General features: G+C 39.2%; 9 protein-coding genes across 21 annotated transcripts in view; 3 read left to right on the top strand and 6 right to left on the bottom strand.

Annotated features, from left to right (window-relative positions):
* The window catches only part of LOC121526326 (coiled-coil domain-containing protein 9B), a 23,669-nt gene extending 829 nt beyond the window's left edge, over positions 1-22,840 (bottom strand). The window contains exons 1-14 of one of the 8 annotated variants that reach the window (XM_041812866.1): positions 22,611-22,840; positions 18,295-18,402; positions 18,037-18,141; positions 17,730-17,885; positions 15,710-15,868; positions 13,577-13,639; positions 9,231-9,409; positions 5,697-5,746; positions 5,542-5,577; positions 5,224-5,320; positions 3,062-3,095; positions 2,377-2,968; positions 1,554-1,636; positions 1-1,158 (exon numbers count right to left, since the gene is read on the bottom strand). The exon at positions 1-1,158 is cut by the window's left edge and continues 829 nt beyond it. In XM_041812866.1, the coding sequence (XP_041668800.1) occupies positions 1,132-1,158; positions 1,554-1,636; positions 2,377-2,968; positions 3,062-3,095; positions 5,224-5,320; positions 5,542-5,577; positions 5,697-5,746; positions 9,231-9,409; positions 13,577-13,639; positions 15,710-15,868; positions 17,730-17,885; positions 18,037-18,141; positions 18,295-18,402; positions 22,611-22,622 (1,701 nt within the window). In that variant the 5' untranslated portion in view covers positions 22,623-22,840 and the 3' untranslated portion in view covers positions 1-1,131. Of the gene's footprint in view, positions 1,159-1,360; positions 1,637-2,376; positions 2,969-3,061; positions 3,096-5,223; positions 5,321-5,526; positions 5,578-5,696; positions 5,747-9,230; positions 9,410-13,576; positions 13,640-15,709; positions 15,869-17,729; positions 17,889-18,036; positions 18,142-18,294; positions 18,403-22,024; positions 22,518-22,610 lie in introns of those variants that run through there. The other 7 variants (XM_041812864.1, XM_041812863.1, XM_041812862.1 and 4 more) reach the window with 7 other exon arrangements.
* Positions 22,841-31,546: 8,706 nt separating this feature from the next.
* On the top strand, positions 31,547-36,879 carry LOC121526514 (protein Ycf2-like). Of its 2 annotated transcripts, XM_041813166.1 has the most exons (16): positions 31,547-31,584; positions 31,664-31,704; positions 33,346-33,377; positions 33,896-33,962; positions 34,623-34,633; positions 34,723-34,788; positions 34,874-34,894; positions 34,975-35,044; positions 35,299-35,309; positions 35,399-35,464; positions 35,548-35,568; positions 35,649-35,718; positions 35,973-35,983; positions 36,073-36,141; positions 36,225-36,245; positions 36,340-36,879. In XM_041813166.1, the coding sequence occupies exons 3-16, from the start codon at positions 33,373-33,375 to the stop codon at positions 36,524-36,526; spliced, it is 696 nt and encodes a 231-aa protein (XP_041669100.1). In that variant the 5' UTR covers positions 31,547-31,584; positions 31,664-31,704; positions 33,346-33,372; the 3' UTR covers positions 36,527-36,879. The 2 variants fall into 2 exon arrangements, with proteins under 2 accessions (XP_041669100.1, XP_041669099.1); XM_041813165.1 differs by lacking the exons at positions 31,547-31,584; positions 31,664-31,704; positions 33,346-33,377 and having other exon boundaries at positions 33,811-33,962.
* A 145-nt stretch (positions 36,880-37,024) lies between these two features.
* mthfd1b (methylenetetrahydrofolate dehydrogenase (NADP+ dependent) 1b) lies at positions 37,025-54,838 on the bottom strand. Its single transcript, XM_041813164.1, has 28 exons — positions 54,702-54,838; positions 51,570-51,654; positions 51,333-51,392; positions 51,191-51,244; positions 50,840-50,976; positions 50,656-50,756; positions 50,408-50,544; positions 49,618-49,729; positions 49,389-49,516; positions 48,357-48,454; positions 48,076-48,249; positions 47,318-47,454; positions 47,163-47,209; positions 46,969-47,076; positions 46,805-46,879; positions 46,624-46,726; positions 46,401-46,477; positions 45,085-45,225; positions 44,923-44,991; positions 44,635-44,746; positions 44,318-44,457; positions 44,090-44,131; positions 43,824-43,924; positions 43,508-43,685; positions 40,570-40,677; positions 40,269-40,421; positions 39,343-39,454; positions 37,025-37,602 (listed from the first exon to the last, which is right to left on the bottom strand). Exons 1-27 carry the CDS (start codon positions 54,737-54,739, stop codon positions 39,365-39,367), a joined length of 2,805 nt encoding a protein of 934 aa, XP_041669098.1. The 5' UTR covers positions 54,740-54,838; the 3' UTR covers positions 37,025-37,602; positions 39,343-39,364.
* A 314-nt stretch (positions 54,839-55,152) lies between these two features.
* c18h14orf28 (chromosome 18 C14orf28 homolog) lies at positions 55,153-59,733 on the top strand. Its single transcript, XM_041813537.1, has 5 exons — positions 55,153-55,400; positions 55,679-56,203; positions 56,791-56,880; positions 56,965-57,099; positions 58,618-59,733. Exons 1-5 carry the CDS (start codon positions 55,315-55,317, stop codon positions 58,799-58,801), a joined length of 1,020 nt encoding a protein of 339 aa, XP_041669471.1. The 5' UTR covers positions 55,153-55,314; the 3' UTR covers positions 58,802-59,733.
* Positions 59,734-61,142: 1,409 nt separating this feature from the next.
* On the bottom strand, positions 61,143-71,291 carry LOC121526599 (kelch-like protein 28). Its single transcript, XM_041813242.1, has 6 exons — positions 71,164-71,291; positions 70,054-70,314; positions 69,332-69,969; positions 68,812-69,255; positions 63,906-64,114; positions 61,143-63,809 (listed from the first exon to the last, which is right to left on the bottom strand). Exons 2-6 carry the CDS (start codon positions 70,312-70,314, stop codon positions 63,646-63,648), a joined length of 1,716 nt encoding a protein of 571 aa, XP_041669176.1. The 5' UTR covers positions 71,164-71,291; the 3' UTR covers positions 61,143-63,645.
* Positions 71,292-73,622: 2,331 nt separating this feature from the next.
* On the top strand, positions 73,623-94,054 carry LOC121525970 (TOG array regulator of axonemal microtubules protein 1). Of its 2 annotated transcripts, none has more exons than XM_041812211.1 (23): positions 73,623-73,823; positions 74,391-75,568; positions 77,285-77,351; positions 79,368-79,493; positions 79,672-79,935; positions 80,032-80,300; positions 80,471-80,700; positions 80,900-81,000; positions 81,079-81,243; positions 82,048-82,113; positions 82,345-82,484; positions 82,574-82,745; positions 86,531-86,767; positions 87,151-87,274; positions 87,534-87,639; positions 88,962-89,197; positions 89,337-89,495; positions 91,598-91,724; positions 91,803-91,912; positions 92,024-92,207; positions 92,322-92,541; positions 92,633-92,719; positions 92,825-94,054. In XM_041812211.1, exons 2-23 carry the CDS (start codon positions 74,537-74,539, stop codon positions 93,076-93,078), a joined length of 4,476 nt encoding a protein of 1,491 aa, XP_041668145.1. In that variant the 5' UTR covers positions 73,623-73,823; positions 74,391-74,536; the 3' UTR covers positions 93,079-94,054. The 2 variants fall into 2 exon arrangements, with proteins under 2 accessions (XP_041668145.1, XP_041668146.1); XM_041812212.1 differs by having other exon boundaries at positions 82,577-82,745.
* A 136-nt stretch (positions 94,055-94,190) lies between these two features.
* Positions 94,191-104,870, bottom strand: ccdc28b (coiled-coil domain containing 28B). Of its 2 annotated transcripts, none has more exons than XM_041812214.1 (6): positions 104,663-104,870; positions 103,176-103,481; positions 100,698-100,867; positions 100,299-100,453; positions 96,796-96,818; positions 94,191-96,666 (listed from the first exon to the last, which is right to left on the bottom strand). In XM_041812214.1, exons 2-6 carry the CDS (start codon positions 103,409-103,411, stop codon positions 96,612-96,614), a joined length of 639 nt encoding a protein of 212 aa, XP_041668148.1. In that variant the 5' UTR covers positions 103,412-103,481; positions 104,663-104,870; the 3' UTR covers positions 94,191-96,611. The 2 variants fall into 2 exon arrangements, with proteins under 2 accessions (XP_041668148.1, XP_041668147.1); XM_041812213.1 differs by having other exon boundaries at positions 103,176-103,605.
* Positions 104,871-108,986: 4,116 nt separating this feature from the next.
* On the bottom strand, positions 108,987-114,685 carry tmem39b (transmembrane protein 39B). Its single transcript, XM_041812084.1, has 9 exons — positions 114,517-114,685; positions 112,557-112,753; positions 112,225-112,444; positions 111,943-112,026; positions 111,683-111,837; positions 109,938-110,271; positions 109,655-109,842; positions 109,448-109,568; positions 108,987-109,357 (listed from the first exon to the last, which is right to left on the bottom strand). The coding sequence occupies exons 2-9, from the start codon at positions 112,685-112,687 to the stop codon at positions 109,124-109,126; spliced, it is 1,467 nt and encodes a 488-aa protein (XP_041668018.1). The 5' UTR covers positions 112,688-112,753; positions 114,517-114,685; the 3' UTR covers positions 108,987-109,123.
* A 1,980-nt stretch (positions 114,686-116,665) lies between these two features.
* Positions 116,666-121,657, bottom strand: khdrbs1a (KH domain containing, RNA binding, signal transduction associated 1a). Of its 3 annotated transcripts, none has more exons than XR_005993302.1 (11): positions 121,312-121,657; positions 120,690-120,817; positions 120,292-120,408; positions 120,053-120,199; positions 119,810-119,934; positions 119,423-119,690; positions 119,244-119,320; positions 119,090-119,151; positions 118,822-118,998; positions 117,002-117,063; positions 116,666-116,835 (listed from the first exon to the last, which is right to left on the bottom strand). XR_005993302.1 is itself a non-coding variant. In XM_041812822.1 (9 exons), the coding sequence occupies exons 1-9, from the start codon at positions 121,475-121,477 to the stop codon at positions 118,889-118,891; spliced, it is 1,200 nt and encodes a 399-aa protein (XP_041668756.1). In that variant the 5' UTR covers positions 121,478-121,657; the 3' UTR covers positions 117,774-118,888. The 3 variants fall into 3 exon arrangements, 1 of the variants encoding a protein (XP_041668756.1); XR_005993301.1 differs by having other exon boundaries at positions 116,666-116,919; XM_041812822.1 differs by lacking the exons at positions 116,666-116,835; positions 117,002-117,063 and having other exon boundaries at positions 117,774-118,998.
* Between the last annotated feature and the right edge of the window lie 239 nt (positions 121,658-121,896).

A 121,896-nucleotide genomic window follows, 5' to 3' on the forward strand; every position in this document is an offset into this window, starting at 1 on the left:
CCAAATGTAAAGGCAAATAAATAAAAAACAACACTGATGCTGCACCGTAGTACAGTGCGTTTAACACTACAGTATGTTATGATAGAAATCAGGACATAAACATCTTCAGTATTTAAAGTATGAAAGGCACAAAAACTGGCTAAATTCTAGGTGATGCTTTCAAAATATTAGTTTTTTTTCATTATAAAAGATAGTGTTTAACAAAAAAGGGACTTGGAGTTGATTCCTAGTGATTTGATTGTGGACTTAAGTCTGGCCCTTACTGACATGGATGTTTTATTTTCAACACGCCATGTATTTCAGTCCCACAGGGCCAAAAACCTCAACAGAGGGTTAATGATCTGAGACCTATAACACTTGCTGCTCACAAACAGCATGAACAACAGCTGAGAAAAAAAGGATTTAGTTTAGATGTTTTTGCAAACTTTGATTTTTTTGTTGTCTCTTGAGTGTTCTTAAATTTTCTCATATACAAAACAGAATAATACTTTGAAAACTTAAATGCCCTCTGAATCAGGCAACAATACAAAAAGTCTCAAAGTGCAAAATAATCATGTTGAGTTTTGATTTTTCAAAGGCCATTTAATAGCTGGAAGCAGTTCATGAATAAGAGTCCATGGAGCAATACAAGCTCTACTAAAGGTCTGTTATTAACTTGTCATCACGTAATACAGACTTCATTTCATATCGAAAATACTTCTAAGGCAAATCAGCAACTCAACAATTTGACTGTGGCTGAAGTTTATTTTTAATGGCTACTGAAGTGTAACTAATACCTCCTCATATGTACCTTAAGATGTCCATACAAATGTAAACATTCAAAGATATTGCACTCAATTAGCATTCTACCCTTCTAAAACATGTCACTTCGACTGCAGGCACCTCATACTTTTATTTTCATAAAGTGCTAGAAAGTCAATGTTAGCAAAAACAAAATGTTTGTCATTCCAAAGTCAAATGTCAAGGTTTTTGAAAACTTCCACATGTAGGACAGCAAAAACTAAACCATGGTTTTAAGTGTAAGCCATAAATAGGATTTCTCCGTCGCTATTTGAAGCATCAGAACTTAAAGAGGCAAGGCTCTGTGTTGCTGTGATTTGGTTTCAGTATTTACATCCTGGAAAATGCCAATCAAACAATCTTCCCATGTTCTCTTGCCTGCAAAAACACAGAGAAAGACAGACAAGAGTATTAGTAACAACTGATTCTTTCTCCATAATCCACAGAGTCATTTAATGCATCTCCGGCAGAGCTTCTCTTCTCTACATGAATGATTTAAGCAGGCAGTTACATTTATTATCATACTGCTTCAGCAGTGGATGAGATGAAAATGCATTCTCTCATGAGACTATTTCTCCTGCTCTCCAACAGGACGCAGAGGAGGTGAATACACTTGGAGCTAAATTGAATATTACACAGCTGAAGAGCAGATATACTGCATGTCTTCTCTCCCTCTTCATCCATTTAACTCATCATCCATTTGCACTTTCCTCTGCCAGTCCATTTGCACATCTATTGATTCTCTCATCCCTCTTTCCATCTCTCACACTGACCTTGTCGCTGCTGGTGGAGTGTGTTGGGTGCGTTTCTCCTGACTCCAGGCTCAGGACAGACAGACCAGAGTCTATAAGTTCTTCTTTGAAAGAGAAATACATTGGTTAATTTAGGGGGGTTTCACATTGGGGACCCAATCCCAGATTTGAGTGCACCAGAAGTTGATCAGTGTGAACACAAGCATACTTACAGCGGTTTTACATTAGGCATAGGCATGATTGCTCGCTCTCCCCTCTATCTGCCTACTTTAGCGTTAATAACATCATTATCTCTGGCATGCTTGCATATGTACACTCCAATGTAGTAGGTGGCAGTAAGCATGTAGTTGGTTAGCAAATCCGCCAAGAGAAAGAAAGAAGTAACCATGGTATATGTTCTGCTCTGATAGAGCAGTCTATCCTGCTCCTATGGATGTCTTGATATAATTTGAGACGCCAACAACAACGCTCTTTGTATTTCTATATCTATAATGGGCTCAGACAATGAAACTGGCCTGTGCTGTCACATAAGATAGCTTTTGAAGGAAACATTTAAAAGTTTAAAATTGCCTTTACACCTCTGCTTGCTGTACTTGAGCACGTTTGTGTTCACATCTCCGGTAAACCATGCTCAAGTAAACATGAATTTTGCCCAAGTCAGCCTCTTAAAGCAGACTCTAGCACACTGTAAAAGTCTGGCATGCCTGTGTTCAAGCTGATTAAATGAACTGGATACTGGGGTCATGTGTTATCAGATCCAGGAAGGCCCATAATGCAAAATCATGCTGAAAAATCCAGCTGTCCAGTCTGAAAAGCAATCAAAGTCATTTAATTTATTGTTTACCTGTGTTTGAGTTGCTGATGTTGGACTTGGTGAGCTCTACGGGCTGTGCACAGCTCTCCTGTAAAGAGGCACAGGCTTTTTCAGGGGAGGGGGAACTCGGGGCTGTGGGGAGAGTGGTGTCTTTTTTTGTACATTCACTTTCAGGAGCCTTCTGCTGGGGAACGGGAGATTGACCACCTTCCTGATGCTGGGGACTAGAATCATCCTGCTTGGCACTTTCAAGAGGTTGCTGGGGTCCCTGTACTTTAGGTTTTTGTTTTTTAGGCGAGGACGCTTTCAAAGAGCTCAGACCTCTTGGTTCTGAGCCAACAGAGTCCTGTGAGCCTGAGGTTTGCCTCGTATGAGCCCCCTGGATGAGCTCCTCTGAGAAGCGTACTTTCTTCTCCGATCCCCGAGGGGATGAAGCCTCTGCCTTCCCTTGAGTGGGGGTATCCTCTCTTAGTATTGCAGCAAAGATTTCCTCAGATTTATTCATTGAATCCGGGCTCGGGGACAGCTTTATTTTTGACTCCTGGTCCTTTTGATCCTCTATATCAGCATCTGTGAGGGCGTCGAGTTCCTCAAGGAATTCCTCTAATGTTGTGTCAGGAGTCTGGTCGATAAGATAAGAAAAAAAAAATCAGGTGGTTTTGTTCTTTTAGTACAATTTATATACTGATATTCCCACACAAGTAAGATATCTCACCTGTGGGTTTTCTCCTTCTTCATTTGCCTGCCATCTGAAAATTAAACTTTAACATTTAATTCATTTTCTTGTGTCCATAACAGTTAACAGCATGGTATGGTAAACAACTGTATGAGTTTTTTAGTGAATCACCCTCTTGTAGAGATTGTCAGTGCTGATTTCTTAGTTCCATAAATGCTACAGTACAGTAAATATTAAGTTTGTAGCCTGTTTGCTTCATGAAAATAGGAGACTGGAGGAGACAGCTAGCAAGACTTTTATGAGGTGAAGGGGTGTGAATGGGTAATTGTGACCTGTGGTGAAATAGTGCTTGGAGTAAGCAGATGACTATAAATCATTACACAAACCCAAGTCACCATTTTACCATTTACCATCCAGGTGCAACTTCAAGTGTTTTGCAACCATTGTTAAGATCCAGATGTATTGTTTTCCTTAGTTAATATAACAACAGTGCCTATATAAAGTATTCACCCCCTTGGATGTTTGACCATTTTTTTAATTTTATAAATCAATAGTGGTCAATAGAATTTGGCTTTTTTGATTAAAAAGGCACAAAAAATGTTCAACGTCAGCTAAAACAGATTTCTACAAAGTAATATTTTGCCAGATTCATTTTACCCGCTACCTTTACAAGCCTTTCAGGGCGGACTACCAAGAGGAATCCCCACAGCATGATGCTGCCACCACTGTTGCTATACAGTGGGGATGGTGTGTTTCAGGGATGTGCAGTGTTTGGTGTCGACCAAACATAGCGTCTTGTCTGATGGTCAAAAGGCACCATTTTGGTCTCACCAGCTCAAAGAACTTTCTTTCACTTGACCACTGAGTCTCCCACATGCCTTTTAGCAGACTCTAGTCTTGATTTAATCTGAGTTTTCTTCAACAGTGGCTTTCTCTTTGCCACTCTCCCATAAAGCTTTGACTGGTGAAAACCCAGGCAACAGTTGTTGTCTACAGAGTATCTCCCATCTCAGCTGCTGAAGCTTGTAACTCCTTCAGAGTAGTCATAGGTGTCTAGGTGCCCCTTCTGACTAGACTCCTTCTTCCATGGTCACTCAGTTTGTGAGGACGGCCTGATCTAGGCAGATTCACACGTGGCATATTCCTTCCATGTCTTGATGATGGATGACTGAACTCTTGGTGATGTTCAGTGCCTTGAAAAATGTTTTGTATCCATCCCCTGACTTATACTTTTCAATAAACTTTTCACTTAGTTGCTTGGGGTGTTCTTTTGTCTTCATAGTGTAATGGTAGCCAGGAATCCCGATTTACCAGTGACTGGACCTTCAAGACATCAGTGTCTTTGTACTACAATAACTTGGGACATATTCACTGCAACCCCATGTCACTAATTGTGAGGCTACTAGCACCAATTGGCTGGACCTTTGTTGAATTAGGTCAGTCAGTTTAAAGGGGGTGGAATATTTATGCAATCTTTCAATTATATCGACAAGACTGATATATAAAATCACTAAAAGAGTTAAACACCCAAGGAGTGAATACTTTCTATAGGCAGTATATGCTAGGCTAAGCTTAACAGATACTACTTTTAGCATTCCAGTTACCCTAAAGATGTGAATAGGCATGTAGATGTGAAGAGAAGGAAATATGAGGTAGAAAGCAGCAGGTAGCTAAGCTCTTGTTAGCTTAACGTCAGTGTAGTGGTCTATGGACAAACACACACAGAGTTTGTCAGGCCACACCTGGCTGCCATGTCCTTACTATCCCCCATTTTCACCCACCAGAGACTCACACAGATAAAAGATTATCTGGCACGTACAATTTTCACGCTGGAAGGCTATAATCCTGCACTTCCAGGTCGTTGACCTTGTGGTTTCTAGTTTTATGAGCACTGATGCTTATGTAACAACACACCCTGGAAGCTTCCAAACTACACAGCACAGTGGTTTGTTTCAAATAGAGTGAAAGCTGGGAGACAATAATGAATGTTGTGAGACCTGAAAGAGGCCTTCTGGGGAAGTGAGTCAGCTGCCACAACTTTAGCATGAAGTCTTATGATATCAAGGATAATTTCTATATTAACGCATTGCTGCAAAATCCATGCTTTTGCACTCCATCAGTATATTTTATGGTAAAACTTCAGAGATGTTCAGACAGTTGAATCTAATGTGTCATAAAGCTGCTGCAACCCTGTCACTCACCTCCTGGCTCTCCCAGTCAGACGATCTATGCCTTTTGCTTTACTGCTCATCACTGGCACGTTTTTTGCTGCCTTGTCTTTGCCCCTCTTATCATGACCTGAAACAAAAACGTTACTGACATTTCAAGCTATATTTTTAAGATCTGAATTACCATAAAACTTTAAATTTTACTAAAAACTAAACCTCACAATACTATTTCACCTTTACATTAGAATATAACATGGATTCACAATGGTGTTTTTTTTTTTTTTTTCGTTTTTTTGTACACTATAGGATGGTGTATCATATTAATGAATATGAAACCTCTTGAATCAGCACCTGTCCTTGATTGTCCCCTTCTTGTGTTACGTCCACCTGGAACAGTGAGACACATTAAGATGTTAAGGAAAAATATGACCAAGACAAAAGCACCTAGTTTCATGCTCAGTTTGGTGTTCATACTTTTTGTTTTGATATTTGAAAGCATATCTCACCTCTGTTTGAAGGCCCCCAGTCTCTGTCAGGGAGGATTTTGCCTGAAAACCTAAAAGCAGAGGTTCATTTTAGACGGTAAAGACTTTTATCTTAGATGGCATAATAACTGCTCTCCACCCACATCAACAGTAAAACATTCTTAGGGGCTTCTTCATGTCTCATTTTTCACTTTTTTCCTCAGATGGTATATTAGCCACTCTCCACCCACATCAACAGGCTCTTCTGACATCCAAGTATCTCCTTTGTACATCAAAAAATGGGGCTAAACTTTGAGATTCTACAGAATCAGGGAGAGCTTTCCCCCGTGACTCACATCCGTGTATTTTACAGCCAGAGACACAATCTAAATTGTTGAATCAAAAACACATTTCCTCTTCTATTCTTACTCCAGGGCCTTGTTTAAGCCTCACCAAATAAGGAAAGGAATTCCATCTCTTATCCCACGTTAAAAATAACCGCTCCTCCTTTGTCTCTTTACATTTTGATGCGTCCTAAAACAGCACAATAATTTACTCTGCAGCTCTGTCTCTCTTTGTGCTACAGGCTGCTTTGTTAGAAATCTACCAAACACTTTAAATAAAGAGCTGTATGTTTTTCTGCAATAGGTTTAGGATGCTATTGGTTTTGTTCCTTTCAGTAGCCATCCCTTCAAACAAAAAAGCCTGGGTCCAAATTGATGAGTAACAGGCTGAGACTCTATTTTTGGTACAAGATACCACTCATGTCTTTTCCTTTTAATCCATGGATCCAAGAATGTACTACATTCTAAGAATTCATATACCAATGGTGCCTCATTTAGAGGCACCATTGGTATATGAAATCACATTAAATTATGAATAAAAATGTGCTTTACATTTTTACCATAATCCTCATTAAAGAAGATGTAAAAAAAAAAGAACAAGGACACACAGATGAAGTCGTAGTTGCAAAGAAATTCAAACTGTTGGTACAGTTATACAATTGCCTTCGAAGTATTTATATCACAATTCAATCAAGTAAGTTTAGCAGCATCCTGTGACTTTTTTTAGTCTTGTGATCATGTGGTCCTGATACCTTATCGAATGGATTTTTCCATTAAATAATCCCACAAGACAGAAACAGGCTGTTCTTCAAGGTCATAATGTTTCTTATCTTCTGGAGCACCAAAGATGAATAAAGCTTGTAACTAATTTAAAAGAACGCTCCAGGAGAAGAAGTGCAAAGGTGATTCAAATAATTGTTAGCTAGGCGGGTGGGTTGCTAATGAGCACGGTGACTTTACAAAATGTCTACAGAATATCTTTTTTTTCAAATGCACAACACTAATGGCTCTACTCACTTTTGAAATATTAGTACTGACTTTCTTGAGGTTAGCCTTGGAGCATTAATCAGCCAGCACAGCTCTATTCATCTCCTCAACCTCAAAAGTTGAATACTTCTAAATGTAATCAATCTGTGGCGAAAAATCTTGATGTTAACTTTTTGAAAAAGGTTTTGGGCAGCAGTGTAAATTTTGTACACTACAAAATGACTAAAAATAACTGTTTTTCCACAAGAAGAATGGGACTGCAACGAGCTTAAAATAGATCTTTGATAATAAGAACTCAGATAAAAAGTAAGTTTCATTTTTTAAGGAGGCTGAATGAGACTAAACTGGTACTTCTGGGCTGTCAGACATTCAAAATCCACAATACTTCTCTACTGTATAATCTGTCAAAACACAAGCAGAGATGAGGTGAGAGAGCAAGAGGAGCATGTGTCAGAGAGCACAAGCTGTTAGGAAGGTGAATCTCTAAGTTTTCTGTGTATACCAGAGTTGGAATTGCATCGAATCACACCAAAACTTGACACCTTGTTGAAAAAACTCAGCTCTGGCTGCTGCTGGTAGTTGTAAACATACCCAAATTTTATATCAAATCCAGTTAGTTAAAAGTATGGATTCAATGTTGATAAAACTTATTTAGAGATCTAAAGGAGGAGACATGTTACATCATGATGCACTTAGTGTCAGCTCAATAAAATGACTATTAGACAAAGGTATATGGAGCTCACTAGTTGTAGAAATTTTGTCTTACTAGTAGAGGTTTGTGGCGGACCAGTTGACAACTAGACCTCAACAGTAGAGCAAAACTGCCAACTAGCATTCGACTACATGTAACTAGTACTAATAGTAGACTTTAAAAAAATGTACGAGTGAAGATTCAGCGCCTTACTAGTAGTACAAGTAGTGTGTAATTATCTACTAGTAGGCAATTTTGCTTTTTTAGTAAGGTCTAGCTATTGACTAGTGCACCAGAAACCTTACTAGTATGACAAGTTCTGCCCACATCTGTTGATTAATTCTTGTTTTGAATTGAGCACTCTGCAAATCATCCCAGAATCCTTTGTGAGTAGCTTGCAGCACAAAACAGGAAGGAAGGAAGGAAACTTTTAACACCTTTTCATCCATGAAACAAAAACAGTGGCGTACTGTTTAGTACACAATGGGCCTATAAATTTGACCCCTTGGATGGGGGATACTGCCTAGAAGCATCCCCACAGCACGGTGCTGCCATCACCGTGATTCACAGAGAGGATAGTGTGTTTGAAGTGTAGTGTTTGGTGTTTGCCATACAACTTAAAATGAGTTTTCTCTTTGCCAGTCTCCCATGACACTTTGACTGGTGAAGAACCCAGGCAACAGTTGTTGTATGCAGTCTCTCCCTCTCAGCTGCTGAAGCTTGTAACTCCTTCAGAGTAGTCATAGGTGTCTTGGTGGCCTCTCTCAATAGTCTCTATCTTGCACGGTCACTCACTTTGTGAGGACAGCCTTCAACAGGGAAGGGCAGGAATGTTCAGTGCCTTGGATTTTATGTCCATCTCCTGACTTTTAAATAATCTTTTCTGAGTTGCTTGGAGTGTTCTTTTGTCTTCACGGTGTAATGGTAGCCAGGAATACTGATTAACCACTGATGGGACCTTTCACACACAGGTGGTTTTATATTTCAATCACTTGAGACACAATCACTGCAGGTAGAATATACACACAAGTAGAATATTTGTCATATGCCAAACTTCTGAAATAACACAACCTAAGGGGACGGATGACTTTCTACTCATACTCCTCAGGTTCTAACGTGGAGAAGAGTGTGCTTATGAAGCTAGTGGAGTAGATTTAACATTTTTAGTCTGCATCAGTGACTTCCAATAAAAAATTTAAATCTGGTGGTTTAATCTCTTTAATGCTTTTATTCTTTGAGTGTTTTATAGAAGGAGCATTTTTATTATGATTTAATTTGTTTTATTTCTTTGACTGTCCTTTTCTTTTCGTTTCTATTCTTCCACTTGCCTTAACTTTTACTGAGTTTATTTTTGCTTTAGTTTGGCCTTAGAATGTGGATATCTTTCTTTAATTTCCCTCTGTTTAAAATGTGACTGCTTTGCCATCTGCTGGCTTGGTTTTAAATGTTCTATATATACACCAGTAGATAAAGTTATCATTTTAATTAGAACACAGTGTGAAAATCATGAGCTGAAGAAAAGCCTAGGGAGGGCTGAGTGCTCAGAAGTCTTACATGTTCTCAGTTTTGTCCATGTCCCACGCCCGTCTCCACTGGCCTTTGGCATTTTTGTGGCGCGCCACTCTCTCCCTGTCAATCTGCTCGCGCTCTTTCTTCCATCGCAGATACTCCTCCTGTTCCTCTTTCGATGTGGGGATGTTAAGATCAGTGCAGGCCTGCATGCCCTCAGGATCCTCAAAAAACATAAAGAAGGTCAGTGTAATTTATTGCATAATAATAAGAGGTGTTCTCAGAGTGGATTTATATCTTGGCTGTGTCCACAGCTAATGAAGCTCTGGCATTGAAACATGACTAATTTAGCAAGCAGCACCACTTGGTGTCACATTGGCATCCACCTGAGGCAGCAATATAAGCACTAATCAGAGTAAAAGCCTCATATTAACAAGACCCACCTCTTATCTCTGAAAAGACACAGGGTTCAAAAAGGAGGGAACAAACAAGGATAGGATTATTTTTGGAAATGACAGTGATTTCCTCTGTGTGAATACAAAGATGTCCTTTGGGTTATGATTCATTCCAGCCAGTTCCTTTTATTTTACAACAGATATGGCTGAAAACCAGACAACATGATCAAATTCTTTGACATGATGTTCCAGGAAATCATCAGTTTTTTTCTACAGGAGGAGGAAAATGAAACAGTGCTCAACAGAAATAAAACTTTGAGAAATTTCTGATTAAAAGAGAAAGTGTTTGCTTTGTGTATTATGTCATATTAAAAGAAAACGGCACTATTGTGAAACTATGGTGTGAGATGTTTTCCCCTCAGGCGTGGACCAATCACAGCCAAGTAAACATGTTGCCTTCATGTTGTCCTCATCCCTCTGTTTTCTATCTCCATTACCCTCCCTCCCCTCTGCCCCTCTGGAGGATACATGGGGCTTGGGGGACAGATCCTCCACATGTTTCAACAGGCCTTGTGCTGCTGCCACCAAAGCCAATCTGCTAATTAGCACTTTCAATTTTTCACCTCTATAAGGCCTCACAGGGAGGCTGTCAGGCTTTAAGGTAGGTGAGGTAGACACGACATATAAAGACAAGCATGAGGAGTATTTAAAATACCTGTTACAACATCAGCCAGACCACCGAGGGGGTGGAGGTGTACATATAGCCTACCATGGCACCACTATTAACAACATAATTGGAGGAAAACCATAGACTGTAGAAAGAATTGGACAAAGCCTGTGAGACAACAGGCAGACTCAAACAGCTTTTGAAGCCAATTACGTGGCGGGATCCATATTGAAAAAGTCTCAACCGAACTTTGGATTAACCTAACAGCAGACAAGAACCCGCCCACTGAGCTCAACTTCCTGTCAGCTCAGCTAGCACTAAAGCTGGCCTTCTGGAGGTAGCATCTGCCTGTCAAGCTGTCTGTCCATCAAATTAGACATGCCTATCTGTGCACAGTGAGGTTTTTCCTAAATATAATATAACAATTGTGGTTAAAAAAAAAAATCACCCCTCGTACAGTGAGAGGACTTGGAAACATTAACCCTATTAATAAGACACGTTTCAGTTTTTGAACCAGGCTGTAAACCAGTTTATTTCTTGTGTAAAAAACTGCTTTTTAACATGTGTGGTGTACGGGACTTCCGGTGTTCCTGCAGCCAGCCTCAAGTGGACACTCGCCATATTGCAATTTTTTGCACTTCCGCATTGGCTTCATTTTTCAGGACCAGAGGTTGCCACTTGAGGAAGACGCAGGTCCATCAATCAGTATCTCATGTCTACAGGTACTTCACTGACTCTATTCTCAGTTTTAACACGTCAGTTTGCTTTGTAAGTAACACAATCGTAAACCCCGCATTGATCAGTGAAATCACTGGACAACCCCACTTGTATTATGTTTACTATTGCTTTTATGTCTGTCTAGATTTATTGTGTGTTTGCAATGCTGCTTTTATACAAAGTTCCTAACACATGTCCTTGAACTGAATTAAACAATACATTAATTTTGCAGTGAAGAATTACAACAAAATGTATTGCTATTTATTTTAAACAGCACTCCCCATAGGAGAAATAATCACTGTTTTATCTAATACGTTAAGTATTTTAGGATTTGTTCACCACCTAACCTTTTCAAGCCAACTGTATTATATTTGATACACAATTTTCTGAGACTTCTATCTAATCAACATGATAAATAACTTCTTTTTAAACCTTTTGTGCACAATCAGATAAATGATACCCTTCTGTGGGTATCAGCTACCAAAATGTATCAAATGTGATGAAAAAAAAAAAAATGAAATTTTATGGCAATTTTTTCTTATTTTGGATTTGGGGAGAACATCTCAGTTCTAAAAAATGAGAATTTTCTGGCTACAATTTGAGGTATCAGGCTTTAAAGGGCTAAAATAGATTTTATTCAAGCAACATAAGACTGCCATACAAACAGACTCTCAAGCTAAACTTAGATTTAAATCTTTAAACTAAAGATCATTTTGAATGTTGTACCTTTAGTGAAAATAAGTGTTGGCCACTGTTCTGTTAAGGATATGATGCAACTTGCACAAAAAGTAATGCAGTCCCTCTGAAGCTAAAAGATTCAGTTAAAGAAACCGTATGTACAAACAACAACAACAACAACTTATGACCAAAGTACCAAGTGCTGGGTTATTTACAAAGAGCTAAGCGAAAAATCCCAGAAGTAGAGCAGGAGAGTGCGAGCCATCTGTAGTTGGGAGACTCATTCTACCACTGGAGACAGCAGTGGGGAATAGTCTAGCTAAGTGCATAGTGTTCTGTAAAGAGCTGGGTCTTTAGCTTTCTCTTGAAAGTAGAGGGGGACTCTGCGAATCAAATGGAGTTGGGTAATTCATTCCACCATTTAGGGACAACAGAAGAGAAGAGTCGGGCTACTGACTTAGGAGCCTGATGTGCTGGAAGTACCAGGCGCCTTTAGCTGGCTGAGCGTGGTAGGCGAGAAGGAATGTAGACCTGGATGAGGAACTCCAGGTAAGCAGGAGCAGTTTTGGTTACTGCTTTGTAAGCAATGATTAGAGTTTTGAATTTAATGTGAGCTGCAGGTGGAAGCCAGTGTAGAGAGATGAAAAGAGGAGTCACATGCTCCCTTGGGTTGGTTGAAGACCAGACGTGCTGCTGCGTTCTGGATCATCTGCAGAGGTTTAACTGTGCATGCAGGCAGGCTTGCCAGTAATGAGTTGCAGTAGTCAATGCGTGATATTACAAAAGCCTGTACCAGGAGCTGTGTTGCATGCTCTGTCAGGTAGGGTCTGATCATCTTGATGTTATAGAGGGCAAATCGGCAATGTATGTAACATTGAATCATTAGAATTTCACTTCCTGGGCTATGACACAATTTTGGTGTGTCTGGTCAAGCAGTGAGAAAAAGATCATCCCTATCTAGTCAATCAAAAAAGAAAAAAAGAAAAAGGAATCTGCGCTTGCTACCATCTAAAATAAATCTAAAATAACAATAGGAGGGCACAGAAATAATGATTTTTTCTCCAACTATCTCAAATTAATTAATTATCTTCCTTTCAATCCCTGCTAATGCAAAAGATCTTTAACCTCTGCTAAACAGTGATTAAAGATACCTTCAATCACAATCTAGCAGGCTGACAGTGATTATTTTAACAAACTCTTATTCTGTATCCCTGATATTACCGTAATCATTTTTACCATTATAAATCAATACTTGGCAACCACGTCTCTAGACTAGAACAACAATGATGATGCTCTTTTTGTGGACTGCTAAATTGCTTCCCCTCATCCTCCAAAGTTTCACTGGTTTGGGCCTGGAGTTCCAAAAGCTTAACAGAAGATTTGTTAAGCAAAAAAGCTAACAAAGCCGAGAGACGTGTCTTCGCCCATTACACAACACCTCATAAAAACTAACTCAGTATGGTGTTTCCTTTAGCAACATCTCTGTCAAGCAGCAGAGCGTCTCGGCACAGAGAGGTATGAACAGCATCATTTGTCATGTGGCGTATTTGTTGGGCCTTTGAAGTCTGTCCCCTCCCCGCCTCTCCTGTTAGTCTGTTTAGCACACGCTTGATCTGTGCGACAGCTTTGAGCGACTCCAGCAACGTTTACACGTGAGTCGGCGAGAGGCAGATGGGGACAAGCACGAGAATAGGTGGGAGAGTGCGTGCCTGTGTGTTTGTGATGATTTGCATTTCTGTGTGCCAAGGCAGTCATATGGAAACCTAATTATCACATTTGTTCCTAGTAGTGACTCACATAGTAGTGAATGACACGAGGTGGAGGTACAATCATTTGGCTAATGAGATTTCTCAGATCATGAATCTGGTAACAATTCACATGTTCATGTGTTTGTGTGTTTATGTAGGTGTGAGTCCGCCTGCGCACTCTGTTACCTGGCATTGCTCTGAAAGCATATGATGCTCCTCAGTGTGCTTCTGCCCCTGTTTAACATCATCCTGTCAGAGAGGAAAGAACATTATGAGAAAAACAACAATAAGGGTGACACAGCAACTTGTTGTGAGCCAATTAACAAGGTTGTAAAGATTCCCATAACTATTGCCATAAACATTAAAGGCAAATCACACAAGAGTGCACTCATCTGCTGGGATTCAGAGGCCAATACTGCCCCCTAGTGGATAAATGTTGCAGCAGTTAATATGGCACCTGTAGTTTCTGTTTTATTCTGCAATGAGGTCATCAAAATATTGAGTGCTAACCACAGGTTGAACTTGGGTTGGAAATCAAGCAATTAAAAAAAGAAAAAAGTGTGAATTTTAGTGGTAGTGATATCTGAGATCAGAGATTGGTTCACTGAACACAGAGGTTGAGCTGTGATGCCATCAACACTTGAGAGAACAGCCAAGGGGGAAAACAAAAATGATCACACCTACAGCCAAGATACATGCTCGTGTATACGCACTCCTACCCACGCACAAACGCCGTCTGGCTCATCAGAGCGCACAAAAGACCCCTGACTACCTCATTCTTTTTCTTCTTCCTCCTCTCACACCTTCCTACTCTCCCTCTCTGACCCTTTCCTGGCACCTTGCCAAGCCGTCACTTTGGCAGCATAATGAGCCTTTTCAGTGCGAGAAGGCAGTCGAATGTTAATTAGATCAAATCAGCCCCTTTTCAGCATGGTGGGAATGAGGAAACAATCGTGTCGGAGGAGGGTAGACCACTTAAGGTTTCAGAGAGGGGGAAACGCAGGTGATGGGCTGCCAGGAGTATTTGCCCCCTCATTTTTGTCCTTTCTTTTTTTCCTTTCCTTTCTCCTATCTCTCCCTCTTTCATATGACAGGGATGGTTTCGTCATAGGGTTACAATGTTCCTGGGATGCTGTCAAATAACCACACCCCTGTTGCGGATTCATTATTTATTTCCACACCCAAATAATTTCAAAAGCTGTGCAAAAAAAGAAAGAACATGGCAGCATGCTATTCATCGTGAATCGTCTTCATGGAAATACTTTTCTAATACTTGCCAGATATATCCATGACATTCCCTCTCTCCCATAAACCGCATCAAGTGACACTGGTTATGTAAACAGCGACCACGTGGAAAAAGCAGGTCTCCAGGATTCACAGATGACTGGTGCACCGGAGCATTGGCTTCTGCTCAAGTGCTGATTCAGTCCGCATGGTAAATAAAGGAGGTTCAAACCAAGCAAGACAGAAATAAAGGCAAAAGAACATCGAGTTCAGCCCATAGATTTAGTGCACATTAACTCAGACAGGCCAGAGAGGAGCCCTCAGTGCATCAGCCTATAAGAGGCAGGAGTATATATACACATGTAGACAAAGGCCCTCTTGGTTTTGTGTGTATAGATCCCTCCTTCAATCAGCTTGTCTGTGTTTACAGTGGTGAGGATCAGCTGTCTGTGAATCAGCTCATTAGCTGGGCAGCTCATTTCTGTCTGAGTGCATGGATGAATAGTGTGTGTGCATGTTTGACTGAGGCACAGCAGCTGTTTCAGAGTTTCTGCATACCCAGGGGGGGCTGAGGTCAGTGGTAGTGTGGCATTTCACAGCAAGGCCAGGGGCACTGCATGTGCATATGTGTCTCTGCCTATCTGCATTAAACACGGGATCTGAGCCCTACAGTATACAGTTTACAACAGGGACATTTGTGTGTAGAGCATTGAAAGCATTTAGCTATCTTTATGGTGCTAGATGTGAGTTTGTTCCACACACCTATGGTTATCAATAATAAAACACAGAGCATTTTTTTAAAAAGAAATCAAAATAAATACTTTCCGATATTCTTGTTCAGTAAAAATTTGGTTCTCCAGGGCATCTACTAAACTGAGCCCCCTCCTTAAATCTCACACTAGTCAGTCACAGCTCCAGTCCACCTCCTGTCCCAAACCATTGTCCTTCATCACTGGATGGGCGTGGCCAGCCAACATGTCTGACATCTATGTAAAACACGTCGGGGCTGCAGCACCACAGAGTGAACAAAGAGGGGTGTGAGAGCAGAGGCAGACTGGAGGGTGCACGCTGATGTGTGTGATCATTGATTCAGACCTGTGCTGCTGCTGCTGCTGCGTCTCTCTTGGTCGTGTGAGGTTGCTGCTTCCCCCTCCCTGCTGATTCCACATGCCTCGCCTGTCCGTCATCTGGGGGGCTCTTGACGTCCGCAGGGCCTGGCCTCTTCTCTGGTCTCTCGCTCACCACCCTCTTACCCTGGAGAGACAGACACTCAAATTACCCTAACATGACTGTAGCGATGTGCGAGTCCTTATCATGTCTAACTTCTACATAATTTGTACAAATCAAAACAGTAGCTCCTGAAACATGATGACCCCAAGAAGGAATATATAATCAGAGCATGCAGAGAGCTTGTTTTCACCTTTCATTTACATCATCTTTCTCTATCTATAGTCAATCAAGATAATTATTTGGGTTAAAAAGCTAGTGTAAACCATCACTTTTTATCCCCATTGTGAACAATGTCAGATGTTTATCAGCTCTGTCAGATGATGTTTTTGTTCATTTTACAAAAAAAATGTGTCCAGCTGATCTATATGCAATAACTAATTTCATTTAAAAAAGAGTTAAACATGGTTAATATTAAAGATAAAGCTAGAAAAATCATGAAATTCTTGATTGAGATACTTAAAATGAGAGAAAAAAAAGAAAAATAAGTAAAAAATAATGCATTTTTTTATTGAAATAATTACTGAATACCAGTGTTAGCCAACTGAACAGTTGATTTAAAATAATAAAGATTTAACACATTTTAGTGTGTCTGACAAAGTTGAAAAAAATAAGGTTTGTATGGCAAAAATGTCCCATTTCAGGAAAAAAAAAGGTTGAATGTTCCTTCTTCAGAGCTGCTATTTGAGACTTTAACCTACAATAATCTCCACTTCAAATTACTTTAGTAACACAAAGCTAGAAAGTCAAGTATGGGACATGTTGTGTTCCCTTTTCTCAAGAATCAGTGAAATGTATCTTGCATGCTCTCTCTTGCACACATCTGATGGAAATATACAGATAAAAAAATAAAGTTTGGGAATTTACTTTGACATTTAAAGCCTACTGTTTAAGTGTGGAAAAAAATGATTGTTGTGACTTGCAATGAATCATTCCTGAGGTCAAAAAGTCCCTTTTCTAAGTTTTTCTAGGGTAATTATTTTTTTTCGAGTAAGACTCATAAGAGCCACATGTGGCTCAAGAGCCACACATTTAGTATCACTGCTCTAGCGCTACAAAAAAGGGCCAAAAATTGCTGTTCCTAAAAAGGCCACTGGGGCATTTCTCTAGAAGCGAAACAACACATAAACACCCCCAGATTACAATACCCCACTGTACGGGAAAAATAAATGTGTTTATTCTTTTGTACAAAAGAAGTTTTGGTCCCTATAGTGTACTACTACTTATGTGAAAACTGTATAGGGGTTAAAGTACAAGTCACTAACACCTTTACATTCTATTAATGTTTAGTGTTTATGGTTGAGGGTGTGACCAACAGAAAGGTGCTATTAGCCACCTGGTAGGAATTAGCGCAGCTAGTTCGAGTCACTGAGCGTAATTTTTTGTCCAAACAGACATTTTTAGTCATGAAAAAAACAATCAAAAGAGATATAACGGTAAAAATGCTGAATTAAAGGCTTCAAAACAGTCATCTACCAACTAATGAGTAATCCCACTGTGAATACATCCACTTCTGTCATACAATTTAAAGCTAATGCTTTGACTCAGAGGATTTAGTGATAGGTGAGGTTGGCAAGTTTTGATGATTCTGGAAACTACACTATGACAAAATGCTGTAGATTTATTTTAAATGTTGTGGTATAGAATAAAACCTATAATCATAAAATACCAAGTAAACTCTCTAGAATAGTCAAGTAAAAAAAATACAAAGAGGCAGATGTACAGCTTATACAATATCTAATCAGTCAATCATCATACAATCATTATGCTAAATGCTATGGTTGTCTATGCAAGTCATGATAATTCATCTCCACCTACAATCTATTGGTTGAGCACTTGTATTTTAGCTTTTTACTCTGAATGAAAATCAGCACTGCAGTACTTTTACCTTTTTCCCAGCCATGGTGACCATTAGCTGCTTCCTGTGGCCTCGGCCAGCACCCTGCTGTGGAGCCTCTCCCCCCCTGTCAGGCCCGGCCTCCTGTGGTTCTTTTCCAGCTGGTGAACCTCCGCTGAATGGTTTTGTCACCACCACACGATTATCCTGCTAAAGAAAGACAGGAGCGTGTTATAAAATATTCATATAGTTTATAGCATCCTTCCTCAAATATGTGACTTAAACTGTCAGATACAGTGGCAGTGCTGTGAGGAATAGGTTAGTCTTGTATTATTTCAGCTCATACTTGAAAACTCACAGAGGTGGACTTGCTGATTGTGATAGTGAGATCATCTGCTTTGCCTTTTCTGCTCTGCAGGGCCATTCCTTCCTCTTCTGCCCTTTTCTTGTCCTCCTCCACCTCCTACATGAAACTCAATGAAAACAGTCAACTAATCAGGGAGTCTGAGAGAGCTGCAGACTTTTGCAGAAGAAAAACACCTTTTAATGACCAGCATTTGCACTTAAAACATTTGACTCTGCAAGAACGTTTCCACCTGCAAGCACTTGTCCTTACCTTGTACCTTTTCATAAGTGCTTCATTTTTCCTGCGGAGAGCCTCAATTTTCTTGTCCAGCTCCAGGTCCCGTTCATGATCCCTCTTGGGCATCATGTCACTTGGGTTCTGTGAAAAGGCACATCACAAAATTGGTGAATGACTGCACTGGGAAAAGTAAATTTTTCGTCCTACTCTGAGGGAGAAAAAGCTTTTTTGTTTAATAAAATAAGCCATGGCCCTCAAATAAGATGTAAGAAGAGTAATTTTATCCAAAGACCATTTGTTTTTCAGCTGAAAATCTATGTTAAAGGGCATTTAGAAGGTCTCAACATTTTAAGACAAAGTCTTAGCGACAGCCCTTTAGTCCACTGGTTGAAACCGGCTACTGCATGAATTTTTCTATTGGCTGATCTGGTGGCAGGCAACACATGTGAGTCAACACGTGTCAAAGTTGTCTCTTGGTTGGTTATGACATTGTAGCTACTAATCAAATCCACAAAAGCAGCACTGTATGATATTTTTTGCTGATGGGGACAGTACAAAGAAGTGGGTGCATTTCACCCCTCCCAGCCCTGTCCATGATGATCCACCTCAGCCAAAACCACTTAGAAAATTATCTGATGAAAATAATGGTAGAAATATGATCAACTACTGTATGCAAGTTTTCTGTACTCGATACATTTAAATTAGCCAGGAAATCATTTCAATGTATGTTCTTAAAGCATTGACAGAGAAAAATGCCCTAGTGTATCCCCATACACTCCATATCCTACAATAATACACAACCCTAACACGCCCACCACAGATGGAGCATTCATTACACAGCTCAGTTACACAGGGAGAATGCATATGCAGAGCATCCTAAACATCCCAATGCGGTAAGCACAGCGTGCTTCTGTACCAAGAATCACCGTGAGCTCTCATGAAACAGCGGCGAGGTGTGTGCTAACACTGCCTTTCAAGAAAATCTCTCTTTGAGTAGTTGTACCAACTGCAAACATTTGCAAGAGAGCTGCTGTGTTGAAAAATGTCAAAAGATATTCAAAATTAGGATGAAATTTCAGAATCATAATGGGATGGCATTACTCCAGCAGGGATCTCATTTCCTTTAGCCTGCAGTAACTTAATGTTCTGTATCAAATCTGGTCTGTGTAGTCTTTTTTTGGTGTTAGTGTGTGTGTGCCTGTGTGAGTGTTGGGGAGGACTGGTTATGTTACCTTGCTGTAGAAGAAAAAAATGGTCTTGAGAATGAGAAATTTCTAAGCTGTATCAGACTTGGTTTTGTTCGCCACATGCTAAAAATTTAATAAAGATTGATTCACATCTCATCAGTAAATATCAAGTTAGCTAATTAGTACTTTTCAAAGCCTTGATTACAATGCACTCTCCATTAATCTATTTATCTGTGATATTGAAAGGTAACAGTTGTTTTTTTTAAACTACAGATCTTCAGTCATATTAAGGGGAAGCTTCTGGTGTTATCAAGTGAAACCAACAAGGAAGTTCAAAAACTGCAGCTCCCTGAATCTCCACTTGAGGATGACTGTATGCTCTGAAGTCCATTCACATCTATTGAATAATGCATAAATGATTTTACAGCCTGGTTAAAAACAGTTTTGGTCTGAATAGTTTATTTTTTATCAGCACACAGTATAAAAGGGTGGAGGGAGTCATAACTCATCTGTTTTGAATCTATGAAGGTTACAAGATATCCATAATGGGACTAAGGATGTTCCTAGGCCAGTAGCACACCAAGGACCAAGCCAAAATTTCAAGGCAAACCATGTCCATATCCATATAAAATAACCTCTTGAAAACATGCAACAGTAACCTAAGTTATTGTATAGTAGCAGAAATAATGCATGGTTATTATGGCACACTGAGACTTGCCTTAAGGCACACACCTGTGGGAGCCAAGATGAATTGATTCATATACATCTAAGAAAATAAATAAGCATAGGTTGTGTTTTGTCAGGTACTTAGTTCCTCTATTTTTGTGGATGTGTAATGGAACAGTTGTTTCTATTGTTTGATTTTTACAGGTTTTGTGTCTGAGTTTACAAATCTGCTCTCATAACAACCCAGGTAAGCTTAAAAGCTGCAAGTAGATCGATTTTGCTTTGTGACAGATGTCTCCCTTGTTTTCAGTCATTACATTAGCCAAAGCAAGCATCTGCTGGCAAGGCCGGCCATAAGGGGGGGATAAAGGGGAGAGCTTTCTGGAGCTTTCTCGAGGTCAGCAAAATCAGTGTCCATTGTAACATTAAACTGTGATACCATATGTTTAACCTGATAGCCACTCGTATCAAAGCAACATAAACATTTTTATTGAAATGTCCTGTAGTCTAAAGCCATCTTAAAAATGTCACCCCCTTTTCTTTAAACTAAAGTGGAATGGGTTGAAAATGGCAAAAAAGGCTGGAAAAGTGGGTGAAATGGAGTTTTAAAAGTAGCAGAAATAGGTTCAAAGTGGCAACAATGGGTAAAAAAAAAACAGACAGCGGAAATGCTAAAAAGGGGTAAAAGTGGCAGAAATTGGCAGAATAAACGTGATGTAAAGGGGTTAAAAAACGTGGCAAAAATAGGTAAATATGTATAGAAAACTGATGAAATATAGCAAATAGAAGTGGCAAAACTGGTTAAAATGGGTTAAAAACTGGCACAAATAATCAATGTCAAATTCAGAACCCAATAATAGCATGACATACTTCTCAGCTCCCAAATGAAGTAACCTTTAACCAGGACCCATGCTGGCATCAATGCTACTGACCCAATGATCAATACATCACACCTGGGGGAGGGCCCATTCTCTGGTTGTCAGGGGCCCAGCCAAGTCTGTGGGCAGGCCGGTCTGCTGGCTGTAGAATCGCATCTTACTAACATATAAATAAAAGTAGTATCCTACTTCTCTCTAAACTTGGCAAGACAGCTTATAAGACTATCTGATGCGATATTAACAGGAAAAATCTTTTCTGCTCACAAGCAAACTGCGCATTGCTCGCTGTTTGTAGTTCACGCTTGAAGATGTCAACAAAATCTAAGTTTTGAAAGGGGAAATGGTGGATTTATAATATTTCTGAGCTTGCAACAGAGGAATGCATTTCTCTTTGTGTCTTTCATTCGGTGGCTGTCAGATAACACTCAATGAAGCCAAAAAATGTTAAATAAGGTGCTCTTATTTCAGTCAGCTTCCTCAGTTTGAATCGACATGGACATCATCTGTTGTTATTCACAGCTGAGGAGACGTGACATCAACACCATCAAATAGAGAAGTTGTCAGCGCTGCTTGTTGAAGCTGTGAAATTAAAGATTTAATTTGAAGCATCACATTCGCCACACTCTGAATTATTTGGAGGGGTCAAACCATCTTGACAGATGCATGGACATGTGAGTCAGTCATCCTCTACTGTTTCCCCAGTGACAACATGAGAGTCAAGGCAGTTTTATGTGATAAAACCAGAACAGAAAGATGACTCACAGCCAGCGGGTACACAAGACCATTGCATTGAGACTGAAAGGAATTCTTTCGAGCTATTTTCCATTGCTGCTGCTGCTGTTATGCCTGCAAAGATTAGCTCCAACAGTAATATTGTGAGAGTTCAACAGCCGTACTTGAATGTTTTCTTAAAAAAGATTGATATTTTCTGAAATGGAAGGTGCAAGCAAAGGCTTTTGGTTGAGTAAAACCTACAGGCAGTTGTGTCAAACATGCAAAGACAGAGCAAGCACGAGAAAAGTTGAGACTCACTCTGAGAGAGCACAGAGCGCAGCAGGCTGGAGAGCGGCTACCTCGCAGCTTCTAGTTGTCAGGGTATCCAAACACAACAGACCATGAGGACATACCACCAAGAATAGGCGCAAAGGAAAGACACGCTGCCGACTCCGAATCTCAGCGAAACCAATGACAGAAACAGAGGTGAACCCTCGTCTCTGCTAACCAAAGTGGGGGACGGTTTTCCTTTGGGTTTAGCCAGCTAGGTCTGTTATTGTGCGGCAGAAAACCCCAGAAAGACGTTGTGGGGCTGCCAGCCATGCCCGGACAGGCAGGCGGGCAGGCGGGCAGGCAAAGTGGAGGAGAGGAGGGGGCCCTGCTCAAAGAGCTGCCAAGGCTTCCTCTCTACCCAGCGTTCCTGCCACCTACAGCAGTACCAAACAGAGGAGGGAGAGGGCCAGAGACACAACATAAATGCTGCATGTAGCCACAGCTAAATCTGCGACAGAGCAGGAGAGGAAGGGGGGGAACCAAACAACAGAGAGAGAGAGAGAGAGCTGGAGAGTGTGGGATGAGAAGAGAGACACAGAGAGAGGAAGGAAGGAGGGAGGAAGGCACTCACGGGTCTCTCCATGTCAGCGGTGGGAGCTGGGCTGGGTCCAGGCGTGAGGCAGCCGAGGAGGCAGAGAGGGCTGCCTGGAGTCGCCGATCATGCCTCGATTACAATGAGCCAAGTTGGGCAGGCAGCCAAGACGTCTAACAAATGCACAGAGCTCCCCTGTTAACGGATTTCACAGCACCCATCCGCTCGTCCTCTCCCTCTCTCTCCCTCTCTCTCTCGCTCTCTCTCTCTCCAACCCTCCCACCCTCCTGAACATATGCTCTCTCTCACTCCCTCTCGCCCTTTTTAAAGCACTTGCTCTTTCCCCTCCTCACTTATCCTCAGCTCAAAACATGCTAGTTAAAGGCAGATACCCTACCCACAAACACTCGAAGACAAATGTAAAGAAAATTACAACTATGGGCTGCATGAAACTATAAGAGAGGGAAAAGTTCTTCGACTGTTTTTATTCGTCACATGTCGGCCAAAGCAAATTTATTCTAGAAGTCAACCTGTTTCCTTTATCCTATTATAATGCAGAAGAAACTACGTAATATCATTTTTATAACATCTACTCTATGTATCTTCTTTATTGACTTAAAGGTATATAAATGGTGTCTGTATTCATTTTCTTCTCGTGCAATTTTCTTTTCTTTAACGTAAAGACATAGAAACTCTCAGTTTTCAGGATATAAACTAAGTTTTTAAGCCATTACGATTGTGGTTGAAGCCAGAAAAACTGATAAACGTGGCAGCATATAAATCCAGACATTATAAATGAGATGCGTGTGTTGTTTGTTCTCACTGTGGTCTCCACAGCTGCCTCTCCTACAAGCTGCACCCTACATGTTTAGAGTACTAAACACTAGAGGGGGTTTTGGGGGGTTGCCTCCTAAATTTCCCACAATTCTTCATGCATGGCATGCTGCCTTTACTATAGCCAAGTCTGAGAGCTAATGACATGCAACAAACAGGCAGCCTAGCAGACAAATGCCACAGACGTCTAAAGGAGAGCAGAAGAGGTGAAGTCAGTCATCTGAGACTCGGAGTCAGTGCTCTGCAATTTCCCGAGCATTATGGGAACAATCGCATCTTTGAGAGCAACCAGTCCGAGCTACATTTGCCGCCACCTAACTCTACATAGTTTACATTCTACATGGATCAATCCTGAAAAGGAGAAAAGCTCTTTACTAAATCTTTCAGCCTACAAGAAGCCATTTGAGTTATTGATGAATTTATGTAAGAAAGTACTTGAAAAAGTGTTTGATGTTATGTGGGCCCCTAAACATGTTAATACCATAAACCGTTGTACTAACTGGTGAAATAAGCAGCTGAGTTTTAACCTTGTGATAAGGTGTATGAGCTGCACTTGAACCTGACAGTGTTAATAAGTATGAGCCTATTATCAGGGCAATGTCAAGTGTTTGGATGTTGAAAATTTCATTATTATAATAAAAATCTTAAAAAAAAAAAAAAAGGCTACAGCAGTTTCAGACTGTTTAAAGCCCCTGTAAAGTTACAAAGAAAGCTGTGTTTTAGGTTTGTTGTGTGACAGGCTAATGTGTTTTGAACCACCTGGCCAAATTTCAGTTATGAAAAACATCTAGAAGATTATAAAATTAAGCTTGATAATCATGAAAAATGTGGCAGTAAGATCTGCTCTGGGGTGGCATGGGCATGTCTGTTGAAAGAGCTGAAGCCACCTCACTCAAGAGAAATGGATAAGAGCAGTGCAACGTCACTTCCTGCTTTCCCAATACTACTGTGCCCCATGTGGGTGAAAACAAGCCCTTAGATTGAATGGCAGCAGATAGAAAATAGCAGTAACAACACTATTAAAAGCTTGTTGTGTTTTGTGCCTCAAACAATTAAAAAAGCCACAGTTGAAGGCATGTTTTGTTATTCTCAAATGATGAAAGAGTGCTGAAGAAGACTTCTGTGGCCTTTGGCTGAGGAGTAAAGTGGGCAAACGTTGGACCGGTGTTGTGCTCTTGATGACTTTAAGCTACGTGACAGCTGGAGCTGTAGTCCGCCTGCCTGATAACAGCTTTTTCACACATTCACTAACTTGTTTACCACGTTTAAGTGTTTAGATCTAACAAAGTATGTGATGTCAGTTTATGACATCTCCAGTCACAAGATGGGATGGTTGTCTAGTTTGATGGAGAGAGTCTGAACAGACACTGATATACAGCTGTAATTTCATTTTATCATTTTATTTCATGTTGTTACGTTATATGTACTTTTTCATCAATGTCCTACATTATATGTTTATCTCACTGGCAATTGCATTTTGGCTCTCTATAAACTTTAACTCTACAATTTTCTTATTTAACGTTTAGGCAACAGAAGTTGAGGATTACATTTGCTGTTTCCTTGTTTCTCTACATTATGATACTTTAATGACCCGTAGGCCACCGTAGCTAATCGATTAGGGTCATTATACTCACAAAGAACTAAAACATAGCATGTAACTGGCTGTTAACTTTCAATGAAGGCAGTGCCATCAGCTAACAACAGACTGTACTGAGAAAAACTGCTCTGTGATTTTAGATCACTGTAGCATTAGGAGGGTGGGGTAATTCCCCATCAAGACTGGTGATGTCATGGGCTCATACATTTATACAAATTAAAACAAGCCAAGAAAGAGGGGAACAACTTTGTAACGGTCTAAATCAAAAATAAAGTCACACATTGATCTCAGTGTTTCCACGTGTTTACAGCAACATTATTCCAACACATCTAGTGTGTTAAGACACAAAGTTTGGGTTTCACATTACAGTGACTTTAAAGAGACTGAATGAGGCACAGTGGTGATGCTTTGAGCTAATCCATAGCTAGCATGCCCTCAAACTCTCAGTGCAAAGAAAAGCTCTGACTTAAGCAGCATTGTGACTCTTCATTAGTCAGTTTGACCCATAATGAGCCTACAGTTAACCTCAAAGCACTATGCTAAACACTATTTTAGCTTTCACAAAAGCTTTAACTATGTTCATATACTATTTACTTTTTCTACTATTTACTTAGTTACCTTATTTATGTAATTTTTATACAATAAATGTGAATTTTGTCTTCACACGACGAAAAAGCACAAGCTAGTGGTGCTAGCTAAGATGTTTTAATTATAAAGGTAAAAAAATGGGAACCGTTGGGCTATTTTTCTGACTTGATTTTTGAAATATAGACTGTTTTTAATATTAAATACTTCTCATTTTGTTTGTTTGTTTGTTTTTTGTTTTTTTTGGTTTAGTAAGTTTACTTTTCAACATTTAATAGATTTGGTTTGAAATAAACACCTCGCATGCCGATTACAAAATGCCCATTGATAATTAATCGTTAAGGGTTTATGACGTCAAAACGTATATAACTGAAAATTTGATATCAGTGCCCGGAATATGACAAAATAAATGCTCGTCTAAAGTGAATATATATTTTCCTCGAAGATGAATGCAAAGAAAATCCGTACTAACCTCCATGTTTTAAGCTGGACCATCCTTTATTAAGCTAGCTGCAGAAACATATTACAAAATTCACATCACGGCCACAAGATGGAGACAAATTATTTTTTTTAAGAGGAGCCTCCGACACGAAGAAGAATGAAATAAAAAGGCTACACTACTCTTTCTACAGTCTATGGGCTACACTGATGCTTTCTGAAATAACATGAACCCACTGGGTTTGACAAAGCCATCGGTGCTTCAAATATGTCAACGTAATAATTTACTTGCTTGCTTTAAAAGAGTTTTTCAGCAGCTGCAGCAATTTTCAGAAACTAAATGAGTTATATTTACAGTATTGACAGCAAAATGTCATTTTGATGACATTTTTGTTAAACCTAATTTTGTGTGATATAGCCTACACTATTTCAACGTCCCATTAAATTATCTGACGTTAAAGACAAAAAACAAATTACAAATAAAACAGAGATTATACTAATCTAGATTTAATAATCTTCTTCCTGCTCCCATGCACATTTTACACATCAGATCACACTTACCCTTTTGCATCACATAAGGGTGAAGGCTGCTAGTGTCTATCAGTATTAGCCAATCCCATTCATTCACATGTTGCAGCCTGATGCTACAGTTGTTTAAACTCATTTTTATTGTCATTAATCTACATTCTGAAGCCCATCAGTGAAAACTGAATTTTAGACATTTTTGACTAATTTATGAAAAAAATGAAAACTTAAATATTCGGACCCTTTGCAAAAACACTTGAAATTTAGCTCAGGTTCATCCCATTTCTCTGGGTAGTTGCTGAGATGTTTCTACACCTTGATTGGAGACTACCTGTGTTAAATTAAATTGATCAGATATGAGTTCAAAAGGCACTCACTTCTCTTTGAGCCTCATGGCTGACAATGCATATCAGAGCAAAAACCAAGCCATGTGATCAACCAGGACCCATTCAAGAGCTGGCCACACAAAGCAATAAGGGGAGAAGGGCCTTAGTAAGAGAGGTGACCAAGAACCTAATGGTCACTGACTGAGCTCCAGAGATCCTGTGTGGAGATGGGACAAAGTTCCAGGAGGACAAACATCACTGCAGACCTGCACCGATCTGGGCTTTATGGCAGAGTCAGGAAGCCTCTCTTCAGTGTAAAACACATGAAAGTCCACTTTAATTAGCAAAAATCTCCACATGAAAGACGTGTTCTTGCATACAAGTAGGCCCTAATGTGAAAATTAAATGGGATGTTTCTTTGCATGACATGCACATGTCTAGTCATTTTGAGCTTTGTTATTGTACCTCTAAAACCCCTTAAGATCTTCAAGTTTTGAAAGAGAGAGGAGAGAGAATAATTTGGGTGTCTCTGGTCTTGATACATCATTTGTCACACACCTGTTTGGTTCCTGGATCACCTCAGGTCATGCTTCAGAAAAGGTTTTGAAAAGAAAAAAACCCCAGTAAAGGTGTGTCCTTGGTATTCTATTTATTTTGAGCATTCAGGCATACAAGCATTCAAAACAATGTCATGTGTCTGGGTATAGGCAGAGTATGCCAGGGGATGGAAAACAACAATAATTCATTTTCACACAGCACCATAATGAACAGAGGCACAGTGTTGAGCTTTGATACTTTTACTCAAGTTATCCCTCCAACACTGAAAGTGTTCTTAATTCATTCTGTATATTCTCCACTGCATTTAGAGCAACACAAAGCTAATTATCCTACCAAGAAAAGACCAAGACTGTTGGGGGTCAAGACCAAGACAAGCCGAGACCGAGACAAGAGCAAGACCATAAAAATCAATTAAAAAAAAAAAAAAATGACAAGGTTAAACAGTTAAAGAGCATTCTCTCTTTAATTTAGTTTTCTTTTTAATAAATTTGACAGATAAAAACAAGATGTCTGCAACTCCTTCAAAGCACAACATGGAAAAATCTTAAATCTTAACAAACTTGTTCACCTAAATTTTTGTTAAAAAAAAATCCTTGTATGTATTTTAAAGCCACTGACAATTCCAAAATTATTTTAAATATCTGAAAATGAGATGTTTATCTAGATTTGTCAGATGGATGAAGCCTAACGTCCAGAGGTATTTCTGACTAGAAATGAGATGGATTGATGTCTGAGTTTTTGCAGGTGTAGCTATTTGTTGTTTTAACAAGTGCTGCTCCTTATTATCATTTTAATGAAGTCAAAGAATAGCAGATCACAGCTGGTCTTGAATGGTCTTGATGGAAAATTCCAAGTCCAGCCAGTCTGAGAATGAGACAAGACCAAGGAAAAATGCTCTTGAGTCCGGGACAAGATCAAGACATTCAAAATGTGGTCTTGAGACAAGTCTCAAGACCAAGACCATCCTCGAGTACTACAACACTAATTAGTAGTTTCTTTAGAACAAGATTTTGCTTGTTAAACATGTTCAGACACATCAAATTTGCCTCTGACTGGTTCCAGTGAAAGAATTTTCAATTATAGTGGGAAATTTTCCAACACATGCAGCAGTAAAACTGGTTATAGGGAGAAGGCAAACATAATAAGACAACTTCATCGCGGTAAAACTGCATCTGATTTCTTTCTAAGACTAAAAAAGGTCCTAACAATGGACTTTAAGAAACTAAAGCACTAATGTGATCTTTAATGCCCAAATAAAAGTGGCTTTGTGAAGATGTGAACATGTCGCACATTCACAATGAACAATCATATAAAAAGCACATAATCAAGAAATCATTCAGTCGATATAAAATGTGATCTAGTTAAACACAGTTCAGACAAAGTGCTTGAAAAAGGTACCAAAGCAAAACAGAAGTCAACTCAGGACACTGTGGCTAAATATGCACTGTTTTCATTCAACACTTAAAAATAATTGTCTTACATGAAGGACATGTTGATCCTGAAGAAAACAAAAGCTGTTGCAGTGTCATCATAGCCACCCTGTAGTTACACCCCTGCTCTTAACAGTCAATGAATGTCGCTCATTCAAAGCATTGACGTTGAGTGCCAGTCATTCAGGAGGAAATCACTGTCATTCACTCCCTGAGCACACCCAAATCAGTCCTGCTGCTAATGGCAAACCATTTTATTTTATATGAATTTGTATCAATAATGCTTTTTATGTCACAGGCACCCTGTAAATAAAACATCAGACACATGTCTGAATTCTGCAGCAGTGATGTGGTTGGTGTTCTTGGCTTTCATGCTTTTTAAGAGCCTTTCTTTTTTAGTGAAGACAAGTTTTCTACATTAACTAAACTCAGTGCAACACATACTAGATGGTTTATAGAATGGGATATTTTAATAGGCCTATTAATGCTTTGGGTCATGGTCTTGCTTGAAAATAAATCTTCTACCAAGCCATGGTTCTCTTGCACATTGAATAAAATTGTCGTCCAGAGTTTTCCTTTATTTTGCTGTATTCATTTAACCCTCTACCTTTACAAACCATCCAGTGCTGTCTGCCAAGCAGCATCCCAAGCGCATGATGCTGCCATCACTGTGCCTTTCCCAAGCCGCAGTTCTCTTGCAGGCTGAGAAAGATTTTCCTCCACGATTTTCCAATATTTTGCCACATTAATTCTACCTTCTGCTGTGAAGCTTCCCTGCAACATGATGATGCTGCCACCACCAAGCTTCACAGAGAGAATGGTGTGTTTGCGGTCATGTACAGTGTTCAGCATCTTGTGTTATGGCCAAAAACCCCCACCATTTTGGTCTCACCAGCCAAAGAACTTCTATCCACTTGACCATGGACTCTCCCAATAAGCCTTTTGGTGAACTCTAGTTGAGACTAAATATGGGTTTTCTTCAGTAGTGTCTTTCTCTTTGACCCTCTCCCATAAAGCTTTGACTGGTGAAGAACCAGGGCAACAGTTGTTGTATGCAAAGTCTCTCCCATCTCAGCAGGTGAAGCTTGTGGGGTTGGGGTTGAGGTCAGAGCTCCATGTGGACCACTCAACTTACCAGACTCATCAAAAATGTCTTTAGATTTTTTGCTTTGTGCACTGGGGCACAGACTGTCATGTTGGAATAGAAAATGGCCTTCCCCAAAATGTTGCCACAAATTTGGAAGCATAGCTTTGTCCAAAATTTCTTGGTATGCTGAATTACTAAGATTGGCCTTTGCTGGAGATAAGAGGCCTAGCAGAAACCCATACCATTGTCTCTTCACCACCACACTTCACAGTTGGCACAGTGCAGTCAGGCAGGTAACATTCTCAAGGCATTTGCCTAACCCAGACTCACCTATCTGACTGCAAAACAGAGAGGCGTGATTCGTTACTCTACAGAACATGTTTTAACTGCTCCACAGTCCAGTGTTGGTGTGCTTTACACCACTCCATCTGATGCTTGGCATTGAACTTGGTGATGTGAGGCTGCTCGGCCATGGAAACTATTTCATTACGCTACAGCTGCACATTTTTTGTGCTTCCATTTATTCCAGTGGAAGCACAGAAGTGCTCTGTGACTTCGTAGCTGAGTTGCTGTTGTTCCAAAATGCTTCCACTTTCTAATGATATCACTTACAGTTACCTGTGCAATGTCCAGCAGGAATTAGATTTCCCAAACAGTCTCATTGCAAAGGTGGCATCAATCCCATTACCACTCTTGAAGTAACTGAGCTCTTCAGAACTACCCACTTTATATCACAAATGTTTGCAGATGGAGACTGCATGGCTAGGGGCTTTATTTTACACACCTGTGGCAACAGGTCTGACTGAAACACCTGAATTCAATAATTAGGTGTGGCCAAATACTTTTGTCCATATCGTGTACTTCAGGTGGAAGCATTCTCAGATCTTCACAGATCTGGTCAACCTTCCTTACACACTAGTTACCCAGTTTGTAAGAATGCTAGAAGTGATTACAACATAACTAAGGACAAAGTTGTTCTGATATAGACCTCAGCTTCCAAAGGCACTCTGGATTATCAGACAAGTGATCAAAGTCCATGTGAGTCCAGCTTGTGTAAAGATACAGGATAAGATCTACACTAGACCTGTACCCATCAACACTCGACAAGGGTTACTTTAAAGATATTGACTCTTGTCATTTCCAACCCTACTAAAAAGAGAAGATAAGAGATAGACCTTCATTTACCTAGAATGAAGTTCTTCTGTCAGGTTGCTCAAACCTTGTGACACAGTTACAAATAAGTATGCCATTATTGACAGGTGTAGCGACAGTTCAGACCTCGACCCAGGCTCTGCAAGCTCCAGGTAGTGAGCACACTGACAATACATGATCCAAAAAGGATAACTCTCCAGCACCAGGGCAAAACAAGGCAGATGCCTTTTTTGTTGACAGTCAGTGAAGGCTCATTCATTCCATGTTTTAAGGTGAAGCTGTCAATCACATTTTAAAGAGCAATCAAACATTTCAAGGACACACCCAGATCTTTCCTGTCCTGCAACTATCAAACCGTCACATCTTTGAAACATGAAGCCTGGGTGTATCAAAAACACATCCATGTTCTCCATAACAATCGAAACCTATAAAAACAGCCTAAACGTACATCAGACTCACATCTGGTTGGTTTCTGCAGCAGGTACGTGCTTGATATTCTCAGCTTTACTGCTGAAAATGTAATGATTCAACTTTCTAAGACTCTTTGTTCCCATTTTTAGTGAGGAAAGAAATTTCTGCACATCTTAACAAGGCAAAATGAGTAAGTCTATCTTTTTTTAAGTCTTATTACAGCAACAGTGTTCACTGTGCTTTATTCCATATTATGACACGTGCTGCTTCTTTTTCTCTGTCTCAGTTTTACAGTCTTTTTGGACTTAACATTTTTTAAGGACAGAAAAGAGCTGTTATTTGTTTTGTAGGTGGGTTAAATGCCAATATTCCTCATACAAGAATAAACCAATGGATCTGAACTGGTGGGTCAGGACCCAGAGTGGGTCACAGAACTGCTTTTAGGGGGTTGTAAAAAAAAAAAAGCCTATGATATGCTGAAGCCTTAAGTGGACATCTGTCTATTTTAAAGGATTTTACTCAATTTTCCTGTAAACTTTAATTCTTCTTGACATCCAGACTTATCTATCTTATCTCAGGTAAAAAAGTGTTGTCCCATGATAAGGTGTGTCTAATAACTAAGATGGACATGTTAGTACAGGAAATAAATCAAAATAATAATAATGATGATTGTTCCATAAGGTCCAAACTGCAACATTTTTCAAAAACAAATCTGATGTTCAAATTAGGATCAACTGAAAACAACGGACGCTTCTGCTCTAAGTGTATTGAGATCAATGATGAATGTAGAAATCTGTACCAAACCTCTATTTCTTGTTTTGGGTTATTTATAGTAATAATAATATTAATAATTATTTTTAAAAAGTGAATAAAATTATTAATAAATAATAAGTTACAGGGGCACCACCAAAAAGGAGATAAAATCAGTCTCAGAACTCAGATTTGAATAATAATATCATTATTATTAGGAAATATGTTTAAAAAATAGATGACGTGAGACGACAGTAGCAAAGCAAACAAGCTTCCTGGTGGCGTTTAGGAATCTGCAAATTTAGTACGAAACCAAGGCACAGAAACCGAATGGCCACACATCCATTCTGACAGCAGTCACTAATGTTTGTAGGTGAAGGCATGGCACTGGATAAATGTAGGCACTGCAAAGCAAATCAAAAACACATGAGCAGAAACAACAAGACAACAAATGCAGCTTTCAACAAATGCACATAAAATGCCTCCAACAGCTGAATCAAAGCCTCTTACTTGTGATCACAGTGATTTGTGTCTGATGTCCATCAGATTCAGAAGTAATCCTGGGTCATTTCATTAATGTTCCTTCCATGGTTCCAGCAAGTTTAAAGTCTTGTGGCGTAAGGGTCAGCTTCAGGATAACAGCAGGGCTTGTATCGTCCTTTTGAGGTGGGAGAAGGGTTGTGTCCTTCTTTGGATGCCGGTGAGCTTTCTGTAGCACCCCTGTCCAGATGGCAAGAAACTACTGCACTCGATTAGTCGATTGCTGAAACTTAAGCTAGACTGGAAGCTCAAGGGACGCAGTGGAAGTCCACTGGTCTGCTGCTGGAAAGTGCAGGCAATGGTATGACCTTTGGGGGAGCACACTGGCTTTCATTACCTGTGGCACCCCTGTAGTCTCCTCAGGTCTCCTATCAGAGAGGAGAGTGGTGTGCTATAAAGCATACTGGCTGCCTCATTCTTTGTTTGAAATTTCTCTCCAGAAGTACGACAGCTCAGGCTTCTGCAATGTTTGCTAGGCCGGAGTTTGGCTGATTCCCAACAAAACTGTTAATTTGCACTTTTTCTTGTCTTGCAATCACAGACTTCTTTCAGGGGGAAGGCAAGCCAGATGAAGTAAGAACTTCGTCTACTGGTTTATTAAACTATGTTTATTAAACTGTTTCTGGATTTCTGTAGCAGTTACGTTAACCCCTTAACGCCTGTTGTCGCATATTTGATACATACTTTTATGATACCTCTATCTAATCAATATGCTCAATAAATTACTCAAAAAAACTTCTGGATACAATCTAATAAATGATAAAAATGCCCTCAAGTGGATTATCAGTTACCAAAAACACCTAATGAATAAAATGAGATACTAAAAATATATTTGTTAAATGTTATGGAAATTTGGATTTTTTAAAATTTCAGTAGAAATTTAAAAGAACATTTCAGTTCCAAAAAATTTGAATTTTCTGGCTATTATTTGTGTTTTCAGGCTTTAGGGGGTTAATTTTCTTTTTTTTAACAGGAGGGGGGAAGTTGTAAAGGGGTAGGAGTTTGATTTTAATTTCCATCCATGAATGCAGCTTTAAGCTTTCTGTCTCTCAGAAAACACGCCAACCATGATTCATGTTGTCGTTCTATAGGAGTGGTGGAAGAGAAAACCAAAGGAGGAATGTGGAAAAGACGAAAAGGATCAGAGAGAAAAAGACGGTAATCATGAAGGCTAAGGTCATGATTAATGAATGAGGAATCCTCAATAGGACTGCTCAAAAAATCGAATAGATTAAAAGTACAAAAAAAGGGGTGGAATTTTGTTCGTTTTCCGTCATGTGCAGCGCAGAAACAAGAGACATGGTTGATTTTAGCAGGCACGCCTTTATTACAAAGTGGGTATGGATGCAGTGTGTAATTGTTCTTTTGCTCTGATGCTGTTATGTGACAGAAAGTTTTGACTTCCTCTTCTCACCTTCAGGTTTACACATCAATGGATGCTTTTAAAGTAAAATATACTTGGGTAAAATTTTAAAACAGTTTGAAAGAGCATAAATAAGTGACTGAACTACCCTTGGTGGTCATATTTGGTTTTACAGTGTATGAACAGATTAAGTCAGAGAAATAAAAGCAATTCAAGTCTGAGAAATACAATAAATAACATGTAAATCAGCCTTTTCATCATTATTCATTTCCTTCACTACAATAAAAATAGAGAGAGCACAAAAATAAACCACTTAATACGAGCAGTTCGGTGGGGATATTCTTTTGTTATCCTTCATTAACAAACATAGATTTTGAAGATGCAGCTCTGTAAAAGGACGCTTTGGAGTTGAATTGTGACTATTAATATGAACTTTTTCTGTCTTTCCATTACAGGCTGTGGAGGGGTGAGTGTTATTTTAAGTTTTTGCTATATTGTACATGACACACTAAATGAAGCCATATTAACCTATAAAGTGGTTTTCTGTTATTAAAGGGTGGAAGAAGAGGCTCAGGGGGAAGAGATGACACTGGCTCCGAAACAGAAACTGAGTCTGACGGAGTAGGTTTACTCCTAGCTGATTAGAGTGTCTTTCAAAATCACTGCCCATGCAGCACTTTTATTTATTTTTTAATCTATTTTACAGGAGGGAGGAAGGCGTAGGACGGTAAGAGTTTGAATTAAGAAATTCTGTATATGAAGTGGTGTGCTTAAATATTTTTTTAATAATTTGCCATGTTTTTTCAGGGGAGGAGACGTAGGAGACGAAGAGGGTCAAAAGAAAGAGGATGTGGGAAAAGAGATGAAGATTGGAGAGGTAAACATGCCACTGAATTACCAAATGATACTGACCATGATTGGTTTATAAAATCAACAAAAGGGTAAAATATCAAAGGGGAGTATAGGCAGTGTAACTGGTTGCAAGAATATTTAAGATTAGTCATGTTACATGGGTTATATTTGTATTTATCATTTGAATGATCAGTTTCCTTGTTCGATTGTGTAGTGATGATCATGATAACCAGAGCATTTTCAACTGTTCTGATGATCTCATTTCTTGTTTTATCATAGGCTGTGAAGGGGTGAGTGTTACTTTAAGTTTTTGCTATATTATACGTGACACACTAAATGAAGCCATATTAACCCATAAAGTGGTTTTCTCTTATTAAAGGGCGGAAGAAGAGGCTCAGGGGGAAGAGATGACACTGGCTCCGAAACAGAAACTGAGTCTGATGGAGTAAGTTCACTCCTAGCTGATTAGAGTGTCTTTCAAAATCAGTGCCCATGCAGCACTTTCATTTTCTAAAATCTATTTTACAGGAGGGAGGAAGGCGTAGGACGGTAAGAGTTTGAATTAGGAAATTCTGTATATGAAGGTGGTGTGCTTCAAACATTTTTTAATAATTTGCCATGTTTTTCAGGGGAGGAGACGTAGGAGACGAAGAGGGTCAAAAGAAAGAGGATGTGGGAAAAGAGATGAAGATCGAAGAGGTAAACACGCCATTAAATTACCAAATGATATTAACCATGATTGGTTTATAAAATCAACAAAAGGGTAAAATATCAAAGGGGAGTATAGGCAGTGTAACTGGTTGAAAGAATATTTAAGATTAGTCATGTTATATGGGTTATATTTGTATTTATCATTTGAATGATCAGTTTCCGCGTTTGATTGTGTTGTGATGATTGTGATAACCAGGGCATTTTTAACTGTTCTGATGATCTCATTTCTTGTTTTATCACAGGCTGTGGAGGGGTGAGTGTTATTTTCAGTTTTTGCTGTATCATACATGACATACTAAATGAAGCCATATTAACCCATAAAGCGGTTTTCTCTTATTAAAGGGCGGAAGAAGAGGCTCAGGGGGAAGAGATGACACTGGCTCCTCTGAATCAGAAACTGAGTCTGATGGAGTAAGTTCACTTCTAGCTGATTAGAGTGCCTTTTAAAATCACTGTCCATTGAGCACTTTAATTTCTTAAAATTTCTTTTACAGGAGGGAGGAAGGCGTAAGACGGTGAGTGCTTCTCATCCTGTTTGAATTATGATTCTACATTTTAAAGCTCTGAAGGTTTCTAAATGTAAGTCATTCTTTGTGTGGCTGTTTACAGGGGAGAAGACGCAAGAAATGTGGAAAAAAATGGGGAAGAGGCGGACCCCATGGTGGACCCCGTGGTGGGGGGTATGGTGGTCCTGGTGGGCGTGGTTGTGATAGATAAATATATGATGAGAAAATCCTTACATCACAATCACGATAGCATGATGATGAATAAATCAAAATCTAATAAACTCATCTAAGGAAAAAGGCAAGACTGGTTTATTGTTGCTTCAGCTGAAGGCTCCAAATCAACACATGTGGTGATATAAGCATGTGGTTTGGGTGTTATGGGCACATCATGTAGCAAATACTTTGACCAACCTCTGAATGTAGTGAAAAAATTAAATTGTTGAAACAAAACAGGGTAAAAGCTGGAATAAAAGTCTGCAATACGAAGCAATTATGAAAGTATTTATTTTAATTACATTGCTCTCTTTAATAGATGATTAAGCCCTTTATCACTTGATTTCATCTAAGGTGCATTCAGAAAGTAAACAGACTTTTAGACACTTTTTTGCAAATTTATCTAAAAGAAAAAAAGTCACATTAACGAAAGTATCCAGACCTTTTACTCAGTACTTAATTGAAGCACCTGAACTATGGATTATGACTAAAATTACACTCAGCAAACAAAAACAATGAAGACAAATATATTCTAATGGTCTGATGTGATAGTAAACAAGAGAAAAAGTCTGGTGTGTTTCTTTCCTTGTAGAACATTTTATTTTATCTTTTCTGACACAAATTGTTGAAACCATTGATTTACAGCATTGAGACAGTTCATTTTCACAGCAGTGGTTACTCTGCCATTGTTAGGCAGCATTAATAATTTGCTTGGACACAGGACAGTCATAGTCTTGCATTACTTACAAATAAAGTCTTATAAAAACACCATCTAAAGTGTAAGTCATTCTGTGCAGTTTCAGTAGATTAATACAGACAGTGGCCCTTGGTGTAGTGCACAAATAGAAATGGAAAGTTAACACAAGATTTCAGATGACTGGGTGTTTTGGATAACAAGCATTGTTTGGCTAGGATGTGAAAATATACGTCGATAGGACCCACTGACAAAGACTCTTGTTCAGACTGAGGGGGCTCAATTTTTCAGTGATTTTTTCCGTTTATGTATTTTCATTTCAGGAACAATATGGGCAAACTAAGATTGAAAAGTACAAACAGAACCAGCAGATGAGCTCAAAAAACTTCCAGTTATCACACCATGATGTTTTGTTATGGATCAGATGGGGGTGCCAGGGTGGGGCAGGGGCAGGGGCATCTAAACAGGGGGAAAAACAAAGAACAAAAATGACTGAAATACCAGTTTAATTGAAATGAATCTATTATAGATACATTTAGTACCCTTGCGCCTTGTTTACCACCTTGAAGAAATTCTAATTTAAAACAGGCTAAGCCATGCTAAGCTAACATTAGAGTTGGTCAGTTCTCTGCTCCTTCTTTTTTATCAAACATGTTTTAAATATTAATTTTTGGCCATTTCCTTATTTGTAACCATATTTTTTGTTGTAAAGGGCATGAATTAACTTGAACTGGTTTCAAAGTTTAGCTTTAATCCAAATTTAACTAAATGATACCTAAATAATTATTGCATATTTTATTATTTTTAAGAAGTAATGCCATGTTACTGTAGTGACAGCACTGTTATCTAGAAAAATAACCGTATAAAATATATATTTTTTGTTAACCATTTTTCAAAAGGTATTTTTGAAAAAATTTAATAGGAAAATTTGCAAAAATCGTGACAGCATCATTCCCATGACATAAAATTTTGAGGTTCACATGCAGGAAACCTGCCTCATAGTACAAAGTGCCTGATAAAGGGGTATTTAATATACATGTAGCTTAAGATTATCTGAATATATCTTTGTGTTTTATGGCATAATGGCTAAATATTGCTACTTTTGCAAGATTAAACCAATTTTAAGCGTTAGAATGGCGCATATACAACTTCTTCAAGTACCTACACAAGGCTGTGCCACAAAATAAATACTAAATAATCCATCAAATGCCCCAAATGTATTTTTCATCTGCAGTAACCATGGCTGAGGAAAAATAAAATGGCAAATTACCCAACAAGTATCTCCTGAATGAAATCCCTCAGAGTTGTCCCCTTCTATCGCATTTAGTAATCTTTCTGCTCTTCTTGGTACATAAATATTCCCTGGAAAATTGTCCCATACAAATAAAAATCAATGTACACTCATTTGTAGCACATGCAGTAAACATTTAAACTCATGTTTACTAATAAATTTTTGTTTTCTTTCCAAATCTGGCCAAGCCATTTTTCTTATTTTTACACAGAAAAAAATCCCAATGCCCTCATACGAGTACTTGCTGTTTATCTAAATGTACAAGTTTCAATTATAATATTTGAAGAGTTTTTGCACCTTTAAGAGTTTTGTATCGAGAGTGGCTGTAGAGCATTTTGGTAAGAATGGCGGCCATCTTGAATGGACACTGATAATTGCTTTCGTGACCTAACCATGGCAAACAAAGTGTCCATGAATGAGGCCTACAGGTCTTAATTTAGCAAAATTAATGAGTAATGATGAAGGGAACCTAAAATGTAATTTCCTAAGATGAGGATGCTGGGAAGTATGAGGTTAAAGTTAAGCGAGTACCGATAGTGCATCTATGTGTGACTGGATTTAGCTGTTGTTAGCTGATGGCACTGCCTTCATTGAAAGTTAACACCCAACTACAAGCTGTGTATTTGCTCATTGTGAGGTAAATTTCCTAAATGTTTCAGCCATGATGACCTAAAAGTCATTAGCTCTTTCTTTAGCCCAAAGAAAATAAGTGTTGCGACTAAAAGTTAAGTACTTTTTATTGAATAAAACTGGATTGAAATGTCTTTTTAGCTTTTTATTGATCATTTTTAGACTAAAACTATAAAGAATGAGATAACTTAAACGTGACTAAAGAACATTTTAATTTAAAGACTTAAACTAAATTTAAAATAGCTGCCCTGAGACATACTGGTATTGACCTTCTTTACCTTCATGCTGCAGAGCTTTGCTTTAGAAGAGCCCGTTGACCTGCTCAGTCTCAGGGTCCAAGTCAATATCATAGAAACAAGGCCTGGTGGGCAGACCAGGGATTGTTGGCATCTAGGAGGAACAAAAAGAAATCATTTAACACTGATAATAACTTTGTATGAAAAGTTCATTTAATCACTCATTTTGCATACATTCAGGGCAAAATGTGAACCCTTTTCTAGTCAAGGATGCCTTATGGCAAAAAATATCTAAGTCAAAACAACAAGTGTTGATGTAAACAGCATCAGTTTTTAATCAGGAATATCATGCTGAAAGTTTTCTGTGATCATGATAATTATTTTTCAGTTAAAATAACTTATATTGTCAGTACACAGTCTGTAAAGAAATTTGATTTATAGATCTATCGCTGCTGTCCCAGGTTGAACCTTTGAGCATTCAGACACTCCCTTTGCAAATCAGCCTTGAGGCGGTGCAGAAAGCACTAGCAGGCGAGTACAACTCAAGGTGCTTTAATTTATTAATCAATTCATTTGTTGGTTTATTTGAAAAGGAAGAAACAAGTTAATGATGTTAATATAAAACCACACATAAACCTGCAGAGTTAGCAGCTACGCTACATTACACCTCTAGTCCATCGGATGTGGCTGGCTTTCACAGAAGTGTTTTTATAACGCAGCTCAAACTGTGTTGTGTCCTCTGTGTTTTATTTAGATGAGAAGATGAAGATACTTGATTACAGAAACATAAGATGTTCTGTGTTTTTTCAACAGGATATGCAACTTCATATGATGGACAGATGTATGTAGAAAATCCAGTGGGGAACATTGTGAAGCAGTTTATGTTGTGTTTATGCCAAGCAGTGGAGACATATGAACGTACTGTTGAAAGAAAAGGTAAGGTCAGGCCAACATGAATGGAAACATACCGTTCCAACCAGGGGGAACAGAAAGCCTGCACCGACGCTGGCTCGGATATCTCTTATTGGCAGGATGAACCCTTTGGGTACGCCCTTCTTGTCAGCCTCATGAGAGAGTGACAGGTGAGTCTTGGCCATGCACATTGGCAGATTGCCGAAACCCTGAGGGAAGACGAGAGGAGGCAGAAAATGTGACTGTGTTTAATAAAGGCCTATTCAAGCTTTCTAATTTAAAATAAGCTGAATGATGCTGACAAGTCTAGCAACACGGACAAAAGCTATAAAACAATGGACTTGGAGAGACGCTGACCTGTTTGGTGTAGAGCTCCACCTTGTGTTGAGCCTCTGGGAGAAGCTCGATGTCGTCCGCTCCGTAGATCTTCTGGGCGATTATTCGGATCTTATCAGTGATAGGGAGCTAAAGACGAGGTAAATTGTTATTTTAAGTGAATTTTGTTTTGTTTTGTTTCCCTTCACAGACAAACAAATCCAATATATAAACCCCAATTCCAAAAAAGCTGGGACACTGTGTAATGTGAATTAAAATAAAATACAGGGATTTGCAAGTCCCTTTCAACCTTTATTCAACTGAATACCGCACAAAGTTGTGGAGAGCACTGATGTCTGCTGTGATCTCGAGTCCACATTTAAAGTTGTTTTTGAAAATAAAAGCTGCTGGGTCCTTCAGGCTTTAAAGGAAGAGGACCAACCAGACTGCTATCAAAGCAAAGTTCAAAAGCCAGCATCTTCGACAGGTATCATAACCTGAGGTTTACATCCAGGTTTTGGAACAACATATGTTTCTATCCAGACAAAGTCTCTTCCAGGGACGCCCATGCTTATTTCAGCCAAGCAATACCGAGCCACATTCTGCATTAGTTACAACAGCATGGCTTCACAGTAAAAAAGATGGATACTAGATTGGTCTACATGGAATCCAGGCCCGTCTTCATTGAAAATGTATGGCGCGTTATGAAGTGCAAAATACATCAAGAACAACCTGTTCTGTCATAATAATAAATTCACTTATAAAGCAAGTTCAAAACAGAAGTTTACAAAGTGCTTTAACAGACATAACAAATGGCATGAACTCAGGGATTACTAAGATGAACATTTAAAATGAAGCAAGCAGAGAAGGTCTTGAAAATTGAACAACAGGTTGAAATAAAATGAAGCACAAAAGTCTACAAAAACTAACATAATTCAAAAGAATTAAAATGACACAAACAATCTTGAAAGGTAAATATAAATAGTTAATGACTGAAATATCTAAAAATAGACCATATGATTAATATGATAATGAGAAAAAAAACGGACACACAGAAAAGATGACCACAGACATAGATATCAAACAAAGATTCGAGGATTAAAAACAGACAAAAAGAGAAAGAACAAGTAAGTACAAGCAGCAGAATAGATAAAAGATAATTAAAATGAAAAAATAATTAAATGAGACATCACATCACAAGCAAGTCTGTAAAACTGAGTTTTAAGGAGTGATTTAAAAGATGATACTGAGGCCTTGTTTGCACAAAAACGTTCTGCTTCGTTTTCCGTTTTCATTTTTAAATAGTTCCACATTTAGACGGCAATGTTTCGAAAACAATCTCTGCCTACACAAGAACACAGGAAACACAAAAACGCTGTAGTAAAGTGATTTACTGCACAGTACATCTGTCTTTACAAGGACAGTACTGCACATTCACTGTTTGTCCTGTTTTTGATAACGTCTAACATTTTTGTCACACTGGATGCACGAGAGTAATTCATCACTAAATCCTCATCTGCATCACCATCGTAGCACGGCAGCGAAATTTCACGGCACATATAAACACAAAAATGCTTTGCTAGACCAGTCTTGTTATAACGAAGTTATCTGCTAAGACGGTTTGATTTTCCACTGACAAATTTTTCTCCTACAGCTTTCAATTTCTTGTGGATTTTCTCAGAAAGTGAAGCGCTTCCTGTTAAAAGCACAGCAGGAAAAGGATAGGCTTTTCAGAACGATCATCATTTCTAAGAAACAGCTATATTTGAAAAAAAAGGGGATAGACATATCAGTCTGAAAAGGCTCCAGCTGTGCACATGTGCAGGAAGCGCTGCGTTTTATGAGAAAATCCATGAGAAATTAAAGGGTGTTGGAGCTGAATTTGTGTGTGGAAAATCAATCATTCTCAGCAGATACCTACATTATAACAAAGCTTTTTTTGTGTTTATGACATTTCTCTGCTGCACTACGATGATGATGACGGTGATTAACATGATGATCGCTAAAACAGGTAGATGTAACCATTTCCAATATTAATAGTATGACTTTATCTAATGAAACTGGCATTGATAGCCCTCCAAATGAGAATAATGTTTCCCCTTTTCTAAATCCAGCAGTCTGTGACTTGACAAGCTGAATCACAGGTAACTACTAGACTGCTCAGGTCGTGCTGCCATGGCTCAGTTCAGAGTGCTGCTACACTTACACTGGACAACCCACTGCAGCTGCAGTGCACAGGTGCATTTTCAGAAACTGACGTTTTCCCTGTTTACAAGAAGACAGAGACAGGGCGTTTTGAAAACATTTCACTCTGGAGCCAGTTTCCAGTCACCCAAATGCCATTCTTATGTAAACGGACAGCCAAAACACTACCAAAATTTTGAGTTTTCACCTGAAAACGTTGTCATGTAACAGGCCCAGGTCTGCAAGCCTTTTCTCCTTGGGCAGGTCGTTCCAAAACCAAGGGGCCCTGACAGCAAACACCCAATCTCCTTCAGTTTTTAGTCTCGACTTTGGAATGACCAGGAAAGCCCTGACCAAGGATCTAAGGTCTTCTAAAAGTGACAGGGAGCCAGCAGAGGGAAGGGAGGATAGGAGTGATGTGTTGTTGATTAACTTAAGATATACATGAACCAAGAAGGGGAAAGAATCCCACTTTCAATACTTCAAAAATTAGTGTCAGTCCCCAGACGCTCACAGAGAATTTGTTCGAAGAAAAGGGGATACAATACAGTGGTAAACATACTCTTGTCCCAGCTTTTGGACATATGACACACATCATATTCGAAAGTGTCTATATTCTCAAAAAGAAGGGTTCATCAGTTTGAACATTAAAATATACTGATTGTACATAGGTTAAAGAGGATTTGCAAATCACATTAATCTGTTTTATTTCCCAACTTGTTTGCAATTAGGGTTTGCACATGTTTATAACAGTGTGTTTGGTTAACAACCTTAACCAAAACATTTTGACCCTTACCTCCAATTCATACAGGAACTTGAAGCTGCTTGGAGCCTCGGAGGCCCTCTGCACCGCCTCACCGAGGGCCACAGCACCAGCTCCGCCCTCAGCCCAGTGGGAGCAGCGCACAGCATCGAAGGCCCCAGCAGCTTTAGCCATGCTGCAGACCAAGTCCAGCTCAGCCTCAGTGTCCGTCCTGCAGGGTGGAGAGAAAACAAAAGAAATGAGAGAAAGACAGACACAGAGACTACAATGGAGGATATCAGGAGTTTAGGTTGAGCAGAACATCTGAAGTTAAAGTTGGTGAACGATTCAAATTTCAGAATTGTCTTACTTAAAACCATTGACAGCCACCACCACTGGGACGCCAAAGTGCTGTGCATTCTCTATCTGCTTCCTCATGTTGCTGCAACCCTTCTCCAGCAGCTCCAGGTTCTACACACAGGTCATCATATGAAGCAGAGGAGGCAGCAGCTATTGTCATTTAACATATATGTTCCATGTAGATATGAGAATTTAAACCACTAAATACAAATGTTGGTCATCACCCTTATCTACAGAACACCATGTTTTAGACTAAAGGCCATTGTAATGCAATACCTCTTCAATGTACTCCTTGGGCAATGGCATCCCAGCAGTGACCTGAACAAGAAAAAGTTCAACACTTCAGTGTGGTTTTATAATTCTAATCATTTGCGATAGGAACAATTTGAATTTCTAATGTTTACAGACCATAAAGAAGGAAACTGAATATTGTATAAACTACTGGATTAAAGTAAAAAGAGTCAGTGCTTTAAAGTAAAAACGCTGGATCTCATGAAGACTCACTGTTGGTCCTCCTCCGTGCATCTTCAGAGCTCTGACGGTGGCCACTAGTACCACCACGTGGGGTCTCAAGCCGGAGTAGCGACATTTGATGTTAAAGAACTTCTCCATACCGATATCAGCACCAAAGCCAGCTTCAGTCACTGTGTGGGTCATTTGATAGGGGTTTTAAAATAAAGAAAATGTTACTTAAAACTCTAGTAGTGTGGAATATTGGGTAACACCTCATCAGTTACATCACCACTTTTACTTCCAACACAGCTGACCATCAACTGTGACACTGAGAACCAGATCAGGCTTTCAATTCAATCTGCACTCACCTACAAAGCCGTCAGGTCCCACCAGCTTCAGAGCTATTTTGTCGGCCAGGATGGAGGAGTTACCGTGGGCGATGTTGGCAAATGGACCAGCATGGACAAACACAGGGGTCCCCTGAGGATAAACACAACTTACATGTGACAACAAACTGCAAATGATTCACCAAAAAATACATTTAAACGAATCCAACATCATCTGCCAAACGATAAACTTGCAAAGCTTAAGTGACTTTGCTTATTTAGTTTTTTTTTTTCAGTGCATCTTTGCATGTTAGCTTGTGTTTCCCTCACCTCCAAGGTCTGCATCAGGTTTGGCTTGATGGCATCTTTCATGAGCACAGCAAGAGCTCCACTCACACCCTTTAGAGAAATACATCATCAAACATTAAAAGAGCGAGTGTTCACAAAATACGCTTACTGATGACTTTATGAAAGAGACTGCAAACCACTAACCAGGTCCTCAGTGGTGATTGGCTCACCACTGCGACTAGTGGCCACCACCATCTTGGCTAGGCGCCGTCGCATGTCGTCTAAGCTGCTAGTGAGAGCGAGTACTGCCATGATTTCACTGGCCACTGTGATGTCAAACTGGGCCTGAAGGGCAAAAAAAGGGAATACATTACCCTCTGGCATCAGAGGCAACACAGCAGAGGGGTCAACCAGTACACATGCAGCAAGAGAAAAACAAAAAATCCACATTTCTAACTAAAAGAGTTGGAAAAAAGTGTTTTCTTTATATCTTTACTATCTTATTTTTTGTTTTAATATACACTTTCTTATATAACAGCAGTTTTCAAGTGTAAGACAGGCCTTTCCTGCAGGGTGGAGGTGCAGTGTCAGAAAACATAATCAGGGAAAAAAGGACACCTGCTCAGGTAACATTTGCAAAGTATTGGGCAAAATGAGAAAGGACAGACTATAGAGTGAGGAGAAAAAAAGAAGAAGTACAACCATGACTATTTAAAGCTGAAATTTTCTGGATTTGTCCTGATGATTCTGCTTCACAGCCAGTGTATGATTTGGAAAGAGGTGCTGCCTATTGAGAGCATGACGTTATGGGAACTTGAGCATCAAATTGAGACTAAGCAGCCAAGTTTGGTGTCCAAGCCACAGGAATTTCTCACAGGAAGAAAAAGCAAATACTGGGTAAGGTTGAAGGTGGAGGATGATCTGCAGTCATTCCTTCCTGCAGTGCAATCCTGCATCAACCACAAAGGCTTATTGTTCCCAAATAGAGGTGAGCACAATCAGAAAGCAATATTGGCAATTACCGTAGTTTACTGCTGAAACCAATCAACTAATTTCCTCTTTATGACCATCAGACAAGACACAATGTTTGGCTGACACCAAAAACTGCACATCACCACAAACACACCATACTATGGTGGTGGTGGTGGTGGTGGTGGTGGTGGTGGCAGCATCATTCTGTGGGGATGCTTCTCAGCAGCTGGTCCTGGAAGGCTTGTGAAGACTCAGTTCTGTGATTGCAGCCAAAGGTACATCTACTAAACACTGACTTGAATGGGTTGAATAGTTATGCTGTCACTTATTTTACATAGCTATTTTAATTTGATTGGCATTACTTTGTAGAAATCTGTCTGAACTTTGACATTAAAGAATTTTTTTTGTCAAAAAAGCCAAATTATATTGATCATGAATAATTTATAAAATCAATAAAAAGGTGAAACACTCCCGGGGGATGAATACTTTTAAAGGCACTATAGACATTTAAAAATGAAACAGTTGTTCTGTGGACTGTATTTGTTTACCTCTCTTGTGTGTCCTTTTTCAGTAGAGGACTGGCCGACGGTAATCTTCCTCAGGAATCGATCATTGGTATCCAACACTAAAGAGGCAAAAAGATTAAATAAAACATAAAAAAAGCCTGATAAACCCTCAGAACTAATGGCATGTATAAAATAGCTGTATTTAGGTGGATAATGTCAGAAAAGTTCATTTTAAGAGACATCTCAGGTGTTTGGATGGTCGTACCTCTCTGCCATGTGACTGAACTTGGCTCGATGTCTAGACGGGCAAAGCGGGTGATCTCTTCTTCAGTCAGTGTGGAGGGATCAGTCTTTTCTATGCCAAGTTTCTAAACAAAAAGAAAAACTTCATGTCATGCACTCTGTCACTGTAGACTTTAAGTAAAGTCAGAACCATGATTGCTTACTTTCAATCTGTTAATCTGGATTGGAGAGAACTTCCTCTGTCCTCCACTGAGCGGCACTAAACGGTTATACAAAGCCTATGCAAACAGAGAAAATAAACGGTCTTTAAATAATTTAGGACATAAAGTTATTTTAAAAGAGACTGGAGACAAAATAGAGAGCCCACCTTGTCGGATTGTGTAGCCTCATGGAACATGCGCGCATCGATGGCTGCAGCCACCAAGTTGTTTGCAGCTGTGATGGCGTGAATGTCACCAGTGAGATGGAGGTTGAACTGAAATTAACAGACTTATTAATTATACATTTTTTTGTATTTTCACATAATAAGCAGGACTTTTAACTTGAAATATGGGGAAGTACCTCCTCCATTGGAATGACTTGAGAATATCCTCCTCCAGCAGCGCCACCTGCAGGCAGACAACAAAACTACACTTAAAACATCAGAATAGAGCATAAAATGCACAGCTTTCTACCTGTGCAACCTCTCACAGGGTTAACATTTTTTCAAATCTAACCTTTTATGCCAAAGGTTGGACCCTGAGAGGGCTGACGGACACATGCAAACACATTGAGCTTCATGTGGGCTCCCAAAGCCTGAACCAGGCCAATGGTGGTGGTGCTTTTTCCCTCACCCAGAGGGGTGGGTGTAATGCTGCAGATAGGAAACCTCCATTAGTGGGTTCAGACAGGCGACATAAGTATTAAAAAAAGAAAATGACTGGCTTAGACAAATAAAATAATTTGAAAGGCATCAAGTGGCAGCTGGTGAATTTTACTCCAGGAGGGAGCAATATCTCAGGAACAGGGACTGATCTTAGTTTCTTAGCTCAATGCTAATACATAATGGGAACTGCCTTGAATATGCTAATACATTAGCATTGCAATCACAGTTCTTTTAACTTAAAATCATTTTACTTCAAAATGCTGAGTTTAAAAAAATATTTGATTGTTTTACTGTTTAAAACAATTTTGTAAAAAAATTCTACCTCTCAAACTGGTATTAAGGAAGAACTAACTTTTATCCCTTTTTCCCTTTTTGTTGTGTATTTGTTACATTTTCTATACATGGTACTTAGAATTGTTCACACATCTGGGTTGATTTAATTTGTTTTAAAGATTAATCATACACTAGACATTCCTGTAAATGATGGCATGCATTCAATGATATCTTGAGATTAAATAAGGTTCAGTGTAAATAGTCTTTAAATAAATTCGACTAGAAGGTGGAAAAACAAACATTACAGTACAGCTGATAACAGCTGGGACAGCATACCCAGTGACCACCACGTATTTGCCGTCCGGCTGGGCCTGAAGTCGTTTGATGATATTCAGCTGGACCTTGGCCTTAGTCTTGCCGTACAGCTCCACCTCATCATTGAGCAGCCCCACCTCTCTGGCTAGCCGGTCGATGGGTTTGGGCACACAGGAGCGAGAAATCACAATGTCGCTGCAATAAGACAACAAAAAAATATCTTTTTATTCACGCACAGAAGGGCACAGCAATGAGTTAAGAGTAAATGACTCTTTCAAGTTTATGAAGAAAAGAGAGCAAACCTTGGCACAGGCTTCTGCAAGTTGAGTTTGGTGTAAGAAATGTCCCACTTCCCTGGCTGATGGCTCTCCAGGAAACGCTTCGCACTCAGCACTGTGTTCTACACACAAACACACACTGATGAGTACAGAGATATTCATGATACACTCCTGAAGCCAAGTGCAAAAGCTGGTTGTACTCGAGGAGTTAAGATACATCTGAATCAAAGCAGGAAATTAAGACCAATTTAGAGTTAAACCTGGAGCAGCAGTTGGACTTATGCTCTGTGTAAGCCATGCCTAAATGTCACTTTTATGCCAGGAATGAAGCAGACATGTTTACATGGTTGGTCTCATGTAATGCCATAAGAACAAAAGATGGTAATAAAAATGCTCTGGTAGCACATTATGTCAGCGTGGCTTGCCAGATTTATCAATAATAAGGCATCAAGACAAAAGAGACTGAGAGTCTGGAAGTTTACTCAAACAGTAGGCCAACAGAAAGGTGCTGTTGAAGCCGATGTTTGATGTTTGAATAAACAAAAAAAAAACTTCTCCTCAATACAGTTAGAAAAACAGAGCTGTCCCCACCCTGCAGGAGCGGCTTGTTGAGAGTGTGCATCAACAATTTTCTCTCTCAGTACATCATAATCATCCATTTAAAGAAAACGGTTATATGCTATTTAGTAAAGAGGATGCTTTAGGTGCTAATCTGATCCAAAAGACTCCTAAATTCAAGATAGAGCAGCAGGGCAAGCACAAGGGCATTCTTAACACTGTAATAGACATGTTAATATTTATCAGACAACACTGGGCTGAGCTAAATAGTTAAAGCATTTCTCTGTCCAAAGCTTGAGCTAAAGAGGAAAGTGGACTTGGCTGAGCTATGGCAGCTCTGTTACGCTTGGTGTACTTGATTTGAAGTTGAGCCTAGAAGTCTGACGTAGGAGATACGGCCAACTGTATTTATTTATGCACAGCTGGTGCAGTCGGCTCCTGATCCTCTCTCAGAATCTACTTCATTCTAAAACAGAGTTTAATTGTGGATGACCTTACCGACATTAGCATGGCGACAGTCATAGGTCCAACACCGCCGGGCACCGGGGTGATAAATCCAGCCTGCTCCTTGGCTGTGGCATACTCAACATCACCCACCACTCGCTTTCCACTTGGTTTAGTTTCATCTGAAAGACAAGGGGAAAACTTCCAGATAAATACCAAATAATGATGTCTGACTCCTGCTGATGGACGTGTAAAGTATCCTGGAGGCTATAAGGAGTCGAACCTGGAATGTGGTTAATGCCACAGTCGATGACCACTGCTCCTTTCTTGATCCAATCTCCTTTCACCATCTCTGCTCTCCCAATGCCCACAACCAGGATGTCTGCTTTACCCACCTGGACAAAAGCAGTGATGGACATTAGTCCATGAAAGAGTTTAGCAATAATAGCCCAGGTTGCTGCTTCTGCATCAACGTGTTTATACCACAAGATGGCAGCAAAGATGTGAGATTATTTGCATGGACAATGTCTTTCACTGCTGTCGACTGGACGTGCCTAAAATTTGCATACTCAGGGGATAATATTAACAGTGAAGGATACATTTGGAAGCTGTAAAACAGCAGAGGGATTTGAGAAACTACTTATGTATGTATAGGACATCATGAGCAAAAAGATGAGACAGGTTACTTTGTTTACAGAGGTTGCCAAGATTGAATAAAGGGTCCTTACAGTTTGTTTAACATGGACATATAGAGTTTAATGTGACAATAAAATTTGTTAGACAAAGATAATTATGAAGAGGAGTGAGGCATTTTTTGATTACAGAAAAAAAATTCACCAATCATTACAGTTTCAAACACAAAATATTCTGTTTTGTGATATTAACTTTATCAGCACAGAAGAAAAATGCAGAAAGCAGACTGCGTTATGTCTTTGCCTTGGTTTGTGTTAAATAAAACCATTTACAAAAGTTTAATGTTGCCAGCATAGCTCATCTGTAATTTATAGGTAGGCTGATACTGGTTTGATTAACATAAAACTAACATAACATTGAATTTGGTGTAAGGCTTGTACCTCTCCAGCTAGATCAGCTGTTTTAGAGTGGCAGGTTGTGACAGTGGCGTGGTTCCACAGCAGAAGGTCGTGCATGGGAGCTCCCACGATTTTACTGCGACCAAGCACCACAGCTCTCTTTCCTGCGACGGTCACACCTGTAGGGAAGCAGAGATCCATCCATAATTTGCTGATTTTTTTTACATGTATTTCAAGAGAGCATTTTTTATTAACAAAACAAACGTTTGGGTGTTAAGTGTGGCATTTACCAGTCTGTCTGATGAGCTCCATGCAACCATTTGGTGTGCAGGGGATGAAGCAATCGCCTAAGTCCCCACGAGACAGCTTCCCTGCATTTATACTAGTTAGCCTTTAAAAAACAAGAATAATCCAAGTTAAACTGAAGGTTTTTCACTTCTATTACATGCCATAATCATTTCAGTCCGTGCCTACCCATCTACATCCTTCTCAGGGGCTACTGCGTTAGTGACCTTCTCTGTGTCGATCTTGTGAACTGAGTCCAAGGGCAGCTGCACGATGAGGCCGTGGACCGACGAGTTCTCATTCACTTCAGTGATGCTGTGAAGGACCTGCAGACAGACAGGTGGACTTTACATCCAAGAGCCTTTCATTTGCAGTGTTTCCCTCACAGTCCTTGTTTCCTTAAGGTTCAAATTCAGAACTCTTTTCCTGACCTCTTAAAACACTGAAAATTATCCGTCTCCTATGTGCGTTTTAAGCATTATCACTGAAATCGAAGAGTTTAAGAAGCAAGCTACACCAATACTTCAAATCCACTCTCACCTCCTCTTCTGTTGCAGTCTTGGGAAGTCTCAAGTGTGTGGCATTTATTCCAATCTGTGGGCACAGAAGAGAAAAGCAAACATGTAGAAAGGAATATAGCATTGTACACTAAAGGTGTGGTTGAAATTTTTTTTTCTTTTACCTCTGCTGCTGCCTTCAACTTCATGCTAATATACAAGTTAGAATCCTCCCGGTCTCCAACCTGTAAAGATACAAACTCACATCACTGCTGATAATCATTTGAACACTAACCACCTAACTTTAACACATCCCAATCACATACACTCTGGATGTTAGTGGTAGCAAACAATAATGCATTGCAGCCTAAGTCATGTAAAAGTTTTAAGGGAAAGCCTGGAAGTTCTTACTGTACATTTACCTGTAAAACTACGAGACCAGGTCTGAAGTTGGGGTCATGAAGTTTCATCTTTTCCACATCCTTCTTCAGGCGCTCCCTCACCTGCCTAAACAGACAGACAATACAATACATCTTTTTATTTCTAAACCAATGTAAGGACAGCCGCACCATTATAACAGAGAGGGATATGATGAGTTTGAAGCCAAGAGGCTCCAACCAAATCATTAAAATGGCAACAGATTTCAGAAAAAAAGGTCTGCTTAGGGTGTCTCTGTGAAACTGATCCAATCCTGAGCCATGAAACCTGACCGCACATACAAAAACAAACAAACAAATAAATAAATAAATAAATAGAGTGCCAATAAAAAGTATTCACCCTCTTGGAAGTTTTACCCTTTTATTGATTTTATAAATTAATCATGGTCAATATAATTTGGCTTTTCTTACAAAAATGATATAAAACCCTCGCCGTAGTAGAATGAAGAATAGCCTCTGGAATTCTCGTATATTTTACCTGCATTCATTTTACCCTCTCCCTTTACAAGCTTTCCAGGGCGGGCTGCTGAGAAGCATCCTCGCAGCATGATGCTGCCACCACAGTGGATATGGTGTGTTTGTGGTGATGTGCAGTGTTTGGTGTCTGCCAAATATAGCATCTTGTCAAATGGCCAAAAAGCACATTTTTGGTCTTATCAGAACAAAATTTAACATTAAAGAGGGTTTTGTCATTTTTAGGTAAAAACCTTTTTTTAAATCACTGTAAATCTCACAAATTTTCGTAGTTAAATGTGATAAATCTCCTGTTTTGACTATGTTTTCAAATTCAACCATTTTGTTTTCATTTTGCTTTAGTTTCATTTTGGTTTCATTACTGTCTAAAACTAAGAGTAATTGACTTCCTGCTTTTAATTTGAAAGAAAATGGACCTATAGATAAATCTAAGATTATGACATGAATTTAACCACAGAAAAAGGAACTTGTTATGGACTGAAAAGGAAACCATAAAAGGTTTGATAACAGAGAGTGCAGATGACTATTTTTTTTTTGTTCTATTAACTCAAATGAGACATTAAAGAGCAGTGGTGTACTTATTTTACATTACTGTGGCTGCAGGGAGTTACAGCAGTGGCTTAACAAAGCTGTGCAGAAATGGACAATAAAGCATGTGATGAATGTAACTGAACAATGTAATTCATTAATCATGAAGACAAATTGATTGAGATCAATGTTTTGAAGCTGCGAGCTGCAATAATAAATGGCAAATATTGTCTCTGGACTTTGTCTCATCTTCATTTCTTACATATTTAAGTAATGGGATTTATGGCCCAACATTTTTAAAGAAAACTGCACAAATATCTCTCTATCTGGCTGTAGAGAGCTTTACTTTAAGCATTTCTTTGGTCCTCTATTTACACAAACCATCACACAACGAATCAGCCCTATCAGTGTGGGTGAAAAGCTCTACAGATACACGGATGATAAGCTTTTTGTGCCTCACGAGCCTCATTGACAGTGATGATGAAACCAAGCACGTGACTGCCACTGAATAAGACGTAACACACAATGAAGTGACACCAAGTATCCTCAAAGTATGTTTGCCCTATTGACATAGTAAATTTATTTGTCAATATATTCATAGTGTGCCCTAACAGCCCTCTAAACTTACAAGATTTTAATTTTAGAACCAAAAATGAAGATGCGCACACACCTACACAATCATTGATGTATATTCATGTTTGCAAACCCCCCTTCAAACTTTACTTTCTCAGGGTTATCAAATGAAACTAAGTTTCCCTCCTCTTAGTCTCATTCTTTTTTCTTTGTCATTGCTATTTTGTTTGTTTGATTCATAATTCCTATTTTTGACTGTCTATTTCACAACTACCTTTAAGGCTGTCAAACACTGTGTTGTGTGCTTTTTAATGTGCAGGAGTTTATTGTACCCATATTTTTGTACAATAAGAAAACATAATAATAGCAAACAGAATTTCAAAAAACAAATCTTGATATTTAAACTGTGCTGAGAAAGTACATAACTTCATATGTGATGATCATTTGTGTTTTTTATTCAACACAAGAAAAAAAAAAGAAGAATCACTATAAAAGTATAAAATTTTCAGGCTTCATACGCCAGCTGTCGTAAATTGCATCACAACAACAATCCTTATTGCATTGCTTAACTCCTTGCTACTTATCAACTGGGGCCAAACTCCTATAAACAAAAAACACTGTACACAACAGATAGCATGCCTTGAAAATTGTGAAAATCTCAGCAATAAACCTCTGTAAGTAAAGGTCATCTATCCAGATCAATCAATGCGTCTCTCAGCTGTAGAGATAATGAACGTGAAGGCCCTATAAAGGCTGTATACCCTCTTTGTGTTACATAAATTAATTTTACTAATGAGTACTGTGAGGGCCAGTTAACTGGGGACAGCCTGTCATGTCTTGTGACAAGCACATGCAGCTAATTGTCCTGACTTTTGGTGAATGAATGGTTTTGCCTCTTCAAATTTCCCTCCAATGTTAGTTTTCTGTTAAAAGTTTGAACAATCAAAAGCATAAAAGTAAATGTGAAGACTGTACAGTAAGGGTGTTTGACCCTTCACTTCAGGTCACTGGACTGATGGGGCAAAGATCATATCAACACCTCAAGCTGTTACATAAAACTACGGGATTTACAGTCATTCATTCCAAGGTTTTTACAGACTAAACTTTATGAGTTACAACCAGATAACAAACTCTCACAGTGTGATGCTATCAGTTTAAACATATTTAAGAGCAATATGATAATGCATGACAATCAGAAAGCCCAGTTCCAAGGGAACTTCTACAAAAGAGAGCTGTGATTTGCAGTCAATTATAAAACACTGCAGACATGCTTCATTCACGTGGAGAGCATCATGTAGTTTAAACTTAGCTTAAACAGTCTTTAGCTACCAACAGAAAACACTCAAATAACTCCAGCTTGCTAACTAAAACTGGAATCATGAGTTGGACTTACAAACATGACATTAACTTTTAAATAGAGCTGTGTCACAATCGCTAGTTAGCTGTGTAGTTAGCAACTATGCAAATCTCACAGACTCTTTTAGTCGTAGTTTTTGGCTTTATATACATCCATAATAGTGCTTGTAAAAATATCATACTTACGCCGAAACTTCTTTCCCGCTTATGATTTGCGCAGACATCTTTTGGTCCAGAAAGTTGGTGTTGTAAGGTGCTCGAGAACTCCTGCACGTCCACTGCCTGACAAGAAGAGAACCACGCCGACTGCAGCCAAAAACTTTAGTTTCTTCAATAAAGGTCTGGAGTAAACGGCGGTGGCGCAGGCTTCATTCAAAAGTAGAACACTACCGCTTCATATCCTGCGTAACAAGTTTGGGGAATAACTTCTGACGTAGAACGTTGCCTTGCCTTGGGGGACTGGCGAAGGAGAAGGGCGGGGAAAAGAAGAAACTGTCAACGCTTACAGCCAATCACATACGCTCAAAAACATGCTAGTGTAAGCTATCCACCAATAGAAATCCTACTTCAGCGATACCGCCCACGCAAGGCGTAATTACATCGGCCATCAGCAGAGGGCAGTACGAATATGAATACTCCCGTTTCCGTTCACCATAAAAACAACAGCAGTGTTTACGTGAGCAAACTTGGCGTTTAGAGCCTGCTGAGACTATCGTATCCTCCAGAAACTGCTGGAAAACACAGTACTTAATATTCTAGCTTCAAATCCGAAGTTAGACATGAAGACATACAGAGAGCTATGGAGAGTAAACTCTCTGTTTTGAGCGACACTGAGGAGCTTCCAACGCTAATATCTGACCCTGAAAACTATTTCCTCTTCGAAAGGTAAGTTTGCAGCTTATTTCTTGAAGCTTGCAAACTCCTGGTATTTCCTTAAAGAGAATATACGTTAATTTTGATGCATGTTGTTTTACTGCAGCTTAGCCAACTTGTGTTTATTTTGCATTACCTCTAATATAAACGCTGAAGTCATCGTCTTCCAATGTTATAAGTTAATGTTATGTTTTAAGTTAATGTTATGTTTTAATCAAAATGACAAACTTTGCCTTAAACTCATTCTGTGCTGCCCGCGGTTTAATGGCTGTTGTCTCTTGTCTTATTAGGTCTAAGACACTGTTTGAAGAAATCCGTGCCTCCATCAACAACAATGATGAAGAGGATCGCTCCTTCTGGAGACCTGTGCTCCCATGGGGTGGCGTTTTCACCATCAGAGCAGGAAGGAAGGCCATATCATGTACCCCTCTGTATGTTAAAATCAACCTAAAGAACACCTGCACCATTGATGGCTTCCTCATGATCCTGTATGTGATCCTGCGGGACAACCAGGGCTTTTCCAGGGAGCTGGCTGTCTTCCTGGGAAAGCACTTCGTGGACTATTTCCTCCACCTGATGGACTCTTGTGACTACACCACAGTCAAGATGCTGTGGATTTGGGACAGGATGTCTAAAAGACAGTACCGCTCTCAGGTCCGCAAGGCAGCTCTGGAGATTGACTTGTTTGGGAACGAGCATGAGAACTTCACAGAGAACCTGGAGAACCTCATGTCTACTATACAGGAGAGTCTGTGCACCAACTGGAGCTGCCCGGCCCGCTTCCAGGAGTTAATCAAGACAACCATCAACATCAGGTATGCTTCACACGGCTCGGGTAAAGTCCTCTTTCACAGAAGAGCCTTAATCAAACTTTTCCTAAACCCTATTCACACTTGCACAAACCTTTGAAAATTTACTGAGTTAACCAGGGAGAGCAGCATATGTGACAACACAATTTTCCATCCAGACACTATTCTGCAAGTGCTCTAGTATTTTTCCCCTCCCTTGCCTGACAGGCAAACTGCAGGAAAACTTTCTGCTGTGAGGGACAAGTGTGGACAAGCAAGCATAAACATTTCTGGGTAGGTTTCATGGTTTGCATGTGTGCAAAGGGCTGTTGTTTCATTTTGTAAACATGGGCAGAAATTCAGTGTTCCAGGACTCCGGACATGGTTTAATATTAACTCATTGACCTGCTTAACTTGAGACACCTCTAGCTGTCCAAATAAGGTGACATAAAGTGTTTTCCTTTTAAGCCCTATATTTGTGTCACCGTGCTAAACCACATTGTGAAGAATCTACATGATCACATAATTCTTTTAAATTCACAGAGTCGATCAGTCATGTTAAATGGAGTATCAACAAGACTTTTAATGCCTTTATGCTGATGGTTTCCTTCCAGTCCTCCTCAAGAGCTGCCTCACAGAGACCCTATTCAGATGGCTGTGGATCAATACTTCTGCCCTAAGCTTGTACTCTGCTCAGAACTGGGGTAAGACACAGAGAAGATGTCAGCTTTCAATCATCCTTTAAATTGGTTCACTTTTATTGATCTCCCCCTCTCTCTTTTTTACAGGTGTGGTGGTCTAAGAGAGTTCTCACAAAGAGTTTTCTGCCATGGGCCTCCTCCCTTTGTCATTCTCAACATGCAGCAGTGGAAGTCAGAGGAACTGTCCTATGTTCCTTACCATCTGGCTCTCTGTCAGCACAGGTACGGTATGAAGCTTTACATGCTGTGTTAACATTGATTGTTATACAAAAACATGCTTCTCAGGATTGGGTGGTGATGGTTTTTATTAATCATTTAACCTTCTCCAAATTTTCCAATTATATATCAGAGATGGAAAGTAACTAAATTTAATTCACTTAAGTGTTTTTTTGGGTATTTGTACTTTTTAAGTACAGTTTGAAATCAGAACTTTTACTTCTGGTTAAGTTTGTTGTAACCAGAGTAACTACCTTTACTTGTGTACTTTACTCTTGTACTTTTTCTGTGGAAACTATGAAAGCCTATTTCTGCCAAAAAAATGTGAAAGTAAGTTAAATCTTGAAAAAAAAAATCCTAAATCATAATTATGGGATAAAAAGTCATAATTGTGAGATTAAAAAGTCAAAATTATGAGAAAAAAAGTCATAATTTTGAGATGAGAAGTCAAAATTATGGGATAAAAGTCATAATTACGAGATAAAAAGTCATAATTATGAGATAAAAAGTCAGAATAACAAGATAAAAATTATGAGATTAAAGGTCGTAATTATGACTTTTTATCTCATGATTTTGACTTTTCTTTGATTTGATTTTTTTACCCACACATTTTTCTTTTATAAGTGGCAGAAATGGGCTTCCATACAAAACAGCTAAAAAAATAGAAGTGCCTGTCTGTGACTTTACGTGCTCCTAAAAACCACAAGCATATTTTCCATTTGCATGCACTGACTTGCAATGAGGTTGACTCTCTGCTTTGGTCTTGCCAGGGTAGGGTTAAGGTTCTAGCTTGGTCAGACTGTAAAACATTTAAGTCTCTGAAAAGTGTAGTTTAACTATATGGAGTGTGGGCCAACATAGACACTTTGTCCATGTAACATTTAACAGTTATTGTGTAAAATTGAACACTACATGAGTTTAATAAACAACATTGTCCATTTTTCTGTGTATTTGACTTAATCATAGAGGCGTGACTTTACCTGAACAGCTTGGCTGGAGATTTATTCTTGTTTTTCTTGCCAATAAGCAAAGATCATATTTTACTGAACATTTCCTTAGTACCTACACAGTATTTAAAGCTAATTTTAAATTGAATACACTTTACTTTTACTTGATTAGATTCACAGATCACTACTTTTACTTATGCTTGAGTTCATTTTATCCAGAGTAACTGCATGTTTTCCACCTCTCCTGTATATACAGTATTACTGCCTTGTGATTGAAAATTAACTTTTACAAGAAACAGTTCAGACCAACCATTCAATCCTCAGAAAAAATGCCTCTTTTATCAAATTTTAATAAAAAACAACAAGGACACTTAGCATTTGTCAGAGGTTGCTTTTAAAATAACAAAAAAATATGATCGGAGAGAATTTTCCCCCTTTTCTGTTCCCCCATAAACAGAAAAGGAGGCATTTTAAGTTAGTTACAGTTAAAAGACATTCTCAAGACTTTTTCAAATCTTATCATATTTTATATTTCATATCGATTTTTGTACATTTAAAAGAACTGGTTTCTCCATAGGTACCTGCTAGAGGGCGCCACACTCTTCAACAAAGAGGAGCATCACTACTCCGCAGCCTTCCAGATGGATGGCTGCTGGATGCACTATGATGGCCTGAGGAGTGACAATTTGATCCTGCTGCACAAGCCACCAGAGCTCCTGCTGCTGTCCTCTTTGGTCTACATCCGCGCCTCGGACAAGTGAACTCGTCTTATCCCAGCAGGATTCGCGCTGAATACAAGTCGTAAACATTCCTCCACCCTTGCTGTGGACATTTTTGTGACCCTATGGAGGGCCTTTTATTACTGTAGCCACGTTTTCTTATTCCTGCATTGCATTATTTCTTAAAGTTACTGTCAAGTATTGCCTCTTCTGTTAAGAGTATGGAATGATCATTGATCAAATTTACCTGAACTCTTGCAGGAAGCACAAAACACACAAAAAAAAGAGTACTTTTAGGCATGCTTGGAATCCAAGAAAGTAACGGGCTGTACTATTTCTGGGTTGGTGTGCGTAAATACAAATTCCAATTTCAGTTACCTTGTGAATGGGGATTAAAAATGCCACAGTTGATGATTAGATTACATCTTGGTGTATTTGATTTTGGGAATCTTTGTACAGGGAACTGTTTGACCAAATTTCCATAATTTTGACAGTTGAATAACACATTCATGCACATCAGGCTCTTTCCTTAAATTTAAAGTGCCACTTTTTTTGTCAACTCTGAGGTCTTAAACTAAAGAACTACCGAGCCAAGCTGAGGGCTTTGTCAGGGTAATGTCTTATTTTTTTAGTTTGGTGGCAAGCACTTAATGTGGTGACTGAATGTTCAGTTCTTCCTGAATACAAACAGCTTAGGGCTGTCTGTAATCTCCTTCCTGATACTATAATCTGAAGTATTAGTTTATGGCAGCATGTCACAAAAATCTAAAACAACTATCTTTAATATATGAATATTGTTGAAGTCCCAATTTGAATGAATTTCCTTGAAATGCACATGTATGTGATTCTTGTTTAGTTTTCAGGGTTCACCTTGTTCACACAGTGCCTCAGCAAAGAACGTTTGCACAAAGTAATCATGTTGTTTTTTCTACCTTTACGCCTAAAATGCAAATACAGTATTTTGGATTTCATTTGTACTGGTTTGTTTTTAATTGTGTTTTAGTTGCATGGATGGGTAAAATAAGAGCCACATGAAGCAGGCAGTACCTTATAAGGCAGGCATTTATTTTAAACTGGGTACAACTGCACCACACAAACAGACTTAAATGTAAAATGTCCTCAATCAAAACATGATCAAATGTGAAAAGCTACTGTTTTTCTACACCTAAGGTTATCTTGTACTTCCAGTATTAATCCACAGGATAAAAAAAATTCAAGATCATCACCTTATTTCAGACACACAATGGGAAATGTAAAAGAAGCAGAGTGGTCATTTGGCTAACATTGACATCAGTTTCAAAGAATTTTTTTCTCTTTCAGACACAGAGTGGCAGTCCACTGCAGACCAGGTGTTAGTCATCCAGCTGCTTTCTTTGAACGAGCACTTTGGTGAGAGTGGTGGCAAAAACATGACATTGGTTAGGCCTTAATCAAAATGCGTACAATTTTAAAATCCCTTCATTTTGCAGATTCACGTTTGCAGATTTTCATCTCAACTCCAAAAATTCACTAAAGTTGAAGTTAGTATCACCTCAGAAATCAAGACATAGTACACAACACTTACGTTGAATGAATAATGGCCCCAGCACATCATCACGCCTGCGTGATCTGTGCTGTGGCTGCTCAGTGAGTAACAAAGTAGAGTACAATAGATGGAATACAGAACATCAAAAATACAAATTATAATTATCATAAATACAACTCATTCACACTTTCTTAAAATAAAATTACAAACTAGCAGGGATACCCTAAGGTTGCCTATGTGACCTTTCAAAATAAAGCAGAAATCCAAAGGAAATTGCTTCATGTGGTGATTAGTGACTGATCTGTACAGAAAAGGATTAAGGCCAGAGGTGAAGGAAAAATAATGCTGTGCATTTAAAGATTGAAGTAAAATGGCAAGAAAAAAGTTGAAATACTTTCAAGATTAAAGTCCAAATGTTGAGAAAAAACTCTACATGTCAAGATAAACGTTGAAATTCTGAGAATTAAGTCGAAACAGTTTCAAGATTAAAGTTCAAATGTTTAGAATTAAGTCAGTGTCTAGAACAAAGTAAAATTTGTCAAAAAATTGTATTACTAAGTTAAAAATAATGAGAATAAAGTCAAAATAATTTCATTATGAAAGTGAAAAATAATGACAACTAGAAAAGCACTCGGAGAGCGCAGACCTCCGCCATTAGCCCTATCTCCCAATAGTAAAGAATCCTTCAAAAAAATTCCTGGATCCAGACAGTGATCCGGATCACTCCCAAAATCTAATCAGTCCTTCCTTATGCCATAAATCTGTCCACAACTTTTTGAGTTATGTTGCTAACAAACTAACAAACAAACCCTGCCGATCACATAACCTCCTTGGTGGAGGTAATAACGTCAAAATAAATTCATTATTAAAGTGAAAAATAATGGGAATAAAATCCAAATAATTTTAGTAAAAAATTATGAGGGAAAAAAGTAAAAATACTTTAATTGTTTAAGTAAAAAATAATGAGAATAAAGTTGAAGTACTTTCAATCTCAAGTGCACAGGGTTATTTTTCCTTCACCACAGGCCCTATTCGTCTTCTGTAGCTTTGAAAGGCAAATATCATTACTGTGTGAAGTAATGGTTTACATATTTAATAAACAGACTCATCAAAATTAGAGTTTAAGAGTAAAGTGGAAGAGACCCTGCCCTATGTAGTGTTTACTTCTGTATTTGAGATCAGCTGTTACTGTTTAAGGTGTATACATCAAATTTGGCCATATATATTTATATTAGTTAGTCAATCTAAATCTTCAAAGTAAAAAAAGCCTTATAAAAATGAACAAGCATGTACAAACAAAAACACATGAAACAAAGTCAAAAAACCTTCTGATGTTAAATTGAGCCAACAGACGTGTTGTGGGGTTTTCTAGAATATGAGATGCCTTGGCTTTTTTTTTTTTTTTTTTTTTAGAGACAAAACAAAACTTTTCCATCCATAGAGAGACCAGAAGTCTTATTGCATTATCTAAATGCCATTATCCTAAATCAAAGCATATGTAAATATTACAGTATGTATCAAATAGTTTGGTAAGTGCAATGCAGAGTTTGGTGTGCAAACGCCAGTGCACAAAGCAACTCAAACAGCGACTCAACAAGACACTCCATACCTAGCCTTTTCCTCGTCCAGCGCCCTCTCTATTGCTGTGCATTTGTAAAGACTGCGCCTTCAGCTAGCCTAGAGACAGACTTGCCCATGGGAGCGCCCATGGTTTTTCTTCTCATGTAACAGAACAGGTGACAGTGGCAACATGGCATGAGTTGTCTGGCACAGCCCTTGGTGCTTTATCATCCGTATGATGGCGTGGAGGATGTAACGCAAATCAACAGCAACATGGGTGCAAAAGAAAACGTTACTGTGGCACACGAGGAAAGCTGCTGAGGTGGGAAGGACGCAAAACAAACAAACAAAAAAAAGGTTTTGGCACTTCACAAAAAGCAGTTAATGGACTACCTCAGACAGCGGCCACATGACAATCGTGTTTGGTGGCGGGTGCAATTAGCAGATGTCAGGTCCTCATCCAGGCAGATAAAGTCTTCTAACCGAGTGGGAGAAAGACGTTAAGATGATAAAGCATGCTCATAGTTTGCAGCAGGGAAAAGTAGAAGAAGGGGATTGTGAACCTGGGCAAGTTTTACAGGAAAGTAAAAAACTGCTAAGAATGCTGATAAATGTTATCAAGTCACAGGTTTCCATTTCAGCAGAGCTAAATTTGATTGGGGCCTTTAAGTTTAAACCACATAAATCAATGGGTTAATGTGGGAGAAGCTGAACAGAGGCTAACCTAATTGTATGAGGCAACACAGACAAACAGCTGAATCCTGAATCCTAAATATAGCACCAGTTGGTATTGTGTACAGACCAAAGGGTGAGAAGGAGGGCCAAGGTCGATTTCAACTATTGTGAAGAGAAGTGAGCTCATGACCTGACCTTAAGGAGATGTAACAGAAACTTGAAAACGGGATGCTTAATGGCTCGGAGGGTGAAGAAGACCGGTGGCAAACACATCATTCACCTCTACACTGACCATGAAATCAAACTAAACTCACATCCAAACACACGCACACTAGTGACCCAGTGCAGAAAAACATTTACAGGCAATGCACTAGAGGATATATTCATATCTATATATTTCATTTAGACTATTTACAAGAGAGAAAAAGGCAGCCCTTTAGGAGAAAATAGAAGGATTGAAACTTTTCTCTTTTTTTTTGTGAAGCACTGATTTGGATGCTGCGTCGCTGAGCCCGAGCATCACTTCTGCACGCAGACGCGTACCGACATGAACAATCCTATCTGACATGCACGTACCCCTCTCAAGCATTCACACAGACACGCACGCTACATGGCCAACAAACACATAGTCATACATGTACACCAGCAAACCGCGGTGTTCTACAAAACTTGAACGCGTGGTTCCAGTTGCAGCAGGGAAATTAAAAAAGGTTGAAACATAATTAATGGCATGAAGAAAAACAATGTCTGCTAACATTACTTCCAAAGTAAAAGTGACAAGAATCTCCCACAATCCTCTGGGAAATGGCTCAGAGTCCTCATTGTGGTCCAGCAGCAGTAGTGCAGTCATCCCCTCAGCCCTGTGACAAAAACTGTCCATTCATTTTTCCTGCACATCTTTGCAGCTCTTTCTCATCTCTGCTACTATGCCTGTGGTCCCCGTGTAGCCGGCCAGCTTAGCCCGGCACATCCATCCACCCAGCAGGCGCTCTCTCTCCTCTGGTTTTCACGTCCATGTGCAGCGCTCCTCTGCACCTGGAGGATGAATGTGGAAGGAGGAGACAACAAAAAATAAACGTCTTGTGTCTAAGTTCTCTCATGGAGTCCTAGCCGGCTGGGCCATGCGTCAAAGGGCAGTCAGACCAAAGTTACAACGACAGTACATCATGCCACTCGAGTCCAACCAACTGTCCGAGATCGGGTCATAGCGCTGGACAGTGTTCAGGTAAGACGAGCCTGAATGACCTCCCACCACATAGAGGTAGTTATCCACGATGGCAGAGCCAACACCTGCAACAAAAAGCTCTTAGTTAAATCGAGCTAATGACAGGATTTTTTCTAAGTGCTACAAACAAAAACTTTAGCTGAAACATGATGTAAACTCACCAGTGCGTGGTTCATTCATTGGTCGGCACGCCGTCCACTGGTTCTGATGTGGATCGTACCTCTCGATGCTGGACAGGTGTGACACTCCATTGTGTCCGCCAACCACAAAAATGAAGCCCAACATGACGCCAACTCCAAAATTGATCCTCTTGTCTGCCATGGGGGCTACCATTTCCCAGGCATCCTTACTGGGGTCGTACCGCTCCACGCTGTGTGAACCAGAAAACACTAAATATTACAAAGTTCAAACAAAACCAACAACATTTCTATCCATTTTTTTTCAGAATCTTTATAGATCTGAAGTGGAAATCAATTGATGAATAATTGATGATTTCATTTTCATTTTGATGGTTAAACAATGGAAAATACATTTTCCTTATTTTTCCTTCCAACTATACGTAAGTGGTCTGGTTTAAAGGTAGAATAGTTCAGCGTTTCCCATTCGATAGCACTTTAATAGGGCCGTAGAGACAATCCTCCCACCCTGCTTCATTCAGAACGTTTGATTTTTTATTCCTATTCTTTTCTCAGTATTCTTCATCAGCAGTACACTGTAAGAAGACACTACAGTCAACATCACCTTTGAAATGTTCAACTCAATCAAAGGTGGAAAGTAACAAATTACATTTACTCAAATCACTAATTGAGTAGTATTTGGGGTACATTTTGAAATCAGAACTTTTACTTCTACTTAAATAAGTTTTAACCAGAGTAACTGTACTTTTACTTGTGTAAAATGCATTTCACTTTGTTGTAAAGGTGGGACTTTACCTGAAAAACCTGGCTGGAGAGCCACATTCTCATATTGTTATTGCTATAACTGGACAACTGCTCAGTAGTTACTAAGGCTTGGCAACTAATCGAAATTTAGATTAAATCAAATTATTTCCTACTGCAATTTTCAAATTGCAGAAGTTGCAGTATTTCTTTGACCTGAGAAGTGTGTCAATCACAGTTTCATTCATGTTTTTGCAACGGATGTTATTCATTACGCTAACATTGAAGCATCACTTTTTTCTAGAAAAGTTTGCAAAAATCTTTTCTTATTTTTGTAAATGTTTCTTACAAAGAAGGGCCATACAATTATCCACATTGCATCTGCAATATTAGTGAAAATAAGACTGTTTCTCCAGCTCTAGTCTTCATGATTGTCACAAGGCTTTAAGTAGGAAAAAAAGCTAGTAAATTTACTAATGTAATTCATAATGATTCACACAGCATGTTATGCAATACTAAAATAAACGCACAGCATACAGAAAAGAACAGTTTATGTTTAATCCATGTATTGTGTGGATCATAAGATGGACTGATTTATTGCTCACTATTGTTGCAAATAAAACATGGGGAACTTAAAAACATAATTGCATGTCAGAACTCAAATGTAGTAATGGGGGTCCCAATTATATTATTTTCCCAAATCATTCAGCCCCAGTAGCTACTCAGTACTTAACTGTTCAATTAAATACTTTTTGACTTTTACTTAAGTTTATAGATCAGTACTTTTAATTAAGCATGTTTTAACCAGAGTAACTGTACTTTTATTTGACCACAATAGCCTTGTACTTATTCCACCCCTGCACTCAATATTCATTAATCATACATGGTGAGCTGCGAGTGAAGGCTCATTTTTGATGAGGTAGCTTATCACAACCACAATCCTTGCATGCAGGAGTCCAGGATAATATTAGCAGCACGAAAATGTGCAAAAAAAAGTAGTCCAACAATGCCTATGAAGCTTCATTTTTAACATGAGACATCACACCTTTAATCCAAGTAGTTGTCCCTAGCATGTGCACTAAGCAGTTTGTGATTATATACAGATTTTAAGGAGAAGAAATGCTCTGCAAATATACTTGGGTGGCTGCAAGTATACCTGGGTGGCCCACCCAAGATTTGTCTTTGGAACACTGCAGTAACTTATAAGGAAAATGCTGTTTCTTAAAATAAGTGACAGATACTCTTTTATAAGAGACATATAAAACAGCGTTAAAAATTTACACTGATATGATTCCTTCACATTGTTTTCTTGTGATATTTCTTTGAATAAAAGAAAATATTAATAACAGAGCTTTTTAACAAATGACCATACTAGGAATCCACGCAATTGGATTTTTTGCCAACATGCCAATATTTACCAATTAATTTTAGCCAATACTGATGTCAATACTGATATTTACATACCATTAAACAGCAATTCAGATCTCAAACTTTCCTTTTACTCATTGTATTATACACAAAGAAAGAGACCACCTGATGTACGTCTGTTGGTCCAGCCGAAAACTCTACAAATGGATTAGTACATATTGTAAAAATACATCGATATTCACAGCCAAAATATTGGTCGTAAATAAAAGGCAGACATTTTTAGATTTCTGTAACTTATACATCAAAGAGGCATTGAAGGCCGGTGAGAAGTGATCTGAAGCTGAGTTTTGGGCACTGCCAGTGCATAAAGTACTAGTGTTAGAGCAACATTATGTCATATCTAGAGTCAAAGCCAAGAAAAGTCCAACTGGACTGGTCTCTCACACACACACACAAAACAATAGGTTAAAGTAGTAATGAGGCCACAAAAATGCAGCAGTGAATTACCAACAACACTAAAATTAACCCTTTGACAGGGATTGGCAATCTGGGATTGTTTTGCAGCATGCAAGAACAAAAAATCCACAGGGGAAAGACAAGAAAATAGTCCCAGAAGATTCTCTGTCCAAAACACAATCTCCTGAGGGGTTTAGGAGTCAAGGAAACAAGCAACAGAGACGCCAGTCTCTAAAGATCCACAGCAACAACAGACGTCTAACCAGCAGTGCACAGTCAGGCACCCCTCTCAGTGAAACTTCAGCAACCACTTTTCCTTTTAACTTCTCAACTCATTAACAGGGCCCTGCTGTTTTCTCAGCAGGACTTGAGATCCTTCACTCCTTTGCCAGATCTACACTAGAGACCATTTTAGAAAAAGGTGTGGTGAAGCTTGTAATGTCTTGTTTTTGATGTTAGATGTCAACTTAGGGAACAGTCAGCAGCATATTTTGACCCCATGTGGCTTTTTTTACATTGTACAGAAGATTCAAATTAATACATTAAAGTATTAAAAAAATGAGAAAATGTCATACTGTATATTGAAAGAAACAGAATAATCTTTTTTTACAGTTGTGATAACCACATCTCCATTAAAAACTCTGCTGTGCCTTCTGGTACAATGACTGGTTGCTTTGATGGTCACAATTTGATCCTGTAAGATGAATAAGCACAATTTTCCCTCAAAAGTTCCCTCTCCTGGGGTTTCATTTATAACTAGGCCTGAAGTTGGCGTCCTCCACTTCTCACGAAAAGTATGTGATCTATAATAAACAGACCTGACAGCAAAATGTGCACACCTGTAAGCAAACTGTGACCCATGCTTATGAACATCTTAGAGCTAGAGGGAAATCGGTGGCAAACACAGTGAGGTGGTCAAGTTAAAGCCATTTGTTTGTTAATGCATCTGAAACAATTAATTTCACTAAAGACAAACTATATCTCACTAGCTACATCATCATTGACAGTGTCATTTTTATGTGTGCCTTTTGAACCATATTTGACTTCCTGAAAGTGTTATTATTCATTTTTTAAAACATGCCATACATTTTATTTTCAAAGTCTCACCTCCATTCATCCTGAGCTCAAGTTTTTAAACATTCACATGGTCATTTGATTTAGAAATGAAAACACCAAGAAGCAAGAAAAGATTGCAGACCATACCGCCTATGTTGTCTTTATCACCTTGTGATTTTTTAGTTTGAACAAGTTTCACTTTAATGCAAGATGCTCAGAAAAAAATGAGACAGGTGTTTGCGTCATACGGATTCAGCTTTGCTCTCTCATCCCTAAGAGAATCTTCTGCATCTGAATCTTTATCAACGGCATGTATTCAATAATATAATTGAGCAAAGTGTATAAATGAAGCCTGGACAGATCTCACACAATCATAATCTATACTAATAATCGGTCATTGTTTATGCTGAGCTCATCCGAATAAAAAGAGTAAATAAATAAAAGTCAAACTTTTTAATTTTCCGTAGCGATCGATTAAAACTCTCTTGAGGGGTGGTGGAGAGATCTGAAATTATGGTAAGAAAAGTGTGGGCCCGTAAAAAAATTAAAACTTCAGCAATGCTTGTGCATAATGGTGAAAGGTGGAATTATTTTTTGTGCGCACTGTAAGAAGAGAGCGTGTAGCAGCAGTATGGTGTCAGTCAGTCGTTTAGTGACAGGTCCCGTAACACTGTCCTTTCATTCACAAGTACCTCCATTTTGGTGTCAGAGTTTATTTTCTTCGATTTCCCTCTGGCTGCTTTTGTGGTTCACCAGCGAACGCCTTTGATCTGCCGGCTCATTTATATGCATTTTCATTCGTGAGGAGCTTTACATTGACCGCTTAAGGTTGAATGTAGGCGTTTAAAGGGCGGAACAGGAGGCAGATCTATGTGCACACATTTTCAGGTGGACCAGGATTTATGAAGAGAGAATTGTGTGAAGATGTGCGTAGGCACAGTTTTTATAAATTTGAATATTTTTAGGTGCACACCATTTCCAGGGTTTTGGCGCACATACACTTTTAGTCAGGATCCTACCCAAATAAGACCCCTGGTCTTTGAAAACCCCTGAAAACTGTTGTGCTTCCACAGGTAAAGAGAGAAGGCACTGTCTCAACTGCAACATTTCTGTGCTTCAACTTTGCATACATATTTGTTCAATTTAGACTGCGCAGGAGTCTGCTTGCAACTTATGATGATAAACACCAAGAAACTATGCAATATTTGGTGCCCAAGATTTGCATATTTGTTGTTGTGGTTTCAAAACAAGTGTCAGTATTGTATAAAAGTGCAAAATTCTGGTATTGTGACAACCTTTGTGGCATTACCTGTTCATATGGGCTGGGCCATAGCCTCCAATAGCATACACCATACCATCCAGCACGGCAGTGGCAAAGCAGCTGCGGGACTTTGTCATCGGTGCCACTGGCTGCCACTCCTTCAACTTGGGGACGTATTTCTCCACTGACTGGAGGTAATACTGGCCGTCATAGCCTCCAAGGGCGTACAGTTCACCAGCCAGAACCACCACCCCGAGTGTGCTGCGGCACTCAGCCATTCGCTCCACCGTGGACCAAGTGTTGCTTTCAGGGTCCCAGCTCTCCACTGTGCTCTCGTGTCTCCGATAGCTGATGCCTTGTCTCATGTGTGTGGCAATGCCGCCCACCACATACACCTTGTGGTCCAGCACTGCCACTCCAAATTCATACCGGGGTACACTTAGAGGGGCCAGCCCTATCCATGAATCAGTCTGTGGGAAATACATTTCCATGCTGCAAGACAAGAGAGATCATCCAATTAGACTGTCTTATTAATGAACAAATTATAAACATTATAGATTTTTATTACCTTTCTAATGTTGCAAACAGCCCAGCCTTTCCTCCTACTGCCAGCAGCACCTTGGGAGCACACCTAGGTCGTGCTGACAACACAGTCTGATAGGAGAGTCGGTGCTCAGGCATAAAATGATATTTGAGGGCCTCATTGAGCAGGTGCTTGCATGCGTGGTCATCTCGTATAAGGTGGTTGGCTTCATATAGGCGAGTGAGAAATTTGACGCTGAGGAGAGGAAGGCGGACACAGTGAAGCAGCTGAGCCAGATGCTGCTGTCTCTCAGTTACATCATATTTGATCCACGACTCCAGAGCATAAAACACAGTCTCCTCTGTGACCACCTTAAGGCAGTCATTGGACACAATTTCATCCAACTCAGCCCTCGTCAGTTCAAAAAACTCCTCTGTCTGACAAACCTCCTCAAAGTTTTCACAGATGAACTTAGTTGCAGCCAGGCACAGTTCATGACAGCCATATGTCTCTGCAAAGCGAGAGATGCCTATACAGTTTCCAGCGTCCAACTGGCTTTCTAAAAAGGAGCAGCACTCCTTAAGTACTAGCTTAACCTGGAGTAAGTTGGCAGCTGGTAGCAGAGATTCCACAGTTTCCTGGGAGATAAACACAGTCCCAGTGTAGGCATACTCTACGATGGCCTGGAAGAGACAGAGCAGATGTGTTACATGGACAATCACTATGGTGAAGCTCAATGAAGCTGGAACAAGTGGCAAAACACATACCTGTAAGGCAGTCTCATCAATGCACTGGAATTCCACCTCAGATGTCTCTTTCTCTGACAGGTTACCTGTAAACATGGCCTTGAAGTATGGGCTGATGCTAGCAAGCACTACTTTGTGAGCATGGATTTTGGCATCACCCACACGCAGGACAATGTCACATAGTTCATGATCCTGCCGCAAGAGCTGAAGGCCCTGCAGCAGCTGTTCTGAGTGAGGCCGTTTCAGACTGGCAAACATATAGGACTGGTCCTGCTGGTCCATCTGTGGGCAGGAATCCACGAGTTAGTGCAATGTTGTGATTATGACATAATAACTGATTCAGGAGGGGAAAATGAGCCATGAGCACTCCTCATCTTTTCTAGGAGACTGCCAGCATGAGAAAGAAAACTAATACAGGCATAACACAGGCATATGCATCATGAAGTTATCATGAAGTGATCATGAAGTGATTACAACGCGCGTTGTGGATGTATGCACGTGCTAGATGATGCATTCAGAGATTTTTAGTAGCAATATAGTAGCAGTTAGCATGTATCCCGTGTCAGGCTAAAGAAGCATCATCCTCTTAATCCATTGCTAGCACTGCTAAAAGTTACCCAACCATACAAGCTACGTGACGTAGACGTTTTGAATATACATCAAACCAGCTGCAGCGCATTTAAGATAAGTGACAATTAGTGAAACAGCGGTAAATGTTAGTTTTGTTGTGGCCTTGTCTCAAATTGTGAATGGAGGGCATGTCCAGAACAACACTCGATGGCTATCTGTTAGCTCTGCACAGCAGCCAGCTAGAGCGCTAGCTATCCACGCTGAAAAACCCAAACAACAGCGCTGATTTTGCAGGTACTATTTCCAAAGATGCGCATTTTTCACACCGACATTAATGTCACAATAGTGTTGCTGACCATGTCTGACTGAAGCCAATAAACAGGGCCCAGTTCTCTGTTTTAATGCACTGCAGTCAGCGAAGGTTAGCTGCTAAAAATAAACACGGTTACTGTGGCTAGCTGCATCATTGATTGATATACAGTAACATGGCTGACAGATACAAAATGTGACGCTACAACTAACTGTAATATGCCATCTTGTAGTCAAAAAAGCAAAGCAAACCTGTAACCTATCGTCCGTCTGTTGTGCCGCCGTAATGACCGATTTTGCAGTGGCGGAGTTCAGCGGCGACGAGTGGGGACCCCAGGCTGCTATCAGGACAACAACCTACTGCCAACCTAGCTACAAAGCTACAGATGAGCGCTTATAACAGCGAGCCATCAGAGCAGCACACCCACTTCCGCTGGTGTAAAATAAAACTGCATTCACGAGGATCCGCTACCTGCGTTTCAGAAAATCCTAAAAATACATCAGTCTAAATTTAAATCTTATTCGAAAGAGCAATGCAAACATTTCTAAAGTAGCTAAAGTTTCGTTTTAGCAGCTCAAGTTATGGTAAAAAGTAACTGACGTTGTTTGAGTTCGTATAAATGTCCATGTCTGACTTTTATTGCTAAGTTGGTTTTCTTTGTATATGAAATTGTTTTAAAAATGTCTTGTTTAGTGTTGTTTTATCACATTATTAGCCAAAATTATAATGCTTATTTATCATCGAGATATTGTTGTGTTTTATGAATTCCTATGTGTTTCTTAAAATTTGTGTTTCGTCTATTTTTTTTTTTTTTAATTAATTTTTTTACTTATTTTGCGTTAAAGAATTTTTGCAGCTGACCTTCGGGGCCACCGTAGTTTATCTGGGCAGTGAAATTAAAAAAGAAAGTGTGACTGTTTTACGTTGCTTTAAAAAATGTCCATGATAGTTTATTAAATACACTTTTACGTGAAAACAGACTTTTCTTTATTGACTACATTATTTTGGGAGAGCAGGGGTGGAAAGTAACTAACTACATCTGCCCTAATTACTCTAATTGACTATTTTTTATGTACTTGTTTTTGTTGAGTACATTTTGAAATCAGAAATTTTACTTCTACTGAAGTAAGTTTTAATAATGGTAAATTGAATTTTACTTGAGTACAGTACTCTTACACTTTTTCAGCTACACAGTAGCACGTAGTAAGAGAGTGATTCCACATCACATCCCAAACAGCTGTTGTTTTTGTAAATAAATAGAGTTAATATTTAACTAAACAACTCCTCAGTAGCTTCCAAGGCTGGGCAATTATTTGATACATCGATTAAATCATAACGTGATTGACAAATTGCAGTTGCGGAAATATGTGTCAAAAAAATAGTTTCCTATGAGTATTTTGCAGCAGGGATGGTATGCTCTACACATCACGCAAACACTGAAGCATCAATTTCGTCTGGAATAGCTTGCAAAAATCTTACTTTTGTAAATGATTTTCCGATTTAAAAGGAGAATGACATAAAAACAATCATTCTTTTTTAGACAACAATTCACATTGCATCTGCAGTATGAGTTAAAATAATCTCAATTAGATTTTTTTTTTTTCAAAATTGTTCAGCCCCAGTTTCCATGATCATTACTACAAGGCTTTAAGTATAACAAATCAGTAAATTTACTAATGTGATCTAGGTAGATAAATGAAGATCTGTGATTTACACTGATTAATGCATCTTGTTATTTCATTTATAACATATAGGAACGGCCTATAGGAAAGCACTGTTTATATTTAATCCACTATTGTGTTGGTTCAGATATGAACGGATGAATTGTTTGTTTTTGAACAATACATAAGATAAGGGACCTCAAAAATAATTGTATATCAAATTGAAAATGAAATATTGAGAAAAAATGATAATTTTCCCAAATCATTCATCACTCAGTACTTCAAGTAAACGTTAAATCAAATACTTTTTACTTTTACTTAAATAGACTTATAGACCAGTACTTTTACTTAAATATATTTTAGGCAGAGTATCTGTACTTTTACTTGAGTACAATAGTCAGGTACTTTTTTCACCCTTGCTGGAGACTAAACTATACCCAAGGATGGAAAGTACCTATTTACAGTTACTGAAATCAGCTGTTTGACATTGGCAGAGAAGATTTGGCAAGTTTTACATGGGTGCAACCCACATACTTAGCTCTGCTGCTCATCCACAAAGGCATGTTCCTTGCATATGCGGCACCACCTGAAGGTAAATAAACAGGCTTTCCAAAGGTGTGAGATTTATTGCCAAGAAGCATTGTTACAACAAAGAAATAACCCACCAAACACAAATCTCCTTTATTTTGTGCCAAGTTTATATAGATTTCCTCCCCCTTTTATCTGTTACATAATTTGTCATCATATAATATGATATAATTGTGTTTTATTGATTTTCTTAAAAAAAAAAAACACTTTAAAAGCCACTGTTAAGTCATTTCATTTTTTCCCTTTCATCTTTTGACTTTTGGTGCTCTTTGTTCTTGCCTTTGCTTTTTGAAGATCCTCTCTGTTTTTCTTATTATTATAGTTATATATGTGGACTCTATTCGATCAACTTCTCATCAATCAACACTGCGGCGCTGTGGTGATGTTACCGCCTGGAGGAGCCTGGAACGCGTCACCATGGAAGCGCTCAGTTTGCGACATGTATTCGCCATTTTGCTGCCTCAGTGTGTGCGTGTGTGGGCTGCTCTCTGTGCGAATACCTCCGTAGGTTACAAACATTCAACACTCCGGACTCCAGCGAAAAACAGCCGTGGAAAATGTTTGGACCTGGAGAACTATAGCTGCCGCAACGTGACATGGAAATTTTGACGACGTAACATTAGTCTCTCTAAGCTCGATCGAAGGACGAGGAGCTATGCGAGGTCTATTTTCTTTCTGTTTTTGTAACTTTGCTAGCCCAGTCTCCCACCACTAATCACCGATACATTCAGAGAGGTAGCGAGTTAGCTTAGCACCGTTTGAACACCGTTGTTATGGACTATAAGGTTCCATTTAGCCTACTAATGCTCATTAGGCTACTTAACGGTATTGTGGTGTCAGAGACCGTTGTAAAACCATTGGAGGCATTTGTTAGTAGAACTTGGCTCAATATTTATTAGTCACAGTGGCTTTTAACTAATGTAATAGCGGAGAAAACCCTAACGTACAGCTGTTACGATATAAGCTATCTCAATCATTCAGTTGCTATCTACCGTTGCTGTACCTGACAGCTACAAGTGGTTGGTGGCATTCGCTGTATCCTACCTAACCTAGTTCATGATCGATAAAATACTGAAGAACAATCAGCTCATTTTCAATTTAACATAGCACCCATGAAACCATGCTGGAACATATTTATGCAAAGTATATCTGAAGCCAATAGCATTAATTTCACTGTAAGTTAAAGGGAATTTATGTAATTGCTAATTTTCTCTGTTTTCTGTTCACAGCTTGACAAACAGATGAGTGGTTTCCATCACCAACCACTCAGGATGAAAGCACAAAGTGAAGAGGAGGAATATTATCATCCTCATCGGATTATCTTTGCGCATTTGGTTTCTCAAATTTGAACCAAATTCACAAAACAACATCAAAAATGATACCAGGATTGATCACCCAGGAGTTACACCAGCAGCTCCTGGACCTGAAGAATTACCAAAATCGCACAAATGGAGTTGAAGAGCTCAAACATATACTGTCAGAGGTGGATATGAAATCAGTCCCTTCTGGTAGTATTGAGGAGCTAATCCACTTCTTCCCTAGACTTCTGGATGACAGTAATTTCAAAGTATTTTACGGCACTTTACAAATTTTAAATATACTCATTCAGAAGCTAGGTAAATGTGTCGACAGATATTTCAAACAGATAGTCTTAGTTGCTCTGAAGGCTCTTGGGGACACCCGTGCTGTCACCAAAATTGAGTATATGAATGTGTTTCATCAGCTGATGAAAACTATACCACCGCAGCAAATACTGGATCTTGTCATTGGCAACTTGAAACACAAGAATTCAAGGGTCCGAGAGGATGTACTCAATATCATTATGGCTGCTCTGCTCACTCATCCTAGGAAAGATTTCAACATCCCTAAGCTTTGTTTTGAAGTAGCACCCTATCTGGCAGACAGCAAGAGGAAAGTCCGCCACGCTGCTCTTGAGCTGTTTGCTGTCTTTGACTGTTGTCTTGAAACAGGGAAAAGGCAGCCTCTTATGAAAGCTGTAGACATGGTTGAACTTAATGAGGACGCAGAGGGTCTCATGGCAGCTGTACAGGCAAGGAGAGCAAGGCATGTCCTTCCAAAACTCTCCTCGGATGGGACAGTGGAGTATGGCTTGGTGATGCCGAAACCAGGGCAGCGGTCCTCCTTTCAGAATGGCTCTGGGGCCGACCTGGATTGGGTGATGAATGGAGGACGGACAAGCAGTGCCAGGAGTCACCGAACTGATTCAGACTGTGAGCGATTTTACAGCTATGGCAGCTTAGGTTCCCTCACTGACGACCTTCCTCTTCAAAGGAGGATTGTAAGTGCAGGTAAAGGGAAGAACAAACTACCCTGGGATATGACAAGCTCCTCATCCACAGAGACTGACCAGCAGTGTGGTACGCCTAATGGAAAGATCTCCGAACAGGTGGGGTCCATCATCACTCTCTACTTGCCATATTATCACTTCTCTCTAGCGATAATTAAGCCATCTGGGGAGATTTCCAGAATTAGCTTATGCTTTTACTAACCTTCTGTCTCACTGTAAATAATAAACAGCTTCTTGAGGATTTTTCTATCAGCGGTAGCTTTGTTTTTCTCATGTAACAGATAACAATTTTGCTCTTTAAGCTGTCATTGACTGTCATTAATGAAGCAGCTATTTACTCAAAAGCCATGCACCCATCCACCCCTTTTTTCTAAAAATACTCTTTTTGAAATCAGAAGCACTGAGAGCTTAAACAGCCAATTGTTGACTGTCAGCACTGAGGATTTAGAAGCACTACAGCCCTTTACATCATATTGACTTTGAAATTTCAGAGCATCTCAATGGCCAGGCAGTTAAGCTGAATGGCTTGCAATCAGTGAGCAAGTGCTGTCCTTTCTCAGAGCATGAGAAGAGTGGCTATTTTTGTGTGTCCTTGCCAGTTCTCTCTCTTGCGTAGTACTGAAAGCTTAAACAATGGAAAAATGAATTTGCCACAAACGCCTTGGAAAAATAAAGCCTGCTTAGTCACACCTAAATGTATGTACCAAAAAGAGAAAAAAAAAGAAACTGGAGGTGGCAGTGTTCTTTCCTATATTTAGTTCTCTATTTCTCTTAATACAGAGTGGACAGAATCGAGCAGAGAGGGATATTTTATATCTCACTACACAGAATTCTGCAGTATCCTCTTTGATTGGTCTGGGCTTGTGTGTGCAATTATTATCAGTGCATCTCAAGACACCTCTCTAAGACTTAATTGTCAAGAACTCTTGAAATACTTGAAATACTCAAACCATAGAGGCAATATTCTTAAAAATCCAGCAGATGACTAATATCCTCTTCACGGTGACACTAACACTGCACAGATGAGCTGTAATAGTCTTGCCTTTATGCTTTCAGACAATCAGCGTTGACCTACCTAATTTTTCCATCACAGGATGCTATTTGGAGCTTGAACTGCACCATTTTAATCAGCTCATGAACTGGAATATCTCTCAAACAGGCAAATATCAGCTCTTTACTAATATGTCCACTGATTGTTGATAGCTCCGTTTCTTGAAGTACTCAGTGACTGATTCTGTTTAACACTGTGATCCAGCCAGTGCCTCCATTTGAACAACCTTCTGTTTACAGCAGTGTCCGTTTCCCAGCAACCCTACTGGCACACAGCACACCAACTGAAGGGGATATGGAACATAATTGGTAATATCACAGGGTTAGCTTAAAATGGTGCTTGTTTACAGCTCTAGTGTTGATTGCATTCTCACCAAGCACTCCTTGATAATCAGTTTGGAGGCAGAAGGTCAAACCTCTGCCTCTCTCAGAGGCTGAGTTTGATGCACTGATGCAGAATTCCCTCATAATGTTCTCCCTACTTGATTTATTTATCCTAGACCAAGATTTGACAGGTTGCATGTTGGCAGTTAAACTTTCATGAGTACATTACAGATGCCATGTCATGTCTGTGAAGTCTGTTTACAGAAGGAAAAGCTCTGTCAAATGCCAGTGTGCCGTGTCTGAACTGGTCAAGTATCTCCTTCATCCCTTTGTTCAGCCTGGCGGATGGAATTACACACACACTCCCGTTGTTTACCTTTGCAATTTGAACTTTAAATTCTAATGTTTCTATTTAAGGAAATAATTCTCTGCCCATTATAGGCAGCCATTGAAGATTTCCCTCCCTCATCCAGGAAGCTGAGTCCAGATACCTATGTACCCAGTTTCAGTAAGTGGCTTCATTCCCTTCTTTAAGCATTAAGCTTACATTTACTCCATATGAGGTGCCAAGTGCAGTTCTGGTTGTAATGGTAAACTTTAGCAGGACTCGAATTAGAACAGATTTAAAATGGATTAGCTTGCTGAGTCACTGGAGTTACTGGGCCACATGCCATTAAAAGTGTTGGGAAAGGCACAGTTGTTTCTCAGACATCCATCCAGTAGAAACCATTACATCACATGCCACCGTTTAAGTTTTGCCAAAAAGTTAACTATCGGAAGATATGAAAATTCTGCATTATCTAGACCAATATATCAGCTAGGGCAGAACGACTTGGAAAAATCATCCATTTACAATGATTTTTTTCCCCAACGTTGTGATTGTAATATAATATAAGATTATTTTGTTTATTTTATATATTAATATGCAAGTACAAGGATTTTGAAAGCTATTTAGAATATTTTAATTTTTAAACTTGTATTACAAATTCAATATGAATTTTTGTAATTTGATATCTGAAAATTGTCTGAGGCCCACCAAAAACTCTTGTAGAACCATATTATGAGACTCAGATATTTACCTTTTATTTGCCATATTTTTGTTTTATAAACAGGGAATTTCAGTGCAAATGCTCTGCTTACAGACAAAGTAACATTGTTTAGAAAGTGTTTGTGGAGTTACAGAGTACAATTGAAGATATTTATTTTGATAACCAGGCATCTGCAAAGTCAATTAAATTTTGTTTTTTATTATTTATCTCTGAAAAAGTACATTTTGGCTCAAGAAACTCTAAATGCCCATGAAGACATATAAATTCTTAAAATCAGAAAGCAAGTGGCACAGTGAGATGCTTAACGGCGTGCTACAAGTTAATCCAACACGAGTTAAACTTTGACACTGTTTATATATCAGAAAAAAATGCATTATTTCGATGACAAGGGTTAAATCTTCTATTTTTTTTAGTTTGGAGACTTAAGATAACATGTAATCAAGTATTTTTTTATGATTATTAAAAGCATGAACTATTAATTTATTTTTCTATGGTTTTTGGTTATTGTAAATGTCTCTTGGAAAATCCAGTATCCTTGATCCCTAGTTTTTAAAATCAGGCCCTCACCATGCAGCTTTCTTCTGTATTATGCAACACTGTTTAGTTCTGTGCTTCTCAAACTTTTTTGGTCATTCCCCACTTTGAACAAGGGAAATTTTCAAGCCCCACCTGGCTCAATCGCCCTAACAAAAATCCTGACAGATTACACATTTTTAAATTTATTGAACTAAAACCAAGTAATGTAGGAGGCCATTTGTGCCTGACAGGTAACTGATGTTACCTTTACCATGCGTTGTTCCTGCTGTCGATACTCAGTGACTTTTCTTTTAAAGAAATCCAGTGGCTTGGTGATGTGACTGGGATGTGTTGTCTCCAGGTGTCTCCTCAATTTGTTGGGCCTCCTGCTGTCTGCTGCAAACGGTTTCAGACACAGAACACACAGGGGTCTCTCCTCTGCCCCCACCACTGCTACTGTGAACCCAAAACCTAGATAACTCTCATCATATTTTATTTTGGTTGGCTTTTTGGTTGACTTGGTCCATCTGTCTTGTGTGAGTGTGATGCCGCTGGCTCGCCGACCTTGGTGGTCTATGTCACAAATCTATCCATATTGCTCAGAGTAGCCTGCTGCCTTGTTGTGTGAAAGTTTGTTTTGTTCCGCTGCAATTAACATGCCGACGTCAATCATTAGTTTTACACTTTAGTTCCAGGTTAGATTTTTCTCCCGGTTGCCCACCTTATGCTGTTTGATAATTTATTGTTCTTTTAATTTCAGCTAAATGTAGGTTATTGTGTGTGGGTGTTTTGTTTCGAGTGAATAATCTTTATTGTCAAGAAAGAAAGGCGCATTAAATTGAATATTTCCTCCCATGTGTTGCGTCCCACCTGTCATGTCTCCACTCCCCATCAGTGGGGCACGCCCCACACTTTGAGAAGCACTGGTTTAGTTAATAGTTTGAATATGCTTCTCTTAGGTTCTGCTGAGCCTCAGAAGCCACAATCTGCCAGAAGAAGGGCATCTCCTGCTCGTCTAAGAAGAAGTGGGAGCCTCAACTTGGACCCTGACATATTTAAAAACAACTTTTCTGACCCAGATATTGGTAAGAGCATCTCAAAATAATCTGATTTTCTTTATTTTTTGAATGCTTACTTTTAACTCCTCTTTTTTCACATATTAATGGCAGATTATAAAGAACTTGAGTTCCTTACATGGAACGTTTTGGATATCCATCAAGCCTTTTTTCATGTTTTCTGACATGTGAATACTCCATCTCACAGCGGCACCTAAGGGACGCATGCTCTTAAGGAACCCGAGTGTTGAGCGCACTTTTTCTCTCCCATCAAACCCAACAACATCCGGCTCCTTCCTTCTGCCCTCCTACCCACTAGCTACACTCCCAGGAGGTGTGCTTACTCCAACGCTGTCCCGCCGTCGTGCAGATTCATCCCTCTCTATGTCAAACACCTGGCCTAACAAGAGAGAGAACAGCCCCCACCCATGGGACACCAGCCCTTGGAGAGAGACTGCAAGTGCAGCAAAAGGTAATCCATTCACAGAAGAGCTAAGTTGGTTGAATTTAAAAATGATGAGATTCATAGAGGTATGAATCATCTGTTTTTATGTCATCCTTCTTTTAGGGGAGAATATTTCTAGCAGAGGCTCTCCTCTGCCTCTCCGTGCCTCCCTTGTGAGTTCTTCTTCCGCTTCATCATTCCGACGGGCACTGAGCAGTCCAAGAACTACCTTATCTATCTCACCAGTCATGCCTACAGCAGAGCAGGTCCAAGCTCATAACACCCAGAGATCCATTACACCAGGCAGTCCTCTGAAGCAGCTAGAAAGGGATACTGAAAACAGCAGTCCAGCACAAGATATTCAAGAGGATGATCCACTGGATTTGCAGGAGGTAAGCGAACAGTTTTTCCTTTAAAATAGTCTCCAGGTTTTAAATTGAACACTAGAGTCTTCAGACTACAGTATTTCTGGATTTCATGAATGCACTATCAGCTCCTCCAGGGGGCTGGTGTTTAGTCTCACCCTTCTCTCAGTGCTCAAACATACCAATTTGTGTTGCAGATGCTGAACTCCTTGCGGTCACTGCGAAACAGTGCTGCCAAAAAGAGGGCAAAGGTGAGCCTAAGTAGTTCAGATGCAGACCCAGACAGCCCTGACTCAGCTGTGAGGCTGGACCCTGGCCTGGACTCACCTTCACACACCTCTCCAATGCCTTTGGAGAAAGACAGTGGAGAGAGCAGTCTGTCCAGTCTGAGTTCAGTTGCCAACTCCAGCTTCAATGGCATCAAAAGGTTAGGGTCTAAATACTTAGTGCACGCACTGTATGCCTGCTCAGGTGCCTTTTCATGCATTCCTATCAAATCTGCAAATGTCACAGACATGTTAGAAGGTTTTACACCTGGTCACCATGTATACAGGCTTGAGTGACACAGTGTTGAACAGTTCTTAGGTGGCCCAGCATAATTTCTCACTTATCAAATCTATCAACAGCCCCAGAAACTCGGCATCTTCGGGAATGAAACCCCGCATTGCAAGAGTGCCTTCTGCAAAACTGAGGACTTCCGTTTCCACTGACTTCAGCAGCCTTCAAGGTAGAAAAGACATACAATTGTTTGCCCAATTTGTTGTTACTTTGTTCAGGGTGCTTATGTGTTTTTCCTTTTTTCAAGGATTGTCACAGAGAAATGAATTGTCATCTGAGGTGGGTGTTGTTGGACAGAGAGTCACTTACTCCAATGGAACAATCAAACCTGAGGAAGAGATGACAGGACCATCCCCTCCTTTGGTCAAAGCAGCCGCACGTGAATCAGTCAGAGCTCTAAAGCCTGCCAAAGGTCAGTCAACGTTAAGAGAGGTATTTTCTGAATGTTTTAGAGTGATAACTTTGTATGCTTGATTATGTTTGACTGATGCTTGAGACACACCTCTTTCTGCCCTGTGTGCCTCCGTCAGCTCTGCCCTCTATCATAGCCTCTATTCTTCCAAATTGTTGGTTCACAAAAATCTTAAGTTTCTGTATTTTCCCATAAAGGTTAGGATTGATGTTAGCTACAAACAGATAAAGAGGAGAGACAGCGAAGTCTTCTGGTCCCTAAAAGTTTTCCTTTACATCCCAACATGCAAACCCTAACCCTGCGCATACACTGACAACTATAAAATGACCTGAATAAGAAAAAAATTATCATTACAGATAGAGAAGGATCACTGCATTCACTTCTTTTGGTTTATTAATGATTATTCAGAGGAAATATTTGATTTTAGGTACATCCTACATGTTTTTTAGGAGAACCTGATTTAGTTAGCCTTTTATTACTGTAATTAGTATGTCAAAATTTATTATGTGTTTACTGTTTAGAGAACTTTTTTATTTGAAGGTTGAAAATCAAAATTAAAGAATTTAGTGGTTTTGTGTGACCAGGAGATCATTTTTGTCGCTGCAGTTTTAAAATAATTTATATTGTTTGATTTTTAACTTGCATTCTATCAAAATTCATCATTCTGTTATTGTTGCAAGTCTTTTCATACTTCTACAAATAATAATAACAACAACAACAGCAATATAGCTCAGATGCAACTAGGTATTTTTTCAAGTAGCTTGCCCAACCTTGTATTAAACCCATCCGTATCCCGGCTCTTAGGATCTAGGAGCGACAGCAGCAGGAACTCACCTGCCACAGACATGCCTGAAGGAGTCATTGGAAGAGGTCAGCCCCTGAAGAATTTATCCTCTGATAAAAATGATTAACTGATTGTACAATAATATCTGTTAACTTTAGCTGCTCAACAGATTGAAAGGATTCCCTTAGAAGCACAGCCAAAGATGCTTTGGGATTTCTTTTTCCATAATCCTCTTGCCAATGACAAATTCTGTCCACTGTTTCTAAACCCTGGGTTTAAGTAGGTTTTGGTGTCCACCTCTCCCTCATGTTTCTTAGGCATGTTTGGCACTGCAGTGTCCTGCATTCATCCAGGAGCTGCCTTGTCACTTGAGCAGCCTGATTCTACAGCCAAACCCCCCACCGATCCCTTATCAGGCATCTACAGTGATGACAGCCCATGCTCAGATGAGGTTAAGGTTTGTCACGCAGTGCAGGCGTATATCATAATTTAATTTTCAGAGTTTGCATTTACTAAAGCAGAACGCTGTGTGCTTTTCCTGTGCAGCAGAGGGTGAAGAATACAAGGTTTAGCCGGGACAGGATGCGTCTGCAGGGTCTCGACCAGGAGGAGGAGCAGTTTATTCAAAGGGACCAGACACGGGAGAAGATTCGCCATCGAGTCAGACAGATGTTGTCTGACTCACCCACAGAGGAAAACAGAGCATTGATCATCAAAGGCAAGACAAAGACTGAACCCTTTACCCTCCTCCTTTAAGCTTATCATCTCTGAAGCTGTTTTCACACCCAGAAAATTCCAGCCTTCCTGTGCCTGAAATCTTTCTGATTGGCTCTTTCAAATGGGTATTTCACAACTGGAAGTTTTATCTGTCAGATTAGGGGAGGGGATCCTTTCAGGCAAGCCATGGTTTATGCAGCATCCTGGACAATGGCAGATGAAGCAACAGAGAACAGGTCCTACATCAGTGCTATGTTTACAGTACAGAGAGGAGTAGAGAAGAATTTACTGAAGAACACAAAACATGAAAATAAATTTCATTATGGTCACGATTTTCATATTTTAGGAGAAGTATTTTACTTAACTACATTTTAATTCTCCATATTTGAGTACTAAAGTAGAATCTGAAAGACGAAACAACAACATCCAAGTTTTCTGCCAATGACAAGAAAGACACTGACCTGCAGTTTGGCTTCAGATACACTGCGGTCAGTAGCACATGCCAATAGAATGATTCCACATCACATCCAGATACAGCATTTGCATCTACTTAATAAAAAGGTGTGGCTTTACCCAAACAACCTGGTTGGAGGTTCATATTCTTTTGTTGTTGTTCCATGTCAAGGAAAAATCATATCTTATTGTTCAACTTTAAATATATAAAAGTACTACTCCCAGGCTATTCAATTGGAGGCCCCTGGGCACTCCTTATCAAAATTCTAAGACCAGTTGAAAAATTGCAAGAATTTACATTTTGCACTGTTGGATCTTAAGAAGGTTCTAACTAGAGCTTCAAAATGCAAAAAGAAGAAATGGGAGTGAGACAAAAAAAATTGAGTAAGCAATTTATTAAAAACAACAATTGAACTGAAATGGATGATGCTTGATGCGCGTTCCAGGAGGCTAGTGGGAACGTTGCTCCAAGTGGTGAATATGACTTCACGAAGAGCATCCACTGTCTGGAACCGATGTCCATTTTTGTAAACTTCCCTTGCCATCCATCCCCAAATGTTTTCAATTGGATTTAGATCAGGGGAATACGCAGGATGGTCCAGAAGAGTGTCGTTATTCTCCTGGAAGAAGTCCTTTGTCAGGCAGGCCTTGTGAACTGCAGCGTTGCCCTGTTGAAAACCCAGTCATTACCACACAGACGAGGGCCCTCAGTCATGAGGGATGCCCGCTGCAACATCTCCATGAAGCCAGCCGCCATTTGACGCCCCTGCACAACCTGAAGCTTCATTGTTCCATTGAAGGAAAAAGCACCCCAGATCAGGATGGCACCCCCTCCACTGTGCCACGTAGAAAACATCTCAAGTGGGATCTCCTTGTCGTGCCAGTAACATTGGAAGCCATCAGACCATCAAGGTACCATTTTTTTTCATCAGAGAATAAATCTTTCTTTCACCTTTCAGTGTCCCATGTTTGGTGCTCCCTTGTAAAGTCCAAACAGGCAATTTTGTGGCGCTGAAGGAGACGAGGCCTTTGAAGACAGTTTTTGTTTTTTAAGCCCTTGCCTCGCAGATGACGTCTGATGGTTATTGGGCTGCAGTCGGCACCAGTAACGGCCTTAATTTGGGTCAAGAATCGTACCGTGTCTTGACGAACAGCCAATCAGATCCTCCGGCTCAGCACCAGTGAAATTTTTTGGGGTCTACCACTTGATTTTTTTGTTCCATAACCCTCAGGATTTTTAAGAAATTCAAAATGACTGTCTAACTGCATCCAACCTCAGCAGCAATGGCGCGTTGCGAGAGGCCTTGCTTATGCAGCTTATCAATCCAACCACGTTCAAAGACAGAAAGCTTTTTTGCTTTGCCATCAGGAGGTCATGACAGTGGGAATACCTGACAGAAAATGACATTGAATAAATATTTTTTGCAGATTTGGGCTTTTAAAGGCTGTGGTCTTAACTTTTGATCAGCTGATGACCAGCCTATTTCAGTTTAGCTGTTGTTTTCAATAAATTGCTTACTCAGATTTTTTATAACTCACTCTCATTTCTTCTTTTTGCATTTTGAAGCTGTACTTAGAACCTTCTTAAGATGCAACAGTGCAAAATGTAAGTTCTTGTAATTTTTCAACTGGTCTTCAATTTTAATCAGGCATGTATTTGAAGGACCATAGATCACATTTTTCCCAGTTTGTCACACCTCATGGTGTTGCAGTTATTCTTGTTTATACACATCCTCTCATTCCTGGCTGAGAATTTTGTGTTTTTATCTTTGTTTGCAAGGCCTGTGTGCTCACTCTGCAATGAGTGCATAGTGGTGTGCAAGAAATACAATTTGAGAAGGCATTTTAAGAGCACTAATGCTAACCGTGACATTGCTCAACTCTGTTTATTGCACCAAGATAATATGGGGGCAGACCTCATGTTAGGAAGACCTGGCTTGTACAGAACAAGAGAGCTATATTAGCATCTCTACCAGCAGCAAAAATCACATTTACAACTGCAAAAGTTGTCAAGACCTCAAGAGGTTGTCACAGAAAATCCCAAAGAGTTTGTTTGATTGACACCTAAAAATATATCATATATTTTAAGTCCTGCAATATCACTCAGGCCATTCATATGGGATCCTTTTTCAGGAGCTGGCCCCCAGTCCAAACTAATTTAGTAGCCCTAAACCAATCAGTACTTTAAGTTGCCTTTAATTAATTACTTTTTGCTACTGTGTAAGTAGATTTATAGAAAAGTAATTTTACTTCTACTTTAGTAAAATTAAAGCAAAGTAACTGTATATTTACTTGAATACAGTAGTTTTCTGCATGCCAGCCACTTGATATAAAGGTTTTCACTTCTTTTCACTCACTTGTCATAAATATAGATATATAGTATAACTTGCTGAGTTCAAACATTAGCTCAACCTGTCCTCTTGTGGATATTTTAATTGTGGTCCGGAAGAGGTGTGTCTGGGTGAAGTTGGGGTTGTATATCAGGCTGTTTGTATCCATACATGTTCCCTAAAATTTCAGGACATTTTCTGGAGTTTAAAGCATATAATCATAGGGCTATATACTGTATTTTTTTTATACCATCAGTAATAAATAAGCACTTCTAATCATTTTCTAAATGTCACATTCGTATAACTGTGTAATAGCTTCTACCAAACATGTGCACAGGATTTTATTTTACATTTAGCTGTGCCTTCTATAAATGATCCAATAATTCATTTCAGTGTAAATGTAAGTTGGTATATTTCCTAATTGGCATGTTTTATCATCTGTTTATTTACACTTGTAGATCTTGCAGGGGTGTATTTGTTTTATCCTCCTGCCTTCAAAGATTTGAACCATCCATTTAAGGCCTGTGTCCTTACCCACTGTTACTTTCAGCACCCACAGTTAGAGTGCTTTTTAACAGCATTTATTGTTGCTAAGCCATGAAAGTTCACTTCTGCTACTCTTAGTTGTATCTGTGTCTTTTAAACAGCTCTGTGAAATCAATGCTTTACTTTATTCAAAACATAAAAACTATGTAAGAAATCCTGTTTGACAGTAGCAGCAGCTCTACCCTGGAAATTGTAGCCTCAAAAAGATAAGTTAGATCAGTTTCATCTCCGCCATTGTTGTTGACAAGGCTGAAATCTGAAGTCCCATCTCTTCTTGATTTTAATTGGAGAGTGAGGGGGAAGTGGAGCAGATGAGCACGGTGCTGTTCCAAAAGCTGAACTGTTTTCAACTCAGAGCCCCAAGAACTTGGTGACAGAAGCACACTGATGTAGGATGACACGCTGAAAACTCATGCAGCTCTTCATGTCATGATTTCTTTTTTTTTTTCTGGCATAGATCTGCATCTGAATGGCAGCACACTGCCCACCACCAAAGCAGAGCCTCTCTCTGATGAGTCTCCCATCAGCCCCACCAGTCCTATCAGCCCACCAGGACCTCAGAGCCCCCTCAAGTGCTTCACTCCACCCCACCAGCCGAGCCCCCCCACAGTGCCCCCCAACCCTAAAAATCTGTCACGTGTTCGGAGGGCCCCCAGCCTCAGCAGAACAAGACCATCGCTGTCTCACAGCTCAGGTCTGTAAAAACTTTGATACTTACTGCATGTAAGTCAGGCCTAACAATCTGTTGTTACTCAACAAAATTCTCACTGTATCTTTATTAGTATGTTGCTATGGATCTGACCACGGCATATGTTCTCCTCTTCATTGTTAATAGATGAAACATTGTGTTCACAGGTGTTTGTTTATAGAAATTGTTGCACATTAATTAGACTGTCAGAGCATCAGAGCATGGGTGAATAAGATGTTTGCTTCATATAATGTACCACAGTGCTTTGTTTTGACAACCTACTGTTAATGCACCACCGCCCACACACACAGCTTGTTTTCACACTGATAAAGATGTAACATGGGACTGAATCTGTGCGTGTGTTGTGCTGTAATTGGTGTACCATTTAGATGAGCTGTCTCCTGGTGCTGTGGGCCACAAGAAAAACCTGTCAGATCCTCAGGAGCTGTGTCCGTTTTCCAAACCAGACTTGGCACTGACACAGAGTTTCAACCTGCTGAGCTCTGAAGACTGGTGAGAAACTGGCATGTTACCGTGTCTCAGTTACACTGCAAAAGTTTAATATCCATTACACTGAAAACTGAAATCCACCACAGAGCTTTTTAACAGTGAACAGTCTTTCCAGGTATTGTGATAGGTATTTCATACAAAACGATCTTTAGCTAGACATTATTTACCTTTGTAAAGGCAAAAATTAACCATCAGATTTAACAAGAATCATATCTTTGAATCTAACTTCCTCCTCTTTGTGTTTTTTTTTTCTTGTCCTTAGGGAGAAGAAGATCGAGGGGCTGACATTTTTACGCAGTCTGGCTCACTTCCACTCAGACACACTCCAAGGCAGGCTTCATGATATCTGCCTTTGTCTTATTCAAGAGGTACTACAACGCTCCCCCATCATTTTGACTTTTAGTCATTTAACTGGTCAAATCAAATATTGGTGACCCAAATAGTGGAAAATTTGAATAGTCACTCATAAGAGTCACATTCATTGAATATAACAGCAGTACACCTATTGAAACAAAGATCATTTCATCACAGCTGTATGAAGATATTCAGTGTCTATTTTAAATAAGATTTGCATGTTACTCCATCTAAATAATGATTCATACTCTATCTTGGTATAAATACCAACTTACAGTGACTATAAAAAAGTATTCACACCCTTGGATGTTGTACCCTTTATTAATTTTACAAATCAATGATTGTTAATATAATTTGGCCTCATATGCATTGTATTATAAGTAACTGCATAAATATTTGCCCCCTTCAAGCCAGTGTTTAGTAGACACACCTTTGGCTTAGGGGTGCACCGATTCCAATTTCCTGGCTAATCACCAATCTTTAAAAAGCCCGACCTGCCAATTCCGCTTTTGGCCGATACCGATTTTTTTTTTTTTTTTAAACTGACAGCATACACCTTCAATGTTCCACTCTTATTTTATTGAAAAACATTGAACAATACCCGTGAAACAATACAAACTTTTTGTTTTAACTGCACATGAAGTAGTTCTCTCAAATATAAATGAAGAGTTTAGAGCATTGCTGTCCAAACTACTGAATTATATCAGTTCCTTTAGTCTTTTCATTTCTCACATTTTAGTAGGTAGAGGTAGGTAAGATCGTTGGATAAGATTGGTTTCATATGTAAGTATCGGCCGACCGCCGATCCCCCAAAATTAAGGAAATTGGCGCCGATCAATTGGCCAGCCGATTGATTGATGCACCCCTACTGTGGCTGTGATCACAACACTGAGTCTGTGTGGATGGGTCTCAATCAGGTTTGCACATCTGAACACTAATTTTACTCCATTCTTCTCTGCAAAACTGCTCAAGCTCTGTCAGGTTCCACAGGGATTGGGCTTGAAAAGCCTTTTTCAAATCCAGCCACAAATTCTCTATTATATTGAGGTCTAGGTTTTGAATCAGCCACTCCAGAACATTCACCTTGTTGTCTTTAAATCATTTCTGTGTAGCTTTTGCTGAATGCTTCGGGTCATTGTCTTGCTGGAATATAAACCTTCTCTCAAGCCATAGTTCTCTAGCAGGCTGAATAATATTGTCCTCCAGGATTCTCCTATGTTTAATTGCATTCCTTTTAACATCAGATTAACATCCAAGGCATGTGTAAGTTTGGAACAATGAATGACACTAAAGAAAAGATATATGATGAAAGCTTGCATTATCCTGTTTTATTCAGGTGAAGAACCTGCGGTCAGGTGTGTCCAGGGTGGCAGTGTGCACACTGGGTGACCTGTACACACACCTGCAAAAGGCGATGGACCAGGAGCTGGAGGGGACAGCTAAAGCTTTGCTGCAGAAAGCTGGCGAGACTAACGCCTTCATCAGACAGGATGTGGATGCAGCTCTGGAGAGCATGGTTCTGCATTGCACACCGACTCGGAGCATCAACGCGCTACTCTCTGGAGGACTCAGGTGAGTATACAGCACATGTCTGTAAAGAAACAGTGACGTGTTGTTTCACCACACTGATGTTAGATCTTTTTATACATTTTTTTAATTGGTATACAGTATTTTAATTAAGCTTTGGTTTCTAAATCAATTTATGTGAAAGTCACCTCAATGCAGTGGTAAGAAAATGCACTGCCCAGCACCTGGCTAATCTGGTGGAGAAGGTTGGTGCTGCCCGTCTTCTCTCTGGAGGTAAAGATCTCACAGACAGAATTTTACCTGCTGTTGCCAGACTTGCACAAGACTCCTCACAGGAAGCCAGGTTTGTAAAAATACTTCATTTGTTTTGTACATGAGTTGATGCTAACTATTTTATGAGATTTGTCAGTATTTTCTCTTAGATGTACTAAGTGACCAGGAAAGTAAATGCAATCCAATCTTCATTTTTGTTCTCTCTCCCTAGAGGGTTTTTCTTAACTCACGGCTTTTGTTTTGGTGCTGTTTCTTGTCGTCATTTTGACAGACAGGGTTATAAAAATTTGTTGTGCAGTCCATCGTTTTACATTTCACTCTTTAATTTTTTTTTATATAGTAATGAATGATGACTTTATCAGTAGCATTTAAATTAAAAAGCACCTTTTTTACAGCTGATGATCACAAGGATGATCACAAAGGAGGATCACAAAGATGATCACAGCAGCTCACTGCTCGCTGTTGTTTATTAAGCAGTGACAGCAGAGTACAATCCCTGTCCTGTAGCAAGAAAATATGAGCTGTGCAGTGTAAGATATCATTTACTGTTTTTTAGAATATTTCCAGCATCAAGATGTTGTAGTTTGAAGACCATAGCCAATTCATAGTTTGTTGAAATGGCTGCGCTGTAGAGCACTGTTTATTTTTTCTATGTTAATGATAGTGAGGAAAAGTAGTAAAATTGACTTTATTTGGCTGATGATCATTTATTGATTATTCTGATTCTTATTCTGATCCCTGGGAAGTTTGCTGTGTGATCTCAAATATACCTAAATAACAGATTGAGTCTCGTACTCTTAGACTTTTTTATCCAAGAAAATACAAGGCGGCAGCTACAGAAATGAAAATGATTCCTTCTGAGGCTTTCCTCAGCGTTTCAATGTTGAATCTCATAAATACTACAGAGCACTCACCCCCCAATGATTCTATGCAGCCCCCACATACACCTTTTTGAGACTGTTTACAGTTTGTGCAACATGCTTACTGCTTCAAACTTTTCACAAAGTTTGTAGCTGCACCACAACTGCAGCTGTATCTCTCTTAACTGATGCACTCTGACAACTCTAGCCCAGCTTCTCAGTGCCATCGGCACAGAGAGCAAGGCTATATCAGTAATGTGCAGTGTGGAAATCAGTGATGGAGCCCAGAGGCTTTTTAAAATAGATTTAATAACCATGCGTGTAAAAGATCTGTGCAACTGTCTGTGTGAGTGTGCTAAAATGCAGGGTCACCCTTACAGCCTTCAAAGTTTTCTGCCATCCTTCAAAAAAATCTGTTATTGGTTAAAACAACCTGATTGGATCATACTACTGAAATAGCGATTGAAAATGTTGAAACCTACTTCTTTATTAAAATGCAGTGTTATAAAGTGCACATATAAATATGGTTATCTTTATTTCAGTTGCTCCATTGTTTAGAATAACAAAGAGAAATCTTGCATCGTCATTTAAACACAATAAATTCCACTGCCCGGGGTCAGTACAAAACATTGTTTGCCATTGTTTTGAATCGAGGACACTTCAATAAAAACTGAACTCTAGTAAGCCACTGTTTACATTTTCTGGATGAATTTCACATCATGAGGGAGAAAAGCTGTTAAAGGAGGTAATCTCAGAAAGCTTTTTGACCAGCTTGCAGCCCAAATCGGTGGTCTTTCTGATTTGGAGTGCAGTTTTTATTGTACAGTCCAAAACAATAAGTGAACAGCTGAGGTGGGCAGAGCTGATTAACACGTCTTCACCAGTCTGTACTTGACTTGTAAATGTCTGGTAAAGCCACACCATTACAGGAGTTGGGGTGGGGGTTTGGAGTTGCATGTTCTTGGAGGAGCTTAAGAAACAGAACATGCAGCTGATGGCAGAGTAGTAATGGTCCATCACAAGTAAGCAGCAAAAATGTGTGGATACAGCAACAGAACAGCACTTTCCAGTAGCAATTTACACTTACGCAGCAGTCTGTGACATAACATCCCATGTTTTCATATCATCCAGACAAATTTTGTGTCAAGTTCTGTTACAACTATAAAAAGTAATTATTTCTTTGGCTTTTAAAACTGTTGTCCTCGATGTAAGTACTGGGGTAAAAATGTATACCTATCATAGGAGACGTCATCTTTTGACTGAAATGGACATTTGGATGCCAAAATTCTTCATATCTTACCTTACCATACAGGTACTTTGGGCGTCGGATGCTGCTCTCTCTTTCATCCCACCCTGACTTTGACAAGATCCTGGAGAAATATATCCCCACCAAAGACCTGCCAACTGTTAGAGACACCGTCTTCACTCTTAAAACCAAGGTATTCTTGAGTTTTTTATTGATCTTTTCTATGAAGGTCAAATTTACATCTTACCTGGAGCTTTTTGGGGGTTTTTAGGGTCTGGGTGAGATGCCCCAAGACACCCAGTCAGCCAGGGGGAGACGCTCCCTCCCAGGCAGCGGTACAGTCAGGGCTTCATCGCTCACCAGAGAGCCACTCATTAACAGGTGGGGTGAATGTTAACCAGCTTAAGCCTTTAAAACGATACTATTATTATACATTCTCTACTGACAGGTTGGTAAAAATAATCTATTTTATGCCATTTGTATCCTTCCCAGGGAGTCAAACAGCCATTACGGCTGCAGATCTCAGGTTCAGAGTATTGCAGACAAAAGTGAATACATCAAGCAGATCTCAGGTCTGCTGGGTTCAAAGGACTTCAGAGAAAGGATCAAAGGAATCGACCAGCTCACAGCTGACTGCCAGAGCAACCCCAACTTGGTCATCAATAGTATTTTTCCGGTTAGTGCTATGTTTTCAACGAATCCAATCAATATTTCTGTGTAATGTTCTTTGTCATTGCTGTGTGTTACCATGAAACAATACCCTGTTTCATCCCCTCTTTTCTGCTCTCAGGTGTTTGATGCCTTTAAAGCCAGGCTGCAAGAATCAAACAGCAAGGTTAACTTGCACGCACTCGAGTCTCTACAGAAAATCATCCACTTGTTAAAGGACAACCTGTCCCAAGTGGTCAACATCCTTGTCCCAGCAATTGTCGACAATCACCTCAACTCCAAAAATAACGCCATATACTCTGCTGCTATTGGAGCTATTAATGCACTTATCTCAAATCTTGGTACTAGCTTGAGACATTTAAATATTTGTTGCTGAATTTAAGCGTTTTCAATACTTTTTTTGACTGTGATTTTCTTTCATTTCCTTGGCAGATAATGTACTTCTTCTTCAGCCTTTCTGCACCAAGGCTCAGTTTTTAAATGGCAAAGCAAAGGTGGATCTTATTCAAAAGGTTGCAGGTATGTTTGTTTTAATTATAATGAAGAGTTAAGAAGACTAAGCCTTTACTTTTGACTGGCTTATTTCTGAGTTCCTCTTGTTTTTATGTCACATTTTATTTCAAGACCTTGTGATGGAGCTGTACCCTCGCAAGCCCCAGATGGTGGAGCAGAAGGTGCTACCCTTGCTGTGGCACCTTCTGGGTACCTCTACCCACAGCGGCACCATTCATGGCCGGGGCGGCAGCGTGAGGGGTGCTACTGCCAACCTGTGCCAAGCCCTTTACGCCCAGATGGGGTCCAGCCTGATGGAGTGTGCTGCCTCCCAGCCTGCCAATGTCCATAAAGGTTTAAACGAGGTCCTGAGGACCTTATCTTAAAGGTAAAACAGGATCCCATCACATCCAAATGTTGGAAGAAGATTTACACTGATCTTACTTGAAGACAGAGATGTTCTACATTTCTTCCAGTGCCTGCACTTTTATATCAACAAATAGAAAGTCCTTAAAAAATAGGAGCTCTTATTCTTATCTCAGTGAGATTTCCTCTGGTTCAGAAGCATAGACGTTTGTAACATACTGACATCAGGTCTTACACAAACTCAACCTGCTCTCTCTGCACTTTGAAAAGGTAGCTCATCATGATAGACATCATGACTCATACATTTCATCATCCAATGATTGTTGCTTTTTTCATCAACTTAACATGTACTGTAGACAAATCAGAGACACTATCACAGAATGTAAAATGAAAATGCACAAAAAGTTGAAGACAGGGACCTGAAAGGTGTATATTTTGCTGTTTCATCAAATGTGATGTGATAATTTCAAATTGTCTCATATAGTTTTAAAGATTTGTGATTTAAAATTAACAAGAAAAGTACAAAAGACTTTTGTACAACTCAATTGTGTATTTGCACAGTATTAGCTTGATCTGTAATCGTATGCTGTATGGCGGTACAGTTTATAATTTATCTATTGTGTAACAGTTTTAATGTCCTTTTAATGATGTGCTCAGCTGGTACAGTCTTCTTTTTTTTGCATGACCAAAACTTGCTGGCAGGATTAAAATTGTGTATATTTTTGCTATGAGAATATATCTATGTACACTGATGCCTAGATCAAGGTTGGGTTCCAATCATCTCTCCAGGGTTGGGACAGCTGGAAAGGAAAGAAGACCAGTTGTACGACAATGTTTGCCTAAGAAACCGTGACGGTCCAGATCTGATTGTGTCTCAGTATAGTGCCAGTCTTCAAGTAGCCTTTTAACTCATCTATTGTTAAATTATATTGAACTTGTTTGTGAACAAGGCAAAGACAGATTGATATATTAATAAAGTGTTTTATTTCTGTAAAACTAACTTCCAAGTGCCTCATTCTAGTATTATGTTTGGAAATGTGATGAAAGGACACAGGGCAAGATTACAGGTCTTATCAGTTACATTTAGCACTTATAAAGGTGAATTAAATACAAGCCAAGTAATATAAACTATATGCAATTAAAATTTTAAATGGATTTTATTCATGATACAGTGACTAAAAACATGAGATCTTTCATAAGACTATTTGACATGTCAAGCTCATTGTAACCAGCTACTGATGTAGCAGCCCTCTTAAAAGGATGCCTGCAAGATTAACATTTGTGTCTTGAAACATGTTAGATGTAAACATTTTGAGAAAATGTAAAAATACATGTAAGTTGCCGTCGATGTGCAAAGCACTCTGGATGGAGACGTCAGATGCTTTCTTCATATTTCCTACAGTGTGATCCTTTAAGCCTTGTTCATTTTATCCCTAGCCCAGTGTTAGTGAAGAAGACAAAAAGGAAGAAGTTCCTGAAAAGTAGATCAAGGCCAGTAAACTAGAACAATGCCGCCTTTTGACAGCTACCCAGAGTGCATTGCACAACAATGGCAGCCTACATGTGATGTGGTTTTTTCCTAACTTTACTCACAATGTAGAAATCTACTGTGTTTCTTTGTATATAAGACACTCATGTTAATCTAATAAAGGTCAAATTTTTATTGATGTGGGGCTCCCTTTAAAGCACCGAACAGACACATTCAAGTTCATTTACAACAATGTTTAGTTCTTTACAGAGAAACAAAAATAATTCTTTCATCCAGCATTAAATTCACTTCCAATGTGGATGTCTTTCAGTGTGGGACTGTTGGCCTGTGATTCCAGTATAATCTTTTTAAAGATGAATGAATAAATAAAACGTAAAGGTAATCAGCTATGACAGTTATCTCCGGTGTGTCTTACTGTCAGGGCTCTAGGATGGGAAAAGTATCTGTAGCAGTGTGAAGGCGCTCCAGTCCAGACAAAGACTTGAGACAAGAGATAGGCTTAGCAAGCAGTAAAAAGGAATCATGTTATATCATAAAAAATTAGTGTTTCCAATCGATCCCTCAGTTTGATTGTCAGGGATTTATTATCACAGCCAATATGAATCACTACTAAGTTTGAAAATGACCCATCTCTACACTTAAACAGTGAAAGTAGCTGCCATTTGAACCAGAGATTTAAGCCAGCTGCATCTCTCTGTGAGTGTGCTGTCTGACACAGTGTGATGGGACACAGTGAATTTATTCTTCTTGTGTCGGACCGGACAGATTCCCTGTGTTCTTCCTGTCACAGTATGTGATTTTACGGCACGTCGGAAGCAGGATGGACTTGCTTGTGCTTCCTAATGAGCCCTCGTTTACAAAAGCATCAAGTCCTCCAGTCATTCTAAATCATTAGTGTCAACAAATACAGTAGCCTTACTGCACATTGGCAAAACATATAAAACATTTCATTGATAAGTTATTCAAACATACATTTTGTACAATAGCTCTCCTCACTTTGTCCCTTTAAAATCCTGGTATTATAAAGGTCCCCCATAGTTCTTAATAAATCCAGTGTTGCCTACTCTTTAACTTTGAATGTAAATATATAAAACAAGAAGGAAGTGTATTCTGAGTGGTAGCAAAAGTGAAAACTCCTATTACAGTTCAAGGCTAGCCAAGGTGGTGTTGTCAAACCGTGCTGAATATGTTGCTACGTACAGAGCCTGTGAAAAGTATTCAGACCCTTGGATATTTTACCCTTTCTTAATTTTATAAACCAATCATGGTCAATATAATTTGGCGTTTTTGACTTAAAAAAAACGCTCTTTAATGTCAAAGTGAAAAAAGATTTTTAAATAATGTCAGTGAAACAGAAATATGTACAGTAAAATAAGTGATTGCATTAATATTGAACAGAGGTCGAGCCAATTGGTGCTAGTAGTCTCAGTTAGTGAAACAGGATTCATGAGTGTAGTGAATGTGTCATTTCAAAATTTATTTAATTTACATTTCTTATTAGAAATCAGTTTTCACTTTGACATTAAAAAGAGAATTGTTCTAAAATAATTCTTTCATAAAAGCTAAGTTATATTGACCATGTCTGATTTATAAAATCAATACAAGGGTAAAACATCCAAGGGGGTGAATACTTTTTATAAGCTCTGTTAATATGGCTTAAATTTCTGACTAATTCCTGAAATTATGCTAAATACAGGCAAAAAACAAAATAATGCAGATTCTTGTACTTTTGTGAGATGTGCCTCCTGTCCTAGAAAGCACAACACAAAAAGAAAGAAAATGTATTAACAGCTGATTTCCTTTGCCCTGGAAACCCTCTGATCATTTCTTGTGCCATGAATGGGAGGTTTATGATTTCGCTTGAGTGTTCATTTAATGCTCTGCTGCGTTTGAGTCACTGCATTGTTCCCTCGTATTCACTATCCAAATGGAAAAAATAGGCTCTCCTCCTCCTGTGGATCTTTCCATTCTGTTGCTAAGGCAGCTGGATTAATGCCATGGGGACCTGGACTGCTCAGAAGTTAGGAGAAGAAGGTGGTCATCCATCCTCCATACCTCTCTTTGTCAGGGCCCAGATGTCTTGGGCAGGTCCTGGTTCTCAGCCAAGTGGAGCTTTTGTCTGAACAAGGACATGTTAAGGATTCACGCAGAGGGGCTTCTGAATAAAAACAGAGCAGTTAAATCCACTCTGTGCCTTGAGTGCTTTGTGATTTCCATAAATAAACAGTTATTAATTTGAAAAGGATACATGGAGGTGCTGAGCTCCTCTAGCTGTGGGAACAAAAGACAGAATGGATGAGAGTTTAACAGCCAGCCAAAAATAGGTAAAGATGAGGCAGTAAGGGAGACTAATCATTAATGTGGTCATATTACACAACAGGCTGTGTATTAGATCAATATTTGAATCAGCCTTCTATCATCAGATGATGTTGTTTACAAAAGCAAACCTCCCTTCATTTCCATACAAAGCACAGTCACTTCACAGCCCATCTGCTCTGAGGAACAACTACACACCTCTGCTGCAGCTAGAGAGTATTCCTGGCAGCAGAATCTGAAATGAGCTGAAGGCTTTTTCTCACCTCCCTCACACATTACACTGCAACTTCCCCACAGCCGGCATACCAGCCCCAGGCGTGGGTAACCAGGGGCCACACATGCTTACAACAGAGACTCTTTCAAAGCTTTGTTGGGCAACAAATCTGTTCGTATTGAGAAAAATCAAACATTTAAACAAACTAGTAAATCAGATGAGCATATAACAAATGTAGCACTGTTTGATGATAAACCCCAGGCAGTATTGAGAGTGTTGTATTTTTATTTTCTGCCAAAGCTGCCTTAATATAAGACTCAAAGCTTAGAATGAAAGGAAGTTCATGTGAGTCATGTTTTGAAAATATGCTTTAGTGCAGTGTTACTCAGCCAAAGAGTCAAATTATTTGGGTTAAAAAGCAAGTTTAAGCTATCAGTGTTCAGCCCAATTGTCAGCTCCTTCAGATGATGGTTTTGTTTATTTTACAAAAAATGCACTATCCTATGTTCATGTTATTCCGCTTACATGTTAAAATTATAGATAATCTATATGCAACAATAGCTTATTTACTTAAAAAAATACTAGTTTAATATGGTTATTATTATAGAAAACATAACATTCAAGGAAGGGATACTTCAAATGAGTGAAATACATACAAATTTTTAAAAAAGTAAAAAGCATTTTGTTACTAAAAATCATAACTAAATGCCGATATTAGATAACTGAAAACTTACCATTCATCTTGGATTGATAAAATAGAAATTAAATATATTTTAGTGTGTTGGACAAAGTAGACAAAAATCTAAATATTATTGGCTAAAGAGTCAAAATGTTGAATTAAAAATCTGTTCCTACACACAGCTACTAGATGAGACCTAAACATACATAATTATCTACACTTCATATTATTGTAGTAAAACAAGGGTCAAATTTGGTACCTTTTTTGTCCCTTTTCTTGTTGATGATGATCTGTCTTGCGCAAATTTGATGCAAATATACGGACAAAAAATAAAGGTTGAAAATTAAATTATTTGACATTTAAAGGCTAATGTTAAAGTGTGGAAAACAAAATAATTGATGTAACTTGCACTGGGTGCAATAGATTTTAAAGTTTTCTGCAGGGATTGTTTTTCAAATAAGACTTAAAAGAGTCCCAAGTCATCACAACAGAGCCACGCCACGCTGACAGGAAAAAAGGACGCATATCTGATTTTTGTGCTAGCATGTGACTCATTGCAGTTTAAACGGCATCAATCATATTGAATCTGATGTTTTTAAATCAGATTCCTGACTCTTGAGACAGCACATTATACAGGAATTAACAATCTGTTCTGAGCGTTTAGTAACAGTATGTCTTCAGCAACAGAGGTGGAAAGAGCACAAGACTATTGTACTCAAGTAAAAGTACAGCTACTTTGGTTAAAATTTACTTGAGAAGTAAAATTACTGGCCAAAAAATCTACTCAAGTAAAAATAAAAAGTATTTCAGTTAAAGTTTACTCAAAGTACTGAGCATTAAGTGGCTACTGGTGAGTTTTACTGTAAAATATGATCTTTCCTCATTGGCAAAAACAACATGAGAATATACACTTCCAACCAGCTTGTTCAGGTAAAGTCACACCTTTATAATAAAGTGAAATGCAGCAGCTGTTTTGGGATGTGTTGTGGAATCAGTCTCTTGCCATGTACTACCGGCGGTCATGTGTTGTGAAAGCCAAACTGCCAGCCAGTTTAACATCATTGACTGAAAAAAATACCCTCCTCATTTTCACTTTTAGTGTTTGTTTTTCACTCAGTATGTGATGCTTTTTAAAATGTATCGAAGTTCAATACTTCCCCCAAAATATACTCAAGTTAAAGTAAAATAAATTATTTTAAAATGTACTCACAAGTACATAAAAACCTACTTGATTACAGTAAAGCAAATAAATCTTGTGAGGTACTGATTTAATTGAAACAACTCAGCTGAAGGTGACAAGTTATGAGGGAGTTTTGTTGTTGTTTTGAAATATGAAAAAGGTAAAAAAAAGGTTTAAATAAAGAGCAGTTTAGAAGCCAAAAGACGATTTTGTATTCCTAAGATGAGAGAAAAATGGCCAGTCTCTAAAATGAGCTGCATTTCTTATCACTTTCAACAAGGCTGGACAGACATAAAAAAAGAAATGCTTTCTTTGTTTACCAGCATGATACGGCAGATCGTGTCAGTGGGTAGGGCGATCTTTAATGCATGTCTGTAGTTGTTGAGCCTACATAACCAATCTAATCCAGGTGAAGGCATCCTAGACCACCTGAGCTATTAGATATTAAACCATTTTCAGTACAAATTGAGAATTGAGGTGTGCCCACACAGAGCATTAAGGATGGCATCAGCATCCCCAAATCCTATATATTATCCTTGTTAATGCATTGGATAAACAAGGTGTTCCATTCTGGTCCGAAATCAGATAAAAGTTTTGTAATCTGAGCAGCCATGGTTGCATGCGACTTTGATGTTATTCTTGAGTATCACAGTTGAGGGCAGGAGTCGTTCACTCTCACTGAAAATATAGCCCAAAGACAGCTGTGACAGAGGTAGTGAGTGGAAGGACAGTGAGGTGTTAAAGCTTTGAAGTATACGGGGTGACACTTTAGTAGGTGCTGCCTGTGACATCTTTCCTGAGGGCAGCTACAGGGGTGGGTAACTTGGACATTACAGTCAAAATATAAACAATCAGGAAAAAATGCCAACAATTTTTGCTCAGGATTTATCATACCAGTATGAGTACATAAACCATAAGTGCCAATATGAAATATGCTCGGGCAAGGCTACATTGCTTTAATTTTTACTTTAATGTACTGATTAAAAAAACAAACATTTTGACTATTCTTGGCTCTAGAGAGTGCCTGAGAACAGCCATGTGACTTCCCTCCTATCTTAGATGATATTTAAATCTTTTAAAGCACCTGTCAATACCTGGAATTTACCTTCCCGTACTGAGAATACCTGGTTTTCTTTTTACTAAACGACAGGAGTATGTCTGTTGAGGGGTTTGGTGTTGCAATAACCACCAAGACACAGCTAATGATATACCACCTACTTATTGGGATCTCTGTGTGATTTTTTGGCATGCAAAATGTGAAATATAAAAGCACTTAATGTTGAAAAATTCACACCAAGAAAGCCGAGACTGTGCATTTTTAATCTAAAGTAAAAGTTTCTGTGAGGAGGACTTTGTGCTTACGTTACAGAGCAGGTGTTCCAGGTTGTGGTCAGATGCACACTTTCTCTGATCCTCTGAAAGCTCTTCCACGTGGCTGTCCAGGCTGAAATGCAGTCGGGCCAGCTTCTCCTGCATCTCACGCACATGCTCCAGCTGCTCAAAGGAGCACACCTTCCCTATAAATCAGAGGAATTCAACCCGACAGGTGTAACTTCTCTTAACTTTGTGCTGTTCAGTTTGGCTGCAGGGGGGATTAGAGCAAAGTCAAAAGTATTTCCATGGTAACAGATGTACAAAAATAGCCACACAGCTATTTGATTTCAGCCTGATTCGTCTTACAAAGCCACTTTTCCACTGGCTTTACTCTCAGCCTGTAACAGAATATTCCCCTGGTGGGATTTCTAATTGAGATTATCTTACCGAAAGCCTGCAGTTTGCCTGAGTGGAAGTCGTTGAGGAGGTTGAGTAGACCTCCCTCCATCTCTCTCACGTCGGACACGTCTGTAAGGAAGGAGTGCTGCAGGGGGGAAGACTGGACCACTTTGCTGGGTCCTGCTGGCTGGGGGGCCCGTGGCTTTTCCTTGTGGGGCCTCAAGGAAAACAGAAAGAATTGTCATCATCTGTTATTTTACCTAATGACACCTTTATAAAAACACTTCAGCCTACTCTTCTTTGCAATTTATAAACAAACACCTTAGCTAATATTTTTAACATAATGCCTCCAGTATGATAATAATTTATGCAATCACATCAAAGGTGGTCTAAAGAGCATTCATGAGAAGACAGTATCTAAGTGTACCAGTCTTTCCAGGGCAATATATGAAATTATTACTAAATACAGGTTATGTTTTTGAAATAAATCAATAGAAGAAATAAAGGAAGATAAATGTGTATATTGATGACAAAAAATCAAGGAAACAGGCTTCTTAAACTCATCTGGAAATATCATAAAAACACTTAAAGGTAGAGTATTTTCCCTTAATGGGCAGAGAAAGGTTTTCAAAGCGAGACAATGTTATCAACCCTGAGGACCTGCAGGCTTGGTCTGTTAACTGATGGCTATAGTGTGTTTTGCTTGCAAGATAATCATTTTCTTATCCATGTTGTTTTAAAATTTGAAAAACCCCCAACATAAATAGTTAAGGGCTCACTGTCAACTTTACATGTGTTACATGTAAAATAATAACCACAACCGTTACCCAGAGGGCAGCTTGTTTCCTCTGTTAAAACTCTCTCAAAAATTATTTCTGACAACTTAAACAGTTAAGAGCAAGTCAAGTTCGACTTAAGAACACACTCTGTGGGGTGCTATGATGGTCGAGTAGTTTAAGGTGTGCACCATGTACACTAGTGGCCCGGGTTCGAATCCGGCCTGTGGCCCTTTACCGCATGTCTCTCCACACTCTCTTCCCTGTTTCCGAGACTATCCACTGTCCTCTGTCTAATAAAGGCACAAAAAGGCCAAAAAAATAATCTGAAAAGAAAACACTATGCACCCTCATAATGAAATTAAAACATTTAACTAACCAGTGCTCATTCTCACATTATCCAAATTATAGCTCCAGTGACCATTTTTGTAACCTTTGTGGACAAAGTGGGAAGTAAGTTCAAGACCAGAGTTCTGAAGTTTGATTTGATATTAATTAATATCAAATGACATAAATACCTGTTACCATGCCATGAAAATGAGTGCAGATACAAATGTTTAAGATAACGATTTATTTACTTGTTTTGGTGTAAGACTCCCACAATGCTCACATTTTCTCTCATGTTTGATTACAAGACAGGTTAGATACTGTGCAACAGGTAACTTCTTTTGCCCTGTAAAAAAAACTATCTTTGTGGATTTAACATTAAGTTGTACTTTATGACATTAAATTAAAATCTGGTGTATACGCTGCACTTTAATACCATTTTTTTCATATAAAAAGTTGGCTGCAGCTTATATACTGGGGCGACTTATATATCGGTATAAAGTGCTTAGACATGCAACGTCATTGCTGCAGGTGCGCACCCCAGCTGCCACTGTCAAACGCTGCATGAGACCTAGCATGACCTCGAAAACTCGCCTTTATGTGTATTGGACATGGCTTCACTGCTCAAAACACGCTAGAATAATAAACAATGCAGACCAGGCTGCTTTTTAACCATTTTTCTTTCTCATTCGGTCTTCCCTTGCATATAAGAAACAGGGAAGTAGTGTTAGAGTTGCTGGAAACACTCTTCAGTAAGGAAAATAAGCAACAGGGGGAGGAAGTTAGTCTCACTACAAGCTGAGAGATTTACTACTAAGTTATAGCAAAAAGATGCATAAATTGATGAAATCCATCATGCAGGAGGACAGTTTAAAATGTATCCCCTTAAGAGACTCCAAAAAATAGACTGCAGCTAGAAGATCAGGATGACTTATATTCATAGTTTTATGGTAGTTAGATACTGATATCTGTTCATAACACATTTTTCAAAAGAGCCGTAGTCGGCTTGTAGAGATGTTAAACTGAGGCATTGGTGCATCCCCTTTAAAATGAAAATTAAAACGAGATTGTATAATTTTAAAAACATGCAGTTTCAAATAGTATCATGGTTAAAAATGTAAAAATGTTCAAAATGCTGTCTTGGTAGAATGCTGATAATCAGCTTTTCTGACACCTACATTGGTTGCTGTGGCGACAGGCATATTAAATAACAAAGCACCAATAATTAATCTAATTTCTGTTGGTCTTCTTTGCTGTTGTGAGTAATATAAAGACTGCAGTATTAACCCCTGTCTGTTTCATTACCAGGTTAAAGCACCATACTAGAGCTTTATAAAGTTTCTAGTTTAAAATTAAATGAAAAATATGACTATTTGCAGCATTACAGTTGTTTGTGACCATGGCTGCTTTCTGAGACACAAACCTGGTGATCTTTGGTGGTGCCACGACGCCTGTGAAAACCTCCTTGGGCTGACCTGGTGCTCCTATAGACCTCTTGTACTTGCCTCTGTTCTTAGGGGAAGGGGGCTGTGGCAGACCAAGCGAGAAGGTGGCACTTTTGCTGGCAGGCAGGACAGAGAGTTTGCGGGGGTTGACGGGAGGAGGAGGGGGCTGGGGAAGAGACACCTTGGGGCTTCGCTTCTTACGTTTGTCTTCCATTCTTGTTTCTTTAAGTGAAGCACTCTGGGCTGAGATGAAGGGGCACTGCCTGGCTTAAGTTCAGGATGTCCTGAAACAACAAAGGTAGGAAGTTGAACACCAGCAGTGACCCCTCCCCTCTCCCTGAGAAAAAAGTGCTCCGTGAAGGATCCTGACTCTGCCAAAATCAGTGCCGCAGCGCAGGATTCTCCACTCTGCAACAAAAACAGCATTGCTTTAATTTACTTAAACAGCATTCCTCTTAAAGTTATGGCACAGAAACCCCTAAATCAACAGCGTTTCAATTAAAAGAAGAGTATGACACTAATCCACCCACAAGGGTGATTACATTTAGAATTAGGTTTTTGATGAATTTTTTCTCTTTATAATGCATCCTTGGTGTGAAAGTTAGATGTGACACATCAGCATGGAAAGATATTTTTAGATCATCCTCAAAGTGGAAAGATATTATAGAAAATGTGTGAACTGAAGCGGGGTGCATTACAATGTAGATGTCAAATTCCAGTCAGATAAATGGTGAAAGCTCAAGGCTTTGGCTCTATCTTATAACACAAGTGCATGGTAAGAGAGAACATGAGTTCTCAGAGAAGCATATTTCATGTCAGATGAATGGATAAATGGACATAGCTCCTATATAACTGACTGAAGGAAAAAATCAATCCACTGCACTATGATTGAGACTTATCTATGGTGGGATAGTGGAGCTTACCCTAATCTATTTACGCTCAGTGTGTGACCTGAAAAACATCTTCACAGTGTGAATTCAGAGAAGCCCAAAGATTTAAAACCTTATTTCAAACTCAAGTCACTAAAATGGATTTGTATTGCTCTGCATTTGTTTTATTTACTTATATGTATTTGGAGCTTTTATTGCCTATAGTATTGTTTCTAGTTCCTCTAGCTTAGTGAAGAAGATGTCATTGTTGCAATAACATACTGCTTGAGCACTGCTGTCACTGCTATCTCAGTTTTGGCTTTTTACACATAATAATAGGATGATATCGCTGTAATAACGGTCGTTATCTCCTTAACATTTCGCCAACGGTTCAAAGTAGAATACAAAGATGGCCACTACAGTAGGACACAATAGCAACTTTATACGCTCAAATGCGTGATAACTTTGATTAAATCAGTATTGTTGGAACACAGAATTACGGTACACAGCATTGGTTTGGTAATTTTGCTGAATTCGGAGTGAAACATGTCGTGTAAACAGATTTATCGTCCACATATGGTAAAAATAAGACTTACCGCATCAATAACGCACCACAGAGCAAACCAGCAACTGAGTAAACGGCGTCACATTTCTCCTGTTTTCCTTAAGAACGTCTATGTTGACTTCAGCCGCGGTATTTTCTATCAGAAAGGGATAATGCAGACTGTTTTCCGTGGCATCGATGCAAATTACCACCGAATGTAAAGCGCGGCATCGATGCGCTCGGCTCGTGCGGAGTCGTCTTTATCCTTCTTAAAGGGCCAGTGCACGCCGGAGCGTACAGCCGTTACTGCTGTTTACTCTGCGGTCTGTCATACAGGTTTAATGAACAGGATGCTATGTGGTGCTGTTGATCAGTTTATCATTACTAACTGCGCGCATGCTATTCATATTGTTTATAAAGACGGGGTATCTACCGTGGGATGGTCTGGACCTAGTAGTACTGGCAACAACTACACGGGGGCGCAAATGTTCTCTAATTTTTGGCAACTACCAGCGCCGTTAATCAGGATGAAATAAATATTCAAAGAAAAAAAATAATAATGATAATAATTGTGCCATATAGACCTCCTTGCAAGTGTTCGGTTATTATAAATACGCCTTTTCACTACTGAAAAAAGACCTTTGCTCTAACAATTCTTTAAAACAGTGGAAGATGAATGATGTTTTGCAAAATATTTAATTTGTAAGATGTTATTATTATCAAATAATTTGTAATTTTAAACCACTTAAATAGAAAATTGCAGTGCATTTAGAAACTATTCAGACACCCTTCATTTTTTTCAATTTTTTCATGTTGCAGCCGGATGCCTCAGTCGAAAAAAAAGTATCATTCTCATTAATCTACACTCAGTACCCCATCATGACAAAGTAAAAAAAAAAATAGAATAAAAAAATGCAAATTTATTAAAAATAAAAAACGGAAATATAACACTGCTTGCAAAAACACTTGGGAGATGTGATAATTCCGTTTTTATTTTTAAAAAACCTGCAACATTTTGTCATTATGGAGTACTGAGTGTAGATTGATGAGAATATAATTTATATATTTTTTCAATTGTAGCATCAGGCTGCAACAAAAGAAAACTGAAAAAGTGAAGGGATCTAAATGCTGTCTGAATGCACAGTATATCAACAAAGTTTTGAATTCAGAACTTAAGGCTTACTAAACTAAATTAAAAATTCCAACACTGTTCTTAAAATAATTTCTGTAAAATATACACTGCATCACAAATTATTATTCAAGTTAGATCTTAGTGTCATAACATTCAAATTTTTGTTTTCAATTAAACTCATGGACGATATTGTGTCTCATGGTTCTTTGGATCACTGAAATCAATCTCAGACACCTGTGATTATTAGTTTGCCAGGTTAGCCCAATTAAAGGAAAACTACTTAAGAAGGACATTCCACATTATTAAGCAGGCCACAGGTTTCAAGTAATATGGGAAAAAAAGGATCTCTCTGCTGTTAAAAAGCGGCAAATAGTGCAATGCCTTGGACAAGATATGAAAACATTAGATATTTCATGACAACTTAAGTGTGATCATTGTACTGTGAAGAAATTTGTGGCTGATTCAGAACGAAGACAAGTTTGTGCAGATAAAGGCATAATGAGGAAGGTTTCTGCCAGACAAATTCATGGGATTAAGAGAGAAGCTGCTAAAATGCCATTACAAAGCAGCAAACAGGTATTTGAAGCTGCTGGTGCCTCTGGAGTCCCACCAACCTCAAGGTGTAGGATCCCCCAGAGGCTTGCAGTCATGCATAAACCTGCTATTTGGCCACCTCTAACCAATGCTCACAAGTAGAAACAGCTGCATTGGGCCCAGAAATACATGAGGACTAACTTTCAAACAGCGTTGTTTACTGATGAGTGCCGTGCAACCCTGGATGGTCCAGATGGATGGAGCAGTGGATGGTTGGTGGCTGGCCACCATGTCCCAACTAGACTGCGACATCAGCAAGGAGGTGGTGGAGTCATGTTTTGGGCTGGAATCATGGGGAGAGAGCTGGTAGGCCCCTTCATGGTCCCTGAAGGTGTGAAAATGACCTCAGCAAAGTATGGAGAATTTCTGACCTGACCACTTTCTTCCATGGTACAAAAAGAAGAACAGTGCCTTCCGTAGCAAAATTACCTTCATGCATGACAATGCACCATCTCATGCTGCAAAGAATACCTCTGTGTCATTGGCTGCTATGGGCATAAAAGGAGAGAAACTCATGGTGTGGCCCCCATCCTCCCCTGACCTCAGCCCTACTGAGAACCTACTGAGCATCCTTAAGCTAAAGATCTATGAGGGTGGGAGGCAGTTCAAGTCAAAACAGCAGCTCTGGGAGGCTATTCTGACATCTTGCAAAGTAATTCAAGCAGAAACTTGCCAAAAACTCACAAGTTCAAAGGATGCAAGAGTTGTGAAGGTGATATAAAAAAGGGGTCCTATGTTAACATGTAACTTGGCCTGTTAAGATGTTTTTGATTGAAATAGCTTTTGGTGTCAGTATATGACCTCCTAATGCTGCAAATTCAATAAATGACCATTTTCAGTTCTTTAGAACCTATAAAATGTTCCGAAACTCTGTTGTGCACAAAAATGTGGAACAGTGCATTTTGAGGTTTTTATTTTTTAAAAAAGTAATCATCAGGAGGTTTGTTTAATAAAATCTGAATCATGCTCTAATGTTTGATGACTTGAAAATTATACTATCATTTCCATTGAATATTTTGGAAAATCAGAGAAAAATATAATTTGCATAATAATTTGGAACGCGGTGTAACTGGTTTATGATTGATGGGAGGGTCCTGCAGGTACAGGTATATTTGTCATGAGTAGAATATTATTGATGAGCTATTATTGGTCATATCTATACATTGTTCCACAATAGCTGAAAAATAAAATTTAAAAAAAGATTGCAAAGTTTCTGACAATGTAGCCCAATATGGATGGTTCAGGGGTGCTGTGACGTATTTAAGTAGGGCTTCAGCATATCTAAAAAATTGCCTGTTTGGATCTGATCATTTTTAAAAAATATTTTATACTAAATCAAATTACTGAGCTATATGAAAAAAGTACCTGGCAGGGCTTTTCACAAGTGCCTGTTGTCAGCTGAACAGCGGATAACTTGCTTGATTACAGCCAGCTACTTTATTTTCCCTAAGATTTCTGACCCCCTGACCTGGATGAAGATGGAAGTAGTCCTGTAAAGCAGTGGCTCCACCACTTTTTTATCCTTAGCAACCCCTACTTGTGTCTAAGAAAACCAAGCCACCCCAGGATTTACATAGAAAAACAAAATTACAAAATCCCAACAGGCCCAAATACACATGCTTGACAAAATATCTATGTATAAACTATCCAGCACTTCAACAGTGTTCAGCATCCCTCAAAAAAACAAACAAACAAAAAAAAACCAACTTAAATTCACAATTAAAAAAGTCACCAGTGTACTCTATAAAATCTAGAAAACATAAACTTCAGAAGCTGTAAATGAACATAAACCAATATTTGACATATAGATTTAAAAGTCTGAAAATCCAACAGCTGTTTTCAGTTTGGTTTCTTGTAAATTGCTTGCTTGATATTGTCGTAAATTTATGATGTTAAAAACTTCAAATCTTTTTTTTAAAGTTTAAGCCTTTTTAAACTTGGAAAGTAAATGATTTTTCTTGTACATTTACAACTTTTAACCTAAGAAATTAGGAGTTTGTTTTCTTATAAATATACGATATGTCAATTTTTGTTATTTTTCCTCCTTTCTTGTCAAAATTAACAGATCCTCTTTTTTTCTCTTTGGGTGGCCCTAATTTCCCTTCATACAATTTATTTGTACTCATGATTAAAAAAATACATGTACATCTAATTTTGACATTAGAGGAGACAGGGCCCCTGCCCCCCGAGATATTTGGTGCCACCCCTCCAGGTTTCTGGACCCCAGGTTGGGAACCATTGCCATAAAGTTTCACTACTAGTGGAAAGTCTGATCATACAATCCAAACCATGTGATTGTATCTCCCCATTGAAAATTAATCATATTCAGATTTTAGATAATAATAATATAATAGAATGACAATGAAAGATACTTAATAATATAAAATAATAATAGATAGTTCAAGAGAACTTAATTTAATTATATACATAATATAATTAGATGAAACAGGCTTCATTGATTTCCAAGCCTAAATGTCCATGTTAAGCTCTGTATTAAACACCGTTAGATAGATTTAAAATTCTACTCCAACTTCTTTAATTTGTATATTTAACTCTTAAATTACTCTAAGTTACTCTAAGTTTTTACAGCCCTATTAAATTATCATGAACCTATTTTGGAACCAAGAAAAAACAAAGCAAACATTTACAGTAATACAAAAATATTTCTTTTTATTATGGCAGATCAGAACAAAAATGTGACACAAAATGCAGTTTGTAGAAAAAATACTCAGCTCTCACGCATGTTTGTGTTGTTCCAAAGTGAATGCGACCAACAATAAGTTAAGTCTAACTGACTTTCTGGTCTGATGAGCTGTTTGAGTACGAGTATGCCTTTCCGAGGACTATTCTGTCTCTGAGCAGCTTGAAGAAGGCATAATAGTTGCTGAAGAGGATCAGGGCCAGTGATATTGTCTGATGCCACTTTTCTGAGCATATCAATGAGTAAAGCTGGTAGAATATCATCGCCCCTTCCAGGATTATGAGGATGTTCAATATTCGTAAAGGCTTGTTGAAGAAGAACTAAAGAGGACAAAGAGAGATAGAATGCAGAAAGTTATGAGGTGAATGAACTGTAGCTGCTTTTGTCCAGGATCACAGAGGTATACTCACATAAAAGCGATAATGCGACACATCTGATGGAACTGCAACATTGTAATGACCCATGGCCTTGTATACGTTCTTATTATGTTTGACTAGCACTCCCTGTGGCCACATGTACTCTTCAGTCCATCTGTAAAGAGGAAGAGCAGAGTGAGATTCAAATTTGACTCAAAGGTATCCAAACAAACCTAGGGTGCTCTAAAAAACTGTACATACATGTGCTGAAGAACATTAGAGCAGAGCGAGGGGTCGACTTTCTGCCAGCAGCCCAGGTGAGCTGCTGCTTTGTGAAGGAGATCACAGTATCGTGGTGGCAACAAGTGCCTCATGAGGATGACTGACGTACTGACTGACACCAAGATGAAGAGCTCACAGGACCAGCGTTTGTCTACATACTGAGTACTCTGAGAGAAAATTAAAAAGGTCATGTTACGTTTAACCCTAAACTGAGGCATTAATGTTTAAAAAGGAGCAATTAAAAGATCCATCAGTTTCTCACCTTGACAAACCACACAGGTACAAAGGCCACATAATAAGCGCTGAGCATCGAGCTAACCAGCACCTCCTTCATCCTCCAATTGAAGTCCATCTTCAGGTATTCGACCTCCTTGCGGATGAGATCTGGAGAGAGGCAGCAGGCGTGAGTGGGCATTGCCTGGACCCCATACAGCTGGCTGGTGTGCTGCTTCCACGTCTCCTTCAGCACAGTCAAGTAGTCCCGGCCTCGGCCTACACTGCCCACCTCCTTGGAGCCGATGCTGGCGATTGGAGAGAGAGGACCCACCCGCCTGAAGTCACAGCTCAGCCGGAAGAAAGGGATGTACATCCCAAATCTACAGAAAAAAGAGCTACAGTTTACCATCCAAGTTGCTGAGGCAACACTTCTTCAACAGTTGATCAAAGATGTTCATGATAATTTTTCTATTTCTAAGACAAAGTAGGATGTATAGTTTCTAAAAAATATATTTTTCAAAGCTGCTCTTCAGAAAAAAATATAATGAGTACAGAGAAGCAGCTTTGTCCACAGTAAAGAACAAATGTTTCTGAAATTATGGACTCAAACAGAGAGAAAAAACCCAAAGGAACCAGAACATCATAGGATGGACCACACAATAATTACTGGAACGATAATGTTTTCTAAGTGGACTCGGGGCTTGTCAATATGTAGAGGATTCCCCCCTGTGTGATATTCACCAATACATTCCTAATGGGGTCCTTCCACTTTAACTTTTGGCCATGCTGATCCAAACCAAGCCATGTTGATTTACTTTTTCATGACCAGTTTGGCCACACCGGGCGACACCAGGGTCTTGCTCAAGCATGCCCACCCCGCCTGTAAGCATGCCATGTCGTCACAGTGGTTCATCATCATTTGCGGACGCCTAGCAGACATGTTTAAGTAGCGACTGCTGCACCAAAATTTGAAACAAATGCCGAATTAGCAATAGAAGAGGAAGAATAAACTTTGAAGTACAAACAGTGGGTGTTTCCTCTACGTCTGGTGAAACAAAACAAGGCTTACAGAAGCGCAGCTATTGAATGTCACCGACTCAAAACACAGCAACATCAGCTATGGATGCACCGTCGAACAGGTAGCTCGGTTGTGGAGGAAAAGCAAATCCCCTGCCATGCCGGGGCAAACCAAGTAGAGCCAAGCTGCTCAATGTAATAGAAAAGCCCCACAAGTTTACGGTTAAATTTGTTCATAAGAAAATCAAAAGAAAAGTCTTAGGTGGATTCATTAAGATGTCCTTAAATTCAAACTGCTGGACGGGTCATATCTTTGTTCCAAAACAGATGAATGCAATGTCCTTGTAAGTTGAAGATTGTGGCTATTGTTTCTAAATATCACAAAGAAATACCCCTTCAATGTCTGTATAAGAGAATTAGTCTTCAAGGACAAAAATCACACAAAACTGAAAAAGAAAATTATAGAGACGTTGGGAATAAGTGCCTTAGATCATGAAAATATGCACAGTGGCACACTTGTCAATTTGAAGTAGAGGTGATAGAAGTCAAACACATTATTTGGCATATTAACAGTGCACACCAGTGTTGGAAGATTTTGTTCATAGCTATGAACAAATCTCAGAGAACAAAACTGATCATGAATCTTGAAAACTGCTTAGGTGCCCATTGAGGTTCATTGTTGCCAAAATAGTCCCTGAAAGGAGACTGACACTACATTACAGCTTTGATGGAAAATGTAGGTTTGACTGTGACCCTGGTCTTGGGGAAACTCACGGGTAGCAGAGGAAGAGCAGGCTGAGGACAGAGTATGTCCTGAAGAGGTAAATGAGGGATCGACACAGGCTCCAGCCTGTCAGCGTGAGCACAGCGAACCGAGCCATCACTAAAAATATTGAATGAGGGAAGGATAGTTTCCCACTCTGTGATGCCTGGAGAAAAAAAGAGATACAAGTTGAACACTGCCATTCAATGTTCAATGGCCCAAAAATTCTACATTTAAAAAGCTCAAAGATACATTAGAAGAACCTCCTTACCTCTTTAACAATTGCTGCTATTAACCTCCTCGCCAGTATGATGATTGTGAACACCAGCATGTTATAATCAATGAGATGAAAGTTCTGTAAATTAAAGAAATATCATGGATTATTCTTGCAAAATATCATCATTATATCAGCATAATTAGACACAGATCTCAGACAGGTTAAAGTAAACAGTAAGATATGCATACATCAAAACATGGTGGTTTATGGCAGCAAAATATCGCATAATTCTACTAAACAAGATCATCAGGTTATAAAAAGCCATTGAGATCTTACCAGTGATGTGTGTGATGGAGGATGTGATGGTGGGTACCACCACACAGTCTTGTAGATGTTGACATAATGGACAAAGAGGGCAATGAGGTGGCAGAAGAAAAGGTGGAGCTCAAACAGCACGTTACGATCCACAGATAGTTCAGGGATCTTGCAGTGCTTCAGAGGAACCACTGTCTGAGCAGCCAGCGGGGGGCTGGACATGCATGTTCCTGAACCATTTCTGCAGGTGTAAAGACATTTTTACAATATGTGATGATTTAGTGCATCTGGAGTATGACAAACCATGTCAAGAGTGCATTCCTGAGATTATATTAGATGAAATCAAGACTTACCTTGCACGAGATCTAACCCCTGTTACCGGGGAGCTGGTTGAATGGTTGCCATTGCTGACCGAGCCTGGTTCGCCGCTTAGTGGAGGTCTGCAATATGTGGTTCGGTTCGCCCCTCTCCTTCCACCAGCCATCGCAGACACACCCAGGGCTCTCTTCTCCAAGCTATGTGCCAAGTTTTATGCCCTCTCTTCTTTTTCCTGTGAAGCAAAATGGAGCAGAATTAACTGTGAATGAGAAAGCTGATTCGAAACACCCAAGAAAACTATTCTATATCATTAATCTCGATTAACCAAAATCCACAATTAGTGCAATATTTCTTATAATTGCAGTTAACCTCATGCTTTATTGCCCCTGTCAGTGCACTTTGGTGAAGGCATGTCAGTGTCTCCCTGCAGCCACAGTGATGTCAAATAAGTCCACCACTGCTTCTTAATATCTCATTTCACTTTAAAAAACTTGCAGACAGCTCAGTGGACAAGTCAACAGTAATCTAAACCTTGTAATAAAACATTTACCTTTTTACGGTCCCCTTATTTCCTTTTCAGTCCATTACAAGTTCCTTTTTCATGTTTTAGTTCATGTCATAATCTACCTATAAAAGCAGCTCTGTATCCAAACAGGAAGTCAATAACCCTTAGTTTGGGGGGGGGGGGTTGTCTGCTTTGATGTTGTCAAAATTAATAACATTATTTCAACCAGGTTTGTCCCAAAGAGATCCAAGATCTCTTTCTCAATTGGATGTACTATAATAAACATAATGTACAACAAGGTTTTAGGGCCACCCTAAAAAACAAAGAAATTCAAGGATCGATAAATTTTTTTTTTTAGCAAATAAATAAATGAAAAAAAGGGGGAAATTTTGGATGGGGAAAATAATTTTTATGATTATACATGTATATTTAGTGGAAAACAAACTCAGAATTTCAGACTTTAAAAAGCTAGAAATTTACGTGAAAAAAACACAACATATCTGAATTTAAAAAGTGTTATATTTTGACATTTACATCTAAAAAAATCAAGTTTTTAAAATCATAAATGTACAACATTGTAAAATTTACAATAAACCAAGTGAAACGGTGTTTTGATTTTTGACCTTATTTCAAAAAATTCAAAATTGTGGTTTACATCCTTGTATGACTTTTAAAATAAAAAAAAAAATTATTGTAAATTGTGACTTTTTACCTTATTATTTATATTTTTTCTTTGAAAATTAACCCATCCTCTATTCTTTTTTTCTAGAGTAGTCCTAATGTCATAATAATGGGTTGGAGATCTAATATAGATCTTTTTCAAGAAAGTTTTGAACCTCTGGTATAAATTTGCATCAGAAATCGCGATTAATTAAAAAAAATAATCTTTTGACAGTCCTATTTGATATGTTATCAAAGCATTTTTAAATAAATATGATATGAAGCCCACAGGACAGAAATGCAATGTCAAGTGTATATTTAGGGTCCCTTTTGGTCGGTGAATGGGCTGCACGCATTGCTTATAATGAAAGGAGTGGTGCATGGAAACAAACAAACACAGCATAGACACACACTGGCAATCTTTTGTTTACATTGCAACGCAAAGGACGTACAGAGCTGCATTTCCTGCAAAGACCTCACCACAAATAAATGCATCGCTGACAGCTAGCGTTAATATGTTAATTACAAGCTGCATAGCATCCTTTAAATTGGTGCAGGTTTTGCGGAAGCAGACATAACAAGCTAGCATAAAGCGACATCCTTTGCTCTCTTCCTGGATCAAATATTTGACAGTCGTTTCCATTTAAGGCATGAGGCATGGGGTTGAAACAACGTGGACCCGTACAATGAGGCATGGACCCCTGTCTGTCCGCCAAGACCATGCTTGATTTAATACAAAGATTGAGGCCTAGGCTAGCAATGTCTCTGACTAGCCAGCTAGCTTGAAAGCCAACCTACCAAACAGGCTAAACAAGAACAGATTAGCTTACCTGTGCCAGTGTCTTCTCTGTGTCTCAAACTCTACTCTGTTATATAGATAATGAGCTAAACGCAATTAATGGTCATAATATTTACTGAAATGTTGGCGTGTTTATCATTGATATCAGCGGAGACAGTCATTGTTGATGTGAGGCTAGCCGCTGAGAGATGGGGGCGCGGATCTGTTGGCGACCTGTGGGAGGAGAGTCATTTAAAGGGATATTCCGCCGATTCGCAAACAACGAGGAAAAGAATGTTATTTCAAGAATATTCCATTTGTATCCCTTTTCTATGCTTCGTTGCCATTCAACTGGTTGCTTTGCAAGAATGTTTTCAGATTTTTAGAAATACATAAACTACACGAGAGATGGAAAAAGCACACAACTATTATACTCAAGCAAAAGTACAGTTAGAAAAGTAAAAGTACTGGTCTGGAAATATTCTCAAGTAAAAATATTTAGTTTAAGGTTTACTTTAAGTACTGAGCAGCAACTGAGGAGTTGTCCAGTAAATGTGATCATTTCTTATCGGCAAGAACGAGAATAGATCTCCAGCCAGGTTGTTCAGGTAAATAATCTCTATAATAAAGAAAAATGCACAACCACATAGGCAGTGTTGGTTCAACTCATAAAGAGATAAATCAACACTTAAAAATTATCATTGTTGACCCACTTTACTCTTTCTCTTTGTTCATTAAGAGCACCTAAACAACAATAACTCAGTGGATAACTTCACTCATGGTGCAAATGTGTCTCACATAGAAAAACTATCTACCAGAAAGATGACCAAAACAGCCCATCAGGGATCAGTGTACACCAGGCAACACTGTAATACAACTCAAAACATAAACATCTAAACACTCCGCCCAAGGGCATGATGGGGAATTTTGAAATTGCAGTGGGCGGAGCTTTGAGCAGTTGACTCAGAGTTTAATTCACAAAGTTGGAGCAACACTGTCTAGTAACTCCTAAAATCCTGACCCTGAGATACAATCTCTCCAGTTTGACTTGTGCAGCAGCTGTTTTGGGATGTATTGCGTCTTGCTACATCCTTCAGTAGTAAACAGAGGTGGAAAAAGTAGAGTATGGTACTCAAGTAAAATTGATGATACATTGCAAGTAGAACCAAATTACTGACTATATCAGCTTTTTTCCAATTATTTATTCTTCCCACATTCTACATTTACACTTCCCCTTATTCCCATCAAGTATGTTTTTTTTTTTTTGCATCATTTAAAGTCATATATGTCTGCTTCCAACAAATGAATGAAAAAGTCTTATGTGCTCGGTTTTAGTTTCAGTATACAAATGGTATAGCTTAAAAGTCAGAAATGACTCTAGTTTAAGAAAATGGAACCTATCAAACAAACAAATTACCATATTTACATTTACATCTAACTACTTAAACCTATGCATTACACTACAAACCAGGGACAAAATAATTATGGGCTTAATATTGGCTCTTCTTCCTTAGAGAAATCTGGTCCGTTTCCTAAATTTTGGACCACTGAAATTTTGAGAAACTTTGCAGATTATATCTTAGCTGGAACACCACATGGCTGGTCAAGGATACAGGAACAATTGCAAGTATGCAGTATGTAAATTTGTGGACATCACCCCCATCAAATAGGTTACAGTTTGAGAAGCTCACATTTCTGGTGCTGTGGCAACCAGTTGGATTAAGAAAACATATGAATCTGTTATTTGGTAGCTTCTGTGGGACTGTAGAAACATGCAAGCTGCAAAAATCAAATATGGCAGTTTTAACCAAGTTTGTTCCCCTAAATACTACCAGGCTTAATATCAAATACTGCACCTTTAACATGAGTAGGTTGCTTTCTTGTGATCAATAAATTAACAGTCTTCACTGCAAACTGTACAATAAAATGAATGTATGCAAATCTGCTTACAAGTTTCCGACCTTTGATCAGCCATTGATTCAGTTATAACACCACACAACCCACTCTTGGGTCTCGACCTACCAGTTTGAAAGCCCTGCTCCCAATCAACCCTTTATCCATCAGCAAATGTGTAACAGTCAGTTTGAAACAACCATAAACAGAACTCCTATTCAACATAAAACCATGTACATGTGTATCTAAATACATGTATTTAACACAGGTAGCTCTGCATAAGTAAATATTGAATAACAACAAAAACGCTTATTAAAAAACTTTTATTCGCTCATAAAAAGGACAGGTTAAAAATGATCATGTATAAAAAGTATATAAAAAATTCATTTAAAACTGTAAAAAATGTGCAATTTCTCCACCCATCCGTCAGTGTCTGAAGAATAGAGCCTGCTCTCGGTGACAGGAGTTCCCATTGCACCTTGAAAAACAAAAATGTATTTAAAAAAAAAAAAAAGGTTGAGACAGTGCCAGGCCTCTGCTCTATTCAGGGACCTTCACTGACCTGTTCAAGACAAGAAAAAAAACGAAGTAATCTCAGCCGCAGAATACAGTGCTGGTTAATCTGTGCAGTCCTTTAAACTGACCTTTGATCCCTGGTAAGCTGGAGTTCAATGTCTCAACTGCATTAAAACAGTTCAGTGACACCCTAAGAGGAGAAAAAGTAGTGAGCTCTTGGACACCATCTGTATTTTTTATGTACAAAGTGAATAACAAACATGCAAAACTAAATCTATACTACAAAAGTATCATGCAACTCAAGCTGAAGGCTTTTTGTCCCCCAATGGGATGTTTTTAACGCTTTGAGTGCAGTCTAAGTTTGCATTAATCTACATTTACAGTCATTGTATGGATAGAAATTTGGAAGTATTGAGTGAAATAAATTGAGCATTATTAGATTTATTTGAGCAAGAGTTGCATCACAACCATTTCTGATTGTTTTTTCATCGCTTATTTTGCTCGGAATATCTACAGATAGCATAATTTTGTACTTAAATGTTTTGGATATGTTTTGGATGACTTGCATTACTTGGATGTTTTGCACAGAAAACAAAACAGAAATCTAACAAATGAGTGTTGGGGTTAGTTTTACCTTCTTGTGGCGATCTTTAGGCTTTTAGAATCCTCTCCTCTCCGATTTTTTTCTTTAATATAACCAGCCAGCATGACTTTGCATCAAAGTCAAGTAAGATCCCTGCAAGCTTGATTTGAAATACTGTTGAAATTCAGTTATTTCAAGTGGCTGAAGATACATTGCTCTCTTTAGAGCTTAAATCAATGGACTAACTAATGTTAATAACAATACAAGTTCAAGCACTAAATCACTTTCAGGTAAAATATATTTGGCAGCACATTATCTCAAGGAATGATGAGCTTTATTTGTTTTTGAAGGTGACATTACAGGTGTCATTAGATAAGTTTTGAAAACAGACGAAGTGATAAGGTCATAGTAAAAACACTGCTTTTTTGTTTTTGTCAGGCTGACGGGCATACATACAGGTTATTCAGGGTTGTTGAGAAACCACGGAGGACCACTTTCACAAAGTGAAGGCATTCCTTTGGTACAACAAAGGCAAAATATCATGTTTAGATTGGTTAAAAAGAAACTAGAAACTTTATTGAAACACGCACTGCAGAAAAACAGTTTGGGATATATTTAGTATCCTATTTAGCCAAAAGGTACACAAGCATTATGCATTTTAGAGACGGCACGGCTTAAAGCATACACAGTTGTCCTATAGTTATGTACAAAATATTGAATTGGCTGAAGATTTTCTCACATACAGTAAAGATTGTAATCCACTGAACAAGGAGTGGTTGATCAGTGATGATTTTGCAGGTAATACCTGGACAAATAACATACCAATAGTGAAAGGTGGCAAATATGGGGTCACTGCAAATTTTCAGTCCTATATTTTAGGAAGTTGTATGACGTATAAGACTAGATTTGGGTTGTGTTGATCAATGCATATGACTTTTTAAATCAAAATGGCTCAGGGCTGCGTTTGAGTTTGCGGCATGAGCATATAGACTAGTTATAATTAATTTACATTGAGGCATCTGAATATTGTTGTCCAGTCAGAAAAGGACTTTTAAAAACCAAGTCTACGTGAGAGGAGTTTATCGCCACAATCACATTTTTCAGTAACAATTAACTTAAAACGCTAACCATCAAATAACACTAAAACATTGCTCTTGTTCCTTTGTTGGATTTGTCGCTAAGACCTTAAATGCCATCTACATAACTGAAAAAACATTAAATGGAACAGGTAAACAACGAAAATCCTTTCACGTTTCAACTCTGGCACCCTATGTTACATCCAACAACGCTTTCAACGAGTTTAAAAAAATAAAACCAAAAATAAAATAAACAATAGAAAAGGTGAACAAACAAGTGGGAAATTACTTTTGAAAATATTTCAGCGAGTTACAATCTTAGACAGTTGACATAGCAACTCTCTACCAGTAGCCGTTCAGTATCTGCCATAGGGATGATCTCTATAGGATCCCTTTGACTGCCTGGCAGCCGGGGCCTTTCCTCCTGCTCCCGAGTTAGACCATGAGTTGTCCCAGTCATCTTGAGCTGCAACAACAGAAACACACAAAAAAAATATGAGCAAGGCGACAGGGGGTCCAAACAGGATTTCAGTGCTTGTGTAATCAAAGAAACTTACCATACTGCTCATAAGAACCTTCCTGGGCCTCTCCATGTCCGTAGTCATAATATTCAGTGTCCCTAAAGTAGCAGATTAATGTTAATGCAACACTCCTTCAGTTAAATACAATTTTAACAAATTTAACAGGTGAAGTCAAATGGTTCTGACTTACGCCGATGCCGATTGCTGGTTGTAATAATTGTCGTATCCCTCATAGGCTGGCTCTGCGTAGGACTCGTCATAAGAACCCTTTAATGGGAGGGAAAACAGACTCTGGTTATGATGGCAAAAACAAAGTTCTCAATGAGACATCAACATCAGTCATTAGAAAATGCACAATAATAAACCTACATAATCCTCATAGCCCTCAGCTTTGGGCTGGGACCCTGCAGGGGGACCCTGGTGCTGCTGGTGTGACATTCCTGCAGAGGGTAGCATCCTTGGAGCGCCTGCTGCAGGGGGTCTGGAGCGGGGGTTTGAGCCTCCTCTGTTGGGAGCAGAAGGTGGACCGCCTCTGCCAGCTGGTGCACCTCTGGGAGCTGAACCCCGTCCTGGTCCTCCACGTGGAGCTCCACCACGCATTGCACCACGAGGACCGCCGCGTGGCATGCCTCTACCCCTGAGAAAGTAGCAAGATGTGATCACTTATGCAACAGCTGAGAAACTGCAAGGTATCAGTAATCAGAGCATGCTACAATTAGCTGTGGTGCATGTTAACATTTGTTTTAAGGCTCCTACCTTGGTCCTACACCAGGTGGTCCCCCTCTTCCCCTTCCAAACTGACCACCGCGTCCTCTGCCAGATGCATCCTGGGATCCATTCAGGAAGTGGGGGTCCATGTATGGGTCATGCTCACCAGGTTCCTACATGCATTACAAATCAGTCATTCAAATGCATATCATTCCCCTCAGGTAGCTGCTGTAGTGTGAAAGATAGGTTTGGTGCTTCTATTGTGAAGAAAGGGTTTTGTTGGATACATACCGGGATCAGGAACTTCTTGACCTCCTCCATGGCATGGGCCATGCGCAGATAGGCCTCTGGTATGGGTGCCATCACCTCGATAAACACGTGCAACTCCATGGCCAGATGAGCATATTTGGCCTCACCTCCCTTCCTCAGCTCTTCCTCCTTATAGAAAAACATGATGACATTGCTTAAATTAAAAAACTTATACATGGCATTATGTACCAACATCTTAAAAAGTTCAGCAACCTGCATACCTTGGCCTTGTCCCTCATTGAGCCTTTGCCCAGAACTGAGATCTTTGCACCGGTATCTTCCTGCAGTCTCTTGATTGTGCTGCCCTGTGGTCCCAAAAGCTTTCCAACAAAGTTGACCTGTGACATATAGAAGGTAAATTACTTTCACTGATTGCTAAAATGCACGCTATAGTAAAGTCTCTTATTGAAAGCTCAATTAGCATGCAAAAAAATGTCTTATCAGCTCAGGCAGAAACCCAGCACAATGCCACACCAGGTGGGTACAGGATCAGACGGGATTATTCTGACCTACGAAGGTACATTTCAGCTAAGAAACATGTCCCCTTCTTAGGTTATTTTTTTATTCCCTGGAGACAGCGGGTAGCTTTCAGCGCCTGAATGAAAGAAAAAAAACCTACCCTGGGGTACTGCTTGGTGGGAATGAGCACCCGCTCTTTGAGTTTGAGGTTCTTGGTAGCAAACAGGTCCAGGTATGATTCCTTCTCAGGCTCCTTCTTGGATTCACCTTTCTGGATCCTTTCAATCTCTGCAAGCAGATATAAATAGTTTTAAGGATATGGAGTTACCATCGGGTCTACTATTAAATGCGGATTTGTATTTCTTGCCAAGACCCCCAACGATTAAATTTTGCTTTTTACTTGTTCAAATGCAAGGCGTCAGCGTAAATACAGGGATGGGGGCATGATATCTTTGTTTAGCCACAACAAAGAAGGTACCTGGGTTTGAATAATTAGCCGACGAGCCTTATGAAACAGCCTTTAGCCGAGGTACGGCTACGAAATAATATGACTTAATCATAACGATCAACCCATGCAACCGAATATGTTGTCCCACTAACCAGTTAATTAACAGCAATTCATTTTTAGCCAAAAACATTTTGACCCACATCGCGAACAACCACGTGTTCATTACGCCATTGTTCAGGCCTCGGTCGGCTCGACCGAGAAGAAACTAGGCCTCGCGCCTTCAGTTCACTTTGCATTAGATCGTCGACGAAAGCAAACAATCACACATTTTTACCTGCAGAAATAAGTTTCATAGCATGCGTGAACGATGAATCCAAGCTGTCCTTCTCAGCCAGGAGCTCGGGGAGGTATTTAGTATCTTCCATGTTGGTTTTCTTCTGTGCTGGGTTCGACTCTACGACGGATGCAGATTTGCCTTGATGACCGTTGGCTTGGCTCATAACGTTTCTGCACAGATATTAGAGCGGATCTTTTTTTTTTTTTAACGAACAAAGCTAGGCCCCGTTCGTTAAGCTAGACAGAAAATGCAGGCTCCGATCAGGGTGATAGACGGTGAAATGGCGAAGCCGGTTTCTTTGCCCTGCTGACGGTTTCTTCTGCTCAATGGACAAAGGAGGAATGGCGCAGCTGCATTTGAGTGCGATGGGAGGAGGAGACAATTACGTCACCAACACGGAGCACTAGGGTACAGCCGAAACCCTGCAGACAGTCTTCTTAATCATACAGTCTTCTAAACTATGATTACCGGAGCTTACTTGTGTTTCCTAATGTTATTTTTTTCGCTGTTTATTTGTGAATTTCTCTTTGCATAAGTATGAACAAAATGACAAAATTCAGAGGAGCATGCTTTCTGTGATCC

This window comes from Cheilinus undulatus, linkage group 18 (genome assembly GCF_018320785.1).
Source record: "Cheilinus undulatus linkage group 18, ASM1832078v1, whole genome shotgun sequence".
NCBI classification, from domain to species: Eukaryota; Metazoa; Chordata; class Actinopteri; order Labriformes; family Labridae; genus Cheilinus; species Cheilinus undulatus.

Coding starts and splice junctions, on each gene's coding strand:
- khdrbs1a (XM_041812822.1), bottom strand. CDS start 121,477: ATGAGCCAAGCCAACGGTCATCAAGGCAAATCTGCATCCGTCGTAGAG. Junction 120,818..121,311: donor TATGAAACTTATTTCTGCAG/GTAAAAATGTGT, acceptor ATCTGCTTGCAG/AGATTGAAAGGATCCAGAAA. Junction 119,321..119,422: donor CTGAGGGCTATGAGGATTAT/GTAGGTTTATTA, acceptor CTCCCATTAAAG/GGTTCTTATGACGAGTCCTA.
- c18h14orf28 (XM_041813537.1), top strand. CDS start 55,315: ATGGAGAGTAAACTCTCTGTTTTGAGCGACACTGAGGAGCTTCCAACG. Junction 55,401..55,678: donor AACTATTTCCTCTTCGAAAG/GTAAGTTTGCAG, acceptor TTGTCTTATTAG/GTCTAAGACACTGTTTGAAG. Junction 56,204..56,790: donor AAGACAACCATCAACATCAG/GTATGCTTCACA, acceptor GTTTCCTTCCAG/TCCTCCTCAAGAGCTGCCTC.
- LOC121526599 (XM_041813242.1), bottom strand. CDS start 70,314: ATGGACCAGCAGGACCAGTCCTATATGTTTGCCAGTCTGAAACGGCCT. Junction 69,970..70,053: donor TTGATGAGACTGCCTTACAG/GTATGTGTTTTG, acceptor TGTCTCTTCCAG/GCCATCGTAGAGTATGCCTA. Junction 63,810..63,905: donor AATGAATGAACCACGCACTG/GTGAGTTTACAT, acceptor TTTTTGTTGCAG/GTGTTGGCTCTGCCATCGTG.
- LOC121525970 (XM_041812211.1), top strand. CDS start 74,537: ATGATACCAGGATTGATCACCCAGGAGTTACACCAGCAGCTCCTGGAC. Junction 79,494..79,671: donor CTTTTCTGACCCAGATATTG/GTAAGAGCATCT, acceptor TCCATCTCACAG/CGGCACCTAAGGGACGCATG. Junction 91,725..91,802: donor TCTTCACTCTTAAAACCAAG/GTATTCTTGAGT, acceptor GGGGGTTTTTAG/GGTCTGGGTGAGATGCCCCA.
- tmem39b (XM_041812084.1), bottom strand. CDS start 112,687: ATGGCTGGTGGAAGGAGAGGGGCGAACCGAACCACATATTGCAGACCT. Junction 112,445..112,556: donor GGGGTTAGATCTCGTGCAAG/GTAAGTCTTGAT, acceptor TTACACCTGCAG/AAATGGTTCAGGAACATGCA. Junction 112,027..112,224: donor CTCCATCACACACATCACTG/GTAAGATCTCAA, acceptor TTTAATTTACAG/AACTTTCATCTCATTGATTA.
- ccdc28b (XM_041812214.1), bottom strand. CDS start 103,411: ATGGAAGACAAACGTAAGAAGCGAAGCCCCAAGGTGTCTCTTCCCCAG. Junction 100,454..100,697: donor AGGCAAACTGCAGGCTTTCG/GTAAGATAATCT, acceptor TCTGATTTATAG/GGAAGGTGTGCTCCTTTGAG. Junction 96,819..100,298: donor TGGAACACCTGCTCTGTAAC/GTAAGCACAAAG, acceptor TTGTTCCCACAG/CTAGAGGAGCTCAGCACCTC.
- LOC121526514 (XM_041813165.1), top strand. CDS start 33,879: ATGTTGTCGTTCTATAGGAGTGGTGGAAGAGAAAACCAAAGGAGGAAT. Junction 35,569..35,648: donor AGGGAGGAAGGCGTAGGACG/GTAAGAGTTTGA, acceptor CATGTTTTTCAG/GGGAGGAGACGTAGGAGACG. Junction 36,246..36,339: donor AGGGAGGAAGGCGTAAGACG/GTGAGTGCTTCT, acceptor GGCTGTTTACAG/GGGAGAAGACGCAAGAAATG.
- mthfd1b (XM_041813164.1), bottom strand. CDS start 54,739: ATGTCTGCGCAAATCATAAGCGGGAAAGAAGTTTCGGC. Junction 49,517..49,617: donor TGGCATTAACCACATTCCAG/GTTCGACTCCTT, acceptor CTTGTCTTTCAG/ATGAAACTAAACCAAGTGGA. Junction 44,132..44,317: donor TGCACGGAGGAGGACCAACA/GTGAGTCTTCAT, acceptor TTTCTTGTTCAG/GTCACTGCTGGGATGCCATT.